This window comes from Zea mays, chromosome 1 (assembly GCF_902167145.1).
Source record: "Zea mays cultivar B73 chromosome 1, Zm-B73-REFERENCE-NAM-5.0, whole genome shotgun sequence".
Lineage (NCBI taxonomy): Eukaryota > Viridiplantae > Streptophyta > Magnoliopsida > Poales > Poaceae > Zea > Zea mays.
This window is the reverse complement of record NC_050096.1, coordinates 10,415,871-10,560,049: the sequence shown is the minus strand read 5'-3', so window position 1 is coordinate 10,560,049 and position 144,179 is coordinate 10,415,871. Positions and strand designations below refer to the sequence as shown.

The following is a 144,179-nucleotide window of genomic DNA, read 5'->3' as shown; positions in this document are numbered from 1 at the left end:
GCTACCTGCCTATCATAGCCAGTTATCAATTGGGAGCCCAGGCTCAATCCCAAGCAAGCAATATGCATCTGTTCATTCAGACTTCTCGCCATTAGCATAGTAGATGGCAACAGATTGGTACAAAGGAACAAGCCAGCACAAAGGATTTTTTTTTCTAATACTGCTGTGGCTCTCCCTCGTTTGCTGTATATACATACATAGATGAAAGGTCAAGTGAAGTATTTCTAAACACTGTTCATTCTTCTCAAGTGATGGAATATTTGCTGCCCCCATGGATTTACAAGTGCTGCCCTCACCCCACGATTCGTGAAGGTCACACGATATTCATGTTTTGCGAATCAGTAACCCTATATTGCAAATGTGAAGGTTACTAATAAGCACATGAGAGAAATTTTGAAGGGCAAGTGAGCATAAGGAAAAAAAAAGGGCACACGAAAAAAAAATCAGGACGTAGAGCTCGAACCCACGACCATAAGGTTAAGAGCCTTGTATTTTACCAACTAAGCTAGACAAGTTTTTTGTACAGAATGGAGCTCGGCGCCAAGATCTATGGCGCCGAGCTCGGTACCACGTCGGCGCCACGACGTCCGTTTGTGCCAACGCAGCACGTACCTCGGCGCCATAGCCTATGGCGCCGAGCTGTGTTACCTCGGTGCCACAGGCTACGGCGCCGAGTAAAGGGTCCAAAACTGACATTAAAATTTTCTAGGGTCCAAACGTGAATTTTTTTCCAATGAAGGACCAAAATACAAAAAATTCGGACATGTCTCTTATTACTCTCTAGCTAGTAATTAACTAGCAAATTAACGTCTATAACTGATCCGGCTTAATGTGTAAGCTGTAGTACAGATGCATGCGTGGGCATGGGTGACCGAAATTCAGCGGGGGCAGTTAATAATAATCGTACTCCATGGTCAGCAACCGCATCTACGAAGACGTTTTACCGTCAGATATCCAATCCGCCGGACGGACGTCGCTCGTCGGATACAGTACACTGTCACCATGCTTGCTTTACGAGGAAAAAAAGGGAAGAGGAGTTTAATGTTGTAATCGCGATGTAAACCTTCCCCATTTATTATGGCCCAGACGGAGATGATGTGGGATGGATTATCGGGTTCATCTACCCGTCGTTGATAGACGACGAACCGAGATTAATTCAATTGATTAATTAAGCGTGGATTAATTGCTCATTCCCATCCCTGCATCGTCCCTATCGCGTTGCGTTGCCTTGCAGTTCTTTGGATCGGATCGGGCCCCTGTTCGTTCGTTAGCTTCGCTCCAGCTTAACAATCAAGCCATATATATAGCGACTGGTATTAGCGAAGCAAAGCAAAGCAATGGTGGATCCACTGATCCAATCCGTCGCGATTGCTCATTATGTTAGTTAGGTAAACCATGCCTTGTTAAACCTTAATGAGGTCGCCTGACTTTTTCTTCCCCACACCCCCCGGCCCATGCCCCAACCCGCAGCAGTTCCGGCCGGTCCGGCGCACACCGTCCGGCCGCACGCACCGGCACAGCAGCATACGACCGGCCGGCCGCCCGACGGCGACGAGCCAACCGTCTGGCGCGGCTCCGTCCGCGGCGAAAGGGATCGGGTTCATACGAGCGAGCGAGCGGCTTGCTTGGCATCTCTGATCTGATCTCGTCTTGTCTCACCACCGCCTCACCTCTCCGATACCGAAGCTGCGGCGTCGCTGTCGGCGTTAACAGGGCCCGTGGACCGGTGGCCTCCGTACCGGGAGAGAGGTCACGTCACGGCGACCCGGCGGAAGAAGAGACGCCTCGCGCTAGCTCGGGTGCTGTGCCGATCCGATCCCGGATCCGACCGCGCGCATTAGAATAAAAAAAAAAGAGGGCGCGGCGCGGCGCGGCGAGCCCTGAGCCCTCTGGTGGCCGCACACGTCGCACCGGCCCCGCTTATTTAAGCCGGCCCCCGTCCTACTCGCTCACTTCACCGGAGACGTAGCGGACCAGCAGCCGGACGGCCGTATAAAACATACCAAGGCCGCCTCGCTCGCTCAGCATACGGAGGCAGCCGCCGGTAAGCCGCGCGCGCGTGCAGTCACCCATCCGTCCGTCCGTCCGTCCGTCGTCCGCCGTCCACCGCCAGCGCGCGCTCGCCACCGCACCCAGCTAGCAGCACAAGAAAAGTCTGGTGGCGTCGGCGGCGGCGGCGGCGGCCGGCTTGCCACAGTCCAATCCTTGGACCGGCCAAAAAGCAGTTGAAGGCGCGAGCGAGCAAGCTAGCGCGCCCCTACGCCTACGCGCGATCGAGCCGCGCATTGCTGTAAGTTTCTTTCTGGATTTTGTTGGTCCTGCCGCTCCTTGCATGCTTTTGCTTCCATACATGCATGCTTCAGTATATCTCATACTCGACCCTCGTACGTATCTTGCTCCAGTCGTCGACTGGATCTCGCGCACGGCACGTTCCTGCTAGCTTTAATTTGGTAGTTCTCGATCTGCCGGCCATTCGTTCTCTTGCTGGCTGCTGCTGCTGCTGCGTGGATTGCCTGCGTGTACCCGTTGTATCTCGAACGAGACGGCCGACGATAGGATAAACCGTTACCGTACCGGCCGGCAGTTGGATCAAGTAGTAGTAAAGTAGCCATATAGTTGGAGCCAGGCTATGCGCTGAAACGCACTACGTACACGGGCATGCGTTTATGTGCGAGAGTAGCCGAGAGTAATTGAAGCTGCATAAAGCCAGATCGCACTAGCGCAAACAGTAGAGTTTACTAGATAATTCAGTTATGTACAGGCACATGAGTGCGTTAACATAACATGTTGTACACTAGACAATTCAGTTATGTATACGTACCGCAGGAAGTTGACAAAGGCATCGATTTATTTTTTCACAAAAAAAAACATCCCGCGTGCGTTCCAGAAAGGCGGGCCTTGGTGTCAAAGCTAGTAGAAGCTAGGTTGGCAGACCGCAGACCAATCAACAGCAGCCACGCCACGGTAAAGCCCCCACACGTACGGAACTAGTCACAGGTGGGGTGCTCTGCGCTGACACCAACAGTATATATGAGTTTTTACATTTGATTGAGGCGACCACATCCGCGCGCGCATGAAAGATAGATATTTATTAGTATATATGATTGCTTCTCCCTGAAACAAATAAAACAAGTTGACAAAACAGCCCTTTTCCTTTTCCCGGTTGTATTGCTTCCTCTACCGGAGCTGCCCGCACACATCGCTCTCTCGTCCCTCTCTCATCGCCCATCGCAACGCGATGACGACGACGGCGATGAAAAGCCTGACACGATCTCATCTTATCTCAATTTTATCACCCCACTTCCCACCCAAAAAAAAAGGGAACAAGACGTCCGCGTGGTTTGTCAACTCGGCTCATCCCGGCCCGTGCTTCCTTTCTCCGTGGTGGTAGATGCACAACAGTACAACGCCCATTGCTCCTCCATCCACTTTGTCTTCCCCTCCTCCGGATGATTGCACGCGCTGGGGAGTTGGAGGCGACCGTGGGGCGGGTTCATCTTTGGGACCCAATTTTCTTTAAGAGCTTTTATAAGAAACTGAATTTATGAATAATCTAGTTGTTATGAGAATCTGAACACCATGATATTTACGTGTGTGGAGGAAGATGAATGATCAGTCTGCACACGGTTTAGGGTTTAAGGTTTAGAAAACGACAGACGACTTGACGGATTCTACGTCCACGTTGATTTTGCTGCGATTTTTTCGTAGAAACGATTTGTCTGTGATTCTCGTAGAAACGATTCTCACAGCCGAAGCAATCTCTTGTCGGGCGAATAGTCCCGGTCTCTGATTCTGACGCCGTTACGACACACTCGCGTGGGCCGGCCGGGAGTACATGCACATGGGAACACATCACATGATGGCTCTGGCGCTGGCGCGGGACGGATCGCATCACATCACATCTGATGGCGTTGGGGGGATTAAACCTCTCGACGTTGATCTCGCCTTGATTTTCCTAGGTACTGGATCTCTATCCATCCCATACAGCTCTGAATATCTGGGCCTCCCCCCACCCTCTCATCAGACATCACACACACAAAACAAAAAAGAACAGGTTTTTTGCCAAGGTGGATTAAAATCCGAGGTTCATGGCCTTTTTTTTTTCTTAGACACTGGCGCACTGCTGCTCTAACGGTCTAGCTAGCTTAGGAGAGCATATGAGACTCATCCGGCTAGCTTTGCAATTATCAGCTCAGAGCTGGAGAAAACTAGAAGGACAGCTGAACATATTGTAATCTCTAGAATAATAAGAAACTGCATGCAGAACTCTGTGGGTGCTCTAGTTAGGTTTACGGCCACACGGATCACAGGAATACATTACGTAACGTATGATATCTATCGTTCTCTCTGCATATATAAAAGGTAATCCTCCTACAGACGACGAGTAGTAGTAGTGCGCGCAGTCTGCAGATCGAGACATGCATGCGCAGTTGAGACGGGCGGCTGGCATTGGTTGCGACTTGCCCGGTGGTGCTTATAGCTATATCCCTTCCTTCATGGACGATCATGGGCACAGCACTACTACTACGTACGTACTAAAATGATTCGGTCACCGGTACCGGTACGGCCGCTGGAAAGTAGTAGAAAGAGAACCTTTTTTTTTCCCTCTGGCCTCCGTCGTCTTGATCTGCGGCTGTCCACAGGTCTCTTGACACATGGCCTAATTATGCCCAGCCGCCCCTCCTGCTGCCATTATTGAATACTGCCAAGGTTCTCACAATATCACCGGAGAGCATGCACGGGGCAGCTAGGCGCCATCTCAGGGACGAGCACTGCATAGACACTTTGGTCAACTAACAACTCAATGAGCAGGCGCCATCTAATGGGGCTACACAAACTGGTCTGATATGCCACTGGACATTGTCAACCAAATCTCTATCGGCCGCGCAATTACTCAGCATAAAATATCGGATACGAGTGATTGTCCGGCTTAGAATCTGATTTACCCCGATTCGTTTTAATATTGGATCACTAGCATATATTATTTTGATATTGTAGTCTTGAAAGTTCCAACTATATACAGGCCGCGCTTTTAAATGCACTAGAGCTGATATGATTAGCTGACTAAAAAAATTAATAGTAGAATTAATAACTAGCTAACAAATAGCTGACTATTATATATAACTGTGAGCTCACTTTGGATTTTGGATGAACTCGCTAATGAACTAATATATTCGATTAGTTGATGGAACAACTAATATAGTTAGCTAGACTATTAGCCAGAGATATTTTGATGTTTCCAGCTAAAAGCAGTTAATAGCTGAATCAATAGCCAGTCTTTTTGAATGTCACTATCATATCCACAGAACCAATACTGTAGCTACGAAGCTACATAATATATCCTACTTATATTACACTGACGAGAACGTGTCGAGCAGGAGTGGTGCTGGGGCCCAATAAAGAAAATGCCCAATACCCCCCTTTTCTTTTGCCATGAGACTGACGGCCGCCCCCTCTAGCTAGTTTTGTCGCTCAACGGAACCGCACGCGTTTTCTTTTTCTTGGATGCCAAGAAAGATCTATATAACTGTGCTGGGCACAGCAGTTAAGCGCAAGCCCAAGCCCCCACGCGCAAAATCCAAAAAAAAAAAAAACATCAGAGCCATCGAAATCACGGTTCCGTCTCTCTAACCGAAGAAGCTCCCTCACGAATCGAATCACATGAATCACCACGCGGGAGAGGAAAAAGTGCTAGGTGTACATAAACCTGGCCATTAGTTTCGCAACGTTAATGGTAACGGTAATGGTTCACACTCGATAACCAACGGTAACAAGATTGAATATACCAATATCAATTTCTAGTATGATATCCAATTACGGTTAGACTTAAATAAACAAGATTTAATCTTATCGGTTAAATATGTGAACCAAACAACACCTAAAACTTTTATACTCCAGTACTAGACAGTTGCAACCTGCATATATTTATTCGAAAAGAAAACATGATTCAGCAAACAGACAAATTCTCTGTGACATAAGAAAAAAACCGTCCAACTTTTTTACCATCCAGAAAACGGGAGCTCTACCAGTGTGCCGGGTGCGCCTGGTAAATTACGGGCGTCCATGCATGGAGCCCCACCCCCACCTCCATGTAGGACCCACGCCCAAGTGACCCCACCACATACCCGTGAATGAAAGGAAGACTGAAAAGCAGAGTTCCTGCCATGTTCCCCGTCCCCACACGCTCACGCGGCTCCCATGGTGCACACCCACGGCCACGGGCCATAGCGACACCCCCCGCGGCCCGCCTATTTAGCCGCCCCCACCCACATCGCGGCGGGGTCTCCATGCCTCCAGTGTCCAGTCCAGAGTCCAGGCTCCAGGACTACCACCACTCCGTCTCGTCTCGTCCTCACACCCCACTCCACCACCACCTCTGCCTTGCAAAGCTTTCCACCGATCCGCCGCCTCGTCCGCGCGCTCGCAGGCAGCAGTGTGGACTACCCGCCCCATACTCCATCCCCTACTCGAAGGTGAGCAAACCAAACCCGGCCCGGCCGCGCGTCTCATCACTCCCATCGTAATTCGTAACCTAGTAGCACGGAGACACCTGTTCTCGGCACCGGTGCACGCCGGATCTTCTATCGTCGGTAAGCACACCCAGATATTATCCACTGCAAAAAGACGGCTTGATCCGCACCCCGGAAACCCAGGGCTAGGCGAATAAAATCCTTGTTTGGGCATGTAGGGTTTTAGCGGCTGTAGCCTATAAGCCAGTAGCAGTGGGAACCTTTTGGCTTTATTTTGGATTTGCGAACTGCGCGTGAAAGCTCTGTATTGATGAGGGTTCTTTTCTCGCTTCAATTGTTGCAGGATACACCGTGAGTAGGCGTGATGGTGCTTGATACCCCGTTTTCGTGCAGCTTGTTGCTAATTCGTTTTAGTTTGAGGGATCAAGAACCACCTTGTTCTTTCTTTCTTTCTTTTTTGGACTATGATGAATCATTGCAAATCTCTTGAATACATTTTTCACTATAAAATACTGCCTTGCCTTTGAGCTCCTTGGTTCACGTGCAATGTTTCTTTGCCCTCCGATTTTGCAGGACCTCGAGTTATTAAGTTGGGCGAGGAGAGGTGGTTCATTCCAGCAGGGATCCTTCTCGTGAGCCCAGTCGATCTGACCGTCCTTGGTATCTGGGGGGGGTTGTTCTGTACTCTCTCTTTAATTTGTGAGTCGTGACAGGTTCTTGAAGTGCAATTGTTAAGAGTTTTAGTTGTAGAGGAAGAGAAGGGTTTGCTAATATGGCGTTGGCAGGGACCTCCAAAGTAGTGCTGGGATGTATCGCCTTTGGGATTTTCTGGGTGATGGCCGTCTTCCCCACCGTCCCGTTCATGCCTGTTGGGCGGACGGCTGGGTCCCTCCTTGGTGCTATGCTAATGGTCCTGTTCCGCGTCATCTCCCCGGAGGACGCGTACGCCGCGATTGACCTCCCGATCATCGGCCTGCTCTTCGGGACAATGGTCGTCAGCATCTTCCTTGAGAGGGCTGACATGTTTAAGTACCTCGGGAACCTGCTCTCGTGGAAGAGCAGAGGCAGCAAGGACCTGCTCTTCCGAGTCTGCATCGTGTCCGCGTTTGCCAGCGCGCTTTTCACCAATGACACATGCTGTGTTGTCCTCACCGAGTTCATCCTCAAGGTTGCTAGGCAAAACAACCTGCCACCACAGCCTTTCCTTCTGGCCCTTGCCACTAGTTCGAACATCGGCTCTGCTGCCACGCCGATCGGCAACCCTCAGAACCTTGTCATAGCTGTCGAGAGTGGGATCTCATTTGGCCAGTTCTTGCTGGGAGTTTTCCCAGCTATGATCGTTGGGGTTCTCACAAACGCTGCTATCCTCCTTTTGTACTTCTGGAAATACTTGTCGGTGGAGAAGGATCAGGAGGGTGGGCAGCCCACAGGACCAGAGGTGGTTGCCGACGATGAGGTTACTTCCCATCGGTTCACACCGGCTAGAATGTCACATGTTTCTTCTCTGAATCCAGATGACATGGATTGCGTAAGCGAACCGATCATCAGGAGCAACAGTGTCAGTACTACTGGGAATGAGAACCTGAGAAGCAGAAGCATCAATTCTGAGGCTGACATTCAGCTTGCGATCAAGTCTCTGCGGGCATCAAGCATGTCGCATGAGATGGTAGAGGTCTCGACGGTTCCTGATCGGAGAGATGAAGGTGCATCCTCAAGGAAGTTCACAAGGACTGCTAGCCAGCAAAGGAGCGTGATAATAGAGGATTTAGCACCCTCCCCAGAGATTAATGGGGAAAAGGAGAAAGAAACTGAAGTTGCAGAGAAGAGATGGAAAGTACTTGTGTGGAAGACTGCTGTTTATCTTATCACTCTCGGTATGCTCATTGCACTTCTAATGGGACTGAACATGTCCTGGACTGCAATCACTGCAGCTCTTGTTCTTCTGGCACTCGATTTTACGGACGCACAAGCTTGTCTTGAGAAGGTATGCTCCTCAAATTTTAATTAACACTCAATAACGGGTGGATATTTTACTTAGTGCGGACGACGATCATCATCCTGTTGTACTTTGATGACTTGCAGGTGTCATATTCACTGCTGATCTTTTTCTGCGGGATGTTTATCACTGTTGATGGCTTCAACAAAACGGGCATACCGAACACACTATGGGAGTTAGTGGAACCATATTCACGAATCGATAGTGCGAAAGGTGTTGCACTTCTTGCCGTGGTGATTCTTATCCTTTCAAACGTGGCCTCTAATGTTCCTACAGGTAATTTTTCTTACGCATATGACCATGTATAACCATTTAATACTTTATATACATATATGCTCTTCTGTTTGCAAAATTCATAACACATGGTATTTCGAGAGGTTGTGTGCTCAATGCCGCCATCTGGCCTCTGTTCTTTATTCATGACAAGCATGATTAAATGAAGGAAATGGAAGCATTACATTATCTTGTGTACATAGGATGAAAACTGGGATAGCTTCAAGAGAAGGTGTTAAATTTCCTATAAAGAATTAAACTGAATTGCTACAATGATTCTTGTTTGCAGCCACAATAGGTCTGGTTTGCCACTGACTTTAAGAACTGAAATATATATTGAACTCTACAGCAGAGTAGTTTCTGTACAGTAAAATATGCAATCCTGAGAATATTTCTGCAGAAAATAATCTTGAAACACTATGATCTTTTCACAGAAATAGGTTGTAGAGATATTTGTTTTGTCCTAACCAGCGAGCCATATAGTACACTGAACCCGAACAAGCTAATTTTCGTTTGATCCATGTTTCAGAAGTTTGGGAGAGTAATTAATTATTGGTTCATTCTGTCCATCCTACGTCTGATTTTTTTTCTCACTGTTTTTTATTCAGTCCTATTGCTCGGTACAAGAGTGGCTGCATCAGCGGCTTCGATTTCTCATGGTTCAGAGAGGAAAGCCTGGCTCATCCTTGCATGGGTCAGCACCGTGGCTGGGAACCTCACCCTCCTAGGCTCTGCGGCGAATCTGATTGTCTGCGAGCAGGCCAGGCGGGCCCAGTTCTTCGGCTACAACCTCACCTTCTGGAGCCACCTCCGATTCGGGGTCCCGTCGACCATCATCGTCACGGCGATTGGTTTGCTCATCGTCATCAGTTACTGAAACAGCTGAAGGCAGAAGAGCGTAGTGTAAGAGAAGCAGAATGGATAAAAATCCTTCCAATAAGAAGTACATGTAAATTAGGCTTGCCCTATAACTCAAGTGTGTATCGGTACGTTATGTCTCCGTCTGTGCTCTTGCTCGTGAGCAAGCAGCACATGGCTGACCGTGTAGCTTGCATTTCCATTGCATAATAGGCTTATGAAGAATGCTTTGGTAATATGATTTTACAGTCTGACAAGGATTGTGAAGCAGAGGCAGTGTACCATCAAGATAATACTTCTGGAAGCATATAAAAAAATTTCGTATATTTGGATTTCAAATCCAGTCTGCTTCAGACTGGAAATTCATATTATCTTCTGGAATCGTGCTTTATTGTCAGAAACATGGGCTAAAATTGGAAAGTCCGTCATTTATTGGGCTTGCAATGGGACAACCTTTTGGGTCTGTTATATATCACTATAACCAGTGACAACTTTGGTTCGCAAACTCAAACCAGTTTCTAATCTTTATTTTATGATTTTTATATAAAGTTCTTAATAGGTCCTCTTGCTATTTTCAATCTAAATTCTAAATACTAAAAAAAGTTTCTGTGAACAGTAATCTGTGCTTTACAGTAAGTACTTTTTTATATATCTAATTTTTTTGTTAGGAAAGTAGAGTACCTTTATACAAATAATAAAGGGTGGAATCTATATATATACTCCCTCCGTTCCGGAATAGAATTCGTTTTAGAATTTGGTTCTTATGTCTATATTCAAATGAATGATGATGAATCTAGACACATATATAAAACACATACATCTAGTATTGTATGAATCCACTAATTTCCTAAAACAAATTTTAATTTGGAACAGACAGAGTATATAAAAGATTGGTTGAAGGGATAGCTTAGTACTTGTCCACAAATATCCTCTAGTTCTTCTCCCTTTTATCTAGGTGGCATTATCCCATTGGTTGGAAGCTTTGATATCCTGATTATTGTTCTCTAGCATTCGATTAAGATGAAAGAATTTATGTACAAGAAAGTGTTTGTTTCTAGCACTTTGTTTTGGCTATTAACTCAATTTTGTAAAGAAAGTGTTTTTTGGACATAGTTATAGGCATATTGTAAATCCTTGTGAAAAGAAGTGAAAAGGTATGGTTCTACCACTTAGTCAATTATTTTGGTTGCTAACTATGTTTGTCTAAGTGTTAGGGAACTTCTCAAGAAGAGCCAAAACAGATCGAAAGAGTTTGAATCAAAAGAGCCAAGTTGGGCTCTAGTCTGGGCACACTGAACCGTCCGGTACCACCCACCGGATAGTCGGGTGGAGTGTACGTCCAACTGCCGGGACTCGGGCTCCTCGGCTAAAATTTGTCGGACCGTCTAGGCCTGATCACCGGATAGTCCGGTGCGACCTGTCTAATGGCTAATTGGGTCACATCATCTACGCTAACGGTCGACTGGAGCACCGGATAGTTCGGTGCCCCCCAAAGAGGAAAGCAGTCAATCAGTGATCTGGTGACCGTTGCACTGTGCATTGACCGGTGTGCCACCAGGCAGTCCGATGCACACGCAGACAGGGAATGTGTGAAGCTTCCAAATGAACCTCGAACGACTCCTAGATCCCTTGGTGAAAGTGCATTCATCCCTTTTATGAGTTTTGGTGATTTGGATAACAACACATTTAAAGGTCTAATGAGTTTGCTAAGTGTTGAACAGGAAATTCAGTATGATGAACATACTTGAATAGTGTATAATGATCAGTGAACGAAGGTTCAACACGAGGTTAAATAACCAATGAGACAATGCAAATGGATATTATATGATCTCTATATTGGTTTGAATATATGGACAAGACCCGAGAAATCACTACATACATATGATCAAAATAGAGGATGAAATGATTAAGAGGATAGGTCAAGCCAAAGTGAATAAGATATGAGGAATCGTGAATTGGCTTGACCATATTACTATAAGTCCATATATGCTTCTATGAGAATCAAACTAGAGCTTGATTGATCTTAACGGTTATATCTAGAAGACATTCAAGCAAGGTTCACAATATTGAAGAAATGATTCTCTCAATGGATGATCAATATGATGTGACTCAAGAATGGCTTGATAGGGTGAAGATAGCAAGGAAAGGGCTTCGAGGAACTAAGCGAAGGTGAAGGCCAAGCGACGGCTTGTGGACCGAGGTACCATGGCTAAGGTTTAGAAGAGAGTACTTGCACTGAGTCGATGAACTAATCAGCTATGAAGAGTTACAACATGTTGATGCATCAGTAAGGTGACTTGAAGCCATGATTTGAACTCATATAAGGTGATATGGTACAAGTCACAAGGTTTGATTTGAGTTTGCTTCAAAAGGTGAGACAAAGATGTTTGTGATCTTTATGAAGCAATGCCATGGAGAAATCACACATGAGACACCAATGACTCAAGGAGTTTACTTAATTATATTTTATTTAACTTGAGTATAGGAGTCGTCGTACTATCAAGGGGGATCCAAAAAGAAGGTTGGTGTTTGCCAAAGCTCATGCCTCTATATTCAAAAGCTATTTTTTGAAAAGCAAAAATCTCTTTAAAATTCTTTGGTTGACCATGGTTAGGTTTGAGAAACCTAGAGTGTTTCTGTTGAAAAGCAGCTGAACTTCTTCAACTACAGCTGAGCTTTTCAGCTGAGCTGAACTTCAGCTGAGTTGAGCTTCTTCAGCTACAACTGAGCTGAACTTCAGCTCAGTTGAGTTTCTTCAGCTGCAGCTGAGCTTTTCAGCTGAGCTAGACTTCAGCTGAGTTGAGCTTTCTCAACCTCAGCTGAACTCAACTTCAGCTGTGAACCTCTTTGACCATACACCAGCTGAACTTGCCTCCGGACAGTTGAGCTGAGGTTTTCTCTCCTAAACTCACTGGTCAAGACCGGTTGAACTAGTCCTGAGGGGCAGTTCAGCTGGTCTCTGACCCCTCTGACCTCTGATCTGCAGTCTGCCAGTCAGACTGGCAAACAGGTCGCCAGGAGCTGTCAGGGGCGGTTCAACCGCCCCCTAGGCGGTTCAACCGGTGTTGGTCAACTTTGACCAGTCTGCGGTCAGTCTGCGCGTCAGTCTGCCAGTCAGACTGGCAGACAGGCTGCCAGGCCTGCCAGGGGCGGTTCAACCGCCCTAGGGGGTGGTTCAACCGGTCTCAGGCAGAAAAATCTGCCCAACGGCTAGTTTTGAGCTCCACCTATATATACTCACTCCTACCTCTCTCCCCACACACGAGAGCACGACCCAAACTTCATTTCTAACTTGAAGAACACCTCCCACTCTCTCACACACATCTCTTGCCTCTCTCATTTCAAATCTTTGGAGAGAAATCTTTGAGTGAGTTTGAGAGCTGCGGTTTTTGTGCTTCATCTCCAAATCTCTCTTGCTCTTCTTCATTCGAGCTTTGGTACTACATCGAGTTCTTTGTGGATTCATTACTCTTGGAGCTTCTAGCTCCTAGACGACTAGGTGTCTCTTGTGAGTCTCCAAATCTTGTGGAAGACCACAAGAAAGTTTGTATTACCCGCTCGTTTGAGCAAAGCTTAGTGTGTGAGCTTGACCTTTGTGGTCGGCAAAGGGAGGATTAGGGTTGAAAGAGACCCGACTCTTTGTGGGCGCCTCAACGAGGAAGTAGGGCACCTTGGTGGTGTGACCGAACCTCGGGATAAATCTTGTGTCTCTTGTGTTCTTGCTCATTGTGTTTGTTTGTGTTCTTCGTTCTCTCACCATTCCGTGAAAGATTTGTTTATATCTTTTTGGTGTGTGGATTTTGAGAAGTGCCCTTCTCAGATCTACTACTTTGAACCTTGTGGATCATTTAGAACATCTCATTTCCAAAGTTAACTAGGTGAATTTCGAGATCAATTCAGTTTTATATCTCATTCTTTAGTTGAGTTCGTTCAAACCAGTTGCACCGGTTTTGACACCGGACGGTTTTACCTAGTTCGTTTCTAGTTTTTGTTGAAAAAGTTTTAACTTGCCTATTCACCCCCCTCTAGGCAACTTTCAATTGGTATCAGAGCCTAATCCTCGTTCTAACGCTTAACCGCGTGAGGAAAAGATCATGTCGGGGGGGACTAAGAAACGAAAGTGCTTCTAAGCTTGAAAAAGTTGAGATTGCCTCAACTTCATCTTTTGGTGCAGATGTTGATCCTAGGGCAATAGATCTTGCCATGAGAATCACCGAAAGGATGTTCCTCAAAATGAAGGAAGATGAGGCAAAGAACAAAATTGAAGAAGAAAATGATCGATGGAGACCAAACGATGAATCCACCTCTTCACAAGGTTCGTCTTTCAAATCCACTTCTCATATGTGCTTTATTGCTAATGGGAGTGACAGTGAAAGTGAAAGAGAGGATGAGGAGGAGCAAGAAAGTGATAATGAAGATGAGGATGATCTTCAACAATTCTTCGCTCAGCTAAGCAAGAAACATCGGATGAGCTTGCTCAAACTCATGAAAAGAGCGGAAGAACAAAAAGAAATGCTTCATAAGCAAGAATACTTCCTCATCAGAAAAATCGAAGACTTAGAGAAGTTGACCAAAGAGCATGAGAAGCTAAAGTGCTCTCATGATGATTTGGTCCAAAGGTATGAAGATATTTCAATTGAGCAAATTAAAGTTGTTAATCATTCATCATATATTGCTCAATTAGAAAATAAAAATGCTATGTTCAAGAACACGATAGAAAGGCTAAATATTGAAAATCTAGCTTTGCAAGAAAAACATGATATGCTTGTGTGCTCTCATAATAAATTTATGGATTCACATATCATGTTAGAAATGGCTCATGAGGTTGTGTTAACTAATTTTAAATCATACCAACCTCACATATGCACATGTACTCAAGTAGAAACTATATTATCATGTGCTAACAAATGTTGCTCTCAAGAAAGCCAATCTTTCATTGAGCTAGAAATTTCAGGAATTAGTGATATTTCTATCACACAAGAAAATAAAGAGCTCAAGGAAGAAGTTGGAAGGCTAAGAAGGAGCTTAACTATTTTGAAGGGAAAGTGTCATGCTCAACCTTCTCAAGATAACCGTGATAATATGGTGAAAAAGCTTGAGAAGGGGACAACCGTAGCATGCACAAAACCCCTTCAAAAGAATATCAAGCTTTCCAAGAAGGACATGAGCAAACATCAAGAAAAGAAAGCCAAAGCTCATGACAAGTGCCTCAACCACGCCTCCACATGCTCCACACAAGGTAACAAACAAGTCACTCTTCCAAATAAGAGAAGATGCGCTAGAAAGTGTTATCAATGTCATGAGAAGGGACATGAGATTGAGTCATGTCCCTACACAAAGGATAGTGGCTTAACTTTAGAAAGAAAGAGGCTCACTAACCATGTAGCAAACAAGAAGCAAGGCAAAAAGGAGTCTTGCAAAATTAAAAATCAGATTTGCTACACTTGCCGAAGAAAGGGACACCTATGCAAGGATTGTCCCATGAGTGAGTATCCTAAGCCTACCATGTCAATTCATTCATATTCGCTTAGGAGACCCAAAAATGACATTTGTGCTAGAAAGGTAATTAGTTCACCTAAAACTAGCACAAAGGCCATTTGGTTGCCTAAGTACTTGTTAGCTAACCTTGGTGGACCCATCCAAAGATGGGTACCAAAATGTACTTGATAAGCTTTGCAGGTACCCACAGATGATATGAAGCTTTGGGGTGCTTGAGCGGTTCAACTCAATTCTTATCTCAAGCTATCAATCTTACATTGTCTATCCTTTAAGATTGACCCAAAGATGAATTGAGTTGTTATATCACTAACTTCATATTCATCTCTAGCAAGAACTTATGTTGTAGGGAATAAGGATTAACCTTTGTGGGAATCAAGCAAAAGGCCTACAACCAAGTGATATCCAAAGGATGGTAACAATTAATTCTTAAGTGCACATTGCTTTTAATTGATATATTCCTTTGTTTCTTTTGTAGCCACATAGGAAAAATGAAGCACTTGAGAATGAACTTAAAAGATTTTACCTTGCTTTGGAAAGGATCTAATTATATGGTAGATTGCAAGTTCATATTTTTATATTGTGACAATCTACATGCTTTAAATTGATTGTATGTATCTTGTGGCATATTTCAAGTTAATCATCATATTATTGCCATGACCTAGACATAAAGAGTATTATCCCATGTTCTTAAATGAATAGAGTGCTAAGTAAGAAATTCAAATTCTTATAGCACTTACCAAATGGGGAATTCTCTATATGACTAGAGTTGTGAGACTAATGTTTCTATCTAAGTGTTTATGTAGTCTCACAACATGAGAATGTGTTTCCCAAATGGAGTGTGCCATTCAACATTCAAAGAAGATCGAACCAATACTATGTGATGTATTCATTCTTGTTTAAATTGGTTTTGAGTCTTCTTCATTAATCACTCACCATGCTATGAATTAAACTTGCCATGTAAACTTAATTAAATAATCATGCTACTTTCATCTTTTTTACAATTGATGTTATGCATGATGCTTGTAAGGGTAATTTAGTTCATATCATGAGGTTTCCTTGTTTTAGTAACCTTCTTGTCATTCATATACTAGAGGTTGCTAAATAGGAAACTATTGCTTGTGTTACTAACACAATCTCTTTTAAGATATTTAATGGAAATTCATAAGTAGAGATTGTGCTATTTCAATTGGTAAAATCACAAGCTTTAAAGGTTAATCTTCACCTAAAAGGAAGATTAGGAATGTTCAAGGCAAAGGTATGGAACAAATTGCTTCAATTGGTAGTTGATCAATAGTAGTTCCTTCCAAGTGGCATTCTTTCAATTGGTAATAATATATTCTATGGAAAGGAATGTCAATATGAAGGTTAAATTCTTTTTGGCTTAAATTTGTAAATTAATGCATATTGTGAATTCACAATCCATGTGCATTAACTTAAAAGGAATTTAATTTATGCCTTTACGCCTCATAAATGATGATTTGTTTGCCATTCATATATAGATATCATCATTCATTAAATACTTCCTTGTACTACTAATACCTCTTTTCAAAGTGTTTTATCGACTAGTTTTAAAAGGAAAAGAGATAACAAAGAAGGAAGTCTCCACAAATGATGAAAAGAAGAATACTAAGGTGACACCACCACAGATAGTAAGATCTGTCAAATTGGTATAATAAATGGTACATTCTATATGGTGGTAAGTATTCTTAGGCATAAGTTAATTCATTGCAAATTTGTCATGCCTTGACCATGATATGTAATGTACTCCTCATGAGACTCTTAACTGAATTGAAAGTGCATGTGGCAAGTCATTCAAATACTTGATGCACATATCTAGTGGGAGAACATTATATATCTTGTGTCATAGAGAATAAGTTTCACTTGAGTAAGCTATACTAAGACAATCCAAAATGGTAAATTTGTATCTCATTCATATGGATTGTAATCTTTGTTTTCTAAATAGCTACTCTTGATGCAGTTTAAAATTCCCTTATCGTTAAATCTAAAAGTGCATAAGAATCCTTTTTGTTGATATTCATCACATACATATGCACTAACATGGATATGATTTTTAAACTGTAAAAGGTACAATTAGTGATCCATACTCTCTAAATTTTGGAAATCCATATTTTGATATCTTAGAAATCTACTTCAATCGGTATCCATATGCTTCACATTGAATTGGATCACTAAGTTGTAAATTCTATGCATAACTTGTCTTTATGATATGAATGCTTGTGCAACTAACCTTGATAAGGTAGGTGCACCCAAGGTCAAGCTAGGTTCATCATCAAGAAGGCAACACAATGATGTATCAAGAAAAGGAGAAAAGACTCCTATTCTTAACTCTTGCTCTTATCTGTGAGTTTACATATTAACTTGGAACCATAGTAAGATGGTTGTCAAGTATATGTGGATGCCTACACAAAGAGAAAGGCCACAATAAGGAATGTGTGGGTACCCAAGGCTCTTACTACTAATCTTAAAGGACCCAATTAAAATTGGGTACCAAAATACGAAGCTTAAACTTGTTTTGCAGGATCGCTCCTTCAATGGATCAAGTTGGGTGCTCGATAATGAATATATAAATCATATTTGGAGATAGTAGCAAGGGTGGTAACAACTGAATCTCAAGTGCATATTATTTTCAAATCTTATCTTTTTTGTGACTTGTGTAGCCACTAAGGGAAAAGAAGCACTTGAGGATATACATCAGTTATTGATTATGAAATAAAGGTCTAATTGGAAGATAAATGAATATTATCATATGGTCAACAAATCCAAAACTATGTCATGTACTCTCTCTCTAGTTAATTGGATTTGATTCTTCTATATTAGACACTCACCATAATATGGATTAAGTCAGCCCTTTAGACTTTATTGAATAACCATGCATATTATCCATATCATTCAAAATATATTGTGTTTAAGGGCTCAAGGGAAATTTAGTCCATATTATGAGGTTTTTCTGTTTTTAGCAACACGCTTGTCTTTCGCATATAAAGGGTTGCTAAATAAGAAACTAGTGCTTGTTCTACTAATGCCATCTCTTGTGTTGAGTTTATCCATAGAAAATCTATGTTAAGAGATGGTGCTTGTTTTAAATTGGATAAATCACAAGCTTAAGGATACTATTCAACTAAAGTAAGATGAAGTTGATAAGAGGCCAAGGTAAGAAAACTTCCTCTCCTTCAGTTGTTTTAGTATTCTATCCTTAGTGGGATGTACCATAATATAGATTAATTTCATTGCAATATAAAATGTTCAATAGTGCATATAACTTTGACATCAACCATATATGTGCACTAATTTAAAATAATTTAATCTACCTTTTTGGGTTCTAAGAATGATGATTCATTTGCCATCCTCATATAAGGATCATCATTTGTGAAACCCTCCTTTGTGTTTCTAATGCTCTCTTTTCTAAGTGTTTCAATAAGGTCCTTCCAAGCACTTTCAAGATGGATTCAAAATCTATGGATATAAGAGTTTTGGTTGTTTCAATCATTGAGTTTTAATTGATCGAATCAAGAAAAGATGAAAGAAGTTCAAGATCACTTGGTTGGATGAAATCGTAAAGAGAAAACAGATCACAGTGATTCAAGAAGGGAGTTATACTTTTTTGTCAACCAAATAATGAAGATGTAGTGACATATTTATATGATATCCTTCATTATGAGGTTTTGAGGTTCATATTAGCAAGCTTTACCCTTCAGGATTTCAATTGATAAACTTTCAAATGAGGATGAATGGTTCCATAGAAATGAAGAATTTCTCTTGATTGTTTGAAGAGGATAAGTTTCTTTTTGAAATGTCAAGCCTATCAAAAGCTAAGATGGAAATTCATGATTATAATGGAGACCATGTGGCGTAGAACAAAGGTGTGTCACTCCATGAACTATTGTATTACAATTGTGTATCTAGGCTCTTACATGCTAGTGTGTGCATGTATATGCAATATCTTAAGTCACACCATAAGGTTGCACTTGTGGTGACGATTAAAGAATCTCTAGATATTTGATTAATACCTCTTGTGGTGATGTCATAAGTTTGTCTTAAGTCATCTTAGTGAGGTATGAGTCAAACATGCTAACTTCTCAAGAATCTTGGCTTAAAATATTGCATATCATGTCTATTAGTATACCTTTTGGATTATGAGCAAATTCCTTCAATTGGTACAATTTCACATTTTCGTACTTTATTTGTACCAAGGTTCAAATTGTAGGACTTAATCCCCTAGCCTCACAAGTCGAAGTGCATAAGTTAAACAAGTATTCATCACTTGTATGCACACATTTAGGGGGAAAATGGTCTATAATTTGAATCTTTGAGACTAACTTCATTTTCAAGTCTATTATGTGTGTAGTCTCAAATTAGAAAGGAACCTTTGGGCAAAGACAATCGCTTCCACTGCAAATTTGATGGGTATCAAAGACTCTTTGCTCAAATAAATGTATCTTTTATACATTTCATAAGAGAATGAGTTTCTCTTGTATATGCTACTCCAACCTCATCTAAAATTGGTAAATATGTATCATATCTTTTTGGATTGCAAAGGTCTAAAGTAGCATAGCTTATAAATTCTCCTTTTCTAGAACTTAATTGATTAAATAGTGCACATGTTCCTTATGTTGTATGATTATATTCAATTGATACTCTTTTTATGCCAATGGTACTTTAAATTGAAAATAAGTACTCTCAATAGGTATCAATTGAATACATATATATGTGTGCAATAAAACTTGAGGAGAACGTAATGTAATATGAAATTAGTGATATGTTTATCTATCAAATTGTATCAATTGGTGTTTTTCAATTGATATCCTCGTAAATGATCACTAGTTGTATAATCCATACTTGTGCAATGTTCATGTTGCCTCTTGTTATGATAATAAAATGCTAGGTGACATCTAGACTCCAGGTATCAAGGTTTATCTTTCAATTAGTATGACAATATTCATTTGCTATCTTGGACCTATGTCACAATTATGCCAACAAGAGCTTGCAAATGAATTCTAAATCCAACACAACTTTGGAACTCCCCTTGAAAAGGTAAAATGCAAAGGTACATCACTTCATGTCACTTCTACATTACTTTTGTGTCATCTAAGGACCCTTTTCATGATAGTGTGTTCATATCTTGCTTAATCATAATTTCTACCCTTTATATTCTTTATATCCTTTTTGGAGATTTATGACAAAGGGGGAGAAATTTTTCATTAAAGCTTATCTTTATTTTTGAAAAGGGGATAAATAATTAACAAAAAGGGGGATTCATAAGAAAAACATAAGATTAATGAGTGCATACTATGTCATGAGCATCACGTTTATTTTATGACACACTGCACCTCATTAATAGTATGATATAAGTTGTCTCCATACTTTGACCCAAATATGTGCTTTTGGCATTTGAGTACAAAAGTGTTATTTTCTGAAATGCACATATTTAGGGGGAGGAAACTATATCATAGGATTCAAAATCTTATTTATCAAATCTTATGTAAGCTTTAAATGTGTTGTCATCAATCACCAAAAAGGGGGAGATTGAAAGTGCATTCATCCCTTTTGTGAGTTTTGGTGATTTGGATAACAACACATTTAAAGGTCTAACGAGTTTGCTAAGTGTTGAACAGGAAATTCAGTATGATAAACATACTTGAATAGTGTATAATGATCAGTGAACGAAGGTTCAACACGAGGTTAAATAACCAATGAGACAATACAAATGGATATTATATGATCTCTATATTGGTTTGAATATATGGACAAGACCCGAGAAATCACTACATACATATGATCAAAATAGAGGATGAAATGATTAAGAGGATAGGTCAAGCCAAAGTAAATAAGATATGAGGAATCGTGAATTGGCTTGACCATATTACTATAAGTCCATATATGCTTCTATGAGAATCAAACTAGAGCTTGATTGATCTTAACGGTTATATCTAGAAGACATTCAAGCAAGGTTCACAATATTGAAGAAATGATTCTCTCAATGGATGATCAATATGATGTGACTCAAGAATGGCTTGATAGGGTGAAGATAGCAAGGAAAGGGCTTCGAGGAACTAAGCGAAGGTGAAGGCCAAGCGACGGCTTGTGGACCGAGGTACCATGGCTAAGGTGAAGAAGAGAGTACTTGCACTGAGTCGATGAACTAATCAGCTATGAAGAGTTACAACATGTTGATGCATTAGTAAGGTGACTTGAAGCCATGATTTGAACTCATATAAGGTGATATGGTACAAGTCACAAGGTTTGATTTGAGTTTGCTTCAAAAGGTGAGACAAAGATGTTTGTGATCCTTATGAAGCAATGCCATGGAGAAATCACACATAAGACACCAATGACTCAAGGAGTTTACTTAATTATATTTTATTTAACTTGAGTATAGGAGTCGTCGTACTATCAAGGGGGATCCAAAAAGAAGGTTGGTGTTTGCTAAAGCTCATGCCTCTATATTCAAAAGCTATTTTTTGAAAAGCAAAAATCTCTTTAAAATTCTTTGGTTGACCATGGTTAGGTTTGAGAAACCTAGAGTGTTCCTGTTGAAAAGCAGCTGAACTTCTTCAACTGCAGCTGAGCTTTTCAGCTGAGCTGAACTTCAACTGAGTTGAGCTTCTTCAGCTGCAGCTGAGCTGAACTTCAGCTGAGTTGAGTTTCTTCAGCTGCAGCTGAGCTTTTCAGCTGAGCTAGACTTCAGCTGAGTTGAGCTTTCTCAACCTCAGCTGAACTCAACTTCAGCTGTGAACCTCTTTGACCATACACCAGCTGAACTTGCCTCCGGACAGTTGAGTTGGGGTTTTCTCTCCTAAACTCACTGGTCAAGACCGGTTGAACTGGTCCTGAGGGGCAGTTCAGCTGGTCTCTGACCCCTCTGACCTCTGATCTGCAGTCTGCCAGTCAGACTGGCAAACACGTCGCCAGGAGCTGTCAGGGGCGGTTCAACCGGTGTTGGTCAACTTTGACCAGTCTGCGGTCAGTCTGCGCGTCAGTCTGCCAGTCAGACTGGCAGACAGGCTGCCAGGCCTGCCAGGGGCGGTTCAACCGGTCTCAGGCAGAAAAATCTGCCCAACGGCTAGTTTTGAGCTCCACCTATATATACTCACTCCTACCTCTCTCCCCACACACGAGAGCACGACCCAAACTTCATTTCTAACTTGAAGAACACCTCCCACTCTCTCACACACATCTCTTGCCTCTCTCATTTCAAATCTTTGGAGAGAAATCTTTGAGTGAGTTTGAGAGCTGCGGTTTTTGTGCTTCATCTCCAAATCTCTCTTGCTCTTCTTCATTCGAGCTTTGGTACTACATCGAGTTCTTTGTGGATTCATTACTCTTGGAGCTTCTAGCTCCTAGACGAGTAGGTGTCTCTTGTGAGTCTCCAAATCTTGTGGAAGACCACAAGAAAGTTTGTATTACCCGCTCGTTTGAGCAAAGCTTAGTGTGTGAGCTTGACCTTTGTGGTCGGCAAAGGGAGGATTAGGGTTGAAAGAGACCCGGCTCTTTGTGGGCGCCTCAACGAGGAAGTAGGGCACCTTGGTGGTGTGACCGAACCTCGGGATAAATCTTGTGTCTCTTGTGTTCTTGCTCATTGTGTTTGTTTGTGTTCTTCGTTCTCTCACCATTCCGTGAAAGATTTGTTTATATATTTTTGGTGTGTGGATTTTGAGAAGTGCCCTTCTCAGATCTACTACTTTGAACCCTGTGGATCATTTAGAACATCTCATTTCCAAAGTTAACTAGGTGAATTTCGAGATCAATTCAGTTTTATATCTCATTCTTTAGTTGAGTTCGTTCAAACCAGTTGCACCGGTTTTGACACCGGACGGTTTTACCTAGTTCGTTTCTAGTTTTTGTTGAAAAAGTTTTAACTTGCCTATTGATAGTCGCCTAGAGGGGGGGGTGAATAGGGCGAAACTGAAATTTTACAAATATAAACACAACTACAAGTCGGGTTAGCGTTAGAAATATAATCGAGTCCGCGAGAGAGGGCGTAAAACAAATCGCAAGCGAATAAGGAGTGTGACACGTAGATTTGTTTTACCGAGGTTCGGTTCTTGCAAACCTACTCCCCGTTGAGGAGGCCACAAAGGCCGAGTCTCTTTCAACCCTTACCCTCTCTCAAACGATCCCGCGGATCGAGTGAGCTTTCTCTTCTCAATCACTTGGAACACAAAGTTCCCACAAGGACCACCACAAGATTGGTGTCTCTTGCCTCAATTACAAGTGAGTTTGATCGCAAGAAGAAATCAAGAAAGAAGAAAGCAATCCAAGCGCAAGAGCTCGAAAGAACACAAGCAAATCTCTCTCACTAGACACTAAAGCTTTGTGTGGAATTTGGGAGAGGATTTGATCTCTTGAGTGTGTCTAGAATTGAATGCTAGAGCTCTTGTAAGTAGTTGGGAAGTGGAAAACTTGGATGCAATGAATGGTGGGGTGGTTGGGGTATTTATAGCCCAAACCACCAAACATAACCGTTGGTGGAGGCTGTCTGTCGTATGGTGCACCGGACAGTCCGGTGCACACCGGACATGTCCGGTGCGCCAGCCACGTCACCAATGCAGTTGGATTCCGACCGTTGGAGCTCTGACTTCTGGGCCCGCCTGGGTGTCTGGTGCACACCGGACATGTACTGTTCAATGTCCGGTGCGCCAGTATGGGCGTGCCTGACTTCTACGCGCTTCTGGCGCGCATTAAATGCGCCTGCAGTGACCGTTGGCGTGAAGTAGTCGTTGCTCTGCTGGTTCACCGGACAGTCCGGTGTACACCGGACATGTCCGGTGAATTATAGCGGAGCAGCCGTTCCGATTTCCCGAGGCTGGCGAGTTCCTGAGGCAGCTCTTCCTTGGAGCACCGGACACTGTCCGGTGTACACCGGACAGTCCGGTGAATTATAGCGGAGTGCCTCTGGAATTCCCCGAAGGTGGCAAGTTTGAGTTGGAGTCCTCTGGTGCACCGGACACTGTCCGGTGTACACCGGACAGTCCGGTGCCCCTGACCAGAGATGCCTTCGGTTGTCCCTTTGCTCTTTTGTTGAATCCAATATTTGATCTTTTTATTGGCTAAGTGTGAACCTTTTACACCTGTATAACTTATACACTAGAGCAAACTAGTTAGTCCAATTATTTGTGTTGGGCAATTCAACCACCAAAATTATTTAGGAACTAGGTGTAAGCCTAATTCCCTTTCAATCTCCCCCTTTTTGGTGATTGATGCCAACACAAACCAAAGCAAGTATAGAAGTGCATAATTGAACTAGTTTGCATAATGTAAGTGCAAAGGTTGCTTGGAATTAAGCCAATATAAATACTTACAAGATATGCATGGATCGTTTCTTCGTTTTTAACATTTTGGACCACACTTGCACCACACACGTTTTGTTTTTGCAAAATATTTTGTAAATTCTTTTCAAAGTTCGTTTGCAAATAGTCAAAGTCAAAGGTAAATGAATAAGATTTTGCAAAGCATTTTCAAGATTTGAAATTTTCTCCCTTTGTTCTAAATGCTTTTCCTTTGACTAAAACAAAACTCCCCCTAAATGAGATCCTCCTCTTAGTGTTCAAGAGGGTTTTGATATATCATTTTGAAATACTACTTTTCCCCCTTTTGAACACAATAGGATACCAAATGAAAATACTCTTTGTAAAACTGAGTTTTTGAAATTGGTGGTGGTGCGGTCCTTTTGCTTTGGGCTCATACTTTCTCCCCCTTTGGCATGAATCGCCAAAAATGGAATCATTAGAGCCCTTTTTAACTAGTTTCTACCCTTTGGTCATAAATAAATGAGTGAAGATTATACCAAAGATGGAGTCCTTGTGCTCATGCTTTCTCCCCCAAGAATGGAGAGTGACTTGGAGCGACGGCGAAGGATGAGTTACGGAGTGGAAGCCTTTGTCTTCGCCGAAGACTCCAATTCCCTTTCAATACACCTATGACTTGGTTTGAAATAGACTTGAAAACACATTAGTCATAGCATATGAAAGAGATACGATCAAAGGTATATAAAAGAGCTATATGTGCAAGTCAACAAGAGAAGTTGCGCGAATCAAGAATATTGAGCTCATGCCTAAGTTTGTTAAAAGTTTGTTCATCAAGAGGCTTGGTAAAGATATCGGCTAATTGATCTTTAGTATTAATGTAAGAAATCTCGATATCTCCCTTTTGTTGGTGATCCCTCAAAAAGTGATACCGAATGGCTATGTGTTTAGTGCGGCTATGCTCGACGGGATTATCCGCCATCTTGATTGCACTCTCATTATCACATAGCAAAGGGACTTTGGTTAATTTGTAACCGTAGTCCCGCAGGGTTTGCCTCATCCAAAGCAATTGCGCGCAACAATGGCCTGCGGCAATGTACTCGGCTTCGGCAGTGGAAAGAGCGACCGAATTTTGCTTCTTTGAAGCCCAAGACACCAAGGATCTTCCCAAGAACTGGCAAGTCCCCGATGTGCTCTTTCTATTGATTTTACACCCTGCCCAATCGGCATCCGAATAACCAATCAAATCAAATGTGGATCCCCTAGGATACCAAAGCCCAAACTTAGGAGTGTAAGCCAAATATCTCAAGATTCGTTTTACGGCCGTAAGGTGAGCTTCCTTAGGGTCGGCTTGGAATCTTGCACACATGCATACGGAAAGCATAATATCCGGTCGAGATGCACATAAGTAGAGTAAAGAACCTATCATCGACCGGTATACCTTTTGATCCACGGACTTACCTCCCGTGTCGAGGTCGAGATGCCCATTGGTTCCCATGGATGTCTTGATGGGCTTGGCATCCTTCATCCCAAACTTGCTTAGAATATCTTGAGTGTACTTTGTTTGGCTTAGGAAGGTGCCTTCTTGGAGTTGCTTTACTTGAAATCCCAAGAAGTACTTCAACTCCCCCATCATAGACATCTCGAACTTTTGTGTCATGATCCTACTAAACTCTTCACATGTAGATTCGTTAGTAGACCCAAATATAATATCATCAACATAAATTTGGCATACAAACAAATCATTCTCAAGTGTTTTGGTAAAGAGCGTAGGATCGGCCTTTCCGACTTTGAAGCCATTAGCAATAAGGAAATCTCTAAGGCATTCATACCATGCTCTTGGGGCTTGCTTGAGCCCATAAAGCGCCTTAGAGAGGTTATAGACATGGTTAGGGTACTCACTGTCTTCAAAGCCGGGAGGTTGCTCAACATAGACCTCTTCCTTGATTGGTCCATTGAGGAAGGCACTCTTCACGTCCATTTGGTAAAGCTTGAAGCCATGGTAAGTAGCATAGGCTAATAATATGCGAATTGACTCAAGCCTAGCTACGGGTGCATAGGTTTCACCGAAATCCAAACCTTCGACTTGAGAGTATCCCTTGGCCACAAGTCGAGCTTTGTTCCTTGTCACCACACCATGCTCATCTTGCTTGTTGCGGAAGACCCATTTGGTTCCTACAACATTTTGATTAGGACGTGGAACTAAATGCCATACCTCATTCCTAGTGAAGTTGTTGAGCTCCTCTTGCATCGCCACCACCCAATCCGAATCTTGTAGTGCTTCCTCTACCCTGTGTGGATCAATAGAGGAAACAAAAGAGTAATGCTCACAAAAATGTGCAACACGAGATCTAGTGGTTACCCCCTTATGAATGTCGCCGAGGATGGTGTCGACGGGGTGATCTCGTTGGATTGCTTGGTGGACTCTTGGGTGTGGCGGCCTTTGTTCTTCATCCTCCTTGTCTTGATCATTTGCATCTCCCCCTTGATCTATGCCGTCATCTTGAGGTGGCTCATTTGATTGATCTTCTTCTTCATCAATTTGAGCCTCTTCCTCATTTTGAGTTGGTGGAGATGCTTGCGTGGAGGAGGATGGTTGATCTTGTGCATTTGGAGGCTCTTCGGATTCCTTAGGACATACATCCCCAATGGACATGTTCCTAAGCGCGATGTACGGAGCCTCTTCAATACCTATCTCATCAAGATCAACTTGCTCTACTTGAGAGCCGTTAGTCTCATCAAACACAACGTCACAAGAAACTTCAACTTGTCCAGTGGACTTGTTAAAGACTCTATATGCCCTTGTGTTTGAATCATATCCTAGTAAAAAGCCTTCTACAGTCTTAGGAGCAAATTTAGATTTTCTACCTCTTTTGACAAGAATAAAGCATTTGCTACCAAAGACTCTAAAATATGAAATGTTGGGCTTTTTACCGGTGAGGAGTTCATAGGATGTCTTCTTGAGGATTTGGTGTAGATATAACCGGTTGATGGCGTAGCAAGCGGTGTTGACCGCCTCGGCCCAAAACCGATCCGTTGTCTTGTATTCATCAAACATGGTTCTTGCCATGTCCAATAGAGTTCGATTCTTCCTCTCCACTACACCATTTTGTTGTGGAGTGTAGGGAGAAGAAAACTCATGCTTGATGCCCTCCTCCTCAAGGAAGCCTTCAATTTGAGAGTTCTTGAACTCCGTTCCGTTGTCGCTTCTAATTTTCTTGATCCTTAAGCCGAACTCATTTTGAGCTCGTCTCAAGAATCCCTTTAAGGTCTCTTGGGTATGAGATTTTTCCTGTAAAAAGAATACCCAAGTGAAGCGAGAATAATCATCCACAATAACTAGACAGTACTTACTCCCGCCGATGCTTATGTAAGCGATCGGGCCGAATAAATCCATGTGTAGGAGCTCCAGTGGCCTGTCACTCGTCATGATGTTCTTGTGTGGATGATGAGTGCCAACTTGCTTCCCGGCTTGGCATGCGCTACAAATCCTGTCCTTCTCAAAATGAACATTGGTTAGTCCTAAAATATGTTCTCCCTTTAGAAGCTTATGAAGATTCTTCATTCCAACATGGGCTAGTCGGCGGTGCCAGAGCCAACCCAAGTTAGTCTTAGCTATTAAGCAAGTGTCGAGTTCAGCTCTATCAAAATCCACCAAGTATAGCTGACCCTCTAACACTCCCTTAAAAGCTATTGAATCATCACTTCTTCTAAAGACAGTGACACCTACATCAGTAAATAGACAGTTGTAGCCCATTTGACATAATTGAGAAACGGAAAGCAAATTGTAATCTAATGAATCTACAAGAAAAACATTGGAAATAGAATGATCAGGAGATATAGCTATTTTACCAAGACCTTTGACCAAACCTTGATTTCCATCCCCGAATGTGATCGCTCGTTGGGGATCTTGGTTTTTCTCGTAGGAGGAGAACATTTTCTTCTCCCCAGTCATGTGGTTTGTGCACCCGCTGTCGATGATCCAACTTGAGCCCCCGGATGCATAAACCTACAAAACAAGTTTAGTTCTTGATTTTAGGTACCCAAATGGTTTTGGGTCCTTTGGCATTAGACACAAGAACTTTGGGTACCCAAACACAAGTCTTTGACCCCTTGTGCTTGCCCCCAACATATTTGGCAACTACCTTGCCGGATTTGTTAGTCAAAACATAAGATGCATCAAAAGTTTTAAATGAAAGACTATGTTCATTTGATGCACTAGGAGTTTTCTTCTTAGGCAACTTAGCATGGGTTGGTTGCCTAGAGCTAGATGTCTCACCCTTATACATAAAAGCATGGTTAGGGCCAGAGTGAGACTTCCTAGAATGAATTCTCCTAATTTTGTTCTCGGGATAACCGGCAGGGTATAAAATGTAACCCTCGTTATCCTGAGGCATGGGAGTCTTGCCCTTAACAAAGTTTGACAATTTCTTAGGAGGGGCATTAATTTTGACATTGTCTCCCCTTTGGAACCCAATGCCATCCTTAATGCCAGGGCGTCTCCCACTATAGAGCATACTTCTAGCAAATTTAAATTTTTCATTTTCTAAGTTATGCTCGGCAATTTTAGCATCTAATTTTGCTATATGATCATTTTGTTGTTTAATTAAAGCCATGTGATCATGAATAGCATTAATATCAACATTTCTACATCTAGTACAAATAGATACATGCTCAACAATAGATGTAGATGGTTTGCAAGATTTTAATTCAACAACCTTAGCATGTAACATATTATTCTTAGTTCTAAGGTCGGAAATTGTAGCATTGCAAACATCAAGATCTTTAGCCTTAGCAAGCAATTTTTTATTTTCATTTCTAAGGCTAGCAAGAGAAAAAATGTTCAATTCTTCAATCCTAGCAAGCAAATCAACATTATCATCTCTAGAATTGGAAGTTGAAACAATACAAACATGAGAATCAACCTTAGCTAACAAATTAGCATTTTCATTTCTAAGGTTGTCTATTGTCTCATGGCAAGTGATTATCTCACTAGATAATTTTTCACATTTCTCAATTTCTAGAGCATAAGCATTTTTAACCTTAACATGCTTTTTATTTTCCTTGATTAGGAAGTCCTCTTGGGAGTCCAAGAGATCATCCTTCTCATGGATGGCACTAATTAATTCATTTAATTTTTCTTTTTGTTGCATGTTTAGGTCGGCAAAAAGGGTACGCAAATTATTTTCCTCATCACTATCATTATCATCACTAGAGGATTCATATTTAGTGGAAGATTTAGATTTAACCTTCTTCCTTTTGCCGTCCTTTGCCATGAGGAACTTGTGGCCGACGTTGGGGAAGAGGAGTCCCTTGGTGACGGCGATGTTGGCGGCGTCCTCGTCGGAGGAGGAGTCGGTGGAGCTCTCGTCCGAGTCCCACTCCCGGCAAACATGGGCATCACCGCCCTTCTTCTTGTAGTACCTCTTCTTTTCTCTCCTCTTTCCCTTCTTGTCGTTGTCCCTGTCACTGTCACTTGATAATGGACATTTAGCAATAAAGTGACCGGGCTTACCACACTTGTAGCAAACCTTCTTGGAACGGGATTTGTAGTCCTTCCCCTTCCGTTGCTTGAGGATTTGGTGAAAGCTTTTGATGATTAAGGCCATCTCCTCATTGTCGAGCTTGGAGGCGTCAATTGGTTGTGTACTCGGTGTAGACTCCTCCTTCTTCTCCTCCGTCGCCTTAAATGCCACCGGTTGTGCTTCGGACGTGGAGGGTTCATCAAGCTCGTTGATCTTCTTTGAGCCCTTGATCATACATTCAAAGCTCACAAAATTCCCGATAACTTCCTCGGGGGTCATTGATGTATATCTAGGATTACCACGAATTAATTGAACTTGAGTGGGGTTAAGGAAGATGAGTGATCTAAGAATAACCTTAACCACCTCGTGGTCATCCTATTTCTTGCTCCCGAGGTTGCGCACTTGGTTCACCAAGGTTTTGAGCCGGTTGTACATATCTTGTGGCTCCTCCCCTTGGCGAAGACGGAAGCGACCGAGCTCCCCCTCGATCGTCTCCCGCTTGGTAATCTTGGTAAGTTCATCACCCTCGTGCGCGGTCTTGAGTAAGTCCCAAATCTCCTTTGCATTCTTCAACCCTTGCACTTTGTTGTATTCATCCTTGCTTAGAGAGGCGAGGAGTATGGTTGTAACTTGAGAGTTGAAGTGCTCGATTTGGGCCACTTCGTCCTCATCATAGTCTTCATCCCCTACGGATGGTACCTGTGCACCAAACTCAACAACATCCCATATGCTTTTGTGGAGTGAGGTTAGATGAAATCGCATTAAATCACTCCACCTAGCGTAATCTTCACCATCAAATGTTGGCGGTTTGCCTAATGGGACAGAAAGCAAAGGTGTATGTTTGGAAATGCGAGGGTAGCGTAGGGGGATCTTACTATACTTCTTGCGCTCTTGGCGCTTAGAAGTGACGGATGCTGCGTCGGAGCCGGAGGTGGATGGCGATGAAGAATCGATCTCGTAGTAGACCACTTTCCTCATCCTCTTTTTCTTGTCCCCACTCCGGCGCGTCTTGTGAGAAGAGGATTTCTCCTTCTTCTCCTTTTGGTGTGAGGAAGACTTCTTCTCCTTCCCTTTGGAGGAGTTCTTCTTTTCCTTCCTCTTGGTGCGGGACTCTTCTGATGAAGTGCTCCCATGGCTTGTAGTGGGCTTTTCGCCGGTCTCCATCTCCTTCTTGGCGTGATCTCCCGACATCACTTCGAGCGGTTAGGCTCTAATGAAGCACCGGGCTCTGATACCAATTGATAGTCGCCTAGAGGGGGGGGGGTGAATAGGGCGAAACTGAAATTTTACAAATATAAACACAACTACAAGTCGGGTTAGCGTTAGAAATATAATCGAGTCCGCGAGAGAGGGCGTAAAACAAATCGCAAGCGAATAAGGAGTGTGACACGTAGATTTGTTTTACCGAGGTTTGGTTCTTGCAAACCTACTCCCCGTTGAGGAGGCCACAAAGGCCGGGTCTCTTTCAACCCTTACCCTCTCTCAAACGATCCCGCGGATCGAGTGAGCTTTCTCTTCTCAATCACTTGGAACACAAAGTTCCCACAAGGACCACCACAAGATTGGTGTCTCTTGCCTCAATTACAAGTGAGTTTGATCGCAAGAAGAAATCAAGAAAGAAGAAAGCAATCCAAGCGCAAGAGCTCGAAAGAACACAAGCAAATCTCTCTCACTAGACACTAAAGCTTTGTGTGGAATTTGGGAGAGGATTTGATCTCTTGAGTGTGTCTAGAATTGAATGCTAGAGCTCTTGTAAGTAGTTGGGAAGTGGAAAACTTGGATGCAATGAATGGTGGGGTGGTTGGGGTATTTATAGCCCCAACCACCAAACATAACCGTTGGTGAAGGCTGTCTGTCGTATGGTGCACCGGACAGTCCGGTGCACACCGGACATGTCCGGTGCGCCAGCCACGTCACCAATGCCGTTGGATTCCGACCGTTGGAGCTCTGACTTCTGGGCCCGCCTGGGTGTCCGGTGCACACCGGACATGTACTGTTCAATGTCCGGTGCGTCAGTATGGGCGTGCCTGACTTCTGCGCGCTTCTGGCGCGCATTAAATGCGCCTGCAGTGACCGTTGGCGCGAAGTAGCCGTTGCTCTACTGGTTCACCGGACAGTCCGGTGTACACCGGACAGTCCGGTGTACACCGAACATGTCCGGTGAATTATAGCGGAGCAGCCGTTCCGATTTCCCGAGGCTGGCGAGTTCCTGAGGCAGCTCTTCCTTGGAGCACCGGACAGTCCGGTGAATTATAGCGAAGTGCCTCTGGAATTTCCCGAAGGTGGCAAGTTTGAGTTGGAGTCCTCTGGTGCACCGGACACTGTCCGGTGTACACCGGACAGTCCGGTGCCCCTGACCAGAGATGCCTTCGGTTGTCCCTTTGCTCTTTTGTTGAATCCAATATTTGATCTTTTTATTGGCTAAGTGTGAACCTTTTACACCTGTATAACTTATACACTAGAGCAAACTAGTTAGTCCAATTATTTGTGTTGGGCAATTCAACCACCAAAATTATTTAGGAACTAGGTGTAAGCCTAATTCCCTTTCACCTATTCACCCCCCTCTAGGCAACTTTCACTTGGAGTTATAAAAGGGACCCATAGGTGCCTTCTACCAGTACCCAAGCATCTCAAGAGCACACAAACACTCCGACACTCTGCGACCATGCCCTCTAATGATTTGAGAGAGTTTAGAGCACTGTTTTTGAGCTGTTCTTGTGTGATCTTGTACTCGCGCTCTTGTCTTTGCTTCTTTTGCGTGTGTTGCTGCATTGTGCTTTTGTGTGCGTAAATTTTCTCCCTCCTTACTCTAAGTGTTGATTGAGATCATTGTGTAAGGCTGTAAGAGACTCCAAATCTGTAGAGATTCCTCACAAACAGGATTGTGATGCAAGAAAGAACCGTGGTACTCAAGTTTGATATTTGGATCACTTGTGAGGGGTTGAGTGCAACCCTCGTCCATTGGGTGCCACAATGTAGAGTAGACAAACATATTACGCTTGACCGAACCACGCGTCACTTGTGCGATTTACTTTATTGCGATTTTTCTATCTTCCTAAGTTCTCCATTCTCACTTGTGATATTGCTCTAAGTCTAATTCATACCTTGATAGAGAAATCAAGTGAAAGGAACCACTCTCTCTTTCTTTCCTCACAAACTTGGTTTAATTTGCACTAACTCTAACTTTTTACACCAAGTTTGTGTGTTTTAAGTCATATTTTGCAAGATCACCTATTCACCCCCTCTATGTGCTCTCAGTACCTGAAAGAATTTTTTAAAAGGAAATAACATGGTTTGTAATATCATTTGTCCTAATACGTTTTCCAATGCTTCAATTATTACATGCTTGTATTTCCATTGCTCTTATCCTTCTCGTCTTTTTTACCCTCCATGACAAGGGGAGAAGGTGTTGTTATTTTAATATTGTTGCCCTATTATGGTTCCTTGCAGGAGCTTTAATAGTGACCAATATATATAGAATTGCCTAGCAAACTCATGTCGAAGACTCGAAGTTCAAAACAAATACCAAAAAATTGCTATTTATCTAGAATCAGCACCCAACACACAAGATTCTTGATGAGGGTCAGAGGAGGCAAAAGACATGGGCGATACTGAACTGCCGACAGGGCAATCGACTCGTCGTCCACTCTCACTCCGTCTCAAGTGCAAGCAAGGAGCATGAGCTCGGGCCCAGCCATACGACCTCGGCAGAACAACTCACATCATCGCATACATCAACTCGAGGTTAGTGCTTCTGTAACTCGTCATTCCTTGAGTTATATACCTTCTCTTTGAATTATTATAACATTGGTTTGGAATATTACAGACCCAGCTAGAAGAAGAGAGGAAGGAACGTCAGAAGATGGAGGCGAGGATGATAGCGGAGCAGGAGGCGGAGCGGGAGGCCCGCTTGACAGATCAGCAGAGGATGACAGAGATGTTCCAGTACATGCAGAGTCTAGGCACCGCACATGGTTTCGCTCCACCACCTCCATTGTTCCCTCTAGTTGACCGTGCTTAGTTCCATACTCCTGTGAGTATGAAAATTCTAGTTCTTCATGATATATATATTCATCTGGTATAACACATACAATCTCTTCTCTGTGCAGGGACAATCTGGGGCGGCATCCAACAACCCTCATGGACCGCCCAGCTCATCGCCGCACCAGTCCAGCCGCCCACCTCGATGAGATATTATCTTTGTTAGTGTTGTTAATACTTTGTGAGATAATCCGGTCTGAACTTGTTTGATGTTGGTAACGATTTGTGAGATACTTGAAAGTGCATTCATCCCTTTTGTGAGTTTTGGTGATTTGGATAACAACACATTTAAAGGTCTAACGAGTTTGCTAAGTGTTGAACAGGAAATTCAGTATGATGAACATACTTGAATAGTGTATAATGATCAGTGAACAAAGGTTCAACACGAGGTTAAATAACCAATGAGACAATGCAAATGGATATAATATGATCTCTATATTGGTTTGAATATATGGACAAGACCTGAGAAATCACTACATACATATGACCAGAATAGAGGACAAAGTGATTTAGAGGATTGGTCAAGCCAAAGAGAATAAGATATGAGGAATCATGAATTGGCTTGACCATATTACTGTCAGTCCATATATGCTTCTATGAGAATCAAACTAGAGCTTGATTGATCTTGACAGTTATATCTAGAAGACATTCAAGCAAGTTTCACAATATTGAAGAAATGATTCTCTCAATGGATGCTCAATATGATGTGACTCAAGAATGGCTTGATAGGGTGAAGATAGCAAGGAAAGGGCTTCGAGGAACTAAGCGAAGGTGAAGGCCAAGCGACGGCTTGTAGACCGAGGTACCATGGCTAAGGTGAAGAAGAGAGTACTTGCACTAAGTCGATGAACTAATCAGCTATGAAGAGTTATAACATGTTGATGCATCAATAAGGTGACTTGAAACCATGATTTGAACTCATATATGGTGTGATATGGTACACGTCACAGGGTTTGATTTATGTTTGCTTCAAAAGGTGAGACAAAGATGTTTTTGATCCTTATGAAGCAACGCCATGGAGAAATCACACATGAGACGCCAATGACTCAAGGAGTTTACTTAATTAATTTTATTTAATTTGAGTATAGGAATCGTCGTACTATAAAGGGGGATCCAAAAAGAAGGTTGGTGTTTGCCAAAGCTCAAACCTCTATATTCAAAAGCTATTTTTGAAAAACAAAAATCTCTTTAACATTCTATGGTAGACCATGGTTAGGTTTGAGAAACCTAGAGTGTTCTTGTTGAAAAGCAGCTGAACTTCTTCAACTGCAGCTGAGCTTTTCAGCTGAGCTGAACTTCAGCTGAGTTGAGCTTCTTCAGCTGTAGCTGAGCTTTTCAGCTGAGCTGAACTTCAGCTGAGTTGAGCTTCTTCCGCTGCAGCTGAGCTGAACTTCAGCTGTGTTGAACTTTCTCAACTCCAGCTGAACTTCAACTTCAACTGGGGTCCGGGCAAGTTCAACCGGGGTCCAGAGAGGTTCAACCGGGGTCCAAGAAAAAGTTCAGCCGGGGTATTTTTTTCTGGACCTCTCTGGTCAATACCGGTTGAACCGGTCCTAGGAGAGGTTCAACCGGTGTCAGGGTCACCTGACCGGTCTGACCTCCTGACTGGCAGACTGACTGCCAGTCTGACCCCCAGGCGGTTGAACTGGTCTTAGGGGCGGTTCAACCGGTCTGGTCAACCCTGACCAGTCTGCAGGTCAGTCTGCGCGTCAGTCTGCCAGTCAGACTGGCAGACAGGCTGCCAGGCCTGCCAGGGGCGGTTCAACCGCCCTAGGGGGCGGTTCAACCGGTCTCAGGCAGAAAAATCTGCCCAAACGGCTAGTTTTGAGCTCCACCTATATATACTACCTCCTACCTCTCTCCCCACAGCAGTGAGCACGATTTGAACTCCATTTCTAACCCAAGAAACACCTCCCTCTCTCTCTCACACATCTCTTGCCTCTCCCATTTCAAATCTTTGGAGAGAAATCTTTGAGTGAGCTTGAGAGCTGCAGTTTTTTGTGCTTCATCTCTAAATTTCTCTTGCTCTTCTTCTTCATCCGAGCTTTGGTACTACATCGAGTTCTTTGTGGATTCATTACTCTTGGAGCTTCTAGCTCCTAGACGACTAGGTGTCTCTTGTGAGTCTCCAAATCTTGTGGAAGACCACAAGAAAGTTTGTATTACCCGCTCGTTTGAGCAAAGATTATTGTGTGGGCTTGACCTTTGTGGTCGGCAAAGGGAGGATTAGGGTTGAAAGAGACCCGGCTCTTTGTGGGCGCCTCAACGAGGAAGTAGGGCACCTTTTGTGGTGTGACCGAACCTCGGGATAAATCTTGTGTCTCTTGTGTTCTTGCTCATTGTGTTTGTTCATGTTCTTCGTTCTCTCACCATTCCGTGGAAGATTGTTTATATCTTTTTGGTGTGTGGATTTTGAGAAGTGCCCTTCTCAGATCTACTACTTTGAACCCTGTGGATCATTTAGAACATCTCATTTCCAAAGTTAACTGGGTGAATTTCGAAATCAATTCAGTTTTACCCAGTTTGCTTCTAGTTTTTGTTGAAAAAGTTTTAACTTGCCTATTCACCCCCCTCTAGGCAACTTTCAATTGGTATCAGAGCCTAATCCTCGTTCTAACGCTTAACCGCGTGAGGAAAAGATCATGTCGGGGGGTCTAAGAAATGAAAGTGCTTCTAAGCTTGAAAAAGTTGAGATTGTCTCGACTTCATCTTTTGGTGCAGATGTTGATCCTAGGGCAATAGATCTTGCCATGAGAATCGCCGAAAGGATGTTCCTCAAAATGAAGGAAGATGAGGCGAAAAACAAAATTGAAGAAAATGATCGATGGAGACCAAACGACGAATCCACCTCTTCACAAGGTTCGTCTTTCAAATCTACTTCTCATATGTGCTTTATTGCTAATGGGAGTGACAGTGAAAGCGAAAGTGAGGATGAAGAGGAGCAAGAAAGTGATAGTGAAGATGATGATGATCTTCAACAATTCTTCGCTCAGCTAAGCAAGAAACATCGGATGAGCTTGCTCAAACTCATGAAAAGAGCGGAAGAACAAAAAGAAATGCTTCATAAGCAAGAAGACTTCCTCATCAGAAAAATCGAAGACTTAGAGAAGTTGACCAAAGAGCATGAGAAGCTAAAGTGCTCTCATGATGATTTGGTCCAAAGGTATGACGACATTTCAATTGAGCAAATTAAAGTTGTTAATCATTCATCATATATTGCTCAATTAGAAAATAAAAATGCTATGTTCAAGAACACGATAGAAATGCTAAATATTGAAAATCTAGCTTTGCAAGAAAAACATGATATGCTTGTGTGCTCTCATAATAAATTTATGGATTCACATATCATGTTAGAAATGGCTCATGAGGTTGTGTTAACTAATTTTAAATCATACCAACCTCACATATGCACATGTACTCAAGTAGAAACTATATTATCATGTGCTAACAAATGTTGCTCTCAAGAAAGCCAATCTTCCATTGAGCTAAAACTTTCTGGAACAAGTAATGTTTCCTATGCAAAAGAAAACAATGAGCTCAAGGAAGAAAATGAGAGGCTAAAAAGGAGCTTGATTCAATTGAAGGGAAAGTGTCATGCTCAACCTTCTCAAGATAATCGTGATAGTATGGTGAAAAAGCTTGAGAAGGGGACAATAGTAGCATGCACAAAACCCCTTCAAAAGAATATCAAGCTTTCCAAGAAGGACATGAGCAAACATCAAGAGAAGAAAGCCAAAGCTCATGACAAGTGCCTCAACCATGCCTCCACATGCTCCACACAAGGTAACAAACAAGCCACTCTTCCAAATAAGAGAAGATTCACTAGAAAGTGTTATCAATGTCATGAGAAGGGACATGAGATTAAGTCATGTCCCTATACAAAAGATAGTGACTTAACTTTAGAAAGAAAGAGGCTCACTAACCATGTAGCAAACAAGAAGCAAGGCAAGAAAGAGTCTTGCAAAATTAAAAATCAGATTTGCTACACTTGCCAAAGAAAGGGACACCTATGCAAGGATTGTCCCATGAGTAAGTATCCTAAGCCTACCATGTCAATTCATTCATATTCGCTTAGGAGACCCAAAAATGACATTTGTGCTAGAAAGGTAATTAGTTCACCTAAAACTAGCACAAAGACCATTTGGGTGCCTAAGTACTTATTAGCTAACCTTGGTGGACCCATCCAAAAATGGGTACCAAAATGTACTTAATAAGTTTTGCAGGTACCCAAAGATGATATGAAGCTTTGGGGTGCTTGAGCGGTTTAACTCAATTCTTATCTCAAGCTATCAATCTTACATTGTCTATCCTTTAAGATTGACCCAAAGATGAATTGAGTTGTTATATCACTAACTTTATATTCATCTCTAGCAAGAACTTGTGTTGTAGGGAATAAGGCATAACCTTTGTGGGAATCAAGCAAAAGGCCCACAACCAAGTGATATCCAAAGGATGGTAACAATTAATTCTTAAGTGCACATTGCTTTTAATTGGTATATTCCTTTGTGTCTTTTGTAGCCACATAGGAAAAATGAAGCACTTGAGAGTGAACTTAAAAGATTTTACCTTGCTTTGGAAACGATCTAATTATATGGTAGATTGCAAGTTCATATTTTTATATTGTGACAATCTACATGCTTTAAATTGATTGTATGTATATTGTGGCATATTTCAAGTTAATCATCATATTATTGCCATGACCTAGACATAAAGAGTATTATCCCATGTTCTTAAATGAATAGAGTGCTAAGTAAGAAATTCAAATTCGTATAGCACTTACCAAATGGGGAATTCTCTATATGACTAGAGTTGTGAGACTAATGTTTCTATCTAAGTGTTTATGTAGTCTCACAACATGAGAATGTGTTTCCCAAAAGGAGTGTGTCATTCAACATTCAAAGAAGATCGAACCAATACTATGTGATGTATTCATTCTTGTTTAAATTGGTTTTGAGTCTTCTACATTAATCACTCACCATGCTATGAATTAAACTTGCCATGTAAACTTAATTAATAATCATGCTACTTTCATCTTTTTTACAATTGATGTTATGCATGATGCTTGTAAGGGTAATTTAGTTGATATCATGAGGTTTCCTTGTTTTAGTAACCTTCTTGTCATTCATATACTAGAGGTTGCTAAATAGGAAACTATTGCTTATGTTACTAATACAATCTCTTTTAAGATATTTCATGGAAATTCATAAGTAGAGATTGTGCTCTTTCAATTGGTAAAATCACAAGCTTTAAAGGTTAATCTTCACCTAAAAGAAAGATTAGGAATGCTCAAGGCAAAGGTATGGAACAAATTGCTTCAATTGGTAGTTGATCAATAGTAGTTCCTTCCAAGTGGCATTCTTTCAATTGGTAATAATATATTCTATGGAAAGGAATGTCAATATGAAGGTTAAATTCCTTTTGGCTTAAATTTGTAAATTAGTGCATATTGTGAACTCACTGCTCCATGTGCATTAACTTAAAAGGAATTTAATTTATGCCTTTACGCCTCATAAATGATGATTTGTTTGCCATTCATATATAGATATCATCATTCATTAAATACTTCCTTGTACTACTAATACCTCTTTTCAAAGTGTTTCATCGACTAGTTTTAAAAGGAAAAGAGATAACAAAGAAGGAAGTCTCCACAAATGATGAAAAGAAGAATACTAAGGTGACACCACCACAGATAGTAAGATCTGTCAAATTGGTATAACAAATGGTACATTCTATATGGTGGTAAGTATTCTTAGGCATAAGTTAATTCATTGCAAATTTGTCATGCCTTGACCATGATATGTAATATACTCCTCATGAGACTCTTAACTGAACTAAAAGTGCATGTGGCAAGTCATTCAAATACTTGATGCACATATCTAGTGGGAGAACATTATATATCTTGTGTCATAGAGAATAAGTTTCACTTAAGTAAGCTATACTAAGACAATCCAAAATGGTAAATTTGTATCTCATTCATATGGATTGTAATCTTTGTTTTCTAAATAGCTACTCTTGATGCAGTTTAAAATTCCCTTATCGTTAATTCTAAAAGCGCATAAGAATATTTCTGTTGATATTCATCACATACATATGCACTAACATGGATATGATTTTTAAACTGTAAAAGGTACAATTAGTGATCCATACTCTCTAAATTTTGGAAACCCATATTTTGATATCTTAGAAATCTACTTCAATCGATATACATATGCTTCACATTGAATTGGATCACTAAGTTGTAAATTCCATGCATAACTTGTCTTTATGATATGAATGCTTGTGCGACTAACCTTGATAAGCTAGGTGCACCCAAAGTCAAGGTAGGTTCATCATCATGAAGGCAACACAATGATGTATCAAAAAAAAGGAGAAAAGGCTCCTATTCTTAACTTTAGCTTTTATATGTGTGATTAAATATTGACTTGAAGCCATGTAAGATGGTTGTCAAGTATATGTGGGTACTCAAGGCTCTTACTACTAATCTCAAAGGACCCAATTCAAATTGGGTACCAAGATATGCAGCTTAAACTTGTTTTGCAGGATCACTCCTTCAATGGATCAAGTTGGGTGCTCGATAATGAATATATAAATCATATTTGGAGATAGTAGCAAGGGTGGTAACAACTGAATCTCAAGTGCATATTATTTTCAAATCTTATCTTTTTTGTGACTTGTGTAGCCACTAAGGGAAAAGAAGCACTTGAGGATATACATCAGTTATTGATTATGAAATAAAGGTCTAATTGGAAGATAAATGAATATTATCATATGGTCAACAAATCCAAAACTATGTCATGTACTCTCTCTCTAGTTAATTGGATTTGATTCTTCTATATTAGACACTCACCATAATATGGATTAAGTCAGCCCTTTAGACTTTATTGAATAACCATGCATATTATCCATATCATTCAAAATATATTGTGTTTAAGGGCTCAAGGGAAATTTAGTCCATATTATGAGGTTTTTCTGTTTTTAGCAACACGCTTGTCTTTCGCATATAAAGGGTTGCTAAATAAGAAACTAGTGCTTGTTCTACTAATGCCATCTCTTGTGTTGAGTTTATCCATAGAAAATCTATGTTAAGAGATGGTGCTTGTTTTAAATTGGATAAATCACAAGCTTAAGGATACTATTCAACTAAAGTAAGATGAAGTTGATAAGAGGCCAAGGTAAGAAAACTTCCTCTCCTTCAGTTGTTTTAGTATTCTACCCTTAGTAGGATGTACCATAGTATAGGTTAAATTCCTTGCAATGTAAAATGTTCAATAGTGCATATAACTTTGACATTAACTATATGTGTGCACTAATTGAAAGGAATTTAGTCTATCCTTTTCGGTTTCAATAATGATGATTCATTTGCCATCCATATATCAGGATCATCATTTGTGAAAACCTCCCTTGTGTTTCTAATGCTCTCTTTTCTAAGTGTTTCAATAAGGTCCTTCCAAGTGCTTTCAAGATGGATTCAAAATCTACGGATATAAGAGTCTTGGTTGTTTCAATCATTGAGTTTCAATTGATCTCATATCAAGTATGATCGAATCAAGAAAAGATGAAAGGAGTTCAAGATCACTTGGTTGGATGAAATCATAAAGAGAAAAGAAATCACAGTGAATCAAGAAGGAAGTTGAACTATCCTGAAAACCAAATAATGAAGAAGTAGTGACATAATCATATAATATCCTTCATTATGAGGTTTAAGGTTCATATTAGCATGCTTTACCCTTCAGGATTTCAATTGATATACTTTCAGTTCTTAAACTTTCAATTGGTTTAATTTTCATCATCTATGTAAAGCATGTTATGTTAAACCAAGATATAGTGCAAACATCTCCTTTAACCTCGTATTGTTGATGTGCATAAGTGTACTTTGTGTACTCTTGCATGCACAAATTGAGGGAGAGTTTAGCCTATATCTTGTGAGACTAATGAATTCTTTCAAGTTCATGTTGTGTAGTCTCACACCTTGGAGAACATCAAATGAGGATGAGTGGTTCCAAGGAAATGATCAAATATTTACCACATGTCACCCCATGGATTAGTTCTATTGGGGAATGATATGGGTTCTCTAGCATAAATTCAATTGTTTCATATATATTATGCCTTGACCAAGATATATGATGAACTCCTCTAAGAATCTTAATTGAATCAAGTGCATGTTACAAGTAATTCGAGTACTTGATGCATACATTTAGGGGGAGCTCATTCTATATCTTGTGTCCTTAAAGACTAACATTTTCTTTTAGTGAATTTGTGTAGTTCTTTGAAGAGAATGAGTTTCTCTTGATCGTTTTAAAGAGGATAAGTTTCTCTTTGAAATGTCAAGCCTATCAAAAGCTAAGATAGAAATTCATGATTATAATGAAGACCATATGGCATGGAACAAAGGTGTGTCACTCCATGAACTACTGTATTACATTTGTGTATTTAGGCTCTTACAAGTTAGTGTATGCATGTATATGCAATATCTTAAGTCACATCATAAGGTTGCACTTGAATCTTGGCTTAAAATATTGCATATCATGTCTATTAGTATACCTTTTGATTATGAGTAATTCCTTCAATTGGTACAATTTCACATTTTCATAATTTATTTGTACCAAGGTTCAAATTGTAGAACTTAATCTCCGGGCCTCACAAGTCCAAGTGCATAAGCTAAACAAGTACTCATCACTTGTATGCATATATTTAGGGGGAGAATGGTCTATAATTTGAATCTTTGAGACTAACTTCATTTTTAAGTCTATTATGTGTGTAGTCTCAAATTAGAAAGGAATCTTCAAGCAAAGAAAATCGCTTCCACTGCAAAATTTGATGGGTATCAAAGATTCTTTGCTCCAATAAATGTATCTTCTATACATTTCATAAGAGAATGAGTTTCTCTTGTATATGCTACTCCAATGTCATCTAAAATTGGTAAACATGTATCATATTCTTTTGGATTGCAAATGTCTAAAGTAGCATAACTTATAAATTCTCCTGTCTAGAACTTAATTGATTAAATAGTGCACATATTTCTTATGTTGCATGATTATATTCAATTGATACTCCTTTTATGCCAATGGTACTTTAAGTTACAAATAAGTACTCTCAACAGATATCAATTGAATTCATATATATATATATGTGTGCACTAAAACTTGAGGAGAACTTAGTGCAATATGCTATTAGTGATCTGCTTATCTATCGAATTGTATCAATTGGTGTTTTTCAATTGATATTTTTCATACATGATCACTAGTTGCATAATCCATACTTGTGCAATTTTCATGTTGCCTCTTGTTATAATAAGAAAATGCTAGGTGACATATAGACTCCAGGTATCAAGATTTATCTTTCAATTAGTATGACTATATTCATTTGATATCTTGGACCTATGTCACAATTATGCCAACAAGAGCTTGCAAATGAATTATAAATCCAACACAAGTCTGGAAACCCCTTGAAAAGGTAAAACGCAAAGGTACATCACTTATGACACTTATCCATTACCTTTGTGCCATCTAAGTACCCTCTTCATGATAGTGTGTTAACATCTTGCTTAATCATAATTTCTACCCTTTATATTCTTTGTATCCTTTTTGGAGATTTATGACAAAGGGAGAGAAATTTTGTATTAAAGCTTACCTTTAGTCTTATGTATCTAAGTGTTAAAAGACTTTTAAAAAGGGGAGAAATAATTAACAAAAGGGGGAATCATAAGAAAAACATAAAATGTAGAAAATTGGTAAGTGCATTCTTTGTCATGAGCATCACGTTTATTTTATGACACACTGCACCCAATGAATAGTATGATATAAGTTGTCTCCATACTTTGACCTAAATATGTGCTTTTGGCATTTGAGTACAAAAGTGTTATTTTCTGAAATGCACATATTTAGGGGGAGGAAACTATATCATAGGATGTAAAATCTTATTTATCAAATCTTATGTAAGCTTTGAATGTGTTGTCATCAATCACCAAAAAGGGGGAGATTGAAAGTGCATTCATCCCTTTTGTGAGTTTTGGTGATTTGGATAACAACACATTTAAAGGTCTAACGAGTTTGCTAAGTGTTGAACAGGAAATTCAGTATGATGAACATACTTGAATAGTGTATAATGATCAGTGAACAAAGGTTCAACACGAGGTTAAATAACCAATGAGACAATGCAAATGGATATAATATGATCTCTATATTGGTTTGAATATATGGACAAGACCTGAGAAATCACTACATACATATGACCAGAATAGAGGACAAAGTGATTTAGAGGATTGGTCAAGCCAAAGAGAATAAGATATGAGGAATCGTGAATTGGCTTGACCATATTACTGTCAGTCCATATATGCTTCTATGAGAATCAAACTAGAGCTTGATTGATCTTGACAGTTATATCTAGAAGACATTCAAGCAAGTTTCACAATATTGAAGAAATGATTCTCTCAATGGATGCTCAATATGATGTGACTCAAGAATGGCTTGATAGGGTGAAGATAGCAAGGAAAGGGCTTCGAGGAACTAAGCGAAGGTGAAGGCCAAGCGACGGCTTGTAGACCGAGGTACCATGGCTAAGGTGAAGAAGAGAGTACTTGCACTAAGTCGATGAACTAATCAGCTATGAAGAGTTATAACATGTTGATGCATCAATAAGGTGACTTGAAACCATGATTTGAACTCATATATGGTGATATGGTACAAGTCACAGGGTTTGATTTATGTTTGCTTCAAAAGGTGAGACAAAGATGTTTTTGATCCTTATGAAGCAACGCCATGGAGAAATCACACATGAGACGCCAATGACTCAAGGAGTTTACTTAATTAATTTTATTTAATTTGAGTATAGGAATCGTCGTACTATAAAGGGGGATCCAAAAAGAAGGTTGGTGTTTGCCAAAGCTCAAACCTCTATATTCAAAAGCTATTTTTGAAAAACAAAAATCTCTTTAACATTCTATGGTAGACCATGGTTAGGTTTGAGAAACCTAGAGTGTTCTTGTTGAAAAGCAGCTGAACTTCTTCAACTGCAGCTGAGCTTTTCAGCTGAGCTGAACTTCAGCTGAGTTGAGCTTCTTCAGCTGTAGCTGAGCTTTTCAGCTGAGCTGAACTTCAGCTGAGTTGAGCTTCTTCAGCTGCAGCTGAGCTGAACTTCTGCTGTGTTGAACTTTCTCAACTCCAGCTGAACTTCAACTTCAACTGGGGTCCGGGCAAGTTCAACCGGGGTCCAGAGAGGTTCAACCGGGGTCCAAGAAAAGTTCAGCCAGGGTATTTTTTCCGGACCTCTCTGGTCAATACCGGTTGAACTGGTCCTAGGAGAGGTTCAACCGGTGTCAGGGTCACCTGACCGGTCTGACCTCCTGACTGGGAGACTGACTGCCAGTCTGACCCCCCCAGGCGGTTGAACTGGTCTTAGGGGCGGTTCAACCGGTCTGGTCAACCCTGACCAGTCTGCAGGTCAGTCTGCGCGTTAGTCTGCCAGTCAGACTGGCAGACAGGCTGCCAGGCCTGCCAGGGGCGGTTCAACCGCCCTAGGGGGCGGTTCAACCGGTCTCAGGCAGAAAAATCTGCCCAAACGGCTAGTTTTGAGCTCCACCTATATATACTACCTCCTACCTCTCTCCCCACAGCAGTGAGCACGATTTGAACTCCATTTCTAACCCAAGAAACACCTCCCTCTCTCTCTCACACATCTCTTGCCTCTCCCATTTCAAATCTTTGGAGAGAAATCTTTGAGTGAGCTTGAGAGCTGCAGTTTTTGTGCTTTATCTCTAAATTTCTCTTGCTCTTCTTCTTCATCCGAGCTTTGGTACTACATCGAGTTCTTTGTGGATTCATTACTCTTAGAGCTTCTAGCTCCTAGACGACTAGGTGTCTCTTGTGAGTCTCCAAATCTTGTGGAAGACCACAAGAAAGTTTGTATTACCCGCTCGTTTGAGCAAAGATTATTGTGTGGGCTTGACCTTTGTGGTCGGCAAAGGGAGGATTAGGGTTGAAAGAGACCCGGCTCTTTGTGGGCGCCTCAACAAGGAAGTAGGGCACCTTTTGTGGTGTGACCGAACCTCGGGATAAATCTTGTGTCTCTTGTGTTCTTGCTCATTGTGTTTGTTCATGTTCTTCGTTCTCTCACCATTCCGTGGAAGATTGTTTATATCTTTTTGGTGTGTGGATTTTGAGAAGTGCCCTTCTCAGATCTACTACTTTGAACCCTGTGGATCATTTAGAACATCTCATTTCCAAAGTTAACTGGGTGAATTTCGAGATCAATTCAGTTTTACCCAGTTTGCTTCTAGTTTTTGTTGAAAAAGTTTTAACTTGCCTATTCACCCCCCCTCTAGGCAACTTTCAATACTTGAGACTTATGTTATTGAGTGTTGGATACTTATGTTTGTGTTCGAACATGTTGGTAATGCTTTGTAAGAACTTGTTTGATTTATGGTCTTTATGAGATATGTGATATTTGTGATGATTATGTGATATCAATGATGATTATGTGATATCTTTTGTTTGTTTGGATGGAATAGCAAAAACAAATAAAGAATGGGTATACTGGTCACTTTGCCGTGTGCCTAGGCCATAACACTCGATAAAGAAGGCATATCTGGGCACCGGTAAAGCTTCTTTGCCGAGTGTTGTGGCCTCGGCACTCGGCAAAGAAGCAACCTTTGTCGAGTGCCTCCTAGTGCACTCAACAAAGGTGCTGACAAAGGGGTCCACTGGCGACCTCGTTGCCGAGTGCTAGTCCGGAGGACACTCGGCACCAAGTGTTACCTAATACGCTCGACAAAGAGATACTCTTTGCCGAGTGTCAACTAGTACACTCGGTAAAGGCTCCGTCGCCATTACTAGCCGCCGTGACGGTGACTTTTCTTTGCTGAGTACTTGGTGACACTCAGCAAAGTCTTTGCCGAGTGCCCGATAAAAAGTACTCGGCAAAGAAGCCGTTGTCGATGTACAGTTCGCCGAGCTCTCTTTGCCGAGTGTCACACTCGACAAAGCCTTCGCCGAGTGTTTTCCAGGCTTTGCCGAGTGCTTCAGACACTCGGTAAAAAGCCTGTTTCCGGTAGTGCACATGTCATTATTGCCGACCAGGCTTTCGCGCATTGTTGAAAATTTCCCATTGATGCCTCCTGTAGGAGTTTGGGTCGTGCCTTATTAGTCGCTGGCTGATCATTCTCTTGGACCAGCTTCGTCTTGGTAAGCTATTGCCTCACCAACTAGCTAGTGAGACGTGAATTATTCTGAGTGAATTTCTCCTTATGCTCCTCAGCCTACGAGGTATTAGGTTGTCCACAGTCGAGTACAGTAAACCATACACTATGAAGATTCAGTTTCTAGTGCAGTAGAAATATTTCCGCAACGAGAGAACCTATATGAATGACTGCAAACCTAAAGGATGCACGAGAAATGCCTCGTATAGAGTTAGTACTTTCCTACTTGAAGTCGCAGTGGTGAGAAGAGGCAGTATAGTCATTATTAGAGGATACTTGGAAAGAAATAATACAATATGTGATAGCTGGTATAGGGTTTAGATATAGAGTAAATATGACTTTGGAGAATTATGATATTAAGTAGAGAAATCTTGTTGTGACGAGGATATAATATTTCTTTTAGCGTAGAAATTTAGGGTATAATAAGTGCAGATAGCCTTAGCAACAATTTTCAGTTGTTGTTCCCCTTTTAAGGACAGGTTCTTACACATTACTCACCCATTCACCATTGGAAACACTACTTTTCGTTACACATTACTCACCCGTTCACCATTGGAAACACTACTTTTCGTTTGACTTGCATGTGTTAAGCATGTCGCCATGGTTCATCTTAAGCCATGATCGAAGTCTCCACGAGATTTATAGTTATATTACTTATAGCTTTCTTATTCGTAGATAAAATAGATTTAAAATTATCTTTCCTTTCAAGGATAACTTGTAATAGGAGGTGTTTGGTTTTTAAAGACTAATTTTTAGTCCATAGAAAACAAAAACCCCTCGTTTCTATGGAAACAGAAGGAATAGCTGCACATGGCTATGCACGCGGATTGCATGAAGTAAACCAACATTTTTGGACAACACTTATACAATATCAGATTCATATTATTAATGACATCATCAACGTACACATTAATAAGGAGCCGTCAGCCGTGTAATATATAACAGAGGAGCCGTAGCATGAACTCCGATCCAAGACCAATTGAGTACTATTAGAACATCACCGTATACCGTCACCGGGCAGCCAACAGACAGACCCAGATAGATGAGAACAATTGCCAAAGGATACAAGTTGCCCTACCTTAGTAGAGAGGTAAAACTCGGCGCCGGCGCCGCCGCCACCGACGCCGAGAGGCCATGGCCACCATCAGTCCTCGTCAACAGCATGGTGTGAGCGGCAGGAGGCAGCTCTATGGCACGCCGCCCTACAGCTAGGCGCCGACGCGCCGACGCCCGAGAGGCGCATGCAGCTTCCCATTGCCAAGACACACACGCTCCCAGATAAGATGACGACCTCCGTCGGCCATGCATGCATGATGACGACATGATAAGCTGCTGCTAGATACGTAGATCATTGCGTGCGTGTGTGTGTGTGCCTGTGTGCGTGCTTACATGTATGGTGCCATGGACCAGCTATAGCAAGCCTGGCGGCCGCCCCCCCTGCCGCCGACGTGGGCTTATCAAGAGGGGGAGGGGCGTGGGGGGAGAAGAGGGAGCTCCCATTGGGCGCTTTTATGTGGAGCCATGGCTGCCTCTTTGAGGATTCGAGAGGGGGTGCTTGCACTTTGCACAAACCAAACGTACGTTTCCATCCCAAAAGCCAAAGCCAAAGCCAGAGCCGCGCCTTTGCCACCTAAAATCCGTCGTCCAGGATTTTGCCTTCGCGTGAACGACCACCATGTGGTGAAGGCATCAGCAGCACACGATCGAGCACCAGCCACCAGCTCAGATAAAGGATAATAATCTCGCTCGGCGCGGCGCCCGCGGGGGAGGGGAAGGGTATCTTCCGGCGGATATGCGGCGAGCATTAGCGCTTTCTCGGGGGCTGATGATGCCACCAGCAAGTGCGACTTTCTCGTTCGGTCTTTAGTTCTGCTGCGTGCGCTTTCACTTTCCCCCGGCCGGCCGTCCACGCATGAGCGAGCATGGCATCTTGGGGATATCCGACGCGAGGTGCCCCCGGCCCCTGCGTGCGGCAGCTAGCGCGAGTATACGGCGATGGCTAGTTCTCGTGTTGTCATGTGGTGTGTCATCGTCATCAGCCTCTCCATTTATCCAGTGCTCGACGGTGGGCCGCTTTTATTTGCCAGAGTGACAAGTCCTGTATGCTCCAGATCTCCGTGAGATCTCGCTGAGAGATGATGCGTGCATGGTGGAGGGAGTGGTATGAGCTAGTCTGATGATGAACCATATATACATGCATGGGTTTTTGGACGAGGAAGTCAATATACATATGTACCCACTGGCCACTAGCTAGTTTTTTGAAGTTAAGTTACCGTAGGGAGGACCTACAGTATGTTATTATTGCTTGGTAAAATAAAAAGAATTTACAGAAAAGTAAGCGAAAATTACGATACAGAGCACTGAATCCAATTCCTAATTTTATCCCCTATCTCTGAATTGACTCGGTGACACATTAGACTCATTTCTCTTTTAAACATTTCCCGACAATCATCCACCGTGGGCGAGGTCTTATTGAAAATCCAATTATTTCCGCTTTTCCAAATGCACCAGGTCATAAGGATGATAATTTCCAGTCTCTATGGGACCTACCATCTCCTTCTAATCCTCAAGAGGGTGTTGATTAGATCAGTTGATCTTGGCGGAGTGATTCCTATTAAGAGCCAACATCTTCTAGTAAAGTTGCATCTGAAAAAAGATGAAGGACCGTCTCTTCGAGTTGGAGAATACAGTTGTCACAAGTGTATGATTCTAGTGGCATAGAGCGCTGTCTGAGGAATGACGGGGTATTTAGTCTTTCTTTAAGCAGTAGCCAGAAAAGACCTTGTGTTTAGGCTGGCATTTTGATTTCCACAACCAAGAGAAGATGGGGTGAATCCACTGATTGCCGTTCATACGAGTATAGGCCTTCTGAGATGAAAATAAGCTAGAGGAACCATTACAGAGCCATTTGTCTTTCTGATCATGTTGCAGAAGGTTTGCCAAAAGGTCTTGTAGAGCTTGAAACTGCTCAAAAGCTTCAACAGACAGAGGAGTGTGGAACATCTCATGCGAGGCTGCCATTCTTGCTTGATGAATGGAGATGTCTTTATTGGAGGCGAAAGACCAAAGTTCTGGGTATCTTGCCGATTTGCACATGCCATCCCAGTTGTCATGCCACAGAAATGATGTTTTCCATCTCCAATCTCCACCTGTGCAACCGCTTTATAAGATTCTTGAAGTTTAAGAATGACTCTCCAACAGAAAGAGCCAGCTGGTTTATCTGAAGGTAGCGAATGGCTGTAGTGGTTGGCCCAGATGATGTTGACCCACGGGGTGTCTACTATGTTGTAAAATTTGTGAAGGTTCTTCATAAGAAGGGCTTTGTTTTGTAATTCTAGGTTTATCAAACCCAGCCCCCCTAAGCTTTTGGCTTGCATACAGTTTTCCAAGCGACGCGACTTGAAGAGGTTTCTTTGCATTTATATCTGCTCCTCTCCAAAGGCAGTGTCTTCTGAATTTGTCAATATGTTTAATCACTGTTTTTGGGAGCTTGAGGGTGCACATGTAATATGTTGGTAGGGAGAAAAAAACCGCGTTAACCATTTGTAGTCTGCCAGCCTGGGATAAGAAAATAGAGGTTGACACAAATCTTTTTTCAATCTTCTGAATGAGTGGAAGAAAAGCTCTCATGTTGGGTCTTTTTAATCCCAAGGGGAGCCCTAAGTAGGTGAACGACATTGATCCAATTTTGTAATGAAACGTATTTGCAAGGATTTCCATTTTCTGATCCAAGACATTGATGGGATAAATATTGGATTTGTGATAGTTGACATGTAGCCCTGTAGATTCAGCAAAAGAATTGAGCATCACCTTTAGAAAGAAAAGCTGTTTAGTGCAGACCTCCATTATGAGAATAGTGTCATCTGTATATTGAATAATAGGGAAATCAGATCCACATGTGTTCGGTAGAGGATGCTACAGTCACAAGCTCTGTTAACAATCGAATGCAGGAGATCTGCCGCAAGAACAAAGAGAAGGGGACAGGAGATCCCCATCCCAACCATGAACGATGTGCTTGTATGTACCAAGCATTTGCTCGAGAGATTTTGAGCATCCACAACGTACTCATTAAGGCCGGAGCACAGTACTTCTCTGCAGCACATGCATAATGCATATGCAGTGATTCTGTGTAGATTGCTTGGGATCAGATTAGGAAGGGGAAACTAAATAAAAGTTCACTTGCCTATTTACACACACATATATACATATACGCTCCAACGGCTACTGTATATATGTTTGTATAAATCATATGCATGCATGACATATTGACATGTAACGATTTGGTTGAAAATAAATACCGCAAACAAAACTACGATAAATAAAGATTTTAGAAATTACAAAGCATAAAAGCACCAGTGGTCTAGTGGTAGAATAGTACCCTGCCACGGTACAGACCCGGGTTCGATTCCCGGCTGGTGCAATATTACATTTCTGTTTTTGTACGTTAAAATAAAATGTTCACTCCCTTTTTTCGCTCGAACAAATCGGCATAAATGGTACCATAGAGGACGTCTGTATAATAACTCCTGAACTATGGTTGCTTCAGCTACGTTTCACAGATCTGCAGCCACAATATCTGGTAGGAGGTATGGAAGATGCTGTAGCAGCTGCAACGTACATGCCATTGATTTTAAAGAAGTGGACCCACAGCAGAGTGGTACCAAAATTAACATATGGGCCATTGTTTTCAAGTTGTCCGATTAATCGTCCAAGTTTATTGAGAACAATCACGATTAATCACTCAAATCATCCGACTTAAAAACAATGATATGTGCCTGCGTTGTACCGGCAAAAAAACACCGATCAAACCACTTTGGGATTAAGATTAGATGCTTTTGGTCTTTTGGATAGACGAACAGAATTCCTGGTTCGCTAGGTTATAGTGTGTGTGGTCATCTACTCTCTAATTACATAACATTACCTAAGTTATTAATAGTTCAGAAGTTATTTAGATTTATCCCTTCTATAAGTGTTATAAATAATCCACAAAAAACGATAGCTATATATCATACCGTATGGATTGAAGATTCGACATACTGCATCGAAGAAAATTCAATTCAATATATAAATAATATTTGATTCAATAAATAATCATCTAACTGTGAGTGGTTGCTTTACAGGTGTACTGAAGATCTATTGACATGGCAGCATAAATTTGCTCTCCTGTTCCTATTTGCGAGGGAAGTACAGCATATACACAAGCATGCATAGCTAGAACACTATACGTATATACGAGTAAATTTACATCAGTGATCGGCTTCAGTCCCCTTTATTGCCGCTCCACTTGCGCCATCATTCGGATTTCCTTCTGCCTGTTCTTGAAACTCTGATGGTGTCTTGGTGTTAGAATCACCGCTCTGGGAATTGCGTGATGAATCTGCTCGATCATATCGTGAAACCAGTGACCTCAGCATGTTAGATCTCTTGATCAGAATGCCCAGCGCAGACGATGCTGATGCTCGAACAATTGCGTCTGGCGATTGGCTCATTCTACCAACCAACGTAGCAAATACCTGACACACAAGAATGTTAGTAAATTCATTGAGTACTACGACTAAATAAACCACCAGACTTTAGTATTAATACCTGGGAGAAATAAGGAGCAATGAATCGCTGATCATCCAAAAAGGATAGCATGCAACTCACCAAACAAACTGCGTTTGCTCTTATGACTGGCCAAGGTGCATCGAATGCCTAAAACACAAAAACAAGAGTTGGCTTGCTTTAGTACTCTCGATTGTACAACTTTAAAAAACTTGAGCAACCTACGAGTAGCATGTTTTCCAATGAAGAAGATATAAGCATCCAAATTTGAGTCTAAGAAGACTCAAACGTGCATAATGGAAGTGTACGCCAAACACCTCACACCAGCTAATCTAAGTTCGGTTCCTAACTTCCTAATGTATGTAGGCCTAATAAGAAAACTTCACCTGGATAGCCGATTCTAGGTAGCTGTCGACTCTGGCGGGAGACAACCGACAAAGTTGTCTTGTTAAGTCTCTAATGAAGTCCTCATAGTCAGAACTGAGGGCAAAAACACACTGGAAAATGTCACCTTTAAATAAAATATCAAATTACAGAACAAATAGGTAGGAAAGCTCAAAACAAACCGGCGATCAGAAGCAAAATACTGCTTGCTGAGGAGCACAGACAAGCCCTCTACTTCCATCAATGTCGCAAGGAGCTGGAATGTGTTCTGTTTTTCACAAAACAACAAAGAGTAACATATGCAAGTTCAAGCAAATGTGCGGTAAGGGAAGTGTTGTAGACCATAGTGTATATACCCGACAGGCAAGACGAACACTTAGGTCATCATCGTGAAGATGGAGGATCAGACGGGGAAGGGTAGCATGTATCTGTGTTGGGGGTAATAAAAATTAATACCTGGAGTGGTATTAAAAACAACCGTAGAAGGGCATACAACCACACATCAAATTGTAAATTTTACCTTGCAGTTTCCAAAATTAAATGAAAACAAAAAAAAAAGTATGGATGGCAGAACAATATCAAACATAGTAACTGCCTTGACACTTCATGTACCAGCAGGGGCGGAGCCAGAACTTCGCCAAGACGGGTGCTAAGTACATGATTATATTTGATTCCATATATAAATATATTTGCATTGAGCTACAAAAACAACATATCATTGAACATTTTATGCACTACGACCGGTGCTGCAGCCTTGGCAGCACCGGCCCTGTCTCTGTCCCTATGTACCAGCATCTAACAAAGGAATTACAAGATAACAATATGCAACATGAAGTGACTGAAGTGGAACTGTATGCTCACCTGCTCAATAAAAGCAGTGCGCTGCAAACCAACACCATATGCACTTAAAGCACCATAAGCTGCAAACGCATTGGACCTCATTTTCGTATTCATTGAGACCTGTGGCACAACAGTTGCAGAATAGGTTAAGTCATGAGCTGTCAATTTCAAAGCATAAAATTGCATAAATATAAATACCAGCCGAGTGCTTTTCCCTAAAAACTAAAACACATGAATGTAGGCAATGTGAAATCCCAATTGGCTTTAGCAAAGGAAATCCTTCACAGACTTAAGATGGCTCAGGATAGCAGGCTGCTCCTTTGCGTGACCAAGAACAAGAAAGTATATACGATATATTGGTGGGTTGTGTCTTTGCTAGGAACTTTTGGTTCCAGCTGCTTGGACAAATCAATCTGCCTGGTTTTGCTCCTCAGCTGGGGGAAGAGAGCACTATGCAGTGGTGAAGTAGAACCAGTGAGCAGCTGCAGAGGATTGCAAAAAAAAGGGCTTAATTCTTTAATCACCCTCGGGCTATGGACTCTCTGGAACCATAGAAATGAGTGTGTCTTTGACAGAATTAAACCCAGCTTGGAGGTAGCTATAAGAAGAGCTGAAGAAGATATTGATTTATGGAAGTTCACAGGGGTCAAACATCTAGCTCTTCTTACAGCTCCCATTCCAGGAGGGGTCGGGTAGAGGGAGCAGATGATAACATCATAGATGAAGATGTTGTCTGGTGCTGGGCTGGTGTGTCGGGTCTATGTAGCTGGTGGCCTTTTTAGGTGTTCCTTCATGGATGTTTTCATGTATTCTAAGTTGCGGCCACCATAGGGCATCCTTTCTTTGTATTTGTAATTGGTCTATTTTTGGACCCTCCTTCCTCTCTTAATTTAATGATACACAGCTCTCCTGCGTGTTCGAGATAAAAAAAGCAGGCTGCTGTCTTCTGAGAGCTATGGCTCATGACGAGGCTTAAGCAACATTGTTTGGCCCTTGCTTCTTTCGATAGGACAATGGCTCGTCTCAGATCCCATGTTAGATATCTGAAGGAGGGGGATGCAAACACTTCTTTTTTCCACTTGCAAGCTTGCTACCGCAAGAAACGAAACTTCATCTCTAGTTTGACAGTCGGAGATCGGGTGGTCACCTCTCATGAGCAAAAGCATGAAGTTTTGAATGATTTCTATACCATCCTGTTGGGGGTCGCTAAACATAGATAATTCACACTAAACTTGGGATCATGCCACAGAGATAAGGCTAATCTAAGTGACATGGACCTCCCCATCTCAGAGGATGAGGTTCGGTCTGTAGTTTCCAGCCTACCTTCGGATAGAGCTACAGGTCTGGGTGGGTTTACCGGGAGATTCTATAAGTCATGCTGGCATATCATTAAGGCCGATCTGCTTGCGGCTATCATTTCCCTCCATCAAGGTAATTTTCGGGGGCTGTGGCTCGCACGCCGTCGACCTGATCAACCGATCGCCGGCGAACCATCCTCCTGAGACGTTTGTCGTCCATCGCGCGATGCTTTGCCAAGCAAGAGGGACGTTGATGCGTCGCTTCCTCGGGCAGTAGCATCGTCGTCTGTCATCAACCAACGCTATTGCATCTACATCGCCGTCGATTTCGTCGGTGCGCGTCTCCCACACAGTTTGAGCAAGCTGTTCGACACATGCGAGCTGCGTCGGCACACCCGTTGTTCTGCATTGCGGGTCCTCCTGCATGCTGCGTCAACACCTTACGCTGGTGTTGCGCCTGTCCTAGGCGTGCCAGCCACCGTCGCCGGTCTACACCGCATTTGTCATCGAGTTCTTCGCCGACAAACACCGCCATCACGCTCCACTGGCGCCATTGAGGCTCGTTTCCTATGCGTCATGGCTCTCACCGCCGCAACTCCAGGAACCTCGATGTGTCGCCACGCCTACCTCTTCGCTTCGTCCAGCACAACCTCGTCACCAACATCATTCTCTCGTCCTCGACTACTTCGTCTACTCCGCTCTAACAACCGTGCGTTGCGCCGGCACTCCCGCCGTGCTGCACCACAACCGTCGCAGAGGCCTTCTCTGCTGGTCCCTTGAGATGATGGCACATATGGTTGGGGCCCTCTACCTAGTACGTCTGGTACTGGCACCACTGGCACATGCATTCATCCACGACACGTTTCTAGGCTTGGCAAACCTGGAACACACATCGTCCATGGTTGTTTGACGCGTCGCCCCCGACATCGATACCCTCATCTGCCTCGACACATCGCGCCTTTGTCTACGATTGCTTCTCAGCGCCACCGTCACCACGGCATCCTCTGGCGCGCTGCGGACTTTCCCGCGTGCCGCACCAGTGCCCGCGACTTGTGCGGCTTGTCTTCTACGACGTCCTCGACAGCTTCCTCGACCACGACTACCCGACGGGTATATACCTGTTGCCAAGGAACTGGGCCTCAATGGAGAGCCAAGCGTGCCGTGTCGTCTCATTGGGCTCATGGACAATCTTCTAAATCTCGTTAGTGATGGTGCCGAAGAGCCAAGACAGAACGATGTCGTTGTGCCTGTACCAAGATGGGGTGTTGCAGATGACGTCGATGACATGATCATCGAGGGAGTAGCGCGAATTGTTAGCAACATGGGGTCATGACATCACATGTGGTGGATGAAAGGTATTCAGAACAAGCATGACGAAGGAGCGGATGTTCTAGACAGAAGCCGCCTACACGTGGGATTGGCCACCTTAGTGGCCTCGTAGGTGCCGCCATCGTCGGGGATGGAGTGATCGTCGTCCTCCTTGAAGGTTGCATCCTCCTCAGCGTCCTTCAATTGCCACTCTAGGGCGATGAGAGTGGCCTTCTCCCACGCAAGCACAACAACACACTCACGGGCGTGAGTGGCAGCGACAGTAGCTCGTACCTTGGAGGGCTTCGGCAGGGCTTCCTGCTCCGTCTCCTGGGCGGCGACAGCCTGAGCGGCCTCAACGGCTGCCTATTTAGCATGGGCCCAATGCGTCTGAAGGGCTGCAGCACCGGGGTCAGCCATGGAGCAGATTGGATCTGCTAGGGGAGCCTGGTGACAGATCTAGGAAGGAAAGCGGAAGCAATAGGGGAAACCTAGGTCTCTAAATACCATGAAATGAACTGCCAAATATTAGAATGATGATAGATGTACAAAGGGTGTACAATATATAGGTGAGGATCATCTAAGGTTTATAGAAATCGCCCAATCATCGGAGACCCTTATCTAATCTATGATCAACTACCATATACACCAAGGCACATATGGCATTCATGATCAACATATATGGTAGGCCGGATCAGCACATATGGTAGGCTGGATCAGCCTAATTACATAGTCTAACATGCATATTGTCCTGCATCATGGCATTAGAACAGCAAAACCAAAAAGCTTGTTCCGGATAATTACCTGAAGATTTCGCAGCCTTACTAAGAGATTTATTAAGATTGGACCAACAGCATCTTGTTCTGACAAATTAAGGACCTGAAACCAGTGCATGTTTTTTTTTCAATTTTTCTGTTAATATTTATAAAAAAACTGGAACTACATTAAATAAGAACTCACATTTAACAAGCATTGGACAGCAGTTAATTGAACAGACTCGTTGGGGTCTTCAAGAAGTGCTAATATTACTCCTAACACTTGCTGGATGTATTTAAGCATGTGGCTCTCAGGAGCCTGAAAGAGAGATCAAGGATGATTAGGCATAATATGGGTAATCAACAAAAAGCATATGGATCTCATGATTCACTCAGCAAATAGATTGGATTATTGTGCAATTCATAAAGATACGACTCAGGGGGGGGAGCAGGATCTGATAAGTAGACAAAATAACATCTCCTTCAACTCTATGTTAGTCAAACAATATAATCCAACCTATATTACTCAAATAACATCTGATATGTAGACAAAATAACATTACCTTGAACTCTATGTTTGTCAAAGAATATAATCCAACCTATATTACTCAAATAGCAAGAACACATGTAATGAAAAGAACAAGTATTCATGCTGTGCTTAGAACGGTGACCTGCACAAGTCCACGCAAACAGAGGCTCCTGACAGTTGGTGAATCATCAGAAACATGTTGACACATTTCCTCAACCATTTGTTCAAGCAATGTAGGTTCTTTTTCACTGCACAAGCAAGCAGCGAAGGCTATCAGTAAGTTTAGTGGTGTGGGGAATAGAAGAAAGCCATGCTTGCTTTGAATCCCATGCAAAATTGAGCCCTGATTCTGAATATGAAACTAGAATCTAAGCATACCAGAGGCGGAGAGAGCATTTCCAGATACAATTAGGTTAGAGAAAGAAACATAATATAAAGGTACAGAGTTATTCAATTACATGTGGTGGATAAATTCTGATAGTGCAGCAGCAGCAGCCTCCCTTTCAGCCCTCTGATTTCGGTTGAGAGCATTACACAAGATAACACAAGTTGGCAGAACCTGTGGTAACAACATATATAATTATTTTACATCAGCAATTTCACCAAAACATATATGAGGATACTCTAAGAGTCTAGAACATACATCTTTTGGTCGTTTTACTGAGGAACTGCATGCGATTTCCTGAACAAGCTCGATCCATTTGTCCTTCTCAGTTTGTTCCCCATCTCGAGCTAATAGCTATTGATGGTAGATGTCTTTAACATAGTCAGAATCACTTCACATATTTGGCAAAAAATATAAGTTCAGAAAAGCACCTTTCCCATTTCTACATCACCAACACATTCGCAAAATGACTGAAATGCAATTAACAACGATCTGCAGAATATCCCCCCCCACCACCAAAAAAAAGGCATTCAGTTCACAAACAGCCTTGATATGTTGAGTTACAAAAGCTATAGGTTTAATTGTCACCGTAGAAGTTCATTTCGGCCCAATTCAGCAACACCATTAAGACTTCCGAGCTTCAGTATAAGGCCCGAAAGAACAGAAGGGTAACTTTTCTCAACTGCTTGTTTCCCAATCTTCCCACCACCTCTGTAAAGTTTGGATGTTTTTTTGAAGTATGTAAAATCAGCAGAGGAAAATGTGCCTACCATCCTCAACATCAAAAGTGAGCCATCAAATGGTGACCAATACCTCATAAATGCATTGAGAGCAAACATAGTTGCCTGTAGAATACAGTCATCAGCCAATGACTCAGAGGTACTCTCCCCCTTCTCAGAACTGTTTATTATGACAGGTTCTTTGTGAAGTATAGATAAAGTGTACTCCAGGAATAGAAGTGCAAGCTCCTTGTGCTGGGAAAATGCCTGAAATGGAGGCCAAACAATCAAACACACAATAAGAAGTGTATCTCCTGGCTTTATAAAGCCCAATTCTGTGAAGTATAGATAAAGTGTACTCCAGGAATAGAATTGCTGATCGCCTAGCTCGAAGAGGTATGGATCACCGAGAGAGATGTCTTCTATGTGACCAGGAACAGGAAACAGTTCAGCGCATACTGGTTTCTTGTGTCTTTGCTAGAGACATCTGGTTTCGGGTTTTGAGCAAAGTGGGATTGCAACATCTAGCGCCCTATCCCAAGATTGGTGGAGTAATGCTGAATGTAGAGTGCAGAAAACGAAGAAAAAAGGATTCAACTCCGTTGGGATCCTAGTGGCCTGGTGGATATGGAAGCATATGAATGCATATGTGTTTGATGCAGCCTCCCAAAGCATCAATACATGTTTGCAAAACATTCAAGATGATGCTAACTTATGGGGCATAGCTGGAGCAACTGCCCTTAGAAGACTGTGGGTGTAGTTTTTTGGAGGCCTTGTTGTGTTGGGCCCTTTCCTTCCATCCCGGGCTCTCTCTTTCTTTTTTTCTCGAAAACGCGCAGGAGAACTGCGCCTCATTATATTAAGAAAAAGAAACCAGGGTCTAAAGGAAGGCCCAATACAAAAGACTCCTCACGGGGGCCAGAAACACGCATATAGGAAGGAATCCATCTAGAAAAACAAAAAAAAACCACACGCTGCCAGGAAAGCCCCAAGGCCCAGCTAAGGGGGCTGCCAAGTAAGAAATGCCTTTTGCCCCGCAATTTCCCATCGATGCATATCTTCTTTTGCCCAATTAAGGATTAGCGTTATATTTGAATTCTAACCATCAAAGACAAATTTATTCCGGTGATTCCAAATCGCCCAAGCACCCAAGATGATAAGGGAGTTAAGGCCCTTTTTGATAAGCCGGCTCACTGCTCTTTCTAGTTAGTTGTTATTTGTGTTTTCTTTGGCTGCTATTTTTCGTGCCATGTATCTAGTCTATTTTAGACATTTCTTTTTAATATAATGATACACAGCTCTCCTGCGTGTTCGAGAAAAAAAGGATAGTGTGCACAAATACATATCAGATAGGATTATCAACTATTTCCATGAATACATATCATGTTGCACAGCTCAATACATATAGATGAACACCATAATGCATAACTGAATGCAACAAAGAATATATCAAAGCATAACTAAAGTATTGATATACGTAACTGAATCTGTTTCTAATGCATGGTATTCTTGCATAATACAAATGTTCAGGTTCTGCCAGGAACTTACATAAAAAACATCCTGTATGGCCCAGCCTCCACGAATCCTTGGTATGTCTTTTGTACAGATATCTTTTCCAGCCACAGATAGAACCTCATCAAAGACCACAACGTGATTGGTGTTTTCTGCTAGGCATGATATCTGCTTTAAATTAAGGTGAAAGCTGCTTGAAGGCATAATCATAGTCCGCAATATTGATATTGGAAAATGTAACCAAATACATGATAGATAAAACTATCGATGGATACAGCATTCAGAACCTCTTGGCGTGAGTGTGTGTCAGTAAGAGAAATAGCAGATGAGAGCAAAGATTGAGTTGTCCTACAACATCAACAATGGGATCATAAAACAATAGAATCTTGTAATGAAGAAAAGGAGACATGATGCACTGTGCTTAAACTTTAGGTTGACAACTACCTGAAAAGGTGTAACTAAGAAAATTATATCACATATCCACATCACGAAAATAGTCTGTCTACACTGGTAAATGACAGCGCCATGCACTTTTTAAAATGAACATAATAATCCTCTTTGGTGCCATTTTTTTGGTTGGTAATCAGTAATTCAGTATGTAAGGGCCCTCTAGAAATTGTCATCTGCAGCCCACTCTGGTAAATGTGGGGGCATGGCACCCTAAAACGATGGTGGTTTGCGCCTCCCTCTACATCCTAAAAAACTCGACTTGCGAGGGATAAGACACAGCCCCAGGGCGGGGCGGGGCCACCATTGATTCATGGGGTATTCAAATGAATACCAAACCAAGATTTTTGAGAAAAAAATAAATATACAGTCTATAGTACAAGTATGTATACAAAAAGTAGAAAAATATGTGTATCCAGTTCACAAAAACAGCAAAAAAGGCTGATTTCTTAATTTTCTGGGCCTTTCATCATCTCTCGGCCCACAACCCCCTCACACCAAATCCTGACCAGGCACAGCTGCGTCCGACACTATTCTCGACAATTTTCTATAGACTTCTTTCCGCCATCCGCTTCCGTCAATCTGTTCTAAATCCGCCACCGTCCCCATTGAAAAAACGATGAACCTAGAACTCTAAACCAGCAGTGCAGCAGCGGGGGAACTGCACATTGGTTGTCATCTGACTATGAATTTGTGAAATTTAATTGCTATTAAGTTGCATGCACCAACCAATTAAACCTAAAAGCTTAAGCTGATAGGAGGAGGTGGACAATTTATTTATATTATATTCCAATAATTGTAATTGGTTATTCAGTTTTTTTCGAATACACAAGAGAGTTGCATATCATTGTATTAATAGAAGGGCAACGATTGTTATGCAAGCAGTCATTCTGTGCAAGCGTGCAAGCAAACCATCTGATTCATTAGATCATGATCCAACCGTAGGTCACATTTAACACTTAAACCCTTCCACCACCAGATCAATAATCTTCATAAAAAACCCCCTAACAAACCATGGTTGTATCTGTGGTTGGATCGTAATCTAATAGATCAAATGGTTTGCTTGCACGCTTGCACAGAAGGACTGCCTACATAGCAGTCGTTGCTTAATAGAAGAGCGTATAGAGTACACAAGGCCAAGAAGCCGCAATAGAGATACATGGGGGGTTAAGAAAATTAGAGGGATAGAGAGAGAGAGGTAACAACGACGACGACCAACACTCAACCCTCATGACTATAAAATCCTCAGTCAAATACAGAAGGCAAGGATAAACCCTTAGACCCGGCTAACTCCCAAACACAATCGTTGCGATGTCGCCAAAGAGACCACGCCCCAAGGTTAACCAATGAGTTCAGCCCAGCCTAGAAGGAGCCTCCAATAGAATCTGACACGTCCCTCCACCAACCAAGAAAGTCCACATCTGATGGCAACAATGTGAAGGTGCTGAGATCCTTCCTTGATGAACTCGCTTGTGGAGATTCCTCGCAAACTCCCTGTGCTGTGCCTTGAGCTCAAGTCTTGGCTTGTGTGCGTGTGTGTGCTGCGGATTGAATCTTGTGTGCGTTGTTTTCCCTCCCTTATTCGTGTGCTTCTTGTGATCAAAACTTTGTAAGGGCGAGAGGCTCCAACTTGTGGAGATTCCTCGCAAACGGGAAAAGATCTCAAAGGAAAGACTGTGGTATTCAAGTTGATCATCGGATCACTTGAAAGGGGTTGAGTGCAACCCTCGTCCATTGGGACACCACAACGTGGAAGTAGGCAAGTGTTACTTGGCCGAACCACAGGATAAAAATCGCGTGTCTCTTGTGTCGCTCCTCTCTGTGGTTGCTTGTGTTCGCAAGAGCTCGCTTCATAAACTTGATTAACTCGCACTAACATCTTTATAATCAAGTTTGTGGCTATTTAGTGTTTGATTTTACAGGATCACCTATTCACCCCCCTCTAGGTGCTCTCAGGTACGCCAAGCCGCGTGTTTCTCGGCCTCCGCGAAAGACCGAGGCTCACCATCGTCGCATGCAAGATGCAACTCTCCTGCCAAAATGCGAGACGCCGGGCCCGGCACCGACGGGTCGATGAGAAGGCCCTCCACCTTTCGATATCGCAAGGGCTCGCTGTCGTAGCACGTGTCGACGCGCTCCTCGTCGTGGGAGAGCGGGGTCACGAGCTCCAATGGGTCATGTTCGACACGAGCTGGCGTCGGAGAAGATGTTCCCGGGGAGGGTACCTTCGGTGCTGGAGTACGTGGTGACGGAGAGCTCGCTGGAGCCGGAGTCGTGGCTGGATGGCGTGGTGGCGAAGAGCTCGTTATAGCCGGAGCTGGAGAGCGTGGCGTTGTAGTCGGTGGAGACTTGGGGGCTGGAGTAGGCCTACTCGAAGAAGGGTCGCCTACTCCCCCGGCTCCCTCAAAGTGGACGTACTCGATGGTGAAGTCGTCGTACGTCGGAGTCATGCCGTCGTCCACCACCTTGTCCCAGGCCCATCCTCGCCCTTCGTCGAACACTACGTCGCGCGCCGTGCGCACACGCAGTGTTCCTGGGTCAAGGATGCGGTAGGCCTTCGAGCCCTCCGCGTAGCCAATGAACACCCCTGGGGTGCTCCTGTCGTCGAGCTTGCCGATGTGGCCAAGCTCCTTGGTGAACGCGAGGCAGCCTAAGACCCGTAGGTGAGAGACCGCCGGCTTGCGCCCATGCCAAGCCTCGTACGGTGTCATCCCGTTGAGTGCCTTGGTGGGCGAGCGGTTGAGGATGTAGACCGCTGTCACCACCGCCTCTCCCCAGAAGACAGTCGGCATTCCCCTCTGTTTGAGGAGAGCCCGAGCCATCCCCACAACCGTCTGGTTGCGCCGCTCGACGACGCCGTTCTGTTGCGGGCTGTACGGCGCGGAGTAGTGACGCTGAACGCCCTCATCCGCGCAGTACGACGCGAACTCACCCGCTGTGAATTCGCCGCCGTTGTCGGTGCGCAGCACGCGCAGCTTGCGGCTGCACTCCGCCTCAGCAGCGACCTGCACACGTCTGATGGCGTTCGCAGCCTCTCCCTTGCTACCAAGGATCATCACCCACATGTAGCGGTAGAGATCGTCGACGAGCAGCACGAAGTAGCGTCGTCCTCCTGGTGTGGCTGGTGTCACCGGGCCACACAAGTCCCCATGCACGAGCTCGAGCTTCTCCTTTGCTCGGAAGCTCGACTGCTGGGGAAAGGGGAGCCATCTCTGCTTTGTCAACACGCAGACATCGCAGAATTGCTCCACATGGTCAAGGCACGGCAGGCCTTGTACCATCTCCTTGGCACTGAGCCGCTTCAGGGCCTCGAAGTTAAGGTGCCCGAAGCGCTCGTGCCACTGCCATGCCCCGTCGTCTCGACGAGCAGCAAGGCAGCAAGGTTGTGCCACCTTCACATTGAGGATGTATAGCCGATTTGGACTCCTGCGTACCTTGGCAAGAAGGCGACGAGAGGGATCCCAGATCCTCATGACTCCATGCTCGACCTCCACGCGCGAACCGTTCTCATCCAGCTGTCCCAAGCTGATGATAGAGTTCCTCAACGCGGGGATGTAGTAGGCTCCGGTGAGCAGCCTGTGCTCACCAGACGCGACGGTGAAGACGACTGAGCCGGTGCCCTTGATCTCTACGCCGGAGGCGTCCCCAAACTTGACGGAGCCTCAGACGCTAGAGTGAAGCTCGGTGAAGAACTCCCGTCGGCCGGTCATGTGATGAGTGGCGCCGGTGTCGAGGCACCATCCTTCGATCATGTCTTTGCTGGAGCCGTCGCCGAGGAAAGCGCGTGCTTTCGACTCATCAAGGTGGAGGAGTGCCGCTGCGGCCGGTGCCGCTGGAGATATCTCGATGCTTGCATGTGCTAGGAGCAGAGCCTCCTCCTCTGCCTCCGCCTGTGCGACGTTGGCCTGGCCACGTCGTGGCTGTCGACAGTCCCTGGCCCAGTGGCCAAGCTTGCCGCAGTTGTGACAGTCGTCGTCTCGTGCCGGCTTCTTGTTGCCGACGGCGCGCCTTTGGGCACCTCCACGGGCACCACCCTCAGCATGTCCTCGCGCCCCGGCCTGGGCGCCTCCACGTGCCTTGCCGCATTTGCGGCCTTGTGTCGAGGACAACTCCCCCTTCTTGTCACCCTGGCAGGCCTCCCACTGCTCTCGAGTGAGATGTAGCTTCCCGCCGATAGTGATAGGCCCAGAGGGAGCCTGTGGTTCGTCGCCGTCGACCACCTTGAGACGACCTATCGCCTCTTCAATTGCCATCGTGGAGAGGTCTAGCAGAGACTCGATCGAGCGAGCAATCTGCTTGTACTTCTCGGTTATGCAACGGAAGAGCTTCTCAACAGCTCTCTCCTCATCGTAGGTGTCGTCGCCGAACTGCACCATCTACAACAGAGTGTTCAGGCGGAGAGCAAAGTCATCAACATCCTCACCTGGCTTGAAGGTCAGGTTCTCCCACTCCTTGCGAAGTGCCTGCAGTGTGGTCTTGCGGGCACGGTCGCTGCCGATGCGGGTCGCAGTGATGGCGTCCCAGGCCTCCTTGGCAGTCCGCTTCTGAGAAAGCGAAAACTGCATCTCGGGCGGGACTGCAGCAATGAGGGCATCCAGCGCCCGTCGATCCTCGTGGTAGTCGACGTCGTCGTACCTAACTACTTCCCACATGTGGCTAACCTGGAGCCGTACCCTCATCACCGCTGCCCACTCGACGTAGTTGTTCTTGGTCAGGGTAGGCCACCCACCGCCGGGACCGATGTCCCTGATAATGGCCTGGGCCATGCGGCGACCATGGTACCGATCAAGGGAGGGAGAGTCGCGCCGCCTGTAGAGGCCGCGATCTCCGTCGACTCGGTCGCCGCCGCCGGGAACACCGCCGGCGTGTCTACGCCCGTCTGGGCTGCCGCCGCGTGCGCCCTCGCCCGGAGCGCCGTCGGCGCCTATCTGGGCTGCCGCCGTGCGCACCCCCATGGGGATGCGCGGCTGCCCACTGTGCCGCCTGCTCTCGCGCTACTTCCCTCGCCAGCCTGAGCTCTTCGTCGGTGTTGTCGTCGACAGAAGCAGAGTTGCCGGCTCTACTGCCGCGTAGAGCCTCGAGCTCTGCTGCCGCCGCACGTGCAGCATCCGCTGCTTCTACTTCCGCTCTCGCTGCTGCCAGTTCCGCCGTCGCCAACCGTGCTGCCCTCGCCGCAGCCACTGCTCGCTCGCGTTCTTGTGCCGCGGCGACCTCGGCCTCATGCTGGTGCCGCGCACTCGAAGTGACTGAGCGTAGAGACATGGTGAGCTAGTGAGGGGTCACTGCATGTGGAAGAGGCTGTCTCAGACGAAAGGCTGCTCGTCTGAGCAGGAGAGGAAGGAACAGTTGGAGCTCTTGCTGCCGACTGAGTGTGGGGAGAGGCGCGGGAAGGAGATGAGCACGAGATGTTTAGGCTGCAGGATAGTTTGGCTTTGATACCAATTGTAAGTAGAGGGTCTCTAACTCTCATCCAGAGGATGACACTACGAGCTGGGGCAATTTTCGTTTATTTCTCACACACTACTCAAATGCCATACCCATCTAAGGGTTGGAGACACATATTTATAGCCCTAGAGGCTGCACTACCACACTACCACACCTTCTCACACACACTACACAACATGATTGTCCTCTATATGCTAAAGAGACTATAGAGGACAGTCAAAAGCGACTGTTGTCCTCTAGATGCTAAAGAGACAACAGAGGACAGTCAATAGCGACTGCTGTCCTCTAGATGCTAAAGAGACTACAGAGGACGGTCAAAAAACGACTGTTGTCCTCTAGATGCTAAAGAGACTACAGAGGACAGTCAAAAAGCGACTGTTGTCCTCTAGATGCTCAAGACTTATTCCATCACCCCCTTCTACACCAGATGGCGTGATTCCTTCCTTCTCGTCGTCGACAGGTACACGCTGACCGACCACGTACTCACCAACACATTTCCGCCCTCCTCTCCCGATTGGGCGCTGATGGATTGCGTCGTCAAGTCGTGGATTGTCGGCACCATCACCACCGAACTTGCCGATGTCATGCTCATCCGCGACGTCCCTGCTCGCGGCGCCTGGCTTGCCATCGAGTCCCAGTTTCTCGGAAATCGCGAGACCCGGGCTCTCTTCCTCGACGCGGAGTTTCGCAACTTCCGCCAAGGCGACCTCTCCATCACCGGCTACTGCCGCAAGTTCAAAGGGATGGCTAACGCCCTCGATGATCTCGACGAGCCGGTCCCTGACCACACTCTCATCCTCAACGTCATCCGCGGTCTCAATGAGCGTTTCACCAGCATTGGTCTTCATCTTCGACGCGGGCGACGTCTCCCCACCTTCCTGGAGGTACGAAATGATCTGCTGCTTGAGGAGCTCACTTTTGCGCATCACTCCACAGTCCCAGCTTCTGCTCTTCTCGCCACTACCACCGACAAGCCCCCGACCAACAAGCCGGAGCCACCGCCTCCACATCATCCCCCCAGCAACCCCAAGCGCGGGACGCGTGGCGGCAAGAAAGGCGGGCATCACTCTGGTCCTCCCACCAAACAACATGGGTCGGGGTCTACATCGACCAACACCTGGCCTAGCTTCTACAATCCTTGGACCGGGTCTATTTAGATGTGGCCCGGACCCAGGATGTCGGCTGCTCCCTCGGCGCCACATCAACAGTCGGCCACTCCCTGTCTCAATCCTTGATCGCTGGCATTGAAGGTCCCTAGCCAGGGGCGCCACAACAACCATGGTCTACACCACCGCCGCTAGGATTTCCGACTACCACCACTCTATCCTGGGATCAGCAGGCGCTCCTCTCCAACTTCAGCACCATGATACTTCAACCACCACGCCAAAACGAGTGGTTCTTTGACTCCGGCGCCACCACACATATGTCCTCTGATGCTGGTACTCTCTCCCATTTATTTCCTTCACATCATCCCTTTCCTTCTTCAATTATTGTCGGTAACAGGAACTCCATTCCCGTTACCTCCACTGGTTCCACCATTCTGTCTGACTCCCTTCGTCAAAATAACGTTCTTGTCTCACCAAGTCTCATCAAGAACCTAATTTATGTACGCCAGTTTACTTCTGACAATAAATGTTCAATGGAATTTGACCCTCTTGGCTGCTCTGTGAAGGATCTTCGCACTCGGAGATAGATCGTCCGCTGTGTCAGCTCCGACCCGCTCTATCCTCTACGGCTGCCGACCTCCACCTTCCATGCCACCACATCCTCGTCACTTTGGCATCAGCGCCTCGGGCACCCCGGTCATGAAGCCCTATCCAAACTAGCAGATTCCGGGATTTCATGTAATAAAACTGCTAGTGATCCTTTATGTCATGCGTGTTAGTTAGGTGGCCACACCCGTCTTCCATTTCATGTGTCTTCATCACGTGCCACACGAAATTTTCAGTTAATCCATTGTGACCTTTGGACCTCACCCGTCCCAAGCATTTCTAGGTTCAAATATTATTTAGTCATTCTTGATGATTGCTCACATTATTTGTGGACATTCCCTTTACGACTTAAATCCCACACTTTTTCTACCCTCACTTATTTTTTCTCCTTTGTGCATACTATGTTTGGCACCACCATCCAAGGAATCCAGTGCGACAATGGCCGCGAGTTTGATCACAAAGGGTATCATTGTCTAGACCTTCATTCCAACCGGGTCATCATTTCTTGCCATGTCATTTTCGATGAGACTTCCTTTCCCTTTGCCACTCATCCTTCACCTCTTTCCGCCGAGGCTTTCGAATTTTTACTCGACACTAACCCTATCATGCCTGCTCCAATTGGAATAGCACGTTTTTCTATACCTGTAGGATTTTCGGAGACCACCGCACTGCCACGTGCGGCCACGCCTGCCCCTCTACCACCTATGCTAGGCACACCTCCCACATCGTCTGGGTGCTCTACAGCGCCTGCAACAGCACCCGAGTGTCGTATAGTCCAGGCACCAGGGAGTTCTCTAGGACAGGCGCCCAACGCCGTCGCTGTTCCTGGGTCCTCTTCAGCCTAGCAGGGCTGCTCTACGTCATCTTCATCACCTGCGCACACGACCCAGCCAAGACATACGCCGACCGCTGATCATGCCCCTGCTGGTCCGTCTCTACGACGGTTCGATAATATCGTCTACTCCCGACGGACTGCACCGGCTACTTCTGCAGCTGCGTCTGGGTCTCCACCACCTCCAACTCGCCTTCGCCGTGGGGCGGTTCCGATCTCCCATGTGGTCAATCATCATCGTATGACCACCCGCGCCAAGTCGGGCTTTCGCCAGTCCGCCTTGTTTCATGTAGCAGCTCTGTCTCCTGTACCACGGAGTTATCGTACTGCGCTTGCTGATCCAAATTGGCGTCAGGCTATGGAGGAAGAGTTTTTTGCCTTACTGGATAATCACACATGGGACCTGGTTCCTCGTCCCCAATCTACCAATGTTGTTTCTGGCAAGTGGATCTTCAAACACAAATTTCACGCCGACGGCTCACTTGAAAGGTACAAGGCAAGATGGGTTCTCCGCGGTTTCTCACCGCACCCTAGTATTGATTTTGATGAAACTTTCAGTCCTGTTGTGAAGCCAGCCACTGTGCGCACAGTCCTATCCTTAGCTCTTTCTCGCAATTGGCCCATACATCAGCTCGACGTCAATAACACTTTCTTACATGGGACTTTGTCTGAGACAGTTTACTGCTCACAGCCGTCTGGTTTTACTGATGCTGTTCATCCGGATTTTGTGTGCCGTCTGAACCGGTCCTTATATGGTCTTAAGCAAGCACCTTGAGCCTGGTACAGTCGGTTTGCCTCCTTTCTGCCCTCTCTTGGGTTTGTTGAAGCCAAGTCTGATGCCTCTTTATTTGTTTATCGCCGCGGAGATGATATGGTGTACCTACTGCTATATGTTGATGACATTGTTCTGAAAGCTTCTACTGATGTTCTTCTCCGTCGCATCATCACCTCACTTCAGCAGGAATTCTCTATGAAGGACCTTGGTAAACTTCACCACTTCTTGGGGATGCAGGTCCAACACACGACAGCTGGTTTGTTTTTATCTCAACGTCAGTACATGATTGACATCCCTGACCGCGCTGGCATGGCTGAATGCAAGCCCTGTTCCACCCCTGTTGATGTCAATCCCAAGCTGTCTGCACTATTGGTAATCCAGTGATTGATCCTACAGATTTCCGCAGTCTTGCAGGGGCTCTCCAGTATCTCACTTTCACACGACCTGACATCTCTTACGCAGTCCAGCAGATATGCCTTCATATGCACGACCCACGTGAGCCTCACCTTGCAGCTCTAAAGCGCATTCTTTGTTATGTGCACGGCACCCTTCATCTCAGCTTGTTACTTCGGCCCTCCGCACAGACTGAACTGCTAGTCTACTCAGATGCCGATTGGGCTGGTTGTCCTGATACCCACAGGTCTACCTCAGGCTTTGCTGTATTTTTGGGTGATAGTCTCATCTCCTGGTCCTCCAAGCGCCAGAACACTGTCTCCCGCTCCAGTGCTGAGGCTGAATACCGAGCTGTTGCAAATGCCGTTGCAGAAGTCACTTGGTTGCGTCAGTTACTACAGGAACTCCACGTCCCCCTGAGCCGCACAACCTTGGTTTATTGTGATAACATCAGTACTGTGTACATGTCCTCCAATCCTGTCCAACATCAGCGCACCAAACATATTGAGATTGATCTTCACTTTGTTCGCGAGCGCGTGGCCCTCGGTGAAATTCGTGTTCTTCAGGTTCCAACATCCTCACAGTACGCTGATATCTTCACCAAAGGGCTACCTACTTCGGTCTTCATGGAATTTCGGTCCAGTCTGAACGTCCAAGGCTTCGACGCTCCGACTGACGGGGGGGTGTTAGCAGTGCATCATTCCTTTCCTGTAATGCATCATTCCCTTCCTGTAATGGCGTGTGATTGCGTAGATAGGATCCAGGGCTGTTATGGTAGGAGATGCCGTGATTGATGTTGGGATCAATCAGCATCAGATACATTAGGAAGGTCTGATCCTTGATTGATTTAGGAGATCACTCCTGGCACTATTTCTATAAGCCATAGGAGCTCCTCCCTATATATTCTGTAACCGGCTGGTTCCATATTCACTCAATACATTGCCTACACAGCACATCTCCTTTCACAAACTTCTCAAATTGGTGCTAGTTCTACTTGTTGCAACAACCGGGGTTGCGAGGATATTTTCTGAAAGAAACTATATCAAAATCAAGCTAAGCAACAAAATGGGATAAGATTATTTGAATGGTTGTTTGATTACTTTTATTGAAGGAGATTTCTCCTTGCAAGTTAAAGATGAGGACATCATTATTTATTTTTAGCAGATTAAGGATCCTTGTATAACTTGTAAGTTTTCTTAACATTTTGTTATCTCATCTCCCGCCCCTATATATTTTATATGTTGGCACATTATTTGTTGAATATTAAGTCATTCTATATGTATTAAGTAATTCTATATGTTAATCATTTTTCAAATTATGATTAATTGCTTGAATATTAAACTATGCTCAATTATGTAAAATATTTGCTATTAGACTATTGTATTACCCCTCATGTAATAGGCTTGGCCCACCTAACTCTCATATAATATACTCCCAACCCTAAACTTGTTTAGGGTTAGGGTTTTCACTTATTCTGCCTAGTCCCGAGAGAGAGCGAGGGAGAGGACGACCCGAACGGTGGATTAATTGACGACGGGGCTGAAGGTCTCATCGTAGTTCACTCCAGGGCACTGAGTGAAACCCCAAGGACCCACCAGCCTTGTAGCGGTCGAGCGAGCCATCCGAGGTGAGCTTGTGGCGAAAAAGCCACTTGCCGATGACCATGTTGGTGCCTGGTGGACGTAGCACCAGGTCCCATGTGTGGTTACCCAGTAGGACCACATACTCCATAGCGCAGTGCCAGTGAGGATCGGAGAGAGCGGCACAAATGGAGGTGGGGATCCAGGAGGCAACCGGAGTAGCATCAGCTGTAAGAATCAGTCGATCGACGGGGCACTCTGACAAAGATAGTCTACTGCAGCCAGCCCACCGACTTCATCGACTCCGCACGCCCGGATCTGGTATGCCGGCTGAATTGCTCCCAATACGGCCTCAAGCAGGCACCACGAGCCTGGTACAGTCGCTTCGCCTCCTAATTGGCCTCCCTTGGCTTCGTCAAGGCCAAGTCAAACACGTCCCTGTTCATCCAACAGTATGGCGACGACACCGTCTACCTCCTCCTGCTCTACGTCGGCGACATCGTCCTCACGACATCCAGTGCCGCTCTTCTTCAGCACATGATCGTCGTCCTTCATTGCGAGTTCACGATGAAGGACCTGGGGCCTCTCCACCACTTCTCGGGATCACCGCCGAGCAGCGGCCTCAGGGTCCCTTCCTCCACCTGCGCTAGTACGCTCTCAACATCTTAGAGCAGGCTAGCATGTACGACTGCAAGCCCTGCTCTACGCCTGTTGACAATCAGGCGAAGCTTTCCGAGGACGATAGGCCTCCGGTTGCCGATGCGACGGCATACCAGAGCCTCACTAGCGCTCTCCAATACCTGGCATTCTCCTGGCCCGACATCGCCTACGTCATCCAGTAGGTGTGACTTCACATGCACACACCCCGGGAGCCCCACCTCACCGCTCTCAAGCGGATTGTTCTTCGATCCTCATCGACGTCGGAGCTCGTGGTCTACACCGACGCTGATTGGGTTGGCTGCCATGACATGCGTCAGTCCACATCCGGTTATGCCGTGTTCCTGGGTGCCAACCTTGTCTTTAGGCCTCGAGGCGACAGCCCATCATCCCGCTCCAGCGCTGAGGCCAAGTGTCACGTCGTGGCCAACAGCGTGGCCGAGGCCTCCTTGTTCCACCAGCTTCTCCAGGAGCTCCAAAGCCCACTCGAGCGATCCACCCTTGTCTACTGCGACAACGTCAACGCGATCTACGTCTCCACCAATCCCGTGCAGCATCAACGCACGAAGCACGTGGAGATCGACCTTCACTTCGTCCGTGAGTGTGTCGTCGTCGGTGATGTTCGCGTTCTTTGCGTCCTGACCACGTTGCAGTTCGTTGACATCTACACATAGGGGTTGTCGCCGAGTGTATTCACTGAGTTTCGATTCAGTTTCAACGTCTGTATAGGATAGAGTTGAGATTGGGGGGTGTTAGACTATAGTATTACCCCTCATGTAATGGCCCTCATGTAATGGGCTTGGCCCACCTAACTCTCATACTATATAATATACTCCCAACCCTGGTTTAACGTTAGTGTTTTCACTTATTCCAACTTTTGCTACTGGTATATATTATGTGATTAACACTGTGATATATTATAGATGCTAAATAGTAGATTGTAGACTGTCCAAATTTTTCCAGACTATTTAGATTTCGAATACCCAAGCTGAAAATCCTGTGCCCGCCCTTACCCGACATTGTATTAAGAAGACCTCACATAAGTCGAGAAAACCTTCGAACCCCCGGCCCACCCATCACAACGACATCATAGCCTATGTGAGAACCACAAGTCCACAACAACCGTGAGCGGGGCCAGGCCTTAGACATGTGTTTTAGCGTGGAAAAGACAAGATGATTTTTTAACCCTAGCCTAAAATTCGCTTCCACGAGGAGTCGAACTCAGGACCAGAGTGCTACTCAAACCACATAATTAACTCAGCTAGAGGCCCTTTCACCCTCCCTCTACATCCTCAACTGAAACATAGGGGTAACTGGAATTTCCCAGCTAGAGATCTTGTTTTTCACACAGATGTGTTTCTAGTGTCATCTAGTATAAAAATGTTAATGAACTAATTTCAACTTTTATAAACTAACCTCGAGACATCAGCTTCACGTAGCTCCTTGCCTCTTCTGATAATAAACATGATAATAGCTTGAATTGAAGCATCTGCTGACTGTTTTATCTTATCACATGTTGCCAACGTACAAGAGTGTAGCAAGACGACCAGCTATCCAAGTATACAAATGTTAATACAATCATGCCAATGTACAATTTCCAAAGTTAAATTGAATTAGTTACCTCATCCTTTGATAATAGAATACACACTGAGGATACAACCCTCTGAAATAGTTCAGTTTGATCAACAGATGCCTCCTGAGAACAATACAAACATACCCTCCATAAGTTGGACTAAATGGGTCAAACGGATAGTAAACCAAGACATCATACTCACCCTTCTGACAATAGAGACTAACTCCTCAAGGGAGGACAAAGCACTATACGAGGATTCCAGATCAATATCATTAGGATATGCCTTCTGCTTTGGAAGTGACAATGAAATGTCGAAGAAAAGTGCAATGATCTAGAAGAATAAAAAACATATAATCAAAATAACTTGGTGAAATCAGTTACAACATAAGATGAAAACTTTAAATAATTCTGCAAACCATAACTATTTTACAGCACAATCATACAGCACATGTGGAAACAGAAATTGCATATTAGATAAAAAGGCAGAAACATGATGTAACAAACAAAATAATGCAAAGCAGTCCTTTTTGCACAAACCTGAATTGCAACTTTCCTAACTTCCGTGTCTGTATCAGCACAACGAGGAAGGTATGCCATTGTCCTCTCTCCCAAGCTTAAAGAATCTCGACTAGGCAACACAAATGCAGCTGTGATAAAATAAAAGTCATCTTATACAGGGTTGATCCCTACACTTACTAAAGCATTCTAAGGAAATCATTAAGCATACATGGCAAACTTGACAAGCTCCTAGTCCCTCGATCGATTTGTTTATTCATTGTGAAAGTTGGATAGGAGCCCAATGCACCGAATCCACCAGAACAAAGATTGCGAAACTTTATTAACACCTCCTGTACAGCAACACATCCTCTTCTTCTTTGGTGTTCCAGAGATGATGATACATATGGATCAAGCTGCCTAAGAATATGCAGCAACTGCTCTGCTCGACTTCGACCATCTTCACCACTGACAAAGAGAATATTATGTAGGTGATGAGCATTACAGAATACAAAATGAGAAGTACTAGAATGTTCTTTCTCCATCCTGAAATATAATGGATTTTCGGTTGTCCTAAGTCAAACCATTCTAAGTTTGACAATGTTTGTATAAGAGAACAATAATGTTTACAATATCAAATGAGCTTCATTTTAACATGATGAAACATGTTTTCATAATTTACCTCTTTGTGAGTGGTGTTAGAGTACCCGTTTAGGGGTTTTGGGGTTAATCCCTTGTAATTACAGTTACACCCCTGTGTAATGGGCCAGGCCCAACAACCTGAGTCTATTAAAACATTTCCCAATCGTGAGTTAGGGTTAGGGTTTCCCACATGGTATAGAGCTAGGCCAATTTTTCTCTCTTCTCCCCACCCTTCTCCACCTCAGCTGCCGCCGGCTGCTCTTCTCCGGCCGTAGACTGCTCTAGCTCCGGCCGCCGACCCCATGCTCATCTCCTTCATGCTGGCGCGCTCCTGCTCCTAAGCGGATTGCAGACCTCCCTCCCTACCTCACCGGCATGGCCACCACCACTGGCCCAGTTGAGGACGCCAACGCGGCCCTGACCGCGGGCGCCATCGCCGGCCTGGCCGCCACGCTGGCCGGCCCTAACGCGGACATCACCGCCAGCCTGGCCGCGGATCTCTCCCACGTCGCCTCCCTAGAGGCCTCTCTCGCCGCGGCCGGCCCGCGCCCCCATGGGCACGGGTCCCTCCTCGCCCAACGACCCCTCCCTGGGCGCCGGCCTCCTTCCCCACGGCCCTCGTAGCGAGCTCCCTGTTGGAGGGCCCCCTACATCGCCGACCTTGGGCCCCTCCCTGGCGCCTCTCCAACAACCTTCGCAGACAGCAACAACACCGAGGTTGCCCGCTGGGTTTCCCCGCCCTCGCTGCACTTGCCTAGACCGACCTCGTCGCCTCCCCTTTAGCTCCTCCCCCTACTTCCTCGTTGTTGGTTGCGGCCCTTGCTACCACACAGGCGGTTGTCGCCGCCTCCTGGGAGCGCGAACGCGCCATGGGCGCCGCCCTGACCACCCAGATGGCCGCCACGCAACGCCTCCTCCTCGGTCGCAGTCACACCCCTCCACCAGTAGCCCCTGAGCCTCCCCACATCTCCGGGCTCGACTCCGACACCGTCGCCGCCCTCCATGCTCATGCCACCCGAGGTTCACAACACCCAGTCCCTCGTCCGTGGCTTTGGACCAGACGTCCTCCCACTACCCTCGGTGGCGCGCTCAGGTCATCCTCACGCTTCGGTGATATGCCCTCGCCGACCATGTCCTCAACGACCCCGTCGTCCCGCTCTCACCTTCATGGGTCCAGATGGACAGCGTGGTCCTCTCGCAGCTCAATGACACCATCACCGTCGAGCTATAGGACATCGTCTGCGACTAGGCGGAAATCACGCGCCAGGCATGGCACGCACTCGAGGACCAGTTCTTCAGGAACCGAGAGGCTTAGGCACTCCATCTCGATGCCAGTTCCCCCTGTTCTCTCAGGGGGTTCTCTCCGTGGGAGAGTACTGCCGCCAGATGAAGGGCATGGAAAACTCTCTCCGCGACCTCGGTGAGCCCATCGTCGACCGTACCTTGGTGCTGAACCTTCTGCATAGCCTCAGCCCCCGTTACGACCACCTGAAGGCTCTCATCAAGAGGATCGTGCCCTTTCCCACCTTCCACGCTGTGCGGAATGAGCTTCTCCTCGAGGAGCTCACCATGGAGGTTGAGGCCCCTGCTCCGACCCCGACACTCTACAGCGCTCCTCCCAGCGGTCAGGTGCCTTCGGGGGGAAGGGGGGCAAGCCCCTCGCCCTCCATCAACTAGGGCTCCTGCCTGCCCTCCACCTGCCGTCCCTATGGGGTCGTCGTTCCCGCAAGGGTGACCGCGGGGGTGGCGGCTCCACCCGAGGTGGTCCCTCCGGCCGAAGTGGCAGCCAGGCGTGGCCGTCATTCTACAATCCCTGGATCGAGACCATCTACATGTGGTCGGGCTAGGCTTCGAGTGCCTCCCGTCCTCCATCGCTGGCCCTCCTAACTGCGCCTCCCTACGGCGTGCCACCGACGACTCCGGCTCCGCCCCAGCTCCCGCCCCCAGAGACCCCCACCTCGTCGCCTTGGTCCCCGCTCGCTGGAGGATGGGACTCCACCTCCCTCGCTGTCGCCATTAGCACCATTGTGATGACCCCACCCCCTTCAACTGGGTGTTCGACTCCGGTGCATCCTACCACACCACCCCAACTGCAGGCACACTCTCTCGCAACCATCCCCTCCATTCTTCCCATTGCTCATCGATCGTCGTTGAAAAACGGTTCCACTCTATCAGTCATCTCAGAAGGTGCCTTGGTTCTCCCTGGGTCGTTCTATCTCAGCGACGTTCTCGTAGCCCCTCATATCACTCATAATCTTCTTTTTGTCTGTTCGTTCACCACCAACAACTTTTTTATGAAGGATCTGGCCACCAAGAGCCCTCTCACCCACTATGACAACTCAGGGCCCTGCTACATGCTCCGGCCTTCCTCCACCGACGTGTCTCCACCTCCCGTCATGGTTTCCACCGCCTCCTCCACCACTTGGCATTGTCGTCTCGGCCATCCAGGACCTGACGTGATGACCAAGCTCAACAATAGTTTAGATTTTTCATGTAGTAGGGAACATTTTGAGGGTCTCCGTCATGTTTGTCAGCTAGGCCGACAAACTCGTCTCCCATTTACTACTTCTTCTCGGGCTGAGCAGGCTTTTGATCTGGTTCATTGTGATTACTGGACATCCCCTGTACTCAGTCTTTCTGGATATAAATACTACTTGGTGATTTTGGATGATTTTTCCCATTTTCTTCAAACTTTCCTCTTCGGTAGAAGTCCGACACGTTCACCACCCTCAGCCACTTCACCTTAGTATCCACATAGTTCCGTCGCTCGGTCCGTGCCCTGCAGTGTGATAATGGCCACGAGTTCGACAACCACGCCTCTAGCTCCTTTTTCTCACCCATGGCGTTCAGTTGTCTCTCGTGCCCCAACACCTCTCCCCAGAATGGCCGAGCCGAACGCATTATTCGCACTACCACCAATATGATTTGCTGCCTTCTCTTTCAGGCGTCTCTCCCTGGCAGCGACTGGGCAGAGGCCCTGCAAACCGCCACATCTCCTCAAACGCCTCACATCGAAGGCGGTGAGCCACCCCACTCCCCACTTTGCCCTGTATGGCATCGTCCCCTCTTATGACCACCTTCGCGTGTTCGACTGTGTCTGCTATCCCAACACTTCCGCCACCGCTCCCCAAAAGCTATCTCCTCGCTCCACTCGCTGCCTCTTCCATGGTTACTCCCTTGACCACAGGGGGTATCACTGTCTTGACCTCGTCTCCCACCGAATCCTCATCTCTCGTCACGTTGTTTTCGGCGAAGATGTGCTTCCCCTTGCTGGCTCCTCCCCAACCACCGATCTCGACTCTCTCCTTGAGTCTGATCCGGTTCCCCCTCCACCCCGTCTTGCGCCTCTACCACGCGCGGCCTCGATGTCTCCTCTCACGCCTCTTCCTGCGCCACGTGTGGCCCCGTCGACCACGCCTGCACCACGCGCGGACCCGTTGTTGGGGGTAATAATTAGTGATACCCGAATTATCCCCTAAAAACGCACTTAGAGAGTAAGGACGAAACCCCTGAGGGGAGACAACCGAGGTACCTGTTAAAACCGAGGCCTCTCCCCGAGAGTCTCCTGCCTCGGGCGGAACTCCGCCTTGCCCGAGGTCGTCACCGCTCCGTCCGTCTCGCCCAAGCCAGCCTCAGGCAGATAAGATAGGGGCGCTCGAAAACAGGAAGAGGACACCCGCATTTAATGTGCGTACCTACCCCACGCCGCGACAGTAGAGCACAGTAGCTGACAAGACGACAATCACGTCTGGCGCAACAACATGATTACATCTACGCTACAGTGCGCGCACGCCGCCTGCCACCCTCCGATGGGACACTTAATATGACAAGTAGAGTAGACTGGCCCTCGGGCGCAATCTCTCCGCCTCGTTCGAAGCAGGGTCCAGCTCGCGGGCGCAATCTCTTCGCCTCGCCTGACCCCGAATCCAACCTTTGGGTGATTTCTCCGCCTCGCCCGACGACGATATTGGCACTCGGGCAAATTCCCTATCTTGCCTGAGCTCGGCCTCGGCCACCTGTTCCGCAGCAAATCCCGCGGGCGGCTACTCTGCCAAACTGTGGCGCACGTCAAGGGATGGCTCGTCCGACACCTCGGGAAGACTTCCGCCTCGCCAGAGCGGGGCTCCGACTTCGATAAGCGCCGCAGGGAATCTCGATGTCATCCCGTGCAAGGACAATGACGCACCTCGTAAGCAGCCTTTAGCCCATACCCCGGTGCTGTTACAACAACTATGGTATGGGCAGCCTCTCCCTTGGGGGCTCGGGCGTACGGACAACCCCTCGGCCTCTGCCTCGGCTCTCTATGGGAAACCGACGGATGCAAGTCAACAATACAGTGCACCGTCACGTCGACTTGCAGGGCGCCAGGACATCTTTCCTTCGGATACAACACCCGGCTTCACTACGGACGCTCCCCTACATGTATAAATAGGGCAGTAGGGTCCCTCCAAGGACGACCAGCGAACAATCCAGACAACCAGACGAACACCACACCGATGAACACTTGGTTCTCTACTCGGTCTAGATATTGGCACTTGCCTCAATCATTTCGAGGGACTTGGGGACTTCCCCTCTCCCACAGTGCTTGTAACCCCTACTGCAGGCACCTCGGTGCGAGTAATACAAGCCTCATCCCCCCTCTGCTGGAAGTAGGGCCTTGTGACGGTGATCAGGTTCGGGAGTCTCGAGTTCATGTCTCTCGGCATCGAGTATGACATGATACTCCTCCCGCCTGTCCCCCTTGAGCTCCCAAGCTCCCGTCGTCGCCCTTCTCGTCGCAGGAGGCAGAGACGGAGCAATCGTGATCGTGCCACTCATGGCACCCCGGGCACTGGAGGAGCCTTCGGGATGGCTGATGGCATCGACTCCCTCTCGAGGGACTTAGCCAGTGTCAACATTGCACCCAGAGCGCCACCAGCCGCACCTGCACCGACTCATCTGGCGCCACCGCCTCCGGTGTGGGAAACGCCAGTCCCCCACGCCACGCCGTTGAGCAAGTGGTACCAGCTGCACCAGTCCTCCCACCTGCGGGTCGGGAGGAACCGGTCGCTCCTTGGAGAGACATGACGGGGACCAGGGGAGAACTGTTCGTGTTCAACCCCATTCCCTTCGTGTCGAGCTTCGACACCAGCTCCGTCACAAGGACGTATGTCGGACTTCCTTTTCCCTCAGGGTGCCTGGACTCCGAGGAAGAGGACGGTCTGAGCTTCGCCCTAGACTTCTCCGGGCTGAGAGATCCCGAGTCCATGCTGCAGTTTCTGTATGTATGTGATGAGATGCTCTCCGAAAGCTCGAAGGGTTATAGCTCCGGCGGGGAAGGCTACGATCCGACCCGAGAATGCCTCTACCTCGACTCAGAGATCCCCGACGAGGGAGATCGCCTTGGCATGCCACGGGAAGGTGGCTAGCTTCCACCGCACGTTCCAGAGCCGAGCGAGGCCCATACTCCTCATCGGAGCCACGTGGCTTAGCTCGAGCAACTCCGAGAGCTACACAACAAGCTCAAGGAGGAACAGCAACGGCTGCAACAACTACGACAAGCTCTGGAGAGGGAGGTTGCTGGCAAAGCAATTAGCAATCAACAGAGGCGCACGGGCGAAGGCGCGCGACGTCCAGCGACACATCGAAGAAGACGTTGACGCCGCCGAGCCCCCCATCATCAACCGAGCGAGTCAAAGTCTCGCAACGGCAGCACTCTTGCTCTGCACCATGCCGGAGCCCTCCACCACCGAGGGACGCCGCATCCACGAAGAACTTCGGGGGCTTCTGGAATGCGCCGCAGTCCAGCAGGCCGAGAGCCCGCCTCAAGCCATCAGGTGGGGCCCTCTCGCTTCAAGAGGGAAGCCTCGGTGCACCCCGCGCATACCAGAGCGAGGGCACCCATGGTGCACAATCGTCTCCGAGACAACTGTCAGCCCCAGACAGTTCATGATCGTCTCGGCGGACGCGCCCGACAACAAGAGACGTCCGGCTACCGCCCTCGGCGAGGCGGACGCTACGACACCACGGAGGACCGAAGCCCCTCCCCCGAGCCGCCAGGACCTCAGGTCTTTAGCAAGGCCATCCGCAGAGCACCGTTCCCGTCTCGGTTCCGAGCCCCGACTACTATCACCAAATACTCAGGGGATACAAAGCCGGAGCTCTGGCTTGCTGACTATCGACTCGCCTGTCACCTTGGGGGGACGAACGATGGCAACCTCATCATTCGGAAGTTGAAGATGCCTGGGCCCGTGGGCGTCATCACCGTAGGCCCCACGTACCGTCATGCCTACGAGTGCGACGTCGAGTGCGTTGAATACGCCGAGGCGCTCGTCAACTCTGAGGCACTCATCGCAGATTTGGAGAACCTCGCTGGAGAGGTGCCCGAATCATTGATGACTTTAACAAGGAACTAACTATGCAGAAGTTGGCTTCATTTAGAAACAAATCTTAACTTATGCAAGTTATGATCGAGGGGATGTTCGAATATAATGTTGTTGTATATCAGGCTAGGCATAGGAATTAAAGACCCACCATCAGGACGGGGCGAGACTGCCCCAGACGGTCCCAGCGACTCAGCAGCAGAAAACTGAGGCGAGGCCGATCTGAACAGACTCAGCGACCCGACTTCAACATTCCCAGCCGACATTAGGTTGCGGGCCTGCACCATTTCATGGGGCGAGACTGGCAGATCCGCTTTCAGCGGCCCATTGATCATGCAAAGGGGCAAAAACGGCTCACCAAGGCCCAGCGACCCATCAATAGTATTCCCAGCCAAGATGAGATTGCTGACTTGAACCACTTGATGAGGCGAGATTGGCATATCAGTTTTCAGCCGCCCATCGCACATGCGCAGGGGCGAAAACGTTTCACCCAGTCCCAGCGTCCCAACGGGAGATTCAGCCTCTTCAAGGCTGCACTGTGAAGCATTGGAGAAAACCGGCCCAACAACATCCAGCGGCCCATGAAGCTGGGACGGAAATTGAAGAGCCAGTCCAGGCTGGAAGCCATCACACACTGAATTAACCAGCCCCGCGCACCCCTCCAGCACCCCTTCGGGTGTCGTGCCGCCCACCGCTGCCGACAAAAAACGGCTAGCCAGAGAATGAAATCCATACTGTTCGAAGTATCTTAAATTTGTTTGGAGAAGCTTCGGGCTTAAAAACTAATATTCAGAAGAGCAGTGTTTATCCCATTCGATGTGGTCAGGAAGAGTTGATGACTCTTCATAATTGGCTTCCATGTGAGCTCGCTTCTTTCCCCTGCAAATACCTTGGTCTGCCTCTGTCTCTAAAAAAGCTGCCCAAAAATCAGGTGCAGCCCATTATTGACAGAGTGGCTGATCAACTATCTGGGTGGAAAGCGGATATAATGACAAGGGTCGACAGAAGAGTGCAGGTTTAGTATGTGATGACCGACATGCTCATCTATTTAGCCATGGCAGTCGACATACCCACAGGCTCGCTCAAAGCTATTGACAAGATCAGAAAAGGATTTCTCTAGCGTGGAAGGAAAGATGTCAGAGGAGGACACTGTTTAGTAGCTTGGGGCAGAGTTTGTAGACCTCTTGAAATCCGCGGACTTGGGATTTCTAGTCTCAAAGAACTGGGATGGGACTTAAGAATGAGATGGTTGTGGCTGAGCAAAACGGATCAGGATAAGCCTTGGTCCTCACTACCTATGCAGATATCCAGCAAAATAAAGGCCTTCTTTTACACTGTACCGCCCCATTTTGGGGTTCACCTTCTTATTTTAATGAAATGCAGCTCTCCTGCGTTTTCGAGAAAAAAAACACTGTCATGCTCACTGACATTGGGAATGGGTCTTCAACTTATTTTGGCAAGACCATTGGGTCCACGGAAAGAATATTGAAGACCTTGCTCCTCGACTACTTGCAGTTGTGCCAAAAAAGATTAGGAACAACAGAACTGTGCTTGAGCCCTTGACAGACAGAAAATGGTTAACTGGTATTAAAGGGGCCTTGACAGTAGGTGTCTTTGCCGACCTCCTTGATCCTTGGGATGAACTTCAAACTATCCAGCTTCATCCAGACATGGAGGACAAGCATATTTTCAGGTTTTCTACTGATGGAATTTATTCAGCTAAGGCAGCTTATGATGGCCTCTTCATCGGGTCGACCAAGGCTCAGTATTGGGAATTAATTTGGAAAACTTGGTCTCCTCCCAAATGTAAATTCTTTCTATGGCTTGCTGATCTTCGAAGATGTTGGACAGCAGACCGTCTGTAGAAAAGAGGTTTAAACCATCCTGACAGATGTGTTCTGTATGACCAAGATCAAGAAACCATAGACCACATTTTGGTGGGTTGTGTCTTTGCTAGGAGCTTTTGGTTTCAGCTGTCGGGACAGGTCAACCTGTCTGCCTTTGCTCCTCAGTTGGGAGAAGTCAAAACTATGGAATGGTGGAGCAGAATCAGTGAGCAGCTGCAGGGGATTGCTAAAAAGGGAACGTATCCTGTGCTCATGGAGCTCTTGTGCTCATATGAGCACTTTAAATCTGGTGCATTCATTTTTCATCCAAGTGTGAATAGACATTTCCTAGTTTCTTCTGTGTGCCACCCTTGTTGTTGCGCTGTCTGTCTCTACTGTGTGCCACTGCTGCCCTCACCCCTGGATGAGAAATGAAGGCACCAAATTTAAAGTGCTCATATGAGTACAAGAGCTCCATGAGCACAGGATACGTTCCCTGCTAAAAAAGGGCTTAATTCCTTTATTACCCTTGGGCTATGGACTCTCTGGAACCATAGAAATGGGTGCGTTTTTGACAGATTTAAACCCAGTCTAGAGGGAGCTATTAGAAGAGCTGAAGAAGAAATTGTTATATGGAAGTTCGCGGGGGCCAAACACCTTGCTCTTATTACAGCTCCCATTCCAGGTGTCCTTCAGGGATCTGGTAGAGGGATCAGTCGCTCGCTCCATAAAGGAAGTCTTTTGTGTCTAGGGCTGGACGGGTGCGTTGGGTCTGTGGTTGTGGTGACCTTTTAGGTGGTCATCTTGTTTTGTTGTGGTCGGATGGCCATGATTATTTTTCTTCTTCTTTCTTTCTTTCTTTCTTTTCTTTTTTGTGTTTGTATTCGATCTATTTTTTAGACCCTCCTTTTCTTAATTCAATGATACGCAGCTCTCCTGCGTGTTCGAAAAAAAATCTTAGTGAGATTGGTATGCAACAGCATGATTTGGCCAGCCTGGACAACCCATTCACAGAAGAGGAATTATGAGCAGCAGTTAATGACTTACCCCTTGACAAAGCACCTGGCCCGAATGGTTTCACAGGTCGGTTTTACAAGGTATGTTGGAGCATTATAAAAAATGATTTGTTGGCGGCCTTTGCCGCTTGTGCTAGGGGACATATTTTCACGTTCAGGCTTCTCAACACAGCCTTCATCACCCTTATCCCTAAGAAAATTGATGCCAAGCTCGTGGGAGAAGTCTTGGCAAACAGATTGGCACCCTTACTGCCTTCCATTGCCTCCATAAATCAGAGTGCCTTTGTTAGGGGCAGAAACATCCATGACAACTACATCTTTGTTCAACAGATGGTGAAGGCCTTACATAAGAAAAAAGAAGCACATGTTCTGCTGAAATTGGATATATCAAAGGCGTTTGATTCAGTTTCCTGGCCCTTTCTCCTTGAAGTCATAGAATATGTGGGATTCAGTAGGAGGTGGTGTGATCTTATAAGCTTGTTGCTTTCAACCTCCTCAACCAGAATCCTTGTGTCAATGGGGAACCTGGTTTGCCTTTTATCCATAAACGAGGCCTACGGCAAGGTGATCCACTCTCTCCCATGCTCTTCATTCTTGTTATGGATGCTCTGAACTACTTAGTCAAGTATGCCGCTTCCAACCAGCTGCTGCAACCCCTTGCGGTCCAACATGCCAGGCATAGGATCTCCTTTTACGCAGATGACGCAGTAATATTTTTGAGACCCTTAAGGACAGATTTGATGGTTATAAAGTCCATCCTCAACCTGTTTGGGCAAGCTTCTGGCTTACAATGTAATTTATCTAAGAGTTCTGTGGCCCCTATTCAATGTTCAGAAGCTGAAAGACTTTTAACAATGGAAGTTCTGTCCTGCAGTGCAAAAAATTTCCCATGTACGTATCTTGGGCTGCTTCTATCCATCCATAAACCCCCTGAGGCTCTACAACTGTTGGTGGATAAAGTTTCAGACTACTTGCCGGGATGGAAAGCTTCTCTAATGAACCGGGCTGGTCGATTAATTATGGTACGAGCAGTCTTGACAGCCTCCCCAATATACTCGATGCTAGCAATTGATCTGCCAAAATGGGTCATTAAGGCTGTGGACAAAATAAGGAGAGGGTTTCTCTGGAAAGGGCGAGAAAGGGCCAATGGAGGGAATTGCCTAGTGTCATGGGAAAAGGTTCAACGCCCCTTAAGCTATGGAGGATTAGGGATTTTAAATCTGGAAAAATTAGGTTGGGCACTGAAAATGAGATGGCTATGGGCTCAAAAAGTGGATCGACCACGTCCTTGGGATGGTTTTCAAGTGGAGGTCCCACGAAATGTCAAAGCTCTCTTCAACATGGCTATGATTCCCATCATTGATAATCGTGAAAAAAAATTATTTTGGAAGGACAGGTGGTTAGAAGGGAAATGCATTGCTGAACTAGCACCCCATCTGATCACAACTATTGGCAAAAGAACTGTAAACAAGAGAACAGTTGGTGAGGTGCTGAACAACAGGAGATGGATATCAGATATAAAAGGGGCCTTAATTGTCCAAGTCTTACAAGAGTATCTTATGATATGGGACCAGGTGGAAGGAGTTATTTTACAGCCTGAAAACCCTGACACTTTCAGGTGGAAACTAACACAATCAGGGGAGCAGCAAGTCAGCCTATTTGGCCTTCTTCATGGGGATCAATTCGTTATGCCCCATGGAAAAAGATTTGAAAAGTTGGGCGCCCCTTCGCTGCAGATTCTTCATTTGGTTGGTGTTTAAAAAACGATGTTTGGACTGTAGACAATCTGGCTAAAAGAGGGCTGCCCCATCCCAATGCATGTCCCCTTTGTGATCAAGAGGATGAGAATATTCAGAACCTGTTAGTGGGCTGTGTTTTCTCCAGGCAACTTTGGTTTTATATTTTCCAGGCTATAAAGATGCCAGAGATGGCACCCAACATTGCTGAAACTTCCTTTCCTAAGTGGTGGAGGAAGGTGGTCAAGTTAGTACCAAAAGAAAGGAGACAAGGGCTGAATTCCCTTATCATTTTAACAGCCTGGGATATATGGAAGCACAGGAATTCTTGTGTCTTTGAGAATTCAGAGCCTAACACACTCACTTTGATCACAAGGATTGTTGAGGAATGTCGGCTTTGGAGGTGGGCTGGGGCCTCCAAACTGCAAGACTTCCTGGTCTGAGCACGAGCTACGAATGTGTAGGTCTTGATGGCCTACCCCTCTGTGGTTTTTGGATTCAAATGGTCTAGGTGTCACCGTTGTAACAGCCAAAGCTTTTAGTTGCCTAGTCCGTAGCTGTAGGGGTACAGGTCTTGTGGTTTTGGTTGTTTGATGTATGTGGTACTTTCTCTTTCGTTCTTCTTAATAAAATGACACGCATATCTCCTGTGTTGTTTGAGAAAAAAAATACAACTGAACTATACTTTTACAAAATTACCTTGTAAGCAGGATGGCACCTAACAGAATAATTAGGTTTGTTACGAGACTCTCAACAATGCTTGAGGGCTCTGTTGGCAAAGCAAAAAAACCTAATGTTGCCTGAAAGTGGAACATAAATCAAGTAAAAACTATATAAAGATTCTTCAAGTAGTAGACAGACTATTAGTGAAGTTTTGTGGAGTTGCAACATAGCCATGCAGACCTTCATGACACGGTTTCTTGTTTCCATTGGCAATCTTGGTTCTAGCGAGACAAGAGTAGTACAGGCACTTAAAGCAAGGCTCTGCATATGTAAGTATGATTTAGAAAAGAGTAAAAAAATGTTATAAAACTTGAATAAGTAGCTGTGCTATTACATAATGAGCAGGAGTGAAAAAGATATAAAGAAATATTGTAGATGTAAGCTAATTTAAAAGAGTGAAGCTTCAACTAAACGAAGAATTTATTCTATATCTGAAAACAAAAACAAGGGTCAAAACTTGAGCATATACCTGTGTGTGCAAAAGCTCAGTGTTGAAATCAGTGAGATCATTACTTTGATCCCTACCCATTAGAGTTAAAACGTACTCCAGTAACTGATCTCTTCGTTTCAGTGGGAATGAGATTCCCATTTCAGCAGCACTAATAACAGCTCGACCTAAACACCAAAACTGATTACATATGATAGTGCAGAAAGCACATAGATGTGAAGTAAAAATTACAAATGCATAAACTTAGCTGTTGCTATATGAAAATCAATGCCATTCTGATTAAACCAAGATCGCACATAATAACTTGGTTATGTTAGATGGCTCCATGATATTCAGAATTGAAGATAGCATAACATAGCAAGTACTACCTACATCTAATTAAGAAGACAACAGTCACGGGGGCAGGGAAGAGGTATCTAGAGCAAAATCAACTCAAAACTCATGTCTTGTGAAATTTTATCAGGGTCCCACATCCTTGAGGGTCAGGACCAAATTGGTTTTATGAATCCATATTGAGAGAAAACCATCAGATTGGTTAAGTTTAGTATCTCTTCCAGGGAAGGCCGCATGATGTATAGTTATATAGGCAGAAACTGCCAACAAGTTGGAGTCCAACTCAGTTACAATAGTGGTAACCGATTAGGATTCTATATCTAGTCCTCTTTGGTTACAACTCTATATATAATTAGAATACATCTCTATCTGTACAGAACAAGGCATGCAAGCCTGAATAAATAATCCTTCTATATTATAACAGCCCCTTCAATCATAAAGCATCCCTCAATCATAACTTGTACAGGTTAAGATTGTTTCTAAACTGCTTCATCTTCTTAGAAGTAAGTGCCTTCATAAAATAAAGATTCCAAGCCTCTTCTTTAAACTAGATACTCCCTCCATTTTTATTTATTTGACGCCGCTTAGTGCAATTTTATACTACACAGCGACAAATAAAAACAAACGGAGGTAGTATTTCACAAGCTTTCGATTCTGTTTCTTGGGCCTTTCTCTTGGAGGTCTTCATTCATTTGGGATTCAGCACTGTCTGGTGTAATCTGATTTCAAGCCTTTTAGCCTCTTCGTCCACTAGAATCTTGCTAAATGGGGAACAAGGAGAAGTAATTTTCTATAAAAGAGGTCTCAGGCAAGGGGATCCATTAACCCCCTTGCTCTTCATTTTGGTAATGGATGTTCTCAACAGTCTTCTTGTATAGGCAGAGCATGAGGGCCTTCTTCAACCTTTTAATCGAGGGGTGTCTGGTCAGAGACTATCTCTATATGCAGATGATGTTGCCCTATTCATCAAACCAGCCACTGAGTTGTTAACTACAAAAGGCATCCTAAATATCTTTGGTGAGGCCTCAGGGCTGCATACAAATCTAAGAGCAGCTTGATCCATATCGCTTGTGGGGAAGATGTTTTAGCTACCACATATGAGATTTTACCTTGTTCCAGGGCAGTTTTTCCTTGTGTGTACTTGGGGCTGCCTCTATCCAATAAGAAACTGAGAAAAATTGACCTCTTGCCTTGGGTGGAGAAAATTGCAGACAAGCTTCCATCTTGGAAAGCATCTCTAACGAACAGGGCTGGCAGGGCCACCATGGTTAGACATGTTCTTTCTGCAAATACTATTTAATTGCTAATTGCTACTAATGTTCCCAAATGGTTCATCAAGGCAGTGGATAAAATCAGAAAAGGGTTCTTATGGAAAGGCAGAAATCATGCCAATGGGGGTTGCTGTCTAGTGGCTTGGGATAAGGTCACTCACCTTTCAAGCTAGGAGGACTTGGTATTCCCAACTTGAATGTCATGGCTAGTGGGGCAAATCTTTCGAGCTGGGAGGACTTGGGAGAACTGTGTATTCTTCCTCCAAATCTTTGCCCCCCCCTCCCGGGACTTGGTGTATATATATGTGTTGTATGGTGTGAGTGGGGTGTGTTGCTGTAATGGGGTTCTTCCCCTTCTTTTCTTCTTAATATAATGATACAGTTCAAGGTTTTAAAGTCGTCCGACTAATCGCGATTAGTCGGCCTTATCGCTAGAGGGAGCTCGATTAGGGTCTCCGACTCGACTAGAGCGACTAGGAAGCGATTAGTCGTCCTAGTCGCCGACTAATCGCGATTAGTCGTCCGACTAGGTATAGTGGTCGACTAGTTTTGCCTGTTTTGGGCCACTAATCCGGTCTCTGTTACATGGGCCGACCCACCATTTGTACATCACAAACAATGTTTTGCCCTACTTGTACCAATACGGTACACACATTACGCAGCGCACAATCACGCTCACGCGTGCACCCTTCTCCTGCGCCGCCGCACCTTCTCCATCGTCGCCGCCCTCCTCTCCTACCGCCCTGCTGTGCTCCGGAAGCCCTCTGCTCGAGCGTCAGCTGCGCCTCGTCCATCACGCGGCGATTGTAGTCTGTAGAGCCCCCCCTCCAGCGCTGTTTTGCAAAATATAAATAGCATATAGTATATTTATGTATGCAACACTATCTCTACTCTTTAAAACTTCCTCCACGATCTTATCAGATCCATTAGTTTCTGCCTTCCACGGCTATCCTCCTGATCCACTAGGCCACTACGGCAATGTCCCTAGGACATCTCTTGATCTCGAATACCCAGTCAAGAAATCTTGGGTTCACCACTGAATCAGTGTACTGCTGTCCTGCTACAGCTAATGTACTGTTGTATTGCAGTCCTACTACAACTTTATATATTGATATATATTGATATATACATATGGTCTTGTTATAGGTGGACGACTATAGGACGACTAGGAGTCGACTAGACTCGACTAATCGAGCAAATCGACGACTAATCGCGATTAGTCACCTTATCGGTGCTCAGGCGACTAGAGTCGACTAGCCGCCTTTAAAACATTGATACAGTTCTCCTGCGTGTTCGAGAAAAAAATATGTATTTACCATATTTACTTTGAGAGAGGTGGATGCCACGACTGGTCGTATGTACATTAATACCAAAAAATAATCTAGTGTCAAAAATCTTTGAGAGCAAAATTTGTTCTAGGATTTTTTAGCAAGGCTCAAACAACATCCTTTAAAGAGCCCACCACAATAATATCATCCACATATACCAACAAAAACATAGTCGTTCCATCTTTGCTAAAAAGAACAAAGAAGTATTAGCCAATTTCAGTAGTTGTTCATTGGGCCTGGTCAGGCTCGTGGTGCTTGTTTCAAGCCATAGATGGTGTGGGAGCGGGTCAGAGGGAGCCGAGGGAGTGGCGTGCTCGCGACGGTGGTAGACGAGGGCAGGGTCGGCAAAGCGGGCCATGCTCGTCGACGGGGCCGCGTGTGGCACAGGCGGGGTCGACAAGGCAGCGCATAGCGCAGGTGGGGTCGACAGGACCACGCGTGGCGCAGGCATGATCGACGGGGCCGCGCGTGGCGGGGGTAGAGGCGCGAGCAAAGGCGTCGGAGCCATGCGTGGCGCAGGCAGCGGCGCACGGCGGGGCGCCTGGGGTGGAGGGGGAATCGGATCGGACCCAAGGAGAGTCGAGATCGATGGGTGGGGAGGAGCCAGCAAGGGGAAACGCATCTTCATCGAAAACAACGTGACGAGAGATGAGTATGCGGTGGGAGACGAGGTGAAGGCAACGAAACCCCTTGTGGTCAGGGGAGTAGCCAAGGAAGAGGCAGCGAGTGGAGCAAGGAGAGAGCTTATGGGGAGTGGTGGCGGAAGTGTTGAGATAGCAGGCACAGCCGAACATGCGAAGGTGGTCGTAAGATGGGGTTGAGCCGTATAGGGCGAAGTGGGGAGTACAGTGGCTCACCGCCTTTGAGGGAAGGTGGTTGACGAGGTGTGTGGCGATGTGCAGGGCCTCTGCCCAGTAGCTGGCAGGGAGAGACGCCTGGAAGAGAATGCAACGGATCATATTAGTGGTGGTGCCAATCATGCGTTCGACCCGGTCGTTCTGGGGAGATGTGTAGGGGCACGAGAGACACAACTGGACACGGTGAGTTAGGAAGAAAGAGTGGGAGGCGTGGTTGTCGAACACTCGGCAATTGTCACACTGCAGGGCACGGACCGGGCGACGAAACTGGGTGGAGACCCAGGCGAGGAAGTGCGTGAGGGTGGTGAACGTGTCAAACTTCAACAGAAGAGGAAAAGTCTATAGAAAATGGAAAAAACATCCAAAATCATCAGATAGTATTTATATTCAGACAAACTAAGTACAGGAGAGGTCCAGAGATCACAATGAACCAAATCAAAAACTTGCTCAGCTCTAGAAGTAGTGAATGGGAGACGAGTATGTCGGCCTAGCTGACAAGTATGACAGAGATCCTCAAAATGTCCCCTACTACATTAAAAATCTAAGCTACTGGTGAGTTTGCCCATGACGTCGGGTCCTGGATGGCCAAGACGACGATGCCAAGTGATGGAGGAGGTGGTGGAGACCAGGACGGACAATGGAGACGCACCGGTGGATGAAGGCCGAAGGTGTAGAGGGGCCCCGAGCTGTCACAGCGGGCAAGAGGGGTCCTAGTGGCCAGATCCTTCACAGAAAACCTAGAGGGTCATACTCAATGGAACAAGAATTGTCGGTGGTGAACCGACGAACAGAAAGAAGATTATAAGTGATGTGAGGTGCTACGAGAACGTCGTTGAGATAGAACGGCCCAGGGAGAACCAAGGCACCTACTGAGGTGACTGGTACAGTGGTACCGTTTCCAACGATGATAGTCGAAGGGTGGGGGGAATGCATGGGATGGGACTAAGAGAGTGTGTCTGCAGTAGGAGTGGTGTGATAGGAGGAACCGTAGTCGACCACCCAGTCGGGGGGGGGGGGGGGGGGGGGTCATTGCCATGGTGCAGAAGGCGGTGGCGTCGGAGGCGGAGTCCCATCCTCCAACCATTGGGGACCAAGGCATCCCTGGTCCCAGGGGCAGGAGCTGGGGCGGAGTCGGAGTCGTAGGGGTGGCGGAGGCACGTCGTAGGGAGGCGTAGTCAGGAGGGCCGGCGCTGGAGGACGGGAGGCACTCGGGGCCTGGCCCGGCCACATGGAGATGGTCCCGGTCTAGGGGTTGTAGAATGACGGCCATGCCTAGCCGCCACCCCGCGGCCGCCCTTGCGGGAGCGACGACCTCCGTCGGCGGTGGAAGCCTGACGAGGAGCCACAGGGACGACGGGTAGAGGGCGGGTAGGAGCCCCGGTTGACAGAGGACGGGTGGCCTGGCCCCCCGAAGGCGGCTGAGCCAGGAGGAGCGTTGTAGAGTGGCGGGGCTAGAGCGGGCGCCTCATTCTCCATGGTGAGCTCCTCAAGGAGAAGCTCGTTTCGTACGACATGGAAGGTGGGGGAAGGGCACGATCCTCTTGATGAGAGCCTTCAGGTGGTCGTAACGGGGCTAAGGCCACGCAGAAGGTTCAACACCAAGGTGCGGTCGGCAATGGGATCGCCGAGGTCGCAGAGAGAGTCTGTCATGCCCTTCAACTGGTGGAAGTACTCCCCCACGGAGAGATCCCCTGAGAGAACAGGTGGAACTGGGTGTCGCGGTGGAGCGCCCGAGCGTCCCGGTTTCCGAGGAACTGGTCCTCGAGAGCGAGCCACGCCTAGCGAGCAGTGTCCGCCTGGTCGTGGACGATATCCTGTAGCTCAACGGTGATGGTGTCGTTGAGCCACGAGAGCACCACGCTGCCCATATGAGCCCACGATGGTGACAGCGAGGTGACAAGGCCGTCGAGGACATGGTCGGGGAGGGCGAAACACCGTAGCGTGAACAGCACTTGTGCGCGCCAGGTGGGGTAGTGGGACGATGCTGGGTCCAACATGGCGGACACAAGTGACTGGATATTGTGGACCCCAACGGCCTGAGCATGGAGGGCGGCGACAGTGGAGGCGTCGAGCCCGGAGACATGAGGAGACTCGGAGACCAACGGGGTAGCCACAGGGACTACCAGAGATGGCAGGGTGCCATGGCCGAGAAGGAGATGCTAGACCGTGGCCAGCTGAGTGGTCAAGGCTTGGCCCATAGGACATAGCCTACTCATGTTCCCAAGCGAGGGACACAGCGCGCTCACACTCCTGCGAGGCGGCCATGACAGCCTAGATGGTGGTGAGGGCGGTGGCCAGCGCAGAGTCAGTAGAGGGCGTCAGAGGAGTCCAGGTGGCGTCGGTGACGAGCGGACGCGTGGTGAAGAACCTAGGGAGCGGCTGCCTGGAGAGGCGGGCCGGCGAGAGAAGGCCGGTGAGGGCGCCTGTGCACGTCGGGTAGCCCAGTGAGAGCCCATTACACAGAGGTGAGAGAGTAATTACACGGGGAAAACCCTAAACAGGTATTCTAACATATGGCTTTGTCTACAAGGAAGAGGTGGAACTAGGCGCCTTAGGGGTAGAGAACAAAGGGGGACAGTGGCAATGATGGTGGTTGTTTTTTTCTCGAATGCGCAAGAGCACTGCACATCATTATATTAAGAGGAAGAAAGCAAAATTATTTACAAGGAGGTCATGCAGAGCAAGGCCGGACTAAAAAATAAAAACCATCCAAAACAGGACCGAAAAAGGAGAAAGGAAGAAATAACTAATTCGATCCAGCTGCCCAAAGGGCTTCAGCGATACCAAGGCTGCCAAGGTGCTTTGCCCCAGCCATAACCCAACAACCTAATTCATTAAGGAAACAATGTTACGCCTTGGAAATAGAAGGTGATCCCTCAAAAAAAACCTGTTTCTTTGCAACCAAAGGCACCAGGCTCCAAGAATGATAGCGCAATTAAGGCCTTTCCTTTTATCCTTGATGATCCTGCAATTCATGTCTCGCCACCATTCTGCAATGGAAGAGGCAGAAGAGGAGGGAGCAAGATGCCCCAAACCACAGGGGGAGAGAATACTGAACCAAAACTGTTGGGCGACAACGCAGGAGGTTAAGATGTGTTGCACTATTTCCTGGGCTTGGTCACATAAAGGGCAAACAGCAGGGTGAGGCAGCCCCTCTTTTGCAATCTATCAGCAGTCCAAACTCTGTCCCGAATTGCCAGCCATAAGAACTTCATTTGGGGGTGCCCAAGACTTCCACAACCTCTTTCAAGGTTCAAACGATATAGAACCTATGAAGATGGCCTTGTAACGGGATTTGGCCGAATAGATACCTGAGGTTTCATGCCTCCAAGAGTGAATATCATCCTCATCCTTCAGAACCACCTCATTAACCATATCACACAGAAGGTACTGCTGTAAACCAACCAAAGATAGGGGAGGTTTGAAATCCCTCACCCAGGAGATGTTATCAAGGGCCTGAGCCAATGTCCTAGAGCACATGACTTTCTTATGCACCTTCCGATAAACTTCTGGAGCGACCTCAGAAACAGAGCGCCCCTCTAACCAGCGATCAGACCAAAACAACGTGTTTGCTCCATTTCCCACAGCTGTAACTACCAAGATGTCAACAAACTTTCTGACCTGCGGCTATATGGGAAGATCCAGACCCCTCCATGGCCTGCTAGCACCAGTCTTCTGCAACCACAGCCACCTAGCTTGCAAACCTCATCCCTGCAATTTCAGGTTAGGTATTCCAAGCCCCCCGAGATTTAGGCCTTGTTACCACCTCCCAAGGCACCAAACAGATGCCACCCTTCACATCCTTCCTTCCTTTGCAAAGGAAACCCCTTCTAACCTTGTCAATCTTCTAACCTTGTCAATCGCTTTGATCACCCATCTCGGGACACTCATGGCAATAAGGAGATAAACAGGAATTGCAGAGAGCACAAAACAAACCACTACATTTCTACCTGCCAAGTTAAGGGGTGAGGCCTTCTAACATTAGTAAGAGCTCGGTCACTCTCACTCCTATCCAATGTGGGGAAGAGGAGTTAGCGGAGGTACAAGAAGTTATGACGTGTAACGTGGAGAATTTCCCCTGCAAATACCTGGGCATGCCTCTCTCAGTCAGGAAACTAAGGAAAAATGACTTGATTTTGTTAGTGGATAAGGTTGTTGATCATTGAATGGGATGGAAAGCGACCTTAGTGCATCCTGCGCGACGTGCAACCCTTGTCAAGGCAGTTCTCACGGCAGTGCCTGTTTACCATTTCATTGCCTTACAATGTCCCAAATGGGTGATTAAGGCAATTGACAAGATAAGGAGAGGCTTTCTATGGAAGGGAAGATATTAAAGGGGGTCACTGTCTAATGAATTGGAACCGAGTATGCAGACCCCTAGAGCTAGATGGTTTCGGCATTCACAATCTAGAGTCTCTTGGTTGAGCGTTGAACATGAGGTGGCTTTGGTTGAAAAAAAACTCAACCTAATCGGCCTTGGTCTAGGTTAGATATTCAGGTGCATCCAAATGTTGCAGCTATGTTTGCAATCTCGGTGGTGACTTTAGTTGGGAATGGGGAAAGTACTCTTTTCTGGACGGACAAATGGTTGCACGGGGGCTCCTTGGACCAAATGGCTCCGGAGCTCTCCCAGCTCATTCCAAAGAGGGTTTTCAAAGAAAGGACAGTTAAGGATGCCTTGCTAAATAGGCAGTGGATGGATTAAGGATATTAGGGGGTCTGCATGTGCAGGCCTTGATTGAGTTTCTATTGCTCTGGGATGTTTTGCTTGGCATTCAACTCATGCCCGGGGTGCCAGACCACCATCTCTGGACACCAGCACCCTCAAGAATTTACTCCTCCAAATCAGCCTACAAAAGGTTTTTGAAGGTTCTGTTGGGTTTGAACCCTGCCAGAGAATTTGGAAATGTTAGGCACCACCAAGGTGTAAATTCTTTATTTGGCTTGCCACTCATAATAGGTGTTGAACGGCTGATCGTCTAGCACGAAGAGGGCATGATCATCCTGAGAGGTGTCCTCTTTGTGGCCAGGAGGAGACGACACAACATTTTTTAGTGTCTTGTGTATTTGCTAGACAAATCTGGTGGCATGTCTTTTTCCAAGACCGGTGGAGGAATGCAAAGCAGCAGGTGGATAAAAGTCAGCGCAAAGGCTTCAATTCAGCTGTCATCTTAGTCGCTTGGTGGTTGTGGAAACATCGGAACGCTTGTGTCTTCGAGGGGCAGTCTTCATGTGTCCAGCAGCTGTTGCAGTTCACTCGGAAGGACGCCATTAATTGGTCTCTAGCAGGAGCCGCTGGGCTGGTAGGCATTTAGCCTGAGTAGTAGTTGTTGTAGGATAGTTCTTTCTTATGGCAGTTTTTATGTTTCTTTGTTTTCGTCCTCCGTAAGGAGGCTTGTATTGTAATGGTGACTGTTGGTCTATTTTGGACCGCTCTTCTTAATATAATGATGTGCAGCTCTCCTGCGCGAAAAAAAAGTAAAGGTTGGGAGGGGAAGTGGTGCCTGGGTGGGAGACAAGAGGTTCATTCATCTTTGTTTTGGGATCGAAATTCTTGAAATGTGTAATCCATGTTGATTATTACTTGAACTAACTAGTGTCAAATATCAAAGAATGGAGGTAAGTACCTCCCAAAAAATGAGATGAACAGTCAGACAGTTTTAAGAGAACAAATACCAACTATCAATACAAAGTGCATAAAAAAGATTAGTAGATAACTAAAACACTAAAAAATAAATACAAAATTAAAATGCAATGGTGTGTTGTATGGGCTCATTTCTAGTTTTTTTTCTTTTTAATATAATGATGTGCAGTTCTCCTGCATGTTCAGAAAAAAAAAACAGAATGAAGACTACCAAACCCATTGCAATAACTAAATAGTAAAAGATTGTTCATGAAATCATATAGTGAAACTAAGATGTGATTTGCAGCATGTTATGAAGGAAAACACCTAAAAGGTCGATTGCAGTAATCACAGCTTGCTTTGCAGTAGGATGCTGAACATGAAGCAACCTTCCAAGCATATTACTCCCCTGAGTTCAAGAGAATGAGATTCATCAAGCTAAAATGTAATAAACCGTTTGTGAATATTCCATTGACCAGGTACAAAGACGCTGAGATGTTTTAATGTAAGTGCCCCAAAATACAACAATGTAAAATGTGATCAACATAAATATAATGTAAAATAAATAAATGCCAGCAATGTACTAGATGTGGCAGTTGGGAAGGACAGATTAGGGGATAGAATTTTGGGTTAAAATTGAAATAATGGTGACAGATTGGTTTTCAATATTTGTAAACTACCAAACTTGAGTATTAGACTGAACAAAATAAATTTGTCTATGGAGTGCAAGAGTTTGTCTCAAATGCATACACATATTATTATTCATCGGAATTGTTCATGTAAGAAACAAAAGTTAGTTTGTAAATGGGATATCATACCACAAGTGCATTAATTCTGGCTTCAATAACAGTTGATGGAGCATATCTTGCGGCATAACCATACATCAACGCCAATGCTGCATATGTGTCATCAACATCTTCCACTTTTGGGCCGAATGAGAAAAATGAGAGGAACCTGCAGAATTGGATGCCATAAACTTATTAATACTGAAATAACAGGATAGACGGCCTACATAAATGAAATACGCCAGCTAAGTAGTGGTTGCTTGATATTCACTTTTGAATGATCCAGTCTCCATTTCTGTTTTTCCAAATACAAGATGGGATATGGAATGAAGTTTCACAAAATATGCCAAACCAATAACTGAAAAGAAGGGAAACTAATTGGTACATTGAAGTTAAGAATGAAGTACAGGATTCCATTTTGGCACAAAATTGGTCAAAGGAGTGTACATGTGAAGCAACACAACCAAGTTTTGGTTTAGGTTATATTGCTGCAATGCTGCAAGACAGGACTGGCGGTAAGATGACAAATAGATGTCTTCTGCCAAAAGATTATATAAGTACCTCTGGAAAGCACTTTGCTCTGCACTATCTAGTATGTTCTTCAGTTTCTCCAACACTGTATCTAAATGAGAAGCCGCAACCTGCAATGGGAACTTTAGTGCTAAAAGGATTCAAAATAAGCTCAAAATAGAAGGATTCACTGATGGCACCTTACCAGCCCGATGCCTTGAGCAAGTCCAAGGCGATTAATAGGAATAGACATACTTGAGTGTCTACACATCCAATCAATCTTCTCGCTGACATAAATCCTATCATCAACCTTCTGAAGAAGCATTCCCAAGCATCTGCAAATAAAAAGGTAAAACAAAGCCAGTATATGGAGTCATTTTCATGTAACTTCCATAAACCAATAGTTTATTGTCTTGGCTCCACAACATTTAAAAAGGTAAAACAAAGCCGATATATGGAGTCATTTTCTTGTAGCTTCCATAACAAGTCACTCAATATCACCAAGGAAGGGTAGCATAAACCAATAGTTTATTGTCTTGGCCGCAACATTTAACAAAAATAACTACAGCAAAGGGTATAATCTATAACCGGCGATCAGACATGTCACTGAATGAACATGCTTTTGAAATAAACAAGCATGATCCACTTGTTATGGCAGATTTTGACAGATCTAGCACAATGATTAACAAATAAATGTATAGAAGCTAATGTGAAATGATGATGCCAACTTATAGTATCCTTGCTCACTCTGATATAGAAATACTGCCAAATATCTCACAGAAGGCTAGCCTTTCCTAGTTTTTTTGGTGTTGGTATCCTAGCTTCCTCTTGCGGTGTTGGTGCACTTATGTAAGCAAGTAACCCCAGCATCTCGAAAACAGTTTGTTGCTTTTGATATAAGCACTGTTGAACCTTTGTCCAAAAAAACTCTGACAGAATACATAAGACCTCTAAACAATCAAGCTAGAAGCTACTGAGCTCCAAAAATATAACGGCACAAACTTCTTAGGATTATTTAGAGTAATAACATAGCTGCCACTCCAAAGGTAACACAAGAAGGAAAGGAAGACTGTTGTCACAACAAAATGAATAGCATGCAGCACATGTTCAGAAAATATTTTGGATGCAATGGAACCAAAAGCATTAGCTTTGATCTAGTAACCTATGTTTCACTGATATGCAATAAAAGTAACTGATACGAGGATACAACATTTCTCACAAAAAAACAAGGACATGTCATTACATCTCATCGTATCCCGCCATATCAGGTACAGGTTCATTGACCTTCCAGGTGTATCAGGGTATCATGCAGTATGGATAAAGTGCCCAAGAACAGCACAAATTTAATGGTTATTAATATTTACCTGTGCAGCAAAGCAGCGTGTCCGTCAGATATAGAATACAGATCATACTGCCGTGCAAATGCATCACCCAAAGAAATGACCCACTCAGTATCATTCACAACATCCAAACATTCTGCCAAAAACTGAAGGACAACACAAGATTAGTTCTCAGGGAAATAGTACATCATCTAAATACTTGACCTAAGAAAATACAGAGAAAAAATTCTTAATATATACTTAGAGAGATTCTCCGTACTTTAAAAACTGATATGGAACTAGCAAACTGAAGTATCAAACACAAACAAAAGGCCTACAGTGTACAAGGAACCATCACAGGCCTGGGCTGCAACCTCTATGAGCATAAGACTGGACGCAGCAATAGGGAAATACGTTCTTTTAAACATGCACCACCCACATGCTCCTTGAATAACAAATACTACACAATAATCAAGAGGAAAAAATGGACATTTTTAACACGGTAAGCCATCATTTTTTTCCTAATATTTTTGTTTCGCTCAACTCTTAACACAATTTGACTAAAGTATACATCAATACAACATATCATGATTGTAACTACTAATACCGTAGTTGCAGGCTCTCTTGTTATGGCATGAACACAATCCTGAATGACTGAACTCATTTCAAAAAATAATACTCCCTCTGTCTCAATTTATAATTCGTTTGACTTTTTTAGACCAAGTTTGACCGGCTCGTCTTATTCAAAATTTTCGCGAAAAACTGAAAAATTCAAAGCCAAAATTAAAGTATATTATATGTTAAACAATATCACAGTAAAAAATTATAATAATTGTGATTTTTTTAATAAGACGAGTCGGTCAAACTTAGGGTAAAAAATCAAACAAATTATAAATTGAAACGGAGGGACTAATAATCAACATCAATAACATACTTACATTTATTATCATGTCATCCCATTTTTCCTGGTATGTGCTATCTTGCTTTAGGTCTTCAGGATCACTGATGTAAGCTTTCATCTTAGGGACCTAATACTTGCCAAAAGATGCATTTTGTAAGCTACTTTAACAGCATGGTGACTGGAAATGAACTCTTTATTTTTCGGGTAAATTGTCACAAGAGTCACATAATAGTGTGCATTATACAAACAACTCAAGCACAGGGCAAGTACAATATGAATTACCGGAAATTCACAAGAGTTGCAAGATGCAATACAGCAACTTTATTTCGGGGATTAATAACTAAAAGCAAAAAGAATCAAAACTTGAAAACATGTACTATTCATCTTCAAACAATACCGGATGTGTTAAGTTCTATACCTCATCTTGCCAAAATAAAGAAAGGTTTCTGGGGAAAAGTGGACCCAAGTAGCACAGAACCTACACAAACACAAAGGTAAAGTGAATATCAATGGCAAATATAAACATATTAAAAATGTTTCTTTTAATGAACAATCTTCATGAGCCCAAAGAGTATAAACAAGACTGGTTTAATGAGCCTTCAATCAGAAATTACTGGAATTACTTAAATTCAGGGTAAGAGGAAGTTTTTTTTTCGAAACACGCAGGAGAGCTGCGTACAATTTATATTAAGAAAGAGATAGGTCTGAGAACAGACAGGGGTACAAACGACTCCTTACGGAGGTCGAAAACACAAATACAGAAACACACTCATCCCTTATCTATGACACAACAGCAGGCCCTCCTAGTCTTAAGGCCAAATGCCCCTAAGCCCTCTAGCCCCGGCCATACCCCACAGCGTAGCATCCTCCTGGATGTGCTGCAGGATATCTCTAGTGCTCGGGGAAGCTCCCTCTGCAACGACAAACAACCATGCAACAATGTTCAAGTATCCGATAGTGGAGATGCAAGAGTAAGAAAACAGTATTAGACTCCCATCAAAATGACAAATAACATCAGGTAAACCTATCACTTAGTGCTCAGGGGCCATTCTAGCACTTCCACAATATAACTTTTTTCCTAATACAAAAATGTCTCATCTTCCTGTTATAGATACCTTTGTGGGGGCGCCAGTATTCAAGGAGAAGGGCCGCTAAGGGACCGAATGCCAGCAGGGACAGTTAAGGAAAGACAATCAGCAAATAAGGAGAAAAGGGGCAGGAAACAACCGTGGCTACAAATCAGGGATACTTAGTTTCCTTAGCTAGTTGGTTGCCAAATAATAGCAGATTAGTTCTTTAAGATATCTGCTTAGTTTCCTTAGCTAGTTAGTTGCCAAATAATAGCAGATTAGTTCCTTAAGATATCTGCTTGTTTTCTTGAGTTGTAAGTCGCCTGCCTCTATAAAGGCGCAGGCTGTAGTTTGTATTAGGATCCAAGAAATAAAGATCCTCCTTAGGGCGGGATCATCTTGGGTCATCCTGGCTGGGCACAGCGCCGGCACAGGGAACCTAGAAGGTCCGCGTCCTCCTCTCCCAACGCATTGTGTCATTCCAATCTTCTCCTCCACTCACCCTTGAGAGACACCAGGAAACACAAGTTACGGACTTACCAGAGGGGAAGTCTGTAACACTTCCACATAGAAATCCAATGTAACCAAAATAAATGATAATTCCCATCTGAAGACAGAACTCAGAAATGATACAGATAAAAGATAACATGTTCACACATCCGGAAAAGCTAGTGATAGATAATATGTAGAATGGATGATGTACAAAATCACAAATAAGAACTAAAAAAGGACATGCCCAATTGCCCATGTTAGAGTGTATATAGCATGAATCTGGAAGGATATCTGATTGTTACGGTAGAATAGGATTAGTTTCGATCTATATATCTAGGACTGCTTGATCTACGAGGCTCTATATAAAACATACCGTGGCTTGGATCTCAAACAGTCCTATAGACAGAGATGAACAAATCCTACCCTACGATAGCACTCGGACTCTGGATCTATGCCATATGCTCTAACAGCCAAAACAGTTGTCAAGACTGTCCATTGAAATCTTATTTAAAATGAATATTCATTTTAAATCAGTAAGAACACAAACCGTCAGGATCTGGGTGGCCAGTTGACCCCTAGCAAGTGGATTATGCAGAAGCACAACCAAACGAGCAAACAAATCCTGCATGATACGCATAATCATGAGAAATAACTAACCAACTGATGAAAAGATTTTGTAGATAAAAGACATCTGAGATTAAGCAAGCTACCTCAGGATTGGGGGTTTCGTTGGAGGCATTAAATTCAGTATATAGTGGGTTTGTATGTGAAAATTTATGCCTGCACAATTCAGTTATGCATTTGCAGACCTGCAGGTACCACCATGTTAGTCATTGTTAGAGATTGTATAGAATTGTATCTAGACATATCTTTTAAATTTATAGTTGCCTTGTACTCCAATCCATATTGTTAGGAGAATAACCGTTGGATTAACTGGGCCAACCCTAGAGGGTGGCTATATAGGGTTTATACATAGGCCACATGGGCTTAGCCTCATGGGCCTAATCCATATATTCTAACACCCCCCGCAGTCTGAACTTCCGTCGCAGCGGAGTTTACAGACTGGACTCGAAAAGAAGAAGTACATCACACAATAGGATCCCCCCATAGACTCAACTAGCCACTACTGATGTTGAGGCTGGAGCGAAACTCCGCGAAGGTCGAGGACAGAAGACCCTTGGTGAAGATGTCGGCAAACTAGGAGGTGGTCGGGACGTGGAGGACTCGAACAGCACCGACGGCGACATAATCGCAGACGAAGTGTAGATCGATCTCTACATGCTTGGTCCGCTGGTGCTACACTGGGTTGGTGGAGAGGTAGACCGCGCTGACGTTGTCGCAGTAGACCAACGTGCTCCTGGAGAGGGGACTGTGAAGCTCGGCAAGGAGCTGCCGTAGCCAGGCAGCCTCCGCCACGCCGTTGGCCACGGCACGGTACTCCGCCTCGGCACTCGAGCGGGAAACGACCGGCTGGCGCTTTGACGACCAGGACACTAGGTTGCCGCCTAAGAAGACGGCGTAGCCGGAGGTGGAGCGTCGAGTGTCTGGGCACCCGGCCCAGTCAGCGTCGGTGTAGACGACCAGCTCGGAGGAGGTAGACCGATGAAAAAGCAGCCCGTAGTCGACGGTGCCCCGAAGGTAGCGGAGGAGGCGCTTGAGAGCCGCGAGGTGGGGCTCCTGGGGATCGTGCATATGGAGACAGACCTGTTGCACGGCGTAGGAGATGTCTGGCCTGGTGAAGGTGAGGTACTGAAGGGCACCGGCAAGACTCCTGTAGCCGGTGGGGTCTGCGACTGGGTCACCCATGGCCTCAGAGAGCTTGGCCTGCGTGTCGACTGGGGTGGAGCAGGGCTTGCAGTCACTCATCTGGGCCCGCTCCAGAATGTCAAGAGTGTACTGTCGCTGGTGAAGGAGGAGTCCTGAGGGGCGAGGCTCAGCAGTGACCCCCAGGAAATGGTGAAGCACGCCCAGATCCTTGACCGGAAACTCCTGCTGAAGTGCGTCGACGAGGCGGCGAAGAAGTGACGGGCTGGAGGCGGTGAGGACAATGTCATCCACGTAGAGAAGCAAGTAGGCAGTCTCTGCTCCATGATGGTGGACGAACAGAGAAGTGTCTAACTTGGCCACCACGAAGCCCAGTGTCACCAGGAACGTAGTCAGTCTGGAGTGCCACGCCCGGGGGGGCTGATTGAGGCCGTAGAGGGACCTGTTGAGCCGGCAGACCATGTCAGGGCGAGAGGAGTCGACAAACCCCGCCGGCTGACAGCAGTAGACGGTCTCGATGAGGGCGTCGTGCAGGAAGGCGTTCTTGACGTCGAGCTGGTGAACTGGCCAGGAGCGAGCGAGAGCACCGTGCAGACGGTGGCCGGCTTCACAACCGGGCTGAAGGTCTCATCGTAGTCGACTCCAGGGCGCTGAGTGAAGCCCCGAAGAACCCAGCGAGCCTTGTACCGCTCCAGGGTACCATCGGCCCGCCGCTTGTGCGTCCAGATCCACTTGCCGGTGACGACGTTGGTGCCGGGCGGATGAGGCACCAGATCCCACGTCTGGTTGGCGACGAGCGTTGCGTACTCCTCCATCGCCCGACGCCAGTGGGGTCCAGCAGGGTGGTGCGGACGGAGGAGGGTACCGGAGAAACCTGCGAGTCTCTGGTCGTGGCCGCCAGGACTCGGGGCGGCAGGGTACCAGCCGTGTGCCGCGTCACCATCGGGTGGACGTGCCGCGGGTCGCGGCGAAGGAGCGGTGGGTGGTACACCAGCGTCTCGGCACGTGCCGCGGATGGCCGCGGCGGAGGTGTAGGTGTCCCTGGCGGGGACTGGGCCACCGGCGATGCTGCCGGAGGAGAGGTCACCGGTGGGGACGGCGGCGGTGGTGGCGACGGCGGCGGTGGAGGTGCGAACCCCGGCGGCAGCCGGCGCTGGTAGACGCGCACCGGCTGGGCGAAGCGGGCCAGAGGGGTCGGTACCGACGGCCCCGCAGGTGGTGCAGTCCAACCACCCCCGCTCGGTCCGGGGGCGATCGAAGACGGGACCCGCGGAGAGTTGACACCACCGGACCCGGGCAAGGCACCGGGCTGGGAGTAGGACCGACAGGCGGTGAGCGAGTACCTGCAAAGAGAGGAGGATAGGTGGCTCGACCACCGCGTCAGTCGGAAAGAGAGTGAAGAGGTCAAGGTCAGGGTCGGAGGAGGGTGGTGTGGTAGTGGAGTAGGGAAATACGGACTCATCAAACACCACATGGCAAGAGATGAGGACCCGGCGAGAGGAGAGGTCAAAGCAGCGGTAGCCCTTGTGGTCGGGTCATGCCAGAGCACCGTGGGGATGGTGCGGGGCCCGGTTCCGACGGTCGGTGCGGTCGAGACGCTGTCGCCGCCATGGTAGTCGCGGTGGTGGTGGTGCTGGTGGTTCCGGCGGTGGTGCCCGTGGCAACACACCGACGCCGGGACCCCAGCAGGGTGCGCCTTGGCCCACTTTCCACCACCCGTGGTCAGGGCGCATCTCCATGTGGTCGTTCTAGGGACCAGGTTCTGAGGCTCGTCCCCCGGCGGCCATGTTCGCTGGTGCGCAGCCGGGGTTCACCTCGCCGCCGGGGTTCGCTTTCGCCTCTCCGTCGCCCTGGACCTCGACGCCTGCCGCTTTGTCGTGGCCCACGCCACCGGCTGCTCCACCGCCCGGGCTGGTTGGTTGGGTCACGGCCGCCCTGGCTGCCTTCCAGACTCCCACTCTGACTCCGCCGATGGGTCCCGAGTGGATTGCGGACACCGGTGCTACCTACCACACCACTCCCGACCCTGGTATACTCACCTCTGTTCGCCCTCCTTCTTCCTCTCTCCCTTCGTCCATCATGGTGGTGAATGGCTCGTGTCTTCCTGTCACATCTGTAGGTGTCGCCGACCCTCCCGACTCTTTTCGCATTCCCGATGTTCTTGTCGCTCCTTTTGTCCACAATCTTCTTTCTATTCGTCGTTTTACTGCTGATAATTCTTGTTCTGTCGAGTTTGACTCTTCTGGTCTTACTGTGAAGGACTCGGCAACTCGGCGCCTCCTCCTCAGATGTGACAGCACCGGCCCCCTCTACACCCTTCGGCTTCCGCACGCCACCTCTTCTTCGTCTTCGTCTTCGTCACCTGCCGCTGCTGTTGTTTTTGCTGCCACCACGTCTTCTACCACCTGGCATCGTCGCCTTGGTCACCCCGGACGCGATGCCTTGATGCAGCTTACTCGTAGTGCCACTATCCCATGTACTAGATCACATGATGAGCATCTTTGTCATGCGTGCCAGTTAGGCCGCCATGTTCGTCTTCCTTTTTCTTCTTCCTCGCATGCTACTCATGCATTTGATCTTGTACACTGTGATTTGTGGACTTCACCTATTACCAGTATGTCAGGCTACAAATACTATCTTGTGGTGCTTGATGATTTTTCTCATTATGTGTGGACTTTTCCTTTGCGTGCCAAGTCTGAGGCTTTCCCCGCCCTCCGCCACTTCTTCGCCTGGGTGTCCACTCAGTTCGGCCTCACCATTAAGGCCGTCCAGTGTGACAATGGTCGGGAGTTCAATAACCTCCCGCGCCTTCTTTCTGTCCCACGGGATGCAATTGCGGATGTCTTGCCCGTATACCTCCTCCCAGAACGACAAGGCTGAGCGCATGATCAGCACGACCAACGACACCATCCGCACTCTTCTCCTCCAGGCGCACCTACCGGCACGCTTTTGGGCCGAGGGCCTCCACATCTCTACCTACCTCCTCAACTGTCTCCCTTCCACTGCGTGCCCGGCCCCCACTCCTCACCAAGCACTCTTCGGTACCCCTCCGCGTTATGACCACCTCTGTGTCTTCGGGTGTGCTTGCTACCCGAACACCGCTGCCACTGCTCCTCACAAGCTTGCACCCCGTTCCACCCTCTGTGTGTTTCTCGGGTACTCCCCGGGGAGGAGGTGGCTGCTCAGCCATGGGGGTATGGGTGGCGGCGCAGCAGCGTGGCGGGCAGAAGCAGGAAGCGTCTGCGCCGGCGAGCAGAGGAGGTTGGGGCGCGGCCGGCGCGATCCACCAGAGAGGGGCGGAGTTGAAGGGGTGGCCGGAGCAGGGGGCGCGGCCGGCGCGATCTACCAGAGAAGGGCGGAGCTGAAGGGGCGACCGGAGCAGAGGAAGACTGTGGCGGCCGGTGGTGGGCGCGGTCCGCCAGAGGTGGGTGCGGCCGGAGGCGGTGGACGCGGCCGGAGCAGCGCGGCCCAGCCGGGCAGCACAGGGCGGAGGGCGCGGGCCTGGGGCGGCGACGGCAAGGGCAGGGCGCCTGGAGGGAGCAGAGAGGAAACCCTAGCCGTCGGCGGCTGAGGGAGGAGCGAAACCCTAATATGATACCATGTTAGGAGAATAACCATTGGATTAACTGGGCCAACCCTAGAGGGTGGCTATATAGGGTTTATACATGGGCCACATGGGCTTAGCCTCATGGGCATAATCCATATATTCTAACACATATTGACTTGCTTTGTACCCAAGCTATATTGGCCATATATATATGAAGGTCACCCAACCACCACAACCTAAGGGTGTGTGGTGTTTCTCATCTATCGTTCTGCACGGTATCAACTGTCTAGGTTTTCCTCCTGCTGCCATAGCCCGCCAATCGCCAACCCCCCTCTGGCACTGTCTCCCCTGCGTTGCGCCACCTTCCACATGTCTATATGGTATCAACAGTCTTAAGTTTTCCTCCTGCTGTCCTAACCCACTAGGCGTTAACCCCCCACACCCCCCTCTCTCTGGCATCGCCTCCCCTGCGCACCGACCCTTCCCTCCCTCAGGCGCCTCCTCCCCTGTTCCCCCCCATCACACCCGTCATCGCTCCTCTCTAGCCCTAATCATCAGACTGCATCATGTCGTCTATCACCTCCACCACCTCGGTGACCAGTCCATCACAGACCAGCGGCATCCTTACTGCTTGGCGTCCACCTTCTGCAGGTTTGCTCGGGCCTTATCCTCAGGCCAACACCGTCTTTGTTGGGTCCCAGACATCTCTGACAAGCCAGCCATGGCTGCAGCAAGCTGGGGTTGGTCTCAGCCAGTCAGTCTGCCCCTCAGGCACCCTCCCCCGGCTGGGACCCATCTGGTCTGGTAGCTGCCTTGCATCAGCTTAAACACCAAGGATCCATCCCCTAGGTCCTCGGCACTGGCACCACCGCCTACATGTCATCATAGGATGGATACTCCGCTCCCGCTTCCCTTTCTCCCTCTCTTTCATTATTGTTGGCAATGGCAACTCCCTTCATGTTCGTGTCCAGGGCCACTCGCTTCTTCCAACTTTATCCTCTCCTATTCATATTGACAATGTTCTTGTTGTACCCTCTCTCATTCCTAATCCAATGTCGTGCATCAGTTTACTCGTGACAATCTTTGCTCCATTGAATTTGACCCCTTTTGTTTCTCTGTTAAGGATCTTCGGGCCAAACGAGAGATGCTTCACTTGTCTAGTAATGGCGATCTCTACACCCTCCTTGTTGTCGCTTCTGCTCATGCCCACCTCGTCGTCTTGTGTGGCACCAGCATCTTGTCATCTCGCCCTAGCTACCCTACATAATACTAGAGTCATCTCTTGTAATAAAATAAGTTGCTTTATTTGCCACTCTTGGCAAACATACATGGCTACCTTTTGCTAGTTCAAACTCATGCACTTCCGCTCCCTTCGAGCTTCTTCATTGTGACATCTGGACTCTAGTTCCTAGTATTTCGAGTTGTCTTTATTGTCTTGTCATTCTAGATGATTTTAGTCATTGTTGTTGGACGTTTCCCATGCAATGTAAGTCTAAAGCACACAATAACTACTTTCTTTTAGTTTGTGCGTACCCAGTTCAACTCACCTGTCAAGTGTTTTCATACTGATAATAGTTGAGAATTGGTTAACAATGCCACCAACTCCTTCCTTGCTTCTCATGGCACCCTGTTACGCGTATCCTACCCTTACACCTCCGCTCAGAACAACAAAGTTGAACACGTTCTCCATACGCTTAACAGTCTGTCTGAACCCTGCTCCATGCCTCCATGTCGCCCCGGGCTTGTTCGGTTAGGGGTGGATTGAGAGGGATTGAAGGGGATTCAATCCCCTTCTATACAAATTTAAATAGGAGGAGATTTAATCCCCTCCAATCCCCCTTAAACCTCTCCAAACCGAACAACCTTAGGGCGTGTTCGGTTACACCAATCCAGAGGGGGATTGGAGAGGTTTAAATCCCCTCCTAGTCAAAAATAACTAGGAAGGGATTTAATCCCCTCCAATCCCCCTCTGGATTGGTGTCACCGAACATGCCCTTAGGGCTAGTTTGGGAGCCAGAAAACCGGAGGGGATTGGAGGGGATATAATATCCTTCTTATTCAAAATTGAATAAGAAGGGGATTCTAGCCCCTCCAATCCTCCGGATTTGTGGTTCCCAAACTATCCCTTAGGGCTTGTTCGGTTGCGAGGGGATTGGAGGGTATTGAGGGGCATTAAATCCCCTCCTATTCAATTTTAACTAGAAGGGGATTTAATCCCCTTCAATCCCCCTCAAACCACTTGTAACCGAACATGGCCTTATTGGGATAAGGCCCTAGCAACCGACACCTACCTCCTCAGTATGCGCCCCTCTTCCACCATCCACAGTCGCATGCTATTCGAGATTCTCCATGACACGCAACCAAATCTCACCCATCATAGAGTTTTTGGTTGCCTCTGCTTTGCTAACATCTCTGCCACTGCCCTTAATAAACTTGCTCCTTAAGCCAGACTTGTGTCTTCATCGTCTATCCCTCATCTTATCGCTCCCAACCTGTTGCTGGCCTGTTTGGGTGGGTCTACAAACACCGCTCCCACCCTGTTCTAGGTGGTCGTTTCGGTTCGATCTATGTGCGCGCGGGCTCGGCCTACCAACATCTGTGGCTCGTTGCTTGCTCGACACCTAGTTGCTTCTCCTGCTACCCCATGGCGCCACTTGCTCCACGGCTTCCCATGCACGGCGCCCCACCTCTAGCACTTTTTATGATGCATCACTAGGTCCATGATAGGCTTTTTCAAGCCGCATGTCTACAATTTTAGTGCTATAGATTCTTTTGCCTCCCCGATGCCATCAAACTACCTTAGCGCGCTCGCCGACCCACATTGGTGGGTTGCTATGACTGGTGAGTATTGGAGGCTGATCATCAGTGACACGTGATGCCTCGTCTCCCGGCCTCATGGTGCCAATGTGGTTACGAGCAAGTGGATCTTCGAGCACAAGTTCTACTCAGATGGTATGCTTGCCCGCCACAGGTAGGTGGTTTGCGGCTTTTCATATCAGCACAACATCGACTACGATGAGACCTTCAATCCAATGGTCAAATATGTCGTGCTTAATATTGTCACCTCTCATGTCTGGATCATCCATCAACTAGACGTCAAGAATATGTTCTTTCATGGCCACATCGAGGAGACGATCTATTATCAGCAGTTGAAAGACTGATGAGTATTGGAGGCTGATCATCAGTGACACGTGATGCCTCGTCTCCTGGCCTCATGGTGCCAATGTGGTTACGAGCAAGTGGATCTTCGAGCACAAGTTCTACTCAAATGGTATGCTTGCCCGCCACAGGTAGGTGGTTTGGGGCTTTTCATATCAGCACAACATCGACTACGATGAGACCTTCAATCCAATGGTCAAACATGCCATGCTTAATATTGTCACCTCTCATGTCTGGATCATCCATCAACTAGACGTCAAGAATATGTTCTTTCATGGCCACATCGAGGAGACGATCTATTATCAGCAGTCGTCTGTCTTCATCGACCCCTCTGCTACTAATCATGTTTGTTTGTTGTAGAAATCCCTTTATTGTCTGAAGCAGGCTCCTCGGGCGTGATACCTATTAAGTTGCATGCACCAACCAATTCAACCCAAAAGCTTAAACTAATAGGAAGAGGTGGGCAACTCACTTATATCCCAACACTCCCACTAACATCGAGGCTCTCTCAAGTCTCAGACATGAAATAGAAGCAAGTAAAGATTTATTTAATTAAGCTAACAAAGATTTAAACTTGAGTCCTCTGACTTTGATACCATATTAAGGCCCTGTTTGTTTGTTCGTTTGAGCTTCTAGGTAGCTTCTCAGCGTGAAAAGCCAGAAGTTGAAACAAACAACTAGCTTTTTGTTTTAGCTTCTGAAAAGCTAGAAGCTCAAAAAAAACTGAATTTATATGTGAAGCTCAAAAGCCTGGTTTTATGGGTTTCTGTAGCTTTCTGAGTTTAGGAAACTAATAACATCATCAAAAAGCTATCATTGGCTTCTCAAGATCAAAAACCCAGCAACAGTTCTTCAGAAAAGCTACAAAAGTTGTAGCTCAAACAAACAGAGCCTAAGTTGCATGCACCAAACAGTTCAACCCAAAAGCTTAAAATGATAGGAAGAGGTGGGCAATTCACTTGTATTCCAACAGTACCAACAGTTTGCCACATACATACACCGCCTCGAGCTCGCCGCTTCAGCCTCCGACATGTCCTTCTTTGTTTACAAAGATTGAGTCTATGTTGCCTAACTACTTCTCTACATTGACAGCATCCTCGACGCAGTTGTTGTAGTACTTCACCTTGTGTCTCCACAACGAGTTCGCATGACGGACCAAGGTGCTCTTCACCACTTCCTCAGCATCTCCATCACGTGCTCCATTGACAGCCTCTTCCTCTCCCAACGGCAGTATACCGTTGACCTCCTGCAGCGAGCAGGCATGACCAAGTGTCAATCTACATCGACTCATGTTAACACTCGCGCCAAGCTCTCTTCCACCGATGGCACATCCGTTACTGATCCGACCAAGTAACGGAGCCTCGTCGGCGCATTGCAGTATCCTACGCTCACTCGCCCCGACTTGGCATATATTGTCCAGCAGGTCTATCTCTTTATGCATGATCCTCGTGAACCCCAGCTCACGTTGAACAAGTGTATCCTTCGGTACATCAAGGGCACATTGTCCTACAGCCTTCACATCGGTATTGGCCTTGTTCTGTCCATGACTGCTTACGCAGATGTGGACTGGACTAGATATCCTAATTATCGGCGTTCTATCTCTGGTTACTGTGTCTACCTTGGCAACAATCTCGTCTTTTCGTCCTAAAGATGCCAGACGAGACGACTGTCTCCCGCTCCAGTGCCGAGGCAGAGTACTGTGTCATCGCCCATGTCATCATAGTTGCTAGTTACGGCAACTGCTGCGTCTGTGAGAAGGTCGCATTGGGCCAAGTTCAGGTGTTCCACATGTCATCCTCTCACCAATTCACCGACATCATGACCAAGGGCTTGCTTATTCGGTTGTTCACCGATTTTCGGTGCAGTGTGTGTCCGTGATTCTCCCACTACGATTGCGAGCGAGTGTTAGAGATTGTACAGGATTGTATCTAGGAATATCTTTAGATTTGTAATTGCCTTGTACTCCAAGCCATATTGATTTGCCTGGTACTACAAGCCATATTGGCCCTATACATATGGTCACCCCCCACACACACGCGCGCACACCCCTAAGCGTTTGTGGTATTTCCCATCTATCATTCTGCAATTATATCCAGAGCATAAAGTGTGAGCTTGATTAGATGTGCAATACTTATTTATAGCAAGGGCTTGTTTGTTTTGGTTTATTTTCAGCTTTTGACCACCAGAAGTTGTTGCAGACTGCCAAACGCCCAGCTTTTTAGCCCGCTTTTATGAGAATCGCTATGGTGAAAACCGTCAAAATCAATGTGAACATAGAATCGGTCGATTTGTCACGAAATGAGGAATCCGGCAACCGGCACTTTCTAGATCCTAAACCCTATGGACCCTTTCATCTTTTTCCGCATATAATCCCCACAGTATTTAGATTCTTCCCACAGCAAGATTCTCATAAAAGCTCGTCAAAAAATCCAAAACAAACAGGCAGATAATGCCCTGCACATTATTTGCAAGTGTACCAAAATGCTCACCGTAGCTACTGCACCCGTATACTTCTTTGGGATTATCAACTTCAAGATGAACGGCCATAGAACAAGCTGAAAATAAGAAAATTAAAGGGGGTTGCTTATTTAGCTATGATAAAATTCACTTGCATAAATCATTGGTAAACAAACTGATTTCCTGATTCGATGAACATAATGCAAAGAGCTTTTACCTCCATTTCAGGAATGGTGATTGCTAGCAAAAGTAGACCCTTTTCACACACAGCTCTTAGTTCTGATAAGCCAGCAAGACTTACTTTCATCTGATAAATGGAAGTAGAGTTTTACAATAAACATCATACTAAAGCAGTGACCCGTAGCAAGTAAATCACAAATAATACAAAATTAAGTAAAACCTCAAATCTTTTGTCCTGGAAGTACTCATTTCTCAGAGTGCCGAGGTCATTTAGATCGGCATCAGTTATAGCACTATGCCGCAGCAGGAACTCAACTGCCAACTCAGCAGGATGTCCACTTAAATAGCAGTGTGAAGCCATAACAACAATTAGCTGCAGACAATTTAACTAATATAAAAACCATGAAAAATTGGATGCATAAAGATCATAAATCAGTGATGCAACTCCGATTCATGCAAGCAAAAATGACTACCTCCACCAAAAGTTCAGGTGGAAAGCATTACCTCAGCTAGCGCCATACGAATACCCAAGCTCTGTTGCTCTAGAAGTGATTTCATGATTTCAACCAGTGGTGCTTGTTTAGTATGCCATGATTCCAACAATCTATAAAAATATATCATAAAAGCTGTAACCAACAGTTTTAAAAGCAGACACAGAACAAAACAGCAAAATAGAGGACCTGGGCAATAGGTGTTTGATTGTGCTAAGCGCTCCAACAATAGATGCTTCATCTTTTGATTTGCATTTCTGCATAGCAATAGACAGTAACTAATTACAAACCTACATAAAATATCTTGGGCAAACTTGGGTTTTTTATGACGTGTGGAAAAAGGGCTTACACTCAAAAGGAACATGCAAAGATCTTCAGGATATGCTAAACCAATTACCAAAAAGCAATGCTGGAGCTCATTGTATGTCTACAAGCAGATAAATCTAAGACATGAATATCTTTATAAACGGCAGATATACATTTATTGCAATCGATGGAAGTTTACAAAAAAAATGCACAGAAACATTGCTTAAAAATAGACAGTAATAACTAATAAGATCTCACAGAAATACTGAAGAAACACTGTATCATCATCATTTCTACTAAGCAAGTGCTCAAAAAACTTGATTTTTTGAGCCCTTCAATTGTCATTTCTACTTGTCACATCAAAATGTGGCATTATTGGATTGAAACAATAAAAAGCAACAAGTTAGTTGATATAACAATGAAACAAGAAAGGCCACGAGTGAGGCAGCCACCTTCAGTCCCTTTGAAACATAATGCTCATCTTTGTTGTTATTGGCAGATACTAAAGGAAGAAGCGTAACTAAGATAACAGTAAGCTCCTGCAACATAAGAAACAACAGAATGAGTGATCAAAGATCATGCTTGACATATATTTAGGATTTTATATAGTATCTTCATGCTGGATACTTCACGAAGGAATATGATGCATGAGCTAGAAACATATGGCAGTGACAGGACAGAGCATAAACACTTAATAAAGACATCTTTTGTTGAGGGGCAGCAAGATTGCTAGTGTGTGATCCAATCCCATCATCAATGTTCATAATCTGAAATCTAAAACCAAAAATAGAACTGTATGTAGCAATGAAAATATGCAGCATCTGCTCTTTGTGACTCAGGCAATGTGAATATATCATGTTTAGCGAAAGGGCCTCTAGCCGAGTTGGTTAGGTGGTCTGAGTAGCACTCCTTAGTCCTTAGGTCCTGAGTTCGAATCCTAGTGGGAGCAAATTTCAGGCTAAGGTTAAAAAGGTCACTCGCTGGTTCCCTTAGTCGTGTGCACACGAGATGGACTGACCTATGGAGAGCAGATCCTCGTGTAGGGGCTCGGAGGGCTCAAAGCACAAGTAAAGATCTGGCCTATAGGAGGCGGGCCCTCATGTTGCACGGGGGGCAGCTTTCGTGATCTTTCTCTGTCGGGGCTCTGATTGAGCTTCTTCTTAACATAATACCGTGGGGGTGGTTTTTCCTCAACCGGCCGAGTTTTTTTTAATATATCATGTTTAAACTGAATGTTTGAACTTTTAAGTTTTAACCATGTGTATCATATGAACAGTGCCAATGAATTTTTAAACTGAATGTTCCAACTTTTAACCATGTCTATCATATGAACAGTGCCAGGCCTCTACAATAGTGGTGCCACACAGCGCACAGTTTTAGCTTATCATAGCTGCAAAAGGTGAAAAGGAGAAAAGGGAGAAAGAATATATTCAGAAAGTGAAGAAGGCATGTCTTAAGCAGGTTCTTCATTTACCTCAAAATCAAGTAAAGGGGGGCCACTATGAGACAACAATGATGCATTAAGAAGGTTGTGAAGACTGTGGGATGCAACAAAAGCAACTTCTTGATCTTTCTTACATCTACATGTGAAGAAGAAATTGATGTCTTGGTGGACACTGGAAAACATCTTCAATAAATATACAAAATAGATAACATACAGATCCAGCATTGTTGGTACAATCCTTGGCAGTGCTGATTTCAACTGTGACCTAGTGACCAGGCCAACCATTTCACCCAAAGCCTCCACAGAGGACGACCTCACCTGGTAAGAATATTAAGATTACAATCAGAAGTATCTATAAGTTCATATGATCAAGCAGCATAACGTTAGCATATGAAATAAATGAATACTCTACAAGAACTGTACACTAAACCACTAATGTTAATGTTCCAACAAACTATAGCAACTTTAGAACAGCTTACCTCAGCTGGTGATGAGTTCAATATGTGGTGTTTTGCGGGGGCCAAAGGCTTGACCCGTCTTTCGGACCTAGCCTTTGTGTTCAACCCCGGCTAGTAGGCGGTTATACCTCTTGTTGTTTGTGTGCGTGAGTGGTGTTTTAGGTCCTTGTATATGTTAGACTATGTGTGTGTGAGTGTGTGTGGGCCGGCACCACTGTTGGGCTGCCGGCCCATTAGGATTAGGGTTGAGTCTATATATTGTAACCTCTTCTCTATTATTATTATATCAAGCCATTTCACTATTCTACATGGTATTCTACGTGGTATCAGAGGACTAGGTTAGGGTTAGGGTTTCTAGCAGCCGCCGGCTGCCCCAAACCCCACAGCTGCCTAGCTACCCCCGGGAGGCTCAACCTTCCCTCCCGGGGGCGGCCTCCCTCCCAGCCGCCCCTTCGGCCTGCCCCGCCGGCCGCCGCCCCTTCCCCAGCCCGTGGGCAGCTCGTGCGCGGTGCAGCCTAGGGCCCAGACGTCTGACGTGGCCGCGAAGCCACGCGCGACCTCGGGGGTCATCCCCTTGACATCCTCGCGCACGCCGCTGTCGCCTTCGTGGCGCTGCCACCGTCGGCCGCTGCTACCCTGGCGTCCAGCACGGCGATGCCCGCTGCTACCTGCGCCCCTGCGCACTGGCACCGGCCCGAGCCTCTGCTCCCCGCCCCCAGCGGCCGCCGCCGGCGCGAGTGCCAGCAGCTCGGCGTGTCCGGCCCCGCCCCAACCTCCTATGCTCGACGACGCCACCACCCCTTCCCTGCTCGACCGCGCCTCCAGGACTCCGCGCCGCCGAGGGCGCTCCCCACCGTGGTCGTTCCCTGCCGACGGGCGCCGTCACCCCCCCCCCCACCTCTCCCTGCCGCGAGCGCTCCCCGCCGCGGCTTCATCTTCCCAGCCGCCGACCTCCTGCGCCGTGACACCGGCTTCCCCTTCGTCGCCGGCGCCACCTGCTGGGCCCACCCTCCTTGGCCACCGGCCCAGCCCCTGTAGCTGTCGCCAGCAACTTCCCCGGCGGCCTCTCTCGCTGCTTCATGCACACGTGCTGCCAAGACGTCTCCAACTGCGTCGTCGGCTGCGCTTAGGCATGGACGCCTCCCCAGCGACGGTGGCACCTGTGCTCTGGCACCGACAGCCCTTTCCCTGCCCCCGTCGACCTGTGCACGCTGCGGGCGTGCAGCAATGGGTGCCCCGCCGCAGCCAACCACGTGTGGGCTAGCCGTCGCCAAAGCCCCGGCTCATGTCCAGCGGTGGTGCCTCTTCGTCGGCCACCCCCTCCCTGCCCGCTCTAGCACCTAGCAGCAAACTTATCGAGCTTCTTTCATAGCCATCGTCAAAACCACCTACCAGGACCGGAGCAGGCCCCTGCCCGGCTGGACCCACCTCGCTGCCCACCCCTTCATCGCCTTCGTTGAAGCCGTCGCTGCCGCGGCCTTCCCGGCCGGATTCACTGTTGCTGCGACCTTCTCGGCTCGATCCGCCGTCCCTTTGGCCGGACCGCGTGTACCCGGCTGGATCCGTCGCTGCCATGGCCTTCCCGGCTGGATCCCTGTTACCCCTTCTATTCTGCCGCAGGCGCGGACACCATGATCGGTGCAGACGCGTGCACTGTCGTCGGCCTCCCTGGCGGGGCTCCTCGACGTCCGGTCGATCGAAGAAGCAAGAAGGTTGCCCTGCTGGTGCTCTTTTGTTGTGTCGCCCTCGCCGATCGTTGACGCTCGAACGTCGACCCCTCCCGAAGAACAGGCTTTTGTTGCGTGTCTCCCGATCGCGACCACCTCGACTTCGGCTACCTCGTCATCTAGGGGCTCTCGTCTTTTTGGAGCACACATCGGTCTCTACTCCAGCCGCAACATTCGCGCCATCACGACGCTGAGACTGCGGGGGGATTTCAACCCGTCGGCTCCTACCTTCGGCCTCTACTCCAGTCTCATCGTGTGTGGTGCCCCCGTTGCGACTGCGGGGGGATGTTAGACTATGTGTGTGTGAGTGTGTGTGGGCCGGCACCACTGTTGGGCTGCCGGCCCATTAGGGTTAGGGTTGAGTCTATATATTGTAACCCCTCTATTATCAATACATCAAGCCATTTCACTATTCTACATGGTATTCTACAGTATATACTGTTTTTCTTCCACTAATGAAATGATACGCAGCTCTCCTGCGTGTTCGAGAAAAAACTTTAGAACAGCCTAGAGTTAAGTGTATGGTATATGTATTTTCTCCACTTCTCTATTGCTAACAGCAGTGATTACATATCGTCCAACTAATCGTGATTAGTCGCGATTTAGTCAGTCTGATCGGCTACCAGTACTCGATCAGAGGTGTCGATTCGATCAGTGGACCTGATCGTCCTTATCGTCCGCCTAATCGCGATATAGAGCGATTCATCGTCCTAGCTAGCGATCAGACGATAGACTTAAATACGCTCAGGGTAGTTCAATAATTGTTTTAGGCCCTAGAGCCAATATTAATTAGTAGCCCAGTGACTTAATTAGCAGTCTGTTCAAGTTCCCTGTCTAGGTCGCATCTTCTGCTTCTCAGAGGCTTGGACGGCAGCTCCAACTCCATTTCCATTCTCTTCACTCTTCTTCGATCTCTGCTCTCCCCCCCCCCTTTGTCGCCTATCTTTCAACAACAACAGCACTCTAGAGATGAGCACCTTGTTGGGAATAGTCCAACATTGTGTATTGTGGAAGAGCAAGCATGGTTTATATGGTTGAAAGTGCAACCCCCTAATGGGCAGCTTTTGGGGGGGTGTTGGCCCAACAGACCTAAAGCCCGTTGCCATGCGTTCGGGCGCGTGTGTCGCGGCCCGACGGCCTAGGTAGGGCGCGTCGTGTGTGCGGGCGGCCCGACGGACACACCATATGTCGGCGGTCCGGTTCCAACACATCTCTTCTGAAGGTACCTGACTGGCTGACTCTCTCTCGATTTTATGTTCATTTCGAACTTTCATATAGACTTGTTGTTGCTGCCTTGCTAATGATCTCTGATTCTCTGCCTTGTTGGTGATATCTAATTCCAAGTAACATTAAGTCATTCCGGAGTCCAGACATTAAGTCATTCTAGTAAACATCTAGGCAACATTAAGTCATTTTAGTTTTCAGACATTTTTTTTGTTTTTAAGTCATTCATTCCTGTTTTTCAGGGAAACATCAAGTCATTTTTTAGGGAAACATTAAGTCATTTTTTTGTTTCGGTCATTCTCCCTGTGTTTATCAGACATTGTTGGTTTTTTCAGTCATTCCAGAGTCTAAGCAACATTAAGTCATTCTTTGTTTGTCAGTCATATTTCATATTGATCGGCTCGATCGGGCGGTCAGACGGGTGGGCGGCTCGGTCGATCGGCTTGGGCGCGGTGGGTGGCTCAGTCGATCAAATTGGGCGCGAACGGTCGCTCCGTCGGCTGGGGACGCTGGGGTGGCTCAGGCGGGCGGGACACGGGCACGCCAGGGATGGTCCAGGTGATGGACCCCTGGTATCACCCTAGGTGATGAATAGATCTGCCATATATATATATATATATATATATATATATATATATATATATATATCATGGGCTCCTGGCGACCAGGTGGACGGCTAGGGTAGATTAGGGGCGACTAATCGTCGCCCTAATCGCGTCTAATCGGCTGATCGCCCAGGCCAGACGATCAGGCGATTGAAATCCATGGCTAATAGTCCTATAAGTTGAGACATTATATTGTTATAAGTTGTGTGAAAAAAAAACTCAAAGCCAAAATTCGGACGCACCTTTAGATCACGTGAGCCTGTCCATACTTTTATAAGTAACTCAAATACTGAATTCATGAAGGACCTGTCATTAAGATATTAGATAAATGGCATGCCAACTTCCATTACCTCCAAAAACAAGTTTTGACAAACTGAAAGCTTACATAACATCGTTATCAAGAGGAAGCTCAGAGGGGGCATCTCCCAGGTACTGCCATGCAGCCTGGCACCAACACTTGAATGCTGCAAAACAGAAGAGAGCAAAAGTAATAAGCAATTTTTCTAAATATTGAAAATTTTTCAGAAACATTAGAGGAGAATCACTGATGATTCGGGAAATGCATTAGCAATACCATTCGCAAAAACAGGCCGTTGGCCATCTCGCACACTTCCTAGGATAGGTAAAACACGCAAAAGCACGTCCTTCAACCGTGGGGTGAACTGCAAAGCTTCAAAGAAACAAACACATGTTGCAAATTCAGTAGTCCAACTCAATCAGATGGAAATGAATTAAAAATGTAATTAACCTTCAGAAGACGCAAAATCTGCAAGTATTTGTAACATGGCTGGCAGAGCAGAAGTTGGTCCAGAGAAGTGAAGAAAAATTTCCCCCATCATCTAAAAACGTTAGGGCAACAGATTGATATCAGTGAAATGCTGAACTACTACTCTACTAATAAAGAGTAACTAGCACACAAGAACAAAAGAACAGTGGATATCAATAAAGCCTTCATGCTAGTGCAGCAAACCTCAAGGCTACTTCACCAACAAAGAAAGGCTAGTCTTCTTCTTAAGTTGGATATCAATAAAGTCTTTGATTCGGTTTCGTGGCCTTTCCTTATTGATGTCATGAAATATTTTGGTTTTGGCCAAATTTAGAGGGATATTATTTGTGGGCTGCTGTCCTCTTCTTCAACCCAAGTGTTGCTGAATGGTTTTCCAGGGAATTGTATTAAGCATAGAAGAGGCCTTCGTCAGGGAGATCCTCTTTCTCCCATGCTTTTTATCCTTGTCATAGATATTCTGGGTATCTTATTTTCACAAGCGGAAGAAGCAGGGCTGCTGCAGCATCTGTCAAGAACAACCAGGCTCCATCGGATTTCCATGTACACGGATGATGTGTCTTTGTTCCTGCATCCCTCTACATCCGACATTGAGATCACTATGGATATTCTTCATTTATTTGGCGAAGCTTCGGGTCTACATAACAATGAAAATAAGTCTAATGTTTGTTAAGGCCCATAAAGCCCATATATGCTCGCATGCCTATATATATGCTACAGTACCCGAGGGGGTATCTATCTCGCCTAATCAAGGTTAGTTACATGGTAACAGAGCAGGTTAGGGTTAGGGTTTACGTCTAAATCCCGCCCTGATCCATTTTTTTGGTGCCGTCGTTGCGCTGCCATCACGGCCAGCCCTCTCGTCGCACCTCCTGGCCGCCGTCGCGCCGTCTCTCCGTCGCGCGGTCTTCCCCTTCCCCCATCCCGCCGCCAGGGGATCTCGGCCGCCGCCTTCTTCCTACCTGTTAGGAATAAACCCGGCACCGCGTATTGGTGCGTGGTTGCCGAGTAGATGTGTGTGCGTGCGTGTGTTGTGTCTGAATCGTGCAGCGATCATAGGAGCAGTTAGTGCATGGGTGTGCGCTGTGTTGCACGTGTGAGCGTCTAATGAGTCAAGGTGCATGCAGCGTGTAGTCCATAGCTTGCCTCGTACGTCGCGAGGCTGCATGCTGTTGTTAGGAGCACTGGTGACTTGGTCCTACTGCTGGCCGCGTCTTGCGTGCCTAGGCGCGTCGTGCGCATGGCCGTATCATACGGATCGAGGCCGTTAGATCAGCAGACGTGGAGTGAGTGCTCCACCGTGCATCCTGAGGTCTTTATATTCTCATGTACTGCTCAGTTCGTGTTACGGCAAGGTATAGAAAAGCTGGTGATTGGGCACCAGGCGTTCGGGCGCCATTGCCTTGTCTCTGAGTTGTTGTTCTTTCGTCTTCCTCCTCCCAACGTCCATTGTTCTTGAGCGCTAGTGAGTTCTAACAATTGGTATCAGAGCCATTTTATGCCCAAGATCCTGCACTACTACCTCGAGTCCGAAGCTATGGCGATGGTTCCGCACGACGCCGGGGGGAGTTCGGTCTCCATGTCATACCCGGTGCTGTCGCCGGCGAGCTACACGGCGTGGGCGATCTAGGTGGAGTCGATCCTCGACTCGCAAGGTCTCTAGGAGGCCATGTCTCCACCAGATGATGGCGAGGTGAACGCGGTGAAGAACAAGACGGCGCGGGCACAGCTTCTCCAAGCTCTGCCCGATGACATCTTGATGCAGGTCTCCACCAAGAAAACGGCGACGGAGGTGTGGGCGAGCCTCAAGACTCGTTTCGTCGGGGCGGATCGGGTCAAGACGGCACGCCTCGCCACGCTCAAGGGGGAGTTCGACAAGCTGTACATGGAGGACGGGGAGGCATTGGACGACTACGCCGGCAAAATCAGCGGTATGGCGGCGCGTTACGCCGGGCTTGGCGCGAAGCTCAACGACGCTGCCATGGTGAAAAAGCTCCTCGACACCGTCCCGGATCGGCTCTTCCCCGCCGTCGCGGGCATCGAGAAGTTCTGCGACGTCGAGACGATGGCGTTCGAGGAGGCACTCGGCAGGCTGAAGGCGTTCGACGAGTGTTCCAGACGGCGTACTCGTGCTGGCGGCGAACGACGCGATGATCAGCTCCTACTCACGGAGGCCGAGTGGAAGGCTCGACAGAAGAAAAAGTCGTCGATCGGGAAGTGCTTCAACTGCGGCAACCGCGGCCACTTCGCACGGGACTGCCCCAAGCCGAAGGAGGAGGCGCTGCTCGCCGACGCCGACGAGGAGGCGACACTCCTGTGAGTGCAGGAAGCAGTGTCGAATTTAGGGGGAGATTGTTAGGAATAAACCCGGCACCGCGTATTGGTGCGTGGTTGCCGAGTAGATGCGTGTGCGTGCGTGTGTTGTGTCTGAATCGTGCAGCGATCATAGGAGCAGTTAGTGCATGGGTGTGCGTTGTGTTGCACGTGTGTGCGTGTGAGCGTCTAATGAGTCAAGGTGCATGCAGCGTGTAGTCCATAGCTTGCCTCGTACGTCGCGAGGCTGCATGCTGTTGTTAGGAGCACTGGTGACTTGGTCCTACTGTTGGCCGCGTCTTGCGTGCCTAGGCGCGTCGTGCGCATGGCCGTATCATACGGATCGAGGTCGTTAGATCAGCAGACGTGGAGTGAGTGCTCCACCGTGCATCCTGAGGTCTTTATATTCTCATGTACTGCTCAGTTCGTGTTACGGCAAGGTATAGAAAAGGTGGTGTTTGGGCAACAGGCGTTCGGGTGCCATTGCCTTGTCTCTGAGTTGCTGTTCTTTCGTCTTCCTCCTCCCAACGCCCATTGTTCTTGAGCGCTAGTGAGTTCTAACACTACCTGCGTCGTCCTCTGCCAGGGACCAGATCTCGGCCTGCGCCTGCTCCGTCCGCCGCGAGGGCAGGATCTCGGCCTGCGCAATCCGCCGCCAGGGGATCTCGACTGCCGCCTTCTTTCTACCTGCGTCGTCCTCTGCCAGGGAACGGATCTCGGCCTGTGCCTGCACCGTCCGCCGCCAGGGGCGGATCTCGGCCACCGCCTTCTTCCTACCTGTGCCATCCCCTAGCAGGGACAAGGTCCGCCGGATCTCTGCCTGCGCCATCCTGCTGGATTATGCGCCAGCCGCCTTTGCGGGCAGGGTCACGGATCCGCTGCTCCCGCTGGAAATCTGCGCCTGCTGCGGATCTGCGCCATCGCCGGTAACCGCTGCTCAACTCGGCTTCCGCGCTCAGGACCTCCGTCAACTCGTCCAAGTCGGGCTGCTCTGGTTTGTTTGGTTTCAGGCCTCCTGTTCTACCTGATTTTTTATTGCATTCAATATGGCGACAAATGCTATTGTGGTCAATATCACTCTTGATGGTCAAAATTATCCGGAGTGGTCTTTCTGTGTTGGGACTGCACTCCGGGGACATGGATTACTCTTCCATTTGACTGATGTGGCACCCATTCTTGCTGATGATCGTCGCAATGCTGCTGATATCAAAACATGGCAGCTTAATGATGGTAACGTGATGGCTGCTATGGTGAACAGCGTCAAACCGTCTATGATTATGAGTTTGTTTAAATTTAAAACTGCTAAAGCCATCTGGTCTCATTTGAAGGAGCGTTTTGTTCAGGACAGTGGTGCTCTATTACACACTCTCATGCAGCAGACACATGTTATTGAGCAAAATGATATGAGTATTGATGAATACTATTCAGCCTTCGATCGTCTGATGAGTGCTTTGACATCTATGGTGCCTGCTTGTACTGCTGATCCGTGTCCGGCTCATAAGTTTATTGAGAAGTTCTTCACTTACAGATTTGTTATGGGCGTTCGGTCCGAGTTTGATTCTCTTCGTGCTCGTTTACTTCAGGGTTCTGACACTCTCACAATGGCTAAGGCGTTGTCTGATTTACTTGCTGAAGAGACTCGTCTTAATTCTCTGTCCTCTACTGGTGGTAATCCTCACAGTGTGTTGGCTGCTGCCCAGAAGCCTAAGAGTGTTTTTAAGCCTTGTGATCATTGTGGCAAGACCAATCATCGATCTGAGCTTTGCTTTGTCAAGTTCCCTGAGAAGTTGACTGATTTCCGTGCACGACGTGCTGCTCGTGGTCGTGCTACAGGACCACCTTCTAGATGCTCAGTTATTGTTGCTGCCACTTCGTCCGCTTGTACTTTAGAGTCGGCCTGGTACTTGATTCAGGAGCCTCCTTTCATGTCACATCTGATCAGTCAAAGTTGGCTTCTACTACACCTGTCACAGATGGTGCTTCAGTGCAGACAGCTGATGGTACTGTATGCCACATTACTCATAAGGGTTCTCTTTGTGATTCACACTTTACAGTACCTAATATTTTCTTTGTTCCTGAGCTATCTATGGACCTTCTTTCAGTAGGTCAAATTACGGATCATAATTGCTTTGTCGGCTTTGATGACTCATCTTGTTTTGTACAGGACCTTCGCACAGGGGAAGTGATTGGGACTGGTCGTCGTCGTAGAGCTGCTCCTCGCCTCTACATCTTGGACTCCTTGTGGCTTCCTTCCTTGTCTACATCTCCAGCACATGTGCTTTCAACTACCCTTGCTTATGTTGCGTCTTTTGCCCAGTGACATCATCGTCTAGGTCATTTGTGTGGATCTAGATTGTCTACTCTAATAAAGTCAGGTTGCTTAAGTCATACTTCCGTTGAGTCTGATTTTCATTGTAAGGGTTGTCATCTTGGAAAACAAATACAACTTCCATATTTTACTAGTGATTCTCATTCTGTTAAACCCATTGATTTGGTTCACTCTGATGTTTGGGGGTCCTGCACCTTTTGTGTCAAAAGGTGGATATAGATACTATATCATTTTTATTGATGATCATTCTAGCTACACTTGGATTTATTTCATGAAACGCCGCTCTGAGATGATTTCAATTTATAAATCCTTTGCTCGCATGATTCACACTCAATTTTCTACTCATATTAAAATCTTTCATTCTGATTCTAGTGGTGAATATTTATCTGATAATTTCCGCCGGTTTTTGACTTCAGAGGGTACTCTTGCTCAGCTTTCTTGCCCTGGTGCTCATGCACAGAACGGTGTGGCTGAACGCAAACACCGTCACATTATCGAAACTGCTCGCACTTTGTTGATATCTTCTTTTGTCCCTTCACATTTTTGGGGTGAAGCAGTTTCTACTGCGGTTTATCTTATCAATAGACAACTGTCATCCAAACTCTCTGGCAAAACACCTGGTGAAGTTCTTTTTGGAACTCCTCCACGATATGACCACCTTCGAGTTTTTGGATGTACGTGTTATGTATTGTTATCTCCCCGTGAAAGAACTAAATTGACTGCTCAATCTGTTGAGTGTGTTTTTCTTGGATACAGCCCTGAACATAAAGGTTATCGGTGTTATGATCCATCTTCTTGTCGCATGTGTATATCTCGAGATGTGAGCTTTAATGAAAACCGACCCTTCTTTTACAACTCTTCCACTCATTCTTCTTTTTATTCCACAGAGTCTACCTCCTTCATGAGCCTTCCTCCCATTTTTGAAACTTCATCAGTACCACCATCATCTACTGTTTCTACCCCAGATGTTCTTATTTCCATCACACCACCTCCCACTTCCACACCACCTCAGTCTTACTCTTCCAAACCACCTATCACTCAGACTTACATTCGTCGTCCTCGCTCTACTACCACGGCTAGCCCTAATGATAATCCTGTTGCTGATACTTGTACTAACAATGATGACTCTCATGTTGTTTTTACTCGGGGGTATCATCTTCGTGACTGTGGCACTATTGCAGCTCCAGAACGTTATGGGTTTCCTCGTGCTGGTGCAGTCATTGTTGAACCATCATCTTATAAAGAGGCTTCTGGTATACCTGAGTGCCAGCTTGCCATGACTGATGAATTAAATGCCCTTCATAGCACATGTACATGGGATGTGGTTCCATTACCTGCTGGTGTTGTATCTATCACGTGCAAATGGGTCTTCAAGGTTAAAACCAAATCTGATGGGTCTATTGAGCGATATAAAGCTCGTCTTGTGGCCAGAGGCTTTCAACAGACCCAGGGTATTACTATGATGAGACTTTAGCACCTGTGGCCCATCTGACTACTGTCCGAGCTTTACTTGTTGTTGCAGCTTCATCTTCTTGGACTATCTCTCATATGGATGTCAAAAATGTTTTTCTTCATGGTGATCTACATGAGGAAGTCTATATGCATCCACCTCCTGGGATAGAGGTTCCCTCAGGGCATGTATGTCGTCTCCGTCGAGCCTTGTATGGTCTTAAACAAGCTCCTCGTGCTTGGTTTGAGAGATTTGTTTCTGTCATCAAGGCTTGTGGTTTCTATTCTAGTGATCATGATCCTGCATTGTTCATTCATGTCACTTCACGAGGACGCACGTTGCTATTATTATATGTTGATGACATGTTGATTACAGGCGATGATCCAGACCATATTGCTCATGTGAAGGCGTATCTGAGTAAGGAATTTCAAATGTCTGACTTGGGGGCACTCAGTTATTTCTTGGGCATTGAGGTTTTGCAGACTCAAAATGGTATTTATCTTTCTCAGGCCAAGTACATACAAGACCTTCTTGATCGTTCTGGTCTTAGTGATACTCGGACTGTTGCCACGCCTATTGATCTTCACTTAACTCTTCGTCCGACTGATGGGACACCTTTAGAGGATCCATCTCGATATAGACATCTTGTTGGCAGCCTAGTTTATCTTACTGTTACTAGGCCAGATATTGCTCATGCGGTTCACATCTTGAGTAAGTTTGTCTCTGCTCCTACATCAGTTCATTATGGGCACTTACTTCGTGTGCTTCGATATTTACGGGGGACAAAAACACAATGTTTATTTTATGACTCAACTTCCCCACTTCAGCTTCATGCTTACTCTGATGCTACCTAGGCCAGTGATCCTACAGATCGTCGCTCCATTACTGGTTACTGTATTCTTCTTGGATCATCCCCTATTGCTTGGAAATCCAAGAAGCAAGTTGTTGTATCTAGATCTAGTACTGAAGCAGAACTTCGAGCTCTGGCTACTACTACTGCTGAGATTATCTGGATTCGTTGGCTCTTGGCTGATCTAGGCGTTTCTTGTGACTCGCCTACACTTCTTCATTGCGACAACACTGGAGCTATATAAATTTATCATGATCCAGTCAAGCGTGAACTCACAAAACACATTGATGTTGATGTATCATTCACTAGATCTCATTGTCATCAGAAGACCATTGATCTTCAATATGTGGCCCACAATGACGAGTGTGTGCCTCCCTCACTGACGCCCTCTCTCTAGCCACCATCGTCCGCCCAGGCACAGACGCGGCCCACAAGGGCGTGCGCGTCGGCGAGTGTGTTGCCTCCCTCACTGGCGCCCTCTCCCCCGTCGCCTAGTTCTCCCTCGCCGGCGCCGACGGCCCCCAGCCACCTCGGCACACACGATTGCGTCCCCCCCCCCATTGGCGATGTCTTCGGCTACCAGGACACGTGGTCCTGACTCTCCATCGTCGACGCCAGCGCGATTCCGGTCGCCCTAGTGCCCACAGCCTCTAGAGTTCCCTTCTCATCGTCCACGTCGTTCCCAGCTCCGGTCCCTGCTCCGCCAGCGCGAGTCCCAGCGTTCGCAGCAATGCCAGCAACGTTCCCGGCCTCTTCCCAGTTGTTGGTGTCTCCTTGACGGCCCGCAGCCCCCACTCTATCTTCCTTGTCGTCGTTGCACCGGCCCTCTACACCACATGCAGGCCCTGTGCCGTCGGCGCCACCTCTGCGATGCCCCCTCCCATGAGCCTTCTCTCGCCCACAGCACTCGCGGCTCTCCCGCTTGCCTGCACAGCGAGTGCGCCCTCGTCGCCAGTGGACACCACACCGATCAGATCTGGCTCCGCGGTCATCCCACCTACGCCCGCCGCTGCTTTCACACACAGCGTGCGCAACGCAGCCGCACTATCCACCACCAGCTCCCCCTACTCTGGCGCGGCACCTTACACCTCTCCCTTGACGCCCCTCCTTCGCTCCATCACAGTTCATGACCCACCCTACTGTGTGCGCATCACCCTTCACGACGGCCATCTTCTCCAGGGCACTTTCATGGCGTTTGATCAGGTCATGAACCCTGTTCTCCGTGACTGCGTCGAGCTCCACCCTCAGGAGGGCCACCACGCTACTGGACCATTAGTATTACCCAATGTCGCGCTTGTCTCCATGGCGATGGAGGCCTTATCGTCTCCTCCACCCATGCTCGCCATCAGCATGCTCGTCACTCCTAGCCCAGACCCCCTCCAGGTGGCTCTCTAGGGGTGCCTCCCTTGACTCTCTTCCCGTACCCCATGACTTCGCTGCCCTCTCCCCCTCCCACCGACTGGGTTGCTGACTCCGGTGCATCGTTCAACACCACTCTTAACCCTAGAGTTGTCTCTTTACCCCATCCTCATAGCCCCACCTTCCCTTCATCATTGTCAGTAATAGGTCGACTCTGACTGTCACCTCAGTAGGTGACACGGTCCTTCCCGAACCTTTGTACCTCAACATCCTTGTTGCCCCCAACATCATACAGAACATTCTCTCAATCTGTCGCTTCACAACTGACAATTGTTATCCTAAGGAGTTCGATCCCTGGGAGGTCACCATACGGGACCTTACCACTCGTGTTGTGGTTGTTCGATGCGACAACTCCGACCCCTTATATCCCATTCGCTTCCTCGCCCCTCCTTCCTCCGCCCACATTTCCATACCCTATGCCCTCGCCTCCACTGCCTCTACCTCCACTTGGCACCGTCATCTTGACCACGAAGTCCTCTCCAGACTCTCATCCACCTCGGCAATCCCTTGCCCTTGTGGCAATGCTACCTCGCTTTGCTACGCCTGCCAGCATGGACCTCACACGGACTTACCATTTTCTTCTTCCATGTTCCACGCTACTCGCCCCTTCAACCGCATCCACCGTCACCTTTGGACATCCCCTATTCCAAGCAACTCCGGTTTTTGTACTATCTGGTCATCCTGGATGACTTCTCTCACTACTTGTGGACCTTTCTTCTCCGACGTAAGCCTGATACCTTCAACAGTCTTTCTCACTTCTTTGTGTGGGTGTTGACTCAGTTCGGTCGCACCATCCAGGCTATTCAGCGCGATAATGGTCGAGAGATTGATAACTCCACGTCTCGCACCTTCTTTCTCTCCCATGGCGTGCAGTTGCGGATGTCGTGCCCTCACACCTCCCCTAAGAATGGCCGAGCCGAGCGCATGATTCACACCACCACCAATATGATGTGTTGCCTCCTCTTCTAGGCTTCTCTCCTCACCCGCTACAGGGCACAGGCGTTGAACACATCCACCTACATCCTCAACCGTCTTCCCTCCAAGGCGGTCCCCCATCCCACTCCGTTCTTCGCCCTCTTCGGCACTACCCCCTCCTATGAGCACCTTCGTGTCTTCGCGTGTGCCTGTTATCCCAACACGGGCCTGTGTTGCCTCCTCTTCTAGGCTTCTCTCCTCGCCCTCTGGCTCTCTCACGGGCCCGACCAGTGCACCAGCTCGATGTGAAGAATGCCTTCCTCCATGGCACTTTGACGGAGATAGTGTATTGCACTTAGCCGGTCGATTTTGTGGACCTGGCTCACCTCAACAAGGGGGTCCCGTAGAAGCTACAAGGCAAGTTTTACAGGACGGTGATTAGACCTGCTATATTGTATGGTGCATAATATTGTCCTATAAAAACACGACATGTTTCAATAGATAAGTGTTGCGAAAATGTGTATATTGCCTGCGTTATATTTATGGTCATACAATAATAGATCGAGTTTGGAACAATGATATGTGTATAGGCTACGGGTAGCACCAATGGAAGAAAAGCTTATCCAACACCGATTCAAATGGTTTAAACATTTCCAACAAAGATCTCTAGAGGCACCAATGCGTAGTGGGATCCTAAGACGCGATAGTAATGCGAAGAGAGGCAGGGGAAAGCTAAAGTTAACGTGGGAAGAGACAGTAAAAGGAGACTTAAAAGGATGGAATATACCCAAAGATTTAGCCTTGAATAGGAGCAAATGGAAAACAGCTATCTGCCTATCCATGTGTTTGAACCTTGATTTGTGGCTTTTGTTGGGTCTTAACTCTAACCTACCTCATCTTGCTTGGGGCTAAAAGGTTGTGTTGTTGTTATCAGCAACTACTTTTCCACAAGTTAGTAACAAAATCCCTTCAGTTGTTATTGAGCATATTACCATTGTGATGTGTGCTCTTAGGTAAACATGCATCATATTACATGATATTAAATCATAAATTTATTTAATGGGTATCTCCACGAACAAAAGGGGTAACGTCGAGAAAAGGTATACCAAGTCTGGATCATGTGAACCTATAGCAACCAGAAGACAAGCAGCTGCTCTTTGCCAATCAACATTGAATTCCTGTTTGCCAAAGAACAACAATTTAGAGTTGAAACAAAGATAGGCAGGTGAAACAATAAGTAACAGAAGTATGAAGAAAGACAAAATGATGCATCATTGACATCAATGTTCGCCTAGGCATTCTCAAATGCTCATAACCACTATAAAAGCAATTTTGTATGCCTCTCAATATTGTATTGCAAACCTGAAACCCATTTTTAAAAATTAACTATTAAAACCCAACAACATGTAATAACCATTAACCAGCACATGTAAAAGTAACTCCCTGTGATTCAGGAAACACCTCGATGAGAAAGATATTAATTACTACTATTAAAAATCTAAAAGTCTCCTTAGCCTAGTTTGACTTTAAGCTATTTGGCTTATAAGTTCAGAAAAGAACTACTCAATCTGGTTATTTCTGGGGTTATTTGTTAAATGTGCACTTTGAGCATTATACATAGAGAAACTAAATAAAGTATTAGATAAAATACTGCACTCCATGCTACGATTAAATCTTGAAGATTCAACCTAATTCGCATAATTGTGAAGTTTGACAAGTCAAACTATATGCCCTCAACAGTTTTAAAGTATCTAACAGCCAGATAAACCCCAACTTCAGCCTCAGCATTGGCTCGGGCACCGCTGGGACAGCAGCAGCGACAGCCCAGGGCGACTTCTCTGTCCCAACAACCAGATCTGGCAGTCTCAGGACTGGATCTGTGCAGTGCACAGGCGTGTCACGCCTAGGGTTCGGCGCTGGGCAGGGGCCATGGCGGCGGCGGTTAAGGGCGCCAGAACCGGTGCCCTAGTGGCCGAATCCGGGGGGGAGCAGGGGGCAGCGTATGGTGGTGGGCAATGCGGCTAGGAATGTAGTGTCTGTCTGCACAGGCCGACGACGACGACATCCGGTGGCACAGCTGGGGATGCCGACGGTGGCTACGACGTGCGGCGGTGTTGCATGTGCGACAGGGTCAAGTTCGGCTCCTATGGGGCGGCAGGACAAGGACAATGACGACGACGGTGGTGGCAGACAAGGGGTGGTCAGCATCATGGCTCAACGTTTGTGGTAGGGACACCTTGCACAAAAGCCTTGGCGACGATGAAGCCTGTAGATGCCACTTTCCCTATTGAGGGTGTCGTGCTTATTCCCCTCTAGCATTGTCTTTCAAGGCTAAAAACCCAATCCACTCTTTGGACAAGTGACGGTGACGCTATTGGCAGTGTGCTCTTCCTGAAGGCGTCATTGTTGGAAATCCGCCTTCTTGGTACTTGGTTCACATGTGGAGGTGGGTCTTGCGGCATGAAGTTGGAGCTGCTGCTTCAAGGGATGTGGCTCAACAACAGGGTGAACCTTCCACTGCATGTGAGGTTTGGCAGCCGCGGGGGTGGGGTGTTGCTTCGAGATAGGAAGTCGTAACTACTCTTCATGACTAATTCATCAGTCTAATGTTAATACATAGAAAAATCATTGACAGTATCAGATACCTTTGAGGTAACAATCTCAGCAGTTGCAATCTTCGCGATTTTCCGGAGGAACTCGCTCTCGGCGTCAGAGTGATCGAGAGCCCTGACTGCAGATGCCATGACAAGAAAAACCCCAGCCATGTTGCCAAACCGCTGCATTCCACAAAACAAAAATAATTCAAGCAGACAGGTAATCAAATAAACGAACAAGCATTTTTCATATCAGAGGACCATGAACGCACCCGACGTCCGCCACGGGAGACGGTGGCGCAGCAGTCGAGGATGAGCATCGGGTTCCTGCACCCAACAAGCAACGAATTTCACGGAGCCGCTTCACACGGGAGTGAAATATACTCTAACAGGATGATGGAAGGGAACGGGCGCACGGAAGAACGGATCCTTACAACGGCGCGATGTCGCGGAGGGCAGCGAGCGCGGCGTCACGGGCGACTGGGGAGTCATCGGCGAGCGAGGCGACGAGCACCTGCACGGCCTCTAAAACGAGGAGAGAGAACCAGTGAGGAAAAGAGGCTGGAGAGCGGGCGGAGGGGAGTGAGAGGCGATGAGACGTCACCTAGGGCGGCGGCCGACGCCGCGGCGGATGAGGAGGCCATCGTTGCGGCCGACGCAGGGAGATCCGCGGCGACAGCCGAGCGAGAGAGGGGGAGACGACGACAGCTCAGAAGGGCGCGAGGCCGAGAGGCCGTGACACGATAACGATGTGAGGAGATGGTGGGGCCGTTAGGGGAGGCGGCGCTGTGCTGGCAGGGACGCGCAGCAGGAAGATGACGAGGAGAATAGGAAGGACGCGTGGAGAAGAGTTTTTTTTTTTCCTTATTGGTAGAGCTTTGGAAAAGTGCTACTCGGAACGATGCAATTGCTTTTGTAGTATTATTATTATAACAGCCATTTCCTTGGAAATTTGATATCGTCGCCAGGTTTTAGCGCTCGTGACCTGCATCAACCTTCTCCAGAGCAATTTGGACCAAGCTGCCCCTTCGTTTTGCGTTGAAGACCTCCGGTTCCCGTGACACCAAACGGATGGGGGCATGGGGCTCTATTCTTCCCCTCCTCCGCTGAAGGGCTCCATTTTCAATTCACGCCTCTTGCTAGGGTTCCTCCCGAGTTCTTGTTCTTTGTCCCCATCTCATCTATCAACGTTTGTAGCTTCTTCCCCGACATCATGGACTCGGACAAACCTTCGTTGGGCTATGGTGATTTTCTCATTGCAGCTCGGCGTGCTCGCACCGCGGCACGCAAAGCTGCTGTCGTTTTAAGTCTTGCTACGGAAGCTGTCAATGAGCACTGTGAATTTTGTTCATATTTCAGTTATTCGCTAGACAAAATTGAATTGTGAACATGTACAATGGAGAAGCATAAGTTTCAGTTAACCGAATTGAAGTGTAGTATAGGAGTAAGAGGCACATTCAGTTAAATCTGCATGTAGTCTGTAATTTCAGTTAATACATTTAGTTACCACGCCACAACATAACAGGTAACAGACACATTCAATTAACACGAACATTCATTGCACAGGCACATTCGGTTCACAGATACATTCAGTTCACATAATCACATGCACATTTGTTTCTGAAACAACACATAACTGAAAGGAAAGACAGATACATTCAGTTAACATGCGTTGAAGCTGTCTTCATGCCATAGATATTCTGAAACAAAATACAGTCGACATTCACCATTGAAGCTGTCTACATGCCATGCATCTTCTTCTTGGGAGTAAGCTTATTGACAGCTCTCCTAATTTTCCTCGGGGTGGACATCAACAAACCAACTTCAGCTGAAGAAAACACTGGTGTTGGCACCTCAGTTGGAATAGCAGCAGGTGCATCACATGAATGATCAATAGGTCTGTTGCCACTCTTGGCATAAGGCATGGTGGCATGGCTTCTCGATATGTTGCCACTCTTGGCATGAACATTCTCTAAGATATACCTTCAAAGGTCACAACACATTTAATAAATAAATGTAAAGATGTTAACAAATAAATGGCAAATTGTCTCATTGCAAGCCTGAATTCAATCATAGATGCATATAAGCTGCCAACCTCATATCTGCCTAAATCCCATAGTGACTGAAACCAGGCAGTACAAAGCGCAAGAACAAAGTATAGTCCGTGAACATCAAATTGAAATATACCTGGGGGTTCACGAGAAGGGCGTTAGGAATAAATCAGGCGCTAGTGATGCTTCCAACCTGGTATTGCCAACATCGTCAATGGTGATGGAGCAGTCTGCGTTCGTTAGCGCGGGGGGAGCCAGCGAAGGAAAATTTGCAACCTCACCGCGGATACCAGCGACGATCTCGTCGAGCGAGATGGGGGTCGGCCGAGTCAGGTGGCGGCGCCTCTATTGGCGCCGAGCCACCGGGAGCAATCGCTGCAACGGGGAAGCATGAGGGAGGAACGTGTGATCCGTTTTCATCAACGGGATATAAAGCACGGGGGTAAAAGAAGTTAACGATCGATGGGTTACGGCTGATGGCAATAGAAAGAGCTTCAGACCAGACAATACCAAAACTACAAACACAAGAGAGTTATAATACTAGAAAACCAATTACATGATTCGGGGTACTATATTTAAGAAGCTCACTGTTCCGGATACCTTAGTTCAAACAAACTCCGTGGGGGAAAGGTAGGTCTAGAACACAAAATTTGTTGGATAAATCTTCGGGATCCCCATCCCCATTTAAATTATAATTAGGACTCACTTCCTTTATTATTAATGCAAAAGTGAAAGTCGCCTATAGGGGATGAATAGACGAAATCTGAAAATTATAAACGTTGAACACATATTTTACCCGGGGTTAGAGTTAGAAATAAATAATTGTGAATCCGGAGTACGGAAGACAGTTCTTCTTGCTATGAGTTGCTAAATCAATGCGGATAATTTTGGGAGCTAACTCAAAACAATATGACCAAGAGAACTTTAGAGAGTAAGGAGAGGGAAGAAACAAATTGAATGGTGAAGATCAACACAAGTGGACAGAGCGATTTGTTTCCTGAGGTTCGATACTAAAGAACCTACTCCCATTGAGGAGGCCACAAAGGCCAGGTCTATTTCAATCATTTCTCTCTCTCAATCGGTCACTTAGATCGGTCGAGTGCTTCTTCTTAATCTCACGGGTCACTAAAATCCCGCAAGAATCACCACACAATTAGATGTCTCTTGCTTGCTTTACAAAACACTTGGAAAGTTTAGAAGGAGAAGAAGAAAGCAACCAAGCAACAAGAGCAAAAAAAAGAAACACAAATCACCCTCTCTCAAGTCACTAAATACTTTTGATCACTTGACTTGATTATGGAACTTGGAGAGGATCAAATGGCTTTGAATGTGTCTTTGGAGTGTATTCTTTGCTCTTGTATTGAATGAAGAGAGTGGGATGCTTGGATGACTTGAATGGTGGTGGTTGGGAGCTATTTATAGCCCCAACCACTATTCTAGTCGTTGGTTGACTTCTCTGTCGAAGGGCACACCGACAGTCTGGTGGTGCACCGGACACAGTATTGTTCACTGTTCAGTGTGTGCCACGTCAGCCGACAGTTGGGGTTTGGAGCTATTGATCGTTGAAAACTTTTTTTCTTTTTGGTGCACCGGACAGTCCGGTGCGACCTGACGTCGCAGATTGTCTTCTGACTTCTGACGCTTCAAACTGCGGTCGCAGTCCCGCAGTCGACCGTTGCTCTGAGGGCTCACCGGACATAGCACACCGAACAGTTCGCTGATTTTTAGTGGACGAGCGCCAGAATTCCCGAGAGCGGTCAGTTCGCAAGGTGCTCCAGTTAGGGCACCGGACACTGTCTGGTGCACACCGGACAATCTGTTGTGTCACTGGCTGCAGCAAGTCTGTTTTGCTCCAAACTTGTAGAATTGCCCCCGAGGTCATTTTCTTTGTATGTGTGTGTGAACATTAAGCACATGAGAAAATATCGACTAGACAAACTAGTTAGTCCATATGGTTTGTGATGTACGTCGTTCATCAAAAACCAAAATCGATTATGGGAAATGTTGAGGCCATTTTCCTTCCAAAAAGATTGTCACTTATACACATTGTCAGATGTAAGAAATCATTATGTTTACATCGAAATAAACACATTTGTACAAACAGTGATCTCTCGACAAATTAATTATTTATTTTTATTATTAACTATTACACGAAAACATCATCACATACAAGTTTAACGGGTCCCCGCAAAGAACGGGGATGGAAAATAATTCCATGTCTCTGTCCCCATTTACCCAGTGAGGGGAAAAATCCCGTTTACATTCTCGTGGGAGAATAAATTTTCCCATCCTCATCCCCTAGTGGAAGAATTCCCTGCCAAGGATTGGGGATCGAGGCCCCATTGTCAAACCTAGGCATGGAGAGGTGGGGAAGGGGCACATCGGAAGCGAAGCCGTCGGGGTTGAAGGGGGAGCAAGGGCTAAGGTTAATGCCTACGTGAGGGAGACAAGTAGCGGATGGAAGATGTGCATTTTTTACTAGTAGATGTTAACAAGCAAAGTGCTTGTTATACTTGAGTATAGAGTATAAACACAAACATATTATCATTTATACTTGAGTATAAAGTATAAAACACGAACATATGTGTGCTATGTAGGGGTGGTAATAGACTCTAAATTTTACACTGTAAAATTCAAGAATCGGGTCGGATTAGAATCGGGCACTATTTCTATTCATTTTTGAAACTAAGTTTAATTAAGGGCTCAAACGATTTGTGAAGATGCATTTGGATCATGATCCATTATCACCCCTAGAGAAAGGATGAAAAATGACAATTATATATTTGTCATCAATACATGCAGAGCATAGAAAATATAGGGATATTTCTATCATATCAGAACAACTACATGGCTACTATATAAAGCATTGATTGTCACTATCTGTCGGGGACCATAATTAGGGGTACCCTCAAGACGCCTAATTCTCAGATGGTAACCCCCATCAGCATAAAGCTGCAGAGGCCTGATGGGTGCGATTAAGTCAGGGATCAGTCCATACGAGCGACTCGATCACGCCTCGCCCGAGCCTAGCCTCGGACAAGGGCAGCCGACCCCAAGGGATTTCCGTCTCGCCCGAGGCCCCCCTCCAACGGCGGACACATCTCCGGCTCGCCCGAGGCCTTGCCTTCGCTAAGAAGCAACCCTGACTAAATCGCCGCGCCGACCGACCGAGTCGCAGGAGCATTTAACGCAAAGGTGGCCTGACACCTTTATCCTGACGCGCGCCCCCGGCAGAGCCGAAGTGACCGCCGTCACTTCGCCGCTCCACTGACCGGCCTGACAAAAGGACAGCGCCGCCTGCGCCACTCCGACTGCAGTGCCACTTGACAGAGTGAGACTGACAGGCAGTCAGGCCCTGCCGAAGGCACCATAGGAAACTCCGCTCCGCCCGACCCAGGGCTCGGACTCGGGCTAAGTCCCGGAAGACGGCGAACTCCGCTCCGCCCGACCCAGGGCTCGGACTCGGGCTAAGCCCCGGAAGACGGCGAACTTCGCTCCGCCCGACCCAGGGCTCGGACTCGGGCTAAGCCCCAGAAGACGACGAACTCCGCTTCGCCCGACCCCAGGGCTCGGACTCCGCCCTGGCCTCTGCCGAATGACCTCCGCCTCGCCCGACCCAGGGGCTCGGACTCGGCCTCGGCCACGGAAGACAGACTCGACCCCGGCTTCGGAGGAGCCTCCACGACACCCAACCTAGGGCGCAGGCCAGCCACGTCAACAGGAAGCGCCATCATCACCCTACCCCGAGCCGACTCGGGCCGCAGAGAACAAGACTGGTGTCCCATCTGGCTAGCTCCGCCAAATAGGCAATGATGGCGCCCTGCAAGCTCTGTGACGACGGTGGCTCTCAGCTCTCTTACGGAAGCAGGAGGACGTCAGCAAGGACTCGACCGCTCCGACAGTTGTCCCTCCGCCAGGCTCCGCCACTCCTCCGACAGCCACGACACCACACCAGCTGGGTGCCAAAATCTCTCCGGCTGCCACATTGGCATGTACTTAGGGCACTAGCTCTCCCCCGCTAGACACGTAGCACTCCGCTACACCCCCATTGTACACCTGGATCCTCTCCTTACGTCTATAAAAGGAAGGACCAGGGCCTTCTTAGAGAAGGTTGGCCGCGTGGGGACGAGGACGGGACATGCGCTCTCTTGGGGCCGCTCGCTTCCCTCACCCGCGTGGACGCTTGTAACCCCCTACTGCAAGCGCACCCGACCTAGGCGCGGGACGAACACGAAGGCCGCGGGATTTCCACCTCTCTCACGCCCGTCTCCGGCCACCTCGCTTCCCCCCTTTGCGCTCGCCCACGCGCTCGACCCATCTGGGCTGGGGCACGCGGCACACTCACTCGTCGGCTTAGGGACCCCCCGGTCTCGAAACGCCGACAGTTGGCGCGCCAGGTAGGGGCCTGCTGCGTGTTGACGAACAGCTTCCCGTCAAGCTCCAGATGGGCAGTCTCCAGCAACCTCTCCGACCCGGGACGGTGCTCCGTTTCGGGAGTCTTGAGTTCATGTCCTTCGACGGCAGCCACGACATGATACTCCTTCCACCGCCGCGCGACAACGACAATGGCGGCCGACAACCCGCTCACCGGCGGCGGAATCGACGACATCTTCCCCGCGTGGTGGAAGAACAACATTCGAGCTCGCCTCGTCCTCTCCCCCGCCAACGGAGGAGGAGGCGAGGCAACCAAGGCCAGGCGGGAGGCCACGCTTCGTCGGCTGTCAAGCGAGTCGACGTCCCCAGCGCCCCAACGGGGGGCGCGTCGGGCGTCGACCTCACGTTTGAGACGAAGGCGAGCGCCGTCTCCCCGCGACACGCCAATCCCGAGCAAGTGGACGACGCCAGCGCGCTCGCGGAGAGCTTGCAGGACGTCGCCCTCGTACCTGAGACGACGGTGCAATCAGTCCCCGACGTGACTATGTCGCTGCTCGTCGACCAAAAGGTACCGACCGATTCCCATCCCACGTCATTTCGACTCAGCCTCAACCCGCCTAGCGACCTTGCTTTGGCGGGCGCTCTCGTAGAGGCGAGTGCAACCCCTCTGGGGTTTCGCATGCGGTCGCCTTGGGACCGGCTGACGGACGTCTCGACCTACGGGCCCTCTGGGTCCGAGGAAGATGACGACCCCAACATCTGTTGGGATTTCTCTGGATTTGGCAACCCCAGTGCCATGCGGGACTTTATGACCGCATGTGACTACTGCCTCTCCGACTGTTCCGACGGTAGCCGCAGCCTCGACGACGAGGACTGCGGCCCAAGCCGCGAATGTTTCCACGTCGAGCTAGGGGATCCCTCCGAAGGCAACCATCTCGGCATGCCGGAGGACGGTGATCTCCCTAGGCCGGTGCCTCGCGCTGACATCCCGCGGGAGCTAGTTGTGGTCCCCGTTCCGGCGGGGGGTCACGACCCACAGCTCGAGCAAGTCCGCGGGGCGCAGGCCAGGCTCGACGAGGGAGCAGGAGCGCTTGAGCCGATCCGCCGGGACGTCGGGCAGGCATGGGCGTACCAACCCCCGGCCGGATAAATACGTCACCTGCCCCAAGGTCTCCAGCACCGCGTCGCCAACGACGTCAGGGTCAGGCCGCCACCCGCATCCAGTGGGGTCGGTCAGAACCTGGCAGCCGCAGCGATGCTCCTCCACGCGATGCCGGAGCCATCAACCACCGAGGGTCGGCGAATCCAGGGAGAGCTCAAGAATCTCCTGGAAGGCGCTGCGGTCCGACGGGCCGAGAGCTCTGCCTCCCGAAGGCGGGGATACCCCTCGGAACCTCATGCCGCGACTTCCCGATTCATGCGGGAAGCCTCGGTCTACACCGGGCGCACGCGCAACACCGCGCCTGCAGCCCCGGGCCACCTCGGCAACGAGCACCATCGTCGCGACCGTCGGGCCCACCTCGACGAAAGGGTGTGCCGAGGCTACCACCCCAGGCGTGGGGGACGCTACGACAGCGGGGAGGATCGGAGTCCCTCGCCCGAACCACCCGGTCCGCAGGCCTTCAGTCGGGCCATCCGACGGGCGCCGTTCCCGACCCGGTTCCGACCCCTGACTACTATCACAAAGTACTCGGGGGAAACGAGACCGGAACTGTGGCTCGCGGACTACCGCCTGGCCTGCCAACTGGGTGGAACGGAGACGACAACCTCATCATCCGCAACCTCCCTGTGTTCCTCTCCGACACCGCTCGCGCCTGGTTGGAGCACCCGCCTCCAGGGCAGATCTCCAACTGGGATGACTTGGTCTAAGCCTTCGCCGGCAATTTCCAGGGCACGTACGTGCGCCCCAGGAATTCCTGGGACCTCCGAAGCTGCCGACAGCAGCTGGGAGAGTCTCTCCGGGACTACATCCGGCGATTCTCGAAGCAGCGCACCGAGCTGCCCAACATCACCGACTCGGATGTCATCGGCGCGTCCTTGCCGGCACCACCTGCCGCGACCTGGTGAGCAAGTTGGGTCGCAAGACCCCCACCAGGGCGAGCGAGCTGATGGACATCGCCACCAAGTTCGCCTCTGGCCAGGAGGCGGTCGAAGCCATCTTCCGAAAGGACAAGCAGCCCCAGGGCTGCCCATCGGAAGATGCTCCCGAGGCGTCTACTCCGCGCGGTGCCAAGAAGAAAGGCAAGAAGAAGTCGCAAGCGAAACGCGACGCCGCCGACGCGGACCTTGTCGCCGCCGCCGAGTACAAGAACCCTCGGAAGCCCCCCGGAGGTGCCAACCTTTTCGACAAGATGCTTAAGGAGTCGTGCCCCTATCATCAGGGGCCCGTCAAGCACACCCTCGGGGAGTGCGTCATGCTTCGGCGCCACTTCCACAGGGTCGGGCCACCCGCAGAGGGTGGCAGGGCCCGCGACGACGACAAGAAGGAAGATCACCAAGCAGGAGAGTTCCCTGAGGTCCGCGACTGCTTCATGATCTACGGTGGGCATGCGGCGGATGCCTCGGCTCGGCATCGTAAGCAAGAGCGCCGGGAGGTCTGCTCGGTGAAGGTGGCGGCGCCAGTCTACCTAGACTGGTCCGACAAGCCCATCACCTTCGACCAAGCTGACCACCCCGACCACGTGCCGAGCCCGGGGAAATACCCGCTCGTCGTTGACCCCATCGTCGGCGACGTCAGGCTCACCAAGGTCCTGATGGACGGGGGCAGCTGCCTCAACATCATCTACGCTGAGACCCTCAGGCTCCTACGCGTCGATCTGTCCTCCGTCCGAGCAGGCGCTGCGCCCTTCCACGGGATCATTCCCGGGAAGCGCGTCCAGACCCTCGGACGACTCCACCTTCCCGTCTGCTTCGGAACGCCCTCCAACTTCCGAAGGGAGACTCTGACGTTCGAGGTGGTCGGGTTCCGAGGAACCTACCACGCGGTATTGGGGAGGCCATGCTACGCGAAGTTCATGGCCGTCCCCAACTATACCTACCTGAAACTCAAGATGTCGGGCCCCAACGGGGTCATCACCGTCGGCCCCACGTACAAACACGCATTCGAATGCGACATGGAGTGCGTGGAGTACGCCGAGGCCCTCGCCGAGTCCGAGGCCCTCATCGCCGACCTGGAAAGCCTCTCCAAAGAGGTGCCCGACGTGAAGCGCCATGCCGGCAACTTCGAGCCAGTGGAGACGGTCAAGGTCGTCCCTCTCGACCCTAGTGGCGACACCTCCAAGCAGATCCGGATCGGTTCCGGGCTCGACCCCAAATAGGAAGCAGTGCTCGTCGACTTTCTCCGCGCAAACGCCGACGCCTTTGCGTGGAGTCCCTCGGACATGCCCGGCATACCGAGGGATGTCGCCGAGCACTCGCTGGATATTCGGGCCGGAGCCTGAGCCGTCAAGCAGCCTCTACGCCGATTCGACGAGGAGAAGCGCAGAGCGATAGGCGAGGAGATCCACAAGCTAATGGCAGTATTCCATCCCGAATGGCTTGCCAACCCTGTGCTTGTGAGAAAGAAAGGGGGGAAATGGCGGATGTGTGTAGACTACACTGGTCTCAACAAAGCATGTCCGAAGGTTCCCTACCCTCTGCCTCGCATCGATCAAATCGTGGATTCCACTGCTGGGTGCGAAACCCTGTCTTTCCTCGATGCCTACTCAGGGTATCACCAAATCAGGATGAAAGAGTCCGACCAGCTCGCGACTTCTTTCATCACGCCCTTTGGCATGTACTGCTATGTCACCATGTCGTTCGGTTTGAGGAATGCGGGCGCGACGTACCAGCGGTGCATGAACCATGTGTTCGGCGAACACATCGGTCGCACGGTCGAGGCATACGTCGATGACATCGTGGTCAAGACAAGGAAAGCTTCCGACCTCCTCTCCGACCTTGAAGTGACATTCCGATGCCTCAAAGCGAAAGGCGTCAAGCTCAATCCCGAGAAGTGTGTCTTCGGGGTGCCCCGGGGCATGCTCTTGGGGTTCATCATCTCCGAGCGAGGCATCGAAGCCAACCCGGAGAAGATCGCAGCCATCACCAGCATGGGGCCCATCAAGGACTTAAAAGGCGTACAGAGGGTCATGGGATGTCTCGCGGCCCTGAGCCGCTTCATCTCACGCCTCGGCGAAAGAGGTCTGCCTCTGTACCGCCTCTTAAGGAAGGCCGAGTGTTTCGCTTGGACCCCTGAGGCCGAGGAAGCTCTCGGGAACCTGATGGCGCTCCTCACAAAGGCGCCTATCTTGGTGCCCCCAGCTGACGGAGAAGCCCTCTTGGTCTACGTCGCCGCGACCACTCAGGTGGTTAGCGCCGCGATTGTGGTCGAGAGGCAAGAAGAGGGGCATGCATTGCTCGTTCAGAGGCCAGTTTACTTCGTCAGCGAGGTACTCTCCGAGACCAAGATCCGCTACCCACAAGTCCAGAAGCTGTGTATGCAGTGATCCTGACGAGGCGGAAGTTGCGACACTACTTCGAGTCTCATCCGGTAACTGTGGTGTCATCCTTCCCCCTGGGGGAGATCATCCAGTGCCGAGAGGCCTCGGACAGGATTGCAAAGTGGGCGGTGGAAATCATGGGCGAGACAATCTCGTTCGCCCCTCGGAAGGCCATCAAGTCCCAGGTATTGGCAGACTTCGTAGCTGAATGGGTCGACACCCAGCTACCGACGGCTCCGAACCAACCGGAGCTCTGGACCATGTTTTTCGACGGGTCGCTGATGAAGACGGGAGCCGGCGCGGGCCTACTCTTCATCTCGCCCCTCGGGAAACACCTACGCTATGTGCTACGCCTCCATTTCCTGGCGTCCAACAATGTGGCTGAGTACGAGGCTCTGGTCAACGGGTTGCGGATCGCCATCGAGCTAGGGGTCAGACGCCTCAACGCCCTCGGTGACTCGCAGCTCGTCATCGACCAAGTCATGAAGAACTCCCACTGCCGCGACCCGAAGATGGAGGTCTACTGCGATGAGGTTCGGCGCCTGGAAGACAAGTTCTACGGGCTCGAGCTTAACCACATCGCTCGGCGCTACAACGAGACTGCGGACGAGCTGGCAAAAATAGCCTCGGGGCGAACGACGGTTCCCCCGGACGTCTTCTCCCGGGATCTGCATCAACCCTCCGTCAAGGTCGACGACACGCCCGAGCCCGAGGCACCCTCGGTCCAGCCCGAGGTACCCTCGGCTCAGCCCGAGGCGCCCTCAGCTCGGCCCGAGGCGCCCTCGGTTCAGCCCGAGGTACCCTCGGCCCCCGAGGGCGAGGCACTGCGCATCGAGGAGGAGCGGAGCGGGGCCACGCCTGATCGAAATTGGCAGACCCCGTACCTGCAATATCTCCGCCAAGGAGAGCTACCCCTCGACCAAGCCGAGGCTCGGCGGGTAGCGCGACGCGCCAAGTCGTTCGTCTTGCTGGGCGATGAGCAGGAGCTCTACCACCGCAGCCCCTCGGGCATCCTCCAGCGATGCATCTCCATCACCGAAGGTCAGGAACTCCTGCAAGAGATACACTCGGGGGCTTGCGGCCATCACGCAGCGCCTCGAGCTCTTGTCGGGAATGCTTTCCGACAAGGCTTCTACTGGCCTACGGCGGTGGCCGACGCCACTAGAATTGTCCGCACCTGCGAAGGGTGCCAATTCTACGCGAAGCAGACCCACCTGCCCGCTCAGGCTCTGCAGACGATACCCATCACCTGGCCCTTTGCTGTGTGGGGTCTGGACCTCGTCGGCCCCTTGCAGAAGGCGCCCGGGGGCTACACGCACCTGCTAGTCGCCATCGACAAATTCTCCAAGTGGGTCGAGGTCCGACCTCTGAACAGCATCAGGTCCGAGCAGGCGGTGGCGTTCTTCACCAACATCATCCATCGCTTCGGGGTCCCGAACTCCATCATCACCGACAACGGTACCCAGTTCACCGGCCAAAAATTCTTGGACTTCTATGAGGATCACCACATCCGGGTGGACTGGGCCGCTGTGGCTCATCCCATGTTGAATGGGCAAGTAGAGCGTGCCAACGGCATGATTCTACAAGGGCTCAAGCCTCGGATTTACAACGACCTCAACAAGTTCGGCAAGCGATGGATGAAGGAACTCCCCTCGGTGGTCTGGAGCCTGAGGACAACACCGAGCCGAGCCACGGGTTTCACGCCGTTCTTCCTGGTC

The 144,179-nt window shown here is 47.1% G+C and overlaps 2 protein-coding genes, 1 long non-coding RNA gene and 1 other non-coding gene across 21 annotated transcripts; 2 read left to right on the top strand and 2 right to left on the bottom strand.

Annotated features, from left to right (window-relative positions):
- The first annotated feature begins 1,956 nt into the window (after positions 1-1,956).
- On the top strand, positions 1,957-10,078 carry LOC100285151 (uncharacterized). Of its 15 annotated transcripts, NM_001413298.1 has the most exons (6): positions 6,369-6,473; positions 6,814-6,821; positions 7,044-7,169; positions 7,256-8,454; positions 8,553-8,742; positions 9,348-10,078. In NM_001413298.1, exons 4-6 carry the CDS (start codon positions 7,306-7,308, stop codon positions 9,614-9,616), a joined length of 1,608 nt encoding a protein of 535 aa, NP_001400227.1. In that variant the 5' UTR covers positions 6,369-6,473; positions 6,814-6,821; positions 7,044-7,169; positions 7,256-7,305; the 3' UTR covers positions 9,617-10,078. The 15 variants fall into 15 exon arrangements, with proteins under 15 accessions (XP_035823896.1, XP_020408715.1, XP_020408700.1 ...); XM_035968003.1 differs by lacking the exons at positions 6,369-6,473; positions 6,814-6,821 and adding an exon at positions 1,957-2,290 and having other exon boundaries at positions 9,348-9,963; XM_020553126.2 differs by lacking the exon at positions 6,369-6,473 and adding an exon at positions 1,957-2,290 and having other exon boundaries at positions 6,814-7,169; positions 9,348-9,963.
- A 41,388-nt stretch (positions 10,079-51,466) lies between these two features.
- Positions 51,467-51,537, top strand: TRNAG-GCC (transfer RNA glycine (anticodon GCC)). Its single transcript has one exon. It is a non-coding gene; the product is annotated as a tRNA-Gly (tRNA).
- A 621-nt stretch (positions 51,538-52,158) lies between these two features.
- LOC103644425 (protein SHOOT GRAVITROPISM 6) lies at positions 52,159-132,395 on the bottom strand. 3 transcript variants are annotated; one of them, XM_020545050.3, is made up of 51 exons: positions 132,163-132,395; positions 131,993-132,083; positions 131,831-131,885; positions 131,610-131,741; positions 130,071-130,142; positions 119,653-119,743; positions 119,479-119,574; positions 119,290-119,368; positions 119,147-119,210; positions 115,105-115,208; positions 114,921-115,026; positions 113,899-113,985; positions 113,490-113,567; positions 113,330-113,397; positions 113,154-113,253; positions 112,870-113,022; positions 112,687-112,776; positions 112,502-112,567; positions 102,253-102,351; positions 102,090-102,164; positions 100,399-100,458; positions 100,018-100,107; positions 99,125-99,246; positions 97,966-98,095; positions 97,812-97,891; positions 97,284-97,419; positions 96,793-96,874; positions 87,075-87,220; positions 86,786-86,866; positions 86,582-86,682; positions 74,533-74,768; positions 74,343-74,452; positions 74,008-74,136; positions 73,854-73,928; positions 73,649-73,782; positions 60,667-60,739; positions 60,428-60,559; positions 58,974-59,146; positions 58,749-58,871; positions 58,592-58,652; positions 58,419-58,514; positions 58,234-58,334; positions 57,918-58,023; positions 57,452-57,565; positions 57,296-57,370; positions 53,907-54,005; positions 53,402-53,473; positions 53,228-53,313; positions 53,048-53,141; positions 52,704-52,811; positions 52,159-52,630 (listed from the first exon to the last, which is right to left on the bottom strand). In XM_020545050.3, exons 1-51 carry the CDS (start codon positions 132,200-132,202, stop codon positions 52,364-52,366), a joined length of 5,238 nt encoding a protein of 1,745 aa, XP_020400639.1. In that variant the 5' UTR covers positions 132,203-132,395; the 3' UTR covers positions 52,159-52,363. The 3 variants fall into 3 exon arrangements, with proteins under 3 accessions (XP_020400639.1, XP_020400641.1, XP_020400640.1); XM_020545052.3 differs by having other exon boundaries at positions 119,479-119,566; positions 132,163-132,348; XM_020545051.3 differs by lacking the exons at positions 102,090-102,164; positions 102,253-102,351.
- Positions 132,396-133,084: 689 nt separating this feature from the next.
- LOC100278110 (uncharacterized) lies at positions 133,085-136,485 on the bottom strand. Of its 2 annotated transcripts, XR_004852717.1 has the most exons (3): positions 133,891-134,195; positions 133,746-133,802; positions 133,085-133,541 (listed from the first exon to the last, which is right to left on the bottom strand). It is a non-coding gene; the product is annotated as an uncharacterized lncRNA (long non-coding RNA). The 2 variants fall into 2 exon arrangements; XR_555360.4 differs by having other exon boundaries at positions 133,746-136,485.
- Positions 136,486-144,179: the final 7,694 nt, after the last annotated feature.

What these genes read in the sequence shown, in the direction of transcription:
- LOC103644425 (XM_020545050.3), bottom strand. Translation starts at nt 132,202, where the DNA reads ATGGCCTCCTCATCCGCCGCGGCGTCGGCCGCCGCCCTAG. An exon ending in ATGTTTCAAAGGGACTGAAG is followed by an intron (nt 113,568 to 113,898) that starts GTGGCTGCCTCA and finishes ATCTGCTTGTAG; the next exon opens with ACATACAATGAGCTCCAGCA. An exon ending in TTCTATTATCAAAGGATGAG is followed by an intron (nt 73,783 to 73,853) that starts GTAACTAATTCA and finishes ATACTTGGATAG; the next exon opens with CTGGTCGTCTTGCTACACTC.
- LOC100285151 (NM_001158045.2), top strand. Translation starts at nt 7,243, where the DNA reads ATGGCGTTGGCAGGGACCTCCAAAGTAGTGCTGGGATGTATCGCCTTT. An exon ending in CACAAGCTTGTCTTGAGAAG is followed by an intron (nt 8,455 to 8,552) that starts GTATGCTCCTCA and finishes GATGACTTGCAG; the next exon opens with GTGTCATATTCACTGCTGAT. An exon ending in GGCCTCTAATGTTCCTACAG is followed by an intron (nt 8,743 to 9,347) that starts GTAATTTTTCTT and finishes TTTTTTATTCAG; the next exon opens with TCCTATTGCTCGGTACAAGA.